Below are 132,301 nucleotides of genomic sequence, written 5' to 3' on the forward strand. Positions count from 1 at the left end.
TATTTGAAAATTTGATGGATGTACAATAAGAATTTATGTACAATTCATAGATGTCTCGTTAATTTGCGAGTTTTTTCAGTGTCTTGCAATTCAACGAATTATAATAAAAAATGCTGCATTTGTATTTGTAATTGGCCAGGAAGGCGCATTGGGATTTTCCTGTAAGGCCTTCCTGGTATATATGTAAAATAAAATAAAAATAAAATACCTATACATACATACATATATACATAATACATATGTACATATTTCTTGTATTTATTTTTTTATTTTTTATTTTACATTTATACATATATACATACCAGGAAGGCCTAACATGTAAACAAAATATGCATTTCCAGACCAATTATGTACAAACATACATACATAGATAAACAATTATAATTACACAATATTATAGAGACATCTATGGACAAATTCGATAGTACTAATATTTCAAGAAATACATACATACATTTTACAGAATGAGTAGCATATTTTTATATCATCAACAAATTCGAGATGCTATAAAATTGAATTTGCGAGAGACAGGATGGTGAAACCGTTTCAACAATGAAATCAGATAAATTGGCAAACTTTGATCGACTTGGAGTCACATTTATATCCAATTTTGTCTGTATTGACAAATAAATGAGCCAAAAATGCATGAAACTATTCTCAAATGTTTCAAATACTACATGTCTGTATGTATTTTGTTTACAGATTCGATTTTGAGTATAGATGCTTTGCCATTCAATATAATCTTAGTATGTATTATTTAGTGAAATGTCCACGAAAATGGTTTTGTTCCAATGGTATTCTTCTTCTTTGTGATTTTTAAATGCTTTTTATTATTACTAAATTATGTTCACAATACATCTTATATCTATTTCAATAGCTACTGATCTACTGATCATTTTCTATTTTACAATTTTAATTTATTTTTTTAGTAACCATAGTATTATATTACTCTAATGTTAATGTACAGCATAATATGAAAAAGAGTTCAAAAACCTATTTAAAATTCTTATAAATGCTCATAATACATCTAATACATAATATTAATTAAAGACTCTCTAAAGTTGACGATCTAAATCAGATTGTGTTTAGGTAATCTGTGTTTATACCTGAAAGGTATAGACATTTTGTTAAAATGTAAATATAATATGTAATTGTTGATTCTATGTAGTGAGTGTCCATCAACCTCCTGAAAACGTCTAGACTATTTTTAATGTTTAAGCCACTATTTAGTAGATATTAAGTCTGTATCTAGGTAGAGGCTTAAAATCAAAAGCGTAATGATACCAAATTAGAAGTACGAACTAGTCGGTTGCATGTGGTCGACCGGTGAGTGTTACCGATCCGTTTCAAATTGAATTGTTGGGCATTGGCTTGTTAGGGCAGCTTGTCTTGATTGGAAAGCAACCGCCGCAGTTCAGAGATCAAAAAACCACTGGCAGAGACATATCGAGAGCCATTAATTTCGGACGAATTTCGTTACAATTACGTATTCAAAAAATTTTACCCCCCTTTGGAAGCGACCGTTTTCATTCTTCTTGCCTCGGCGCGTTTTTCTGCCATTGTGTTCGAAATTGTTGAAAAACAAACGAGACACATAGCTTTTTCGTCCGCATTACCTATGCGGAATGCACAAAATAATTTATTTTAAAATTAAGTGGAAGTAAACAAGCGCCTAACCAGACAATGAGTACGGATTTAACATGCTTCCGAAGCAAATGAGCGCGCTTCCAGACGACACTGACTAATTGCAGACGATCAGTAAAAACACTCGCTGAATTGTCCATTCAGTATGAACATCAATTTTCTATGTACACTTTCGAATGCGATTCGTTCGAAAGAACAACTGGAGAGGGGGGGGGGGGCGGAAAGGAAAAGTGTGACTTCTACCGTATAAAAATTTCGAATCACAATAAAATGCATTCAGATGCAAATGTTTGTTCGGGTCAAACACGGAGCGCATTCCTAGCACGGAAGCCTAGAAAGGGTTGAAAGACACGCTTGTCTATGTATTATACGTGTATTTTATACACTTGTGCCCCTCATTCAAAAGTGAAGATGGTTTTTGTGGGTGTTTGAAAGGCGCTAATCACTGTATCGAGCTTTTATTCATGGCTTTTCAATATCGTGATATATTATATCCACCCATATAAACTAACATAAAAAGACTTGCTCATAATAAGGTCATTCTTTAAATAAAAATCTAATGAATTCCAAGTATCATATTTAAATGACAAATGCTTTAACTTTTTTTGTATGAATATTTTTACACGATTTCATACCTACTTCTAATACATAATAATGCGTATTTGGATCTTCTATTGTATGATAAATAAAAGGATGGATTTCTTATTATATAAAAAAATATGTATTTATAAAAAGTATATTTACATGAATTCATTTTAACTTACATAATTAAATATTTTTTTATTTTTTTTATTTTTACATATATACCAGGAAGGCCTTACAGGTAAATCCCAATGCGCCTTCCTGGCCAATTACAAATACAAATGCAGCATTTTTTATTATAAGTCGTTGAATTGCGAGACACTGAAAAAACTCGCAAATTAACGAGACATCTATGAATTGTACATAAATTTTTATTGTACATCAATCAAATTTCAAATAGTGGTGACATAGTAGGTAGGAAGGATTTTTAGCCAATTTTTTTTTCCGGGAACCGTTTCAACAATGAAATCAGAGAAAATTGGCAAACTCTGATAGGAAACGATCAACCTGGAGTCACAAATCCAGGTCTGACCAACAGCATACTCTGAAAAATTCATTTTCATTCAGGGATTGAAACCCGGCACCTTCTTGACGGTAAGCAGAAGCTTAACGTCCGAGCTATGCTGCTATATTATATTAAATCAATAATAATTTTGTACTAAGCTTATCAAATGTAGGTATAATCAGTATTTTTATCTATCATAAAAATGTTTTGTCAATAATCAATCATTTCTTTCTTCTTTAAAGACAAAGTTCTATGTAGTAAAGTAGTATATGTGTGTATTATTTATACAAGTTTTATTATGTAAATAAATTTGCTTTAAACAAGAGGCTAGTAAAAATGATTGAAATTGATAATGTTGATCGAAATTTTTAGGTAATTAATTAATAACATTTTAGCTTAAAACCCAAGTTTTGAATGTTTTGTATCAAATGGCATAAAATATGTAAATATCCATGAGATCAGGTCAAAGCTTTTAGGTGATTCGTTACAGAAAGCTCATATAATTGATGAATTATTTGCACTTATAAATATGAATACATTTATATAATTCTACAAAAATACATTTATACAATTCTAGTAAAAAAATACATTTATACAATTCTACGTTCCAAAGTATGATTTAAAGACAGTAACGAAGTTTTCGAAGTTAGCGAACATTTTTTATGATCGATGAATCAATGCGAGAGAAAGAGACAGCTATATTATCGTAAGCAATTGTTTTCGTCGCTTTTGAGTCATGCAGTCGCCTGTTGGCCTTACCTATGTGCGTTTGCATGTCGATGGTTTTCGTTATTTTTTAATACAAAAATAGTCAAAAACATGCTATAGGACTAAAAATTTCTTATGTTGATGTATAAAATGATTAATAAGATATATATTGAACCCATTTGTATTGAGAAAAGCTGTATTTTGATTAAAAAATACTGGGGTCTTACTCGACCCCGGTTCGGAATACTCGTTCGATCTCGACGCTCCGTCCTTTAAATTTAATAAATTTAATCTACGAACATTCTATATACCTATATGTATTTGATACATATTTTATTAAACAAACAACAAATATTTATTAAATTCAATGTATGATAATTTTAGCTGTATGATAATTTGTATATATGTATGAATAGGAAAAAAAATCAGATAGGTACTAATTTCAATGAAATTTCTACCCCAAAACGACCCACTTAATCTATAAATACTCTTCATATGGCAAAAAAAATGTTTCTACGCTCAATCGAAAGCACCTGTGAATGGAAGCGACAAGTGGCAAGGGTCTACGTGTGCATGTAACGTTTGTAGAAATAGTACCCACACAGAAGAACAACAATCGATTTGATCCAAAGGCAGAGAGGAGCTTCCATTGTTGCAGTTTATCAAAGGCGAGGGGTCGTTTATGGTCGTGCATTATGGCGGATATGTAAATGGGTCGATGATGGGCCAACGACAATGGCGCGTCGTCCCTTGTCAAAGGCTTTGTTGCTCCAAGATAGCCGCCGACGAACGACAAAACGCCATGTCTTTTTGTTATGGAGATTAGATGGGGGCCCCGGAGGCTGCGCCCTCGTTTGCATAATCGTCGGTGACAGACCAACGCGCCGACGGGACCCACTAAAAAGCATTCCTGATTCCGATGACATGAAAAGATCACTCTTAGAACAAGCACCTATCCTTCTGTTCATTTTATATTATACATATGTATATAATTAAATAGACGTGCTATTAAATTTCATATTAGGTGGGACTAATCTCATTTTCATTAGGTGGGTCTAATATCATATTTAAGTTTTCAACTTTTTTCAACAAAAATACAATCTATGTAGGTTATCAAATTCATTAGGACATATGTACCTTGATTACAAAAAATGACATTGATAAATATATTTTATATCAAATTCATATATCTATCTATCATAATTTATTAGAATGGCTTGTATTTTTGGGGTCAGAATTTTAATACGGTTTTGTTCGGAATTTATATTACACTACTGGTCGGAATTTTTACTAAACGTTCATAATGCATCGGTCAATTAAATGGTCAGAATTTATATTAAATGGTCAGAATTATGTATGTTAACACATGGTCAGAATAAAGTTTTTCGGCTGACACTATCGCTGTCGTGGTAACGCCGAATATATGCTATTTATAATAAACTTAATAAAAGAGATTTTATTAAGCTGTCAAGAGTGTGAAGGAATCGTTAAAATTCGATTCAAAATTTCAAAATCTTTCTCAGAAATTAATTATATATTAAATATTTTTATAACATATGTATGTATCTTTTAATGTATTTCGCATATCTTTTAATGTATTTCAATAATTAAAAAAAAGTATTTAATGCATATTTTTATTATAAGATTTCTATTAAATCTTATTTTTGTGTCTTGGCAACATTTTTGACATTTCATTACCAGATACAACGGTATTATTTTGAACTTGTATTCATATATTTTGTCGTTATGAATACTTATTTTATATACTATCACCTTATTTTTATTACTTTATTTTTATTCTGATCATCTTACATTGTTATTATGACCGTCATACGTTTTTATTCTGACCACTTAGCAATTTTATTCTGACCATTTAACATTTTTATTCTGACCATGAATAATATAATTCTGACCAAAATGGTAATGATATTCTGACCAAGATTCGAATTTTATTCTGACCAAAAGGTGATTTAAATTCTGACCATTTAATTACCATTAAAAAAACATATATTTACTAAAAAGATTAATATTTGTTTGCGTGTTTATCCCTTATGCAAATATCAAATATAGAGCTACCTATCGGATTTGGTACACTATCTCATGGTATTTAGAGAGATTGGAGCCTTTGTAAAGGTTTTTCCAGACACAAAATATTCCTCTCATTTAATATATCTAACAATTTATAAATGAAAAAAAACAGGCACCACATTCATAACATAAAAACATTCTTAATATAAGTACATTTTAAATATTACATAATATTTTTATTCATCAAAATAAGTACTACTTCGATATTAGTATTGTTTTTAATAATGTGAAAAACAGTGCCGCAGCCGAAAATATATAATTAACTGGTAATAAAAATACGTCATTTTGCAGGCTTTATTTTGAAACAAATAAGTTTTTTGAAGATATTTATTTTCAATGAGTTTCCAAAGTTGAGATGAATCCTACGTGTTTATGAAAGAAGTTTTCAGGAGGTTGATGAACATTCACTAGAATCAACATTTACATATTATATTTACATTTTAACAAAATGTCTATAACCTTCAGGTATAAACACAGATTACCTAAACGCAATCTGCTTTAGATCGTCGACTTTAGAGAGTATTTAATTAATATTATGTATTAGATGTATTATGGGCATTTATAAGAATTATAAATAGGTTTTTGAGCTCTTTTTCCTACTATGCTGTACATTAACATTAGAATAATATAATACTATGATTACTAACAATATTAAATTAAAATTGTAAAATAAAAAATGATCAGTAGATCAGTAGCTATTAAAAAAGATATAAGATGTATTGTGAACATAATTTAGTAATAATAATAAGGATTTAAAAATTTAAAAAAAATTATTCATAAAGAAGAACAATATCATTGGAACAAAACCATTTTCATGGACATTTCACTTAATAATAGATACCAAAAGTGTATTGAATGGCAAAGCATTTATACTCAAAATCGAATCTGTAAACAAAATACATACAGACATTTAGTATTTGAAATATTTCAGAATAATTTCATGCATTTCGACTTCGTTTCTGGCACATTTATCTGTCAATACAGACAAAATTGGATATAAATGTGACTCCAAGTCCATCAAAGTTTGCAAATTTATCTGATTTCATTGTTGAAATGGTTCCACCATCCTGTCTCTTGCAAATTCAATGTGTTTATGATGTAAAGAAAATCTTACAAATTTTATATAGGATGTTTCCGTACAAATTCCTATTCAAACCCGTAGATATGTATGTAGTCAGACATGGCGTGATGATGAATAAATGTTTAATTTTATAATCGACTGTATTTTATTATTATTTTCATTCGGCGCTGTGAGTAAGCGGATCGTTTGCAACAAATCACACCCGATAATATTTAAGTATATATAAAAACAGCACCTATTATTTATCCGGCCGAAACGAAATGATCGCAGGGATTAAAAGGCAGATAAACGATCGAGTGTTTGTATAGATTTAATAATCGGTTGCGTCGTCGGCGACGGGTTTTTTTAACCCTTTCAAATCCGACGGAACAAGTAGCCCGAGCGGTGAACTAAATCGGAAAATTTCTCAAATTTATATATGTATATCACCGTCGACGAGGTTAAAGCAATTATTTCCAACGTAGAAAACACAAGCGATATGTCTTATTTGCGAGGCGTTAGTGGCCGTTCAGTAAAAAATGACGCTCATTTGTACCCATTAGCCGTACGTGTAGCATTTTTTCGGTTCATCTTCGAAGATGAGCGATTCTCAACAGTTTTTCACCGAGGTAATCTTGAATGAAGATCTCGTTAAATGCAGGATATCACATTGACACTAAATTGTTTGAACACTAGCCGTACTGTACTTTTAACCCATTTATTTAATTGTACTGTTACAATTTCAAACTCAAACAACCATATGAATATGATACATCAACGTATCAACATTCAGAAACATTGTGCTAATAATTAATAAATTTGAACCTGATTTTCAGTACTGAATACAAACGCGTATTTAAATAAGACCTTCCGGGAAATCGCTTGATCATTCAGTTCACCGTTTTTCTTTGTTTGAATAAATTATTTTAAAAATAAATGCCCCTCATTTTTTTTGGGTTACAAAACAATATTTATGAGCACTGCTCAAAATAAAGTAGTGAAACCTAACATTAAAATAAAGCAGTGAAAAATATTTCATTTTATCAATTATATGTATGTAATAACTGATTAAGTAGGTGCAAAACTTTTAAAACGGTTCTACATATGTACATATGCTTAGTTGATTTTTTCCTGTTTTTAATTCAGAAATTGGAGAATTTTCTAAAGAAATAAAATAAAATGAATATAATATCGACATTAAAAACAGGAAATTTTGTTTTTCCTAAATTGAATTAAAAAGGAATTTAATCTTACAGCATTGCAACTTTTTTTTTAAAATATTCAAAAATATTCTGACAAGAGGACATATCTCGCAAAACATTAAATATAATGTTTTGCGTTTTACAATATTTAAAAATATTGATGGCCTGTAATAAGTTTATTCTGCTTTGCCAAGATTCTGAACATATGAAATTAAAAGAAATGATAACAATTCGTGAATTAAGTCAAACAGAAATAGTGTATTTGTGGATATTAATCACACAAATACGAGCTTCTACCTAGCACCGAGAGGCGCCAGGTTCGATCCCATAAGCTGATCTCGATTGAAAATAATTTTTCTGAGTATATCTGTATTGCTGCTGATCAGACTTGGATATTTGTGACTCCAGGTCGATCGTTTCCTATCAGAGTTTGCCAATTTTTCTGATTTCATTGTTGAAACGGCTCCCGATTAAATTGGCTAAAAACCTTCCTACCTACATGTCACTACTATTTGAGGATGATTTTACAATAAAATTTATGTACAATTCATAGATGTCTCGTTAATTTACGAGTTTTTCAATGTCTTGTAATAAAAATGCTGCACTCTTTGTAAGGCCTTCTTCTTTATAAGTAATAAAATATATAAAGCGCCACATGTCAACCACATTAGCCAGCAGTGTGGATTAATGGTAGCGTGTATGTTTAGCACCAAGTGATCAGAGGGTTCGATCCGCTATACTGCTATTTAGATTTGGGGGTATTTGTGACTGTAAATCGATCGTCTCTTATCAGAGTTTGCCAATTTTATCTGATCATTGTTGAAACGGTTCCTCAAAATTGGCAAAAAATCATCTTTCCTGTTGTCACAAATCTACTGTATTATTTGTATGTACAATTTATAAAAATTATATACAAATCTAAAATCCATAGATGTCTCAATGGATTAATTTTGTAATTAAATTATTAATTAATTGTGATTTCGTGTTCTTCGGCTTCTGGAAATACAGTGCTTATGTAATAATTAGTCTTTTTAAGAATAGTGTCTGGTTTTTTGCTACTTGTGAAGCAAGCGGTATCATCTGCATATAGGTCGAGCTTTGAGCCGACTCTTTCATGCGAAATGGGCGCTGCAGTATGCAACCAATTTAATAAGATATTTATCTCAGTTTCAAATAAAAGGTTAGACCAGGTCGTACTAGAGCCAGTGCACAGGCGACAAATGCGCTGACATTTGCATGTGTTTTATGCAAATGCACTTGTACGCGTTGGGCATTGTGGCGTAATGAATGCTCGCTACCGTGTGATTCCGTGAGCGACGCTTTGTGTCGCACGCCGTCACAAATCCATTCGAGAAACCGTCACGGCGTAACATACGCCTCGGTACTCCACAATATCACAAGCTTAGGAGACGCACGTGTAAAAAAATAAAAATAAATCAAAATTCCATTAGAAACTCACCAATTTTCCAACCTTTCAAAACTTTCATCTCAAATTCACATCCTGGCCGCATTCTTGCACTTATCTTTTCATCGTCATATTTTTTCATAATGATTTTCACACCATAGGAATAAAAGTGATACGTTCGGATAAATTTAGATCTCATTGTAGGTCGTGAAAGATAAACAGAACGTATCCCCATCACGTTCTATCTATCACATCACGTGTGAGCAACTAAAATCGATCACTTCGCATCGCATGGGAAATCAATTCTGTAATATCATGTTATACAACGCCTTTAGATAATCTTATGGTTGATATATAAAACTACTATAACAGTGTTTTAACTGTGCTAAACAAATGTAGATCAATATGAATGAATTTTTTACACACTTACGTACATATGTGCTTACATATACATATATATACGAGTGCGGAATTCATATTTGACGAGTTGAAAAGATCTGAATCGTCTTCATTATCAATTCATAACTATGTAAATGTTTATAAAAACTATACACTTTGAAGCTTTACATAGGTTTTTATTAATATTGTTACGTATGCCACGGAATGAGCGAATTGCACTTAGACCAACGGATATCTGTTATCGGATTAACTAAGTGCATGCACTTACTTCCAAGGATTATATCTGGACTCTAATTGCATTTAAGCTAAACAATGACCGTTACTAGTTATTTCTCAGAATCGGTACGGGGAGACCCAATGTCGTGGAAATACATATCCGAATACGTGACTATACAACAGGTAAACAGATTAGGCGTCCTGAGAGATCTACCCTTTATAAGGCGGTATGTAGGCGATATCATATCATTCTGGACTGAGCAGTGACAGTGCGTGTATCTCCTTAATCATCAATAAATGCTGTGATACGACTGTTGGCCTTTTACTTGGATCCTCCACCCACCCCTACGCAACAATATGTAACTTCGGAATCGCGAACTATATCGTTATTATAATATGTACATATGTATTTAATAAATCTCATATTTCTAATACATAGTTTCATATGATTCAATTGAATGTACATATATTTATAATATGAACATTTAAATATTGCACTGCAATAATAATAGAAGACATCAGCATTGATTTTAACCCAAGCTCCAAATAATAATAATACACCCATATATACTAACTTGAAAAAACTGCATGCCATAAATAATATTCCGTTTGTTACAGACATTACTAACAAACTAACCAGTAGATTCTGTGACAGAATCACTGGTAATAACTAAAAAGCGGACCAACTTTGCGCAGTTCATTGTGCATTGTTCACCGTGCTTTGTTCATTTTTATGATGATCCTTTTTTATGGTCTCTAGCTATGTAGTTTTGCCCTGTTTCCTGGAAAGTAGACCCAAAACGCCCTGTTTCCTGGAAAAAGCACGCTTCCGATCCTACCTCTACTAATAACCATACTAACAGACTTGTGAAGAGTCTCGGTGATTACAACAAAATGTCTATACCCTTCAGGTACAAACACAGATTACCTAAACACAATCTGCTTTAGTTCATCGACTTTAGAGTTTTTAATTAATATTATGTATTAGATGTATTATGAAATAAAATCGATTAAAATCAGATAAATTGGAAAAATCTGATAGGAAACGATCGACCTGGAGTTATAAACCAAGGTCTGGCCAGCAGCAAACAGTAGGACCCGAACCCGTGACCTCTATGTTCGAAAGCATTACATGTTAACCACTAATACATGCTGCTGGTTGAAGAGAAATGGTCTTAAATTAACTACAATAGGCATTAAAAACATGTTTGTATGCTTAATTTCAGTTATATTAAATTTGATACGTGTACTTTAAATCCAAAACATTAATTGTGAGTATTATTAATAAATAAAAATGAAATCAATTCGTTCAAATAACACGTCAACACACATATGCGAAAGGTAAACAATCTGAAACGTATAATTACTACTGCAATACTTGCTTTAAATAAACGGAAGCATTTCTCATTCGGATCGATTGTACTGGACACCAATAAATTCAATGAAAATACATATACAAAATTGCAAAATAACTCGATAATAATCATAGGCGCCTAAGCAACACTTTCCTCGACAGCCAGACACATTTGTAAAAATTTCAACACCTCAAAATTACACACCCCGATTATTTGTTTGCCGAAATAACTCGCCAAAATGCAGGTGCAGACGATAAATAATATATAGGCCGATATTAAAACCCAGTCAGATCGGGTATTCTTACGCGGACTCGATTGTGGCTAATTTCGTAGCTATTATTCGATGATTGCAACTAACATTTTCCGAATGGCATTGTTGGGTCTTCATTGCTCACGAGTCCGTTCGTGGGTGGTGAATACGACTCCATTGAATATCTTCTTATAGGTATAAATAACCTCACACGGAGTCTTGATTCTGAAATGAGTCTATTATGGAGTTTCGGGCGGTCGAGCGGCTTCCTGCGGATGATTGATTGGCCGACAATCACTCACCTGGTTGCATCTCATACGTGCAGCTACACAAATATGTCAATGCTTCATTTTTTTTTCTATGCATGTTAAATTGTTACGTTTGTAGACTATGGGTTTTCTAGTGCGACGTCTGGGAAGATGTTTTCTAGCTGATAACAGCTCGATCTGACGATAGACAATGCCGCATAGACGAGGAGTAATATCCATGTCTCATTCTAATAATTCATTTAATATTTACATATTAGCTTTGAACTATAATTACGTACACTATTGGTGTAAAAAAGGTCTATAGGATTCAATAAATGCAATGAACTTCTAAGAAATAGGTCGTTAGAAGAAAAAATTAATAAATATCTGTACTCTTCGTTTTTACACTAGTCCTGATTCTTCGGATTAATTATCATGTATTGGTTATCTTATAAGCTAATTTTAAATTGAAGTAGTATTTTATTTTTTCATAACTATGTGATTTAAGGCTTCTAAACTGTTTCAATCTTAGCTCCGAATTCTGTTGGCTCTAAGCCGTATTTTTTTGTGCGTACAATATTTAGTGAAAAATGTATAAACGTAATTTTCGTAATTGAATGTATGAGTGGAATTTTTAAGCCTCGAAAGGACGCTTTGTATTTGCGGTTGATTCTTATATATACATATGTAGGTGCTGGCTATATACATATGAAGGTGCAAGACATTCCCTACTTTATATTTTATTATTTGATATTTTTAATTTATCTGCTATTGTTTTTTTATGATTATATATATATATACGTGTATTTTTTCGACCATTGTGACGCATTAGAGATTTATGTAATGTCACAATGGTCCAAACTTAAACTTAAATAAATACATATTCTTAAGAATTCTCACTAACTTTGATAACAAATTTTCAACATCTTCACACTCCTCAGCTAACATCTGAAAGTATTTACTATTCAATTTTTTTATTCAATGAAATTTTCAAGATGTTAAAAGAAGGATTATTTTTTCAAATGTCTCAATCAATTAGTAAAAATAATTAGTTTAATCTTAAATAGATACTTTTTATTTTAATCTTCATATACCTACATTTATGTAATTACTATTCTTCAATTATATGTCGAGATCAGATACCAAAATTTGTTTCTTTTTACTATATGTAGGTATAGAATTTTTCTATCATGATTAGATTTTCCAAACACACAGTGTTTCATAGTAAAAGACTCACAACATCATACGTTTGAACAGCAATAGTTGAACCCTGTGAGATATAATAATATAATATATGAGCCGTTATATTTTATAGTGGTATAAGTCAACTTTTCTTCATTTCGAGAAACATTTAATGTTTAACAATATTTAAAAATGCTAGTGGCCTGTAATACACTTATTCTGCTTTTCCGAGATTCTAGACAACAATTTGTGAATAAATTAAAAAACAAAAATAGTGTTTTTGGAACTAAAAATTGGGCTCCCGGCACTTTCAAATATATCGGTTCATATATAATATTATTCATCTAATTATGAAATTGTATATAAATTTGGTACTGAAAAATTATATCACAAATCAATTCCTCTGATCTTTTCACTTTCTACAGAAATTAGGTTATAAAACTCATACAGTTATTCAATTTTTATTCAATGTAGCTACAGGCATTACTAACAAACTAACTAGTAGATTCTATGACAGAATCACTAATAACCATACTAACACACTTATGAAGAGTCTTGGTGATTACAACAAAATGTATATACCCTTCAGGTATAAACACAGATTACCTAAACACAATATGCTTTAGATCGTCGGCTTTAGAGAGACTTTAATTAATATTATTAGACGTATTATGAGCATTTATAAGAATTGTAAATAGGTTTTTGAGCTCTTTTTCCTATTATGCTGTACATTAACATTAGAATAATATAATACTGTGATTACTAACCAAATTAAATTAAAATTGTAAAATAGAAAATGATCAGTAGATCAGTAGCTATTAAAATAGATATAAGATGTATTGTGAACATAATTTCGTAATAATAAAGAGGATTTAAAAATCAATCAATGTAGTATATCTATGCAAAGATTCAATACTATGAATCCAGAAGTAATTATAACATCACTCGTTAAACAAATCGTCGTAATATACCTGACGTTCAACTCGTGATGTCTCACTCTGCTTCAAAGTATACGGCTCGATAATTCGTTTACAGGTCCAGACAGCCGAACATTTTAATCCAACCGGACGCAGATCGAAGGGGGGTTACAGGGAACACTTCCCGGAATACTTTTAGAATAAATTGACCGTAAGAGTTAGAGACTTGTGATGTATAGACTTGGAGCAGCGAAACACAGACAGTACGCATTAACGTTAATAGGCCGATCGGGTCAAGCGGATCTACGAGATCGATTCGATCGATCGCCACGAATGTCGGACAAATCGATCTCTAAATCATTACCATCATTGCTATAATCATTAACGGCGGATTATCAATCTCTCAAGTCGTGAAAAATACGACCCCCACGAGCGTCTGATGGGAGACTCGGTGTATTAGCGAGACGCGTGCTGAACATACTCAATCGATGATAACACGTACGTACATACATATGTATATACATATGTATATTTGATTTTTTTTCCATAATATATGTAAATGTATATCCCTTGAAAGCGCATATATCATTCACGAATGTAATTTGATTTTTTTTTCATCGTGTGGATAATTTATTTGAATACGTTTAGTGCGGAAATTACACTTAATACGATGTAACGTTTTCATTTCGGCTTGATGTTTGGATATTATTCAATTTTTTTTTATTATTATATGTATAATAATTTAAATGCAAATAAAATTGTGTGCTCAAATTGGATTTATAAAGTGGAAGGTGCATAGTTCGATTCATGAGCTATGTACCGATGCTTGGAAGATTTATCTGCCATCTGTATGTTATATATGTATATTATATTTTAAATACATATTGTTTTCATATTTTTGCATAAATGGACATATAAGTTCAATTCCTATTCATAAATTCGTGCTATTAAACCAAGTAAGCGGTTGTGTATATTTTAATCCAAAATGGTATATGTATTATATGTACCGTTATGTACCTCGCTTATCAATGTAGTTGACTAACCAGTAGGGGTAAGACACACCATTGATTTGTGGCACACCTAATTTAATAAGTAGCATCATTGTAAGTAAACCATTGATTTATAGCACAGCTTAAACACTGACTAACCAAAATTGTACGACACGTGTCTTCAACACTTCATTGTTTTAAAGAAGAGTATATAAACTCATTACTGTTAGAATTTAAGTTAGTCATCACCATCAAGACTCTAAGAGTGGTAGTCATCACCATCGAGACTCCGAGAGTGGTAGTTGATACCATCGAGACTCCGAGAGTAGTAGTCAACACATCAGCAGCAGAACAAAGTTAAATAGTTCACTATTGAAATAGTTCTTCGTATCTCATTTAAATTCTCCGTTCCATAATTAAATTCTACCAATAAGATAAATGTAACGCTTTAATAATAATAAAGAAATATTGGATAGTTAACCGAGTAGTAAAAAGATAAATTATTTAATCAGGCATTGGAACATGACAGTACATATATGAAATTGAAATTATTTTGATCGAAACGACTTTGCTTTCAATATTTCAATATATTTTTTTTATATTTACAGACGTTTTTCTTTTAAAACTGAAGCCAATTAAAGCAATCTCTCTTGAGTCAAAGTTTATTTAAATAAAAATAAATGAAACAATTATTTAAATAAAAATAAATGAATTAAATCATACAAAGCATATTGTGAATTCGGCTCACGTTTGACAATAATTAATCTGTACGCTACTGTTTAAGAATAAGGATTTAATTCGCTCGATGGCGTTCAGGACATGATCGTCGTTGACTGTTGTTCATTGGAGCCCGACAATCCACATATTCCCAATTACAATCAGAAACAATAAAAAACCTATTTCATAAATTTTATTTTATTTAATATAAACTATAAAAAAATCTTTTGATAATAATCGCATTTATACATGTTCATATATATTATACATACATATATGTATATTCTATAACAAACTTTTGAGAAAGTTTGGTTTGAGGATCTTCGAAGAGGTCTGGTCCAAAGTAGACGATTCTGTATGTTGATCGCTCGGTTGCACAATCTCGCTAACTCCACGTGACGATTCGTGAGGGCCTTGAGACCCAAAACAGGGGCTCTCAGAAGCCTCCAGCTTCATAGAAAATAAATTTAGGATACACATAATTGTATATCAAAGGTTCCTAATACGAAAAAAAAATTGTTCAATATAAAATAACAATAATAATCCAACAAGTAAGACTTTTACACACTCATACATATAGTCAAATTATATGAGATCAAACCGAACAAAGCGATTCATGGCCAATATATTGTAGCATATGCTAAAAGGAGCCGCTGTTATAATTAGTTTTCGAGTATTATCTCCAGGCTCAATTACTGTCGGCTAACAATCGAAACCCCCGAATGGACTTAGTGGTCGGTAACGGCATTCGATCAGTTTTCAGAACTGACAGGGGGAAAACGTGGGATTGCATGCCGAGACCGTGAGACTTCGTATCTAGTACGTGACTATAACAATAGGTGAACAAACGCTTCGAGGAAGATGCAGTGAGCGACCTGCCTTGTATAAGCAGGTACTTAGGCCATATGAAGGCATTCTGGACGGAGCACTGGCAGTGTGTGGATCTCCTTAATCACCCAATAAATTCTGTGAAGCGACTTTGGCCTTTTATTTGGATCCTCCACCCACCCCTACGCAACAATATTATATGTTTCGGTATGAAATTGATATAAATTAAAACAAAGATTAAACTTCCGAGTTGTTTCTTAGCAACTTGAAAAAGAAAAAGCTATCGGATATCTAGAAAAAAAAACACTTTTTGCCACCGTTTCTGTAACACGTTGATTCGTAAAAGCTTACACTTTAATAAATAATCAAATATAACGCTTTTAAACAGAATGGATTAAATTAAATTAAACCCAATGTTGCCAAGTATGGTAACCCTAATCGGCAAGTATTCGGATGCGAACCAGAAGCGCTTCGGTTTAAATTCTCGTCTGAGGATCGGCTACCGTTCCGACCCGATCACGACAATTAAATCGTCTGGAAAAATGAATTTTTGCAAGCTTTGCTCACTCCAGCGGCTCTCAACTCCACTCTCAACACCAAAGTTTCGATTTTTAATCGCCGCCTCAACAAAAGAATCTTTGGTTGTATTTGAAGTGGCCTAAGCGACAGGTTTCCGTTCCTCACATCACGTTCTAAACAAGCCGCTATAAATTTTATGGCGGTCCACTTTGTGTGTGTATGTGTGCGTGAACCGGGAAAAGAATAAATTATCACCTTATTGTACACCCTGTGTTTATTGTGTACCAATTTCACCGGAGGAGTGCGTTAAAAACCATAAATAACACCATCAAAATGCTATAAATTTAATGGCCGTATAGAAATAGATCAATCTATTGAGATAATCCAAGCCCAGCAAAGCGCTATATATACATATGTATTCATAGTAAATTTTGTTGTTTTTTTTTCGCGATATTTTATATGACTTTATATGTATATATTTATTGGGATCAATCGATGCGGACTTTACACGGTGAAATCAATCGATTTTTTTTATACCAGGATGATTCAACGCCAAGTGTTTATTGGAGGAAAAGTTTGTGAAACAAAGTCTCACGACGATTAATAAGAATGCTCATTTGAGTCAAAACTTTTCAAAAATATATTGTCCAAACAAAAAAATGATTGAAAATTCATTAAAATAGATTTATTGAAACCCGTCTAGCATATATGTATATGTACATACATATATAAAATACATACACGAACTTTACATTGTAACCATAGATAGTAGCATGGATGTGGAGTCGGATCAAAATTTAACGACTCCGACTCCATAGCCCTGGATATATGTAAGACAACTTTGTCATTTAGGTATATGACTTTTTGATATTATATTCTAATATTTCCAAAAAACTTTCAATGTCTAATGATAAGAATAAACTAAATAGTACGGCATGGGCGTGCTGGTGGTTTCCATCTGTGATGGACGTATCTTCGTGTTATCGTGAATTTGTACCACCTTCTTATTTTGACAAGTTTCACCTACATTTCTTCTATGATCACTGTAAATACAAAGATAACATATCTCCAAAACCACTCCAGAGGGTGAGTTTTGCCAAAGATCGCGATGGTATAGTTTACGAATGCTGGTTTTTTTATGCATGTGCAAAAGTATCTAAAATAGACACGTCTCCACGTACCACTCTGTATTTATTAGCTTTATGTGCTTTTTTTCTGTTATCTTAAGGATAAAAATGTTAAAATAATAAATTAAAAATGGGGTAAGATTATTTATTAGTAAATAGGCAACCATTGAAATCATACATGTCAACTTTTCAAGTATCAGATAAACAATAAATTGAAATTAAACTTTTATTCATACATATAAACAAATGATACATAGTCACAAGAATTCTAAGTACGTTTTTGAGCTATTTTTCTGTAGCTGTACATAAACATTAGAATAATATAATACTATGATTACTAACAAAATTAAATTAAAATTGTAAAATAGAAAATAATCAGTAGATCGACAACTATTAAAATATATATAAGATGTATTACGAACATAATTAAGTAACAATAATAATAAACAATTAAAAATTTTAAAAAATGCATAATCATAACTTATCATTCCTTTACTTTTGGAAAAGCACCAAAAAATCACGTGAAATAATCTCTTAGATACTTTCATATAAAAATAACTTTCATTAAATAATTTTTCATATAAAAAGCGATTAATTTATTCATCCCGTGGACGAAAGGCTTGCATTTGCGGTCGTTTTGGAAGCCCTCCAGAACGGTAACGAGAACAGATACCGCCTAATCTGATACGTCATCCGTTCTAGGAACAACAGATAACTCAACCACCACCCCCAAAATTATAATAATCCCCCTTTCGAGCGAAAATATACTTAAATAATGAAACGTCTCGACGGGCCGCGGGGCAGATAGGAGCGCGTAGGAGCACCTGCCCCGACGCGTAATCTGATATCGTCCAAAAAACCTCACTTATCAACCTCATCATCATCGCAACAACAACATTTATTGATATTTAACAACGAGCGCGTATAAATATTATGATGACGGCAATTAGCCGACACTCCCTTTCGCCCGGTGGAAAATTAGTGCCGTATAATGATCATCATCGGCCAAAACAATATATTATATTAATATATCGCAAACGGCGTTGAACGGTTGATTAAACGCTTTCAGACCATTATTACAATCATCGTGTGAAATTAAAAAAAAAATCGTCAGCTTAGCAACATTCTTGAAGTTTCTATGACAATGACATCCCACTTTAGATTGGTACAAGTACATATTATAATTTTACCTTATTTTATTTAATCATTTAAAACTCTGAAATAATAGTTGAAGAAAGTGCAATTTAGAGCGAAATCACACAGCGGTGAATGTGGGACGTGGGTTTTTTTAGATAGTTTTAAACATATAGAAAAAATGGGGACGCGACAATTGGTGCAAGGCCAAAATGTTCAACGACAAAATGTACCCGAAAATTAGTGCACTGACAAAATGTACCCGCGACAAAATGTACCCGCGACAAAATGTACCCGCGACAAAATGTACCCGCGACAAAATGTTCAAAAATGTTCAAAATGTTCAAAAATCCTAAATTATCCTATTTTAATGGCAAAAGTAACTTTTTATTGTATTATATTTATCGATGTATATGGTACTTTTTATCGTATAGATCGCGGATGTTATTAAATTATTATAAATTAAAGGTGTTCTCAACCGTACCAACATATACTTATTTAAATTGAACAATTACATTTTAAGCGAATGTCATTGTGACTCATTGAATATCATTTTAAGATGTCATTGAATTAGTATAAATGTCAGGGGTTCTCAACCGTATCCAATATTTACGTATTTAAATTGAAAAAAAAAACTTTCCGAGCGTATGAACTGCAGATTACATTGCATTAGTTTATATGGCAGGGCTTCTCAACCGTCTCCAAAATTTTCTTTATTTCAAATGAATAATTTACTTTTTATCGTACACATCGCGGGCGTTATTAAATTAGTATAAATGACAGGGGTTCTCAACCGTATCCAATATTTAGGTATTTTAATTGAAAAAAAAAACTTTCCGAGCGTATGAACTGCAGATTACATTGCATTAGTTTATATGGCAGGGCTTCTCAACCGTCTCCAAAATTTACTTTATTTCAAATGAATAATTTACTTTTTATCGTACACATCGCGGGCGTTATTAAATTAGTATAAATGACAGGGGTTCTCAACCGTATCCAATATTTACGTATTTAAATTGAAAAAAAAAACTTTCCGAGCGTATGAACTGCAGATTACATTGCATTAGTTTATATGGCAGGGCTTCTCAACCGTCTCCAAAATTTTCTTTATTTCAAATGAATAATTTACTTTTTATCGTACACATCGCGGGCGTTATTAAATTAGTATAAATGACAGGGGTTCTCAGCCGTATCCAATATTTACGTATTTAAATTGAAAAAAAAAACTTTCCGAGCGTATGAACTGCAGATTACATTGCATTAGTTTATATGGCAGGGCTTCTCAACCGTCTCCAAAATTTTCTTTATTTCAAATGAATAATTTACTTTTTATCGTACACATCGCGGGCGTTATTAAATTAGTATAAATGACAGGGGTTCTCAACCGTATCCAATATTTACGTATTTTAATTGAAAAAAAAAACTTTCCGAGCGTATGAACTGCAGATTACATTGCATTAGTTTATATGGCAGGGCTTCTCAACCGTCTCCAAAATTTTCTTTATTTCAAATGAATAATTTACTTTTTATCGTACACATCGCGGGCGTTATTAAATTAGTATAAATGACAGGGGTTCTCAACCGTATCCAATATTTAGGTATTTTAATTGAAAAAAAAAACTTTCCGAGCGTATGAACTGCAGATTACATTGCATTAGTTTATATGGCAGGGCTTCTCAACCGTCTCCAAAATTTACTTTATTTCAAATGAATAATTTACTTTTTATCGTACACATCGCGGGCGTTATTAAATTAGTATAAATGACAGGGGTTCTCAACCGTATCCAATATTTACGTATTTAAATTGAAAAAAAAAACTTTCCGAGCGTATGAACTGCAGATTACATTGCATTAGTTTATATGGCAGGGCTTCTCAACCGTCTCCAAAATTTTCTTTATTTCAAATGAATAATTTACTTTTTATCGTACACATCGCGGGCGTTATTAAATTAGTATAAATGACAGGGGTTCTCAGCCGTATCCAATATTTACGTATTTAAATTGAAAAAAAAAACTTTCCGAGCGTATGAACTGCAGATTACATTGCATTAGTTTATATGGCAGGGCTTCTCAACCGTCTCCAAAATTTTCTTTATTTCAAATGAATAATTTACTTTTTATCGTACACATCGCGGGCGTTATTAAATTAGTATAAATGACAGGGGTTCTCAACCGTATCCAATATTTACGTATTTTAATTGAAAAAAAAAACTTTCCGAGCGTATGAACTGCAGATTACATTGCATTAGTTTATATGGCAGGGCTTCTCAACCGTCTCCAAAATTTACTTTATTTCAAATGAATAATTTAGTTTTTAAGCGTATGTCATTGAATTAGTTTAACACCGAAGACCTCTGTGAGGGACAGTACATATAAGATAATTATAAATTTTAGAGTTAAGTAATTTTAAAATTAGCTTGATAGCTAAGATAATATATAAATAAATAAACGTTGATCGCCACGTTTTATTTTGATAAAACAGTTCCCAGCCAGCGGTCACGTGTACTTCGAGTTTTAACATTGAATGTGACCTTTACGGCGTCTCTAAATCAAATTCACATAATTTTTTTCCAAAATTTTGTTTAAAAATGCAATTATTTTATTTCTTCTGCAAATAAGTCTTCTAGTGTACATTCGCAAGCTATATGTAAAATGAAAGTTTTTTTTAAAATTAATATTTCATTATACAATTATAAGGCAAGAATATCAAATATTAATTTAGATAAATTTAATGTATTATTTTACAATCAAGTCTCGAATTACGACTATTAGGATTTATGATGGAGAGATTTTACTTAGTGTTTAACAAAAAACAAATGTATGAATCGGACATTGTATTGGAGAAAAAAGGAGGTATGTAAAAAAGGCAGACATTAGAAATTTACAATAGTCAACCTTTTTTTTTTGGGCAACGGGTTCCTTAATCCCCAGCTAAAATTATTTTTACATACCTCTTTTATGTTTCACATTAATATTGCATCATTTACAACTAACTATTATGCGTAAGAGTTGCATACAAAATTTCATTTTGACATGTAAAAGACACACGATTGATGTAAAATGCAATTAAAATGTAAATGTAAAAAAAATCACGCGCGTTGAATAGAGATGGCAAAACAATAATATATTTTGAAATTAGTTCTATGATTGACAGATGAATTGTCTACACAAATGGACGAAAATATGTAAAAAGACAAATGGGTTATAAAATTTTACTACCCTCATGTTAGAGGCTATTGAATGCATTTTTTTCTTTGCGTAAAACCCTAGGACAATAGGCAAATGGTGGGTTCGAAATCTCTTCAATGTCCTCTTCAACATCGGTTTGTAGCATTAGAATAATAATTTTTAGCTATTCACAGTTGATAAGCTCGATCACATTTATTATAGAAAAATATACATATATCTATGTAATAAATTTATAATTTCTCTGGTATTATAAAGTTCTAATAAGGTTATCAAGTTAACAATACTTGTTCACCATCCCACCGCAAAATGCCTATGTTGAACGTGTGTTCTCATTAATTACATAAAGCTCACTGAACAGATGAGCGCAATTCGCATTATATTGACACAGTGAAAAGCGTGTTATAAAAAAGTGTATGTATTATAAAATGTCGTGCATTGAACTATATAATTATATAAAAGGGGAAAAAGAGCTGCTCCAAAAAACGAAAACATGAAGTCGCCCAATTCAAAGAAGAGTAAAGGCGAGAGAAGAACGTATGAATTAAAATGTTAAGGTAAGGTTGTATTTGGTTTTATTAAATTTAATCGCCTATTAATCTATATTGTTTGATTTTAGATTTGGTACAGATGCATTGTTTTAAAAGATTGCACAATTTTTTATAACAAAGCTATGAATTTCGAGTGTATAAAGCTATGAAAGCTATGAGTGTTTTTTTTTTTTGGGGGGGGAAGTCCCCTTCGGTGGTCCGACAATTATGGCAACCCTAAGATACGTACGTACATAAAAAGTAGTAATTAGTCACAGTCAATATTGTGTGCACTACAGCCCTTTACGCAAAAAACAGCTTTGTCTGTTTATTTATGAATGGCATATGTCGTTTCAAATGAGTATTTATTTCTTAAACTTACCCGGAAATATTGCGGCTGTTGGTTGTAACTTTCTCGAAAACAACAAAGAGTCAAGTTTTATTGTTATTGTTAAGAAATATTTTGTTGTTATTGTTTTATTGTTATGACTAGAAATTTTAATAATATAACTTTTAAATCAAATCGCCACCCTGGCACTTTGATTGATATAAACATTGTTTTTCGAGTACAATTAAAAAATATTTTGACTAAAATTTCACATAAAATTTTGTATTCCAAATATTGTGAGCAGAATCTCGTTCTAACACTCGAATAGTAATCTGAGCACATTCAAAACTTAAAAGACGTTTAGTGAAATTTATTGGCTTTTTTATCTAAAACCACCCAAAACTTCGAAAGAAAACATTCTTTGAACCATTGACCATACACACTTGAGGATACATAAAATGAGGGAAATCAGCTTAAATGAATAGTGATCTCTAAATTCACATGTTAAAATTTGATAGTTTTTTGACATACATATGTACATGGATTTAGAATTGCTAAAAGGAAATGTTGCTGTTGACACACGAACACGGGTTTTGCAAAATCAAGGTGTTGAAGAGGATGCATTATGGAAGTTTTTATAAAATATAAGAGAATACATCATAATTTCTGTTTAATCTGAAAGTTTTAATCTGAAAATTGATAAATTTTGTGTTTTAATGTTTTAAATTTAATGACATGTGCATTTCAACAGTTCGAACTATGATGATTCCATTATTTGAGAGCAGATCACTTTTAATCTTACAATTAATGATGTATTATTTTAATTGAATATTGTTTATTTATTAAAATAAATATTATTACAAAATTAAGTAATAAATTTAAAAATGATTTTAAAAATACATGTCAAATGATGATCTTTTTTCTTTATCTATTTTGTATGCTCATATTATGTTTAAATGATTTTTGTTTTGTTTTCAACTGAATACAACTTATTTCATATGAAGAAAAGATTTGTAATTTTGGCTTTTATTTATTTATTTTCATTATAAGATTTTATATTACGGTTGAGAAGCCCTGCCATATAAACTAATGCAATGTAATCTGCAGTTCATACGCTCAGAAAGTTTTTTTTTTCAATTTAAATAAGAAAATATTGGATACGGTTGAGAACCCCTGACATTTATACTAATTTAATAACGCCCGCGATGTGTACGATAAAAAGTAAATTATTCATTTGAAATAAAGAAAATTTTGGAGACGGTTGAGAAGCCCTGCCATATAAACTAATGCAATGTAATCTGGAGTTCATACGCTCGGAAAGTTTTTTTTTTCAATTTAAATACGTAAATATTGGATACGGTTGAGAACCCCTGTCATTTATACTAATTTAATAACGCCCGCGATGTGTACGATAAAAAGTAAATTATTCATTTGAAATAAAGAAAATTTTGGAGACGGTTGAGAAGCCCTGCCATATAAACTAATGCAATGTAATCTGCAGTTCATACGCTCAGAAAGTTTTTTTTTTCAATTTAAATACGTAAATATTGGATACGGTTGAGAACCCCTGTCATTTATACTAATTTAATAACGCCCGCGATGTGTACGATAAAAAGTAAATTATTTATTTGAAATAAAGTTAATTTTGGAGACGGTTGAGAAACCCTGCCATATAAACTAATGCAATGTAATCTGGAGTTCATACGCTCGGAAAGTTTTTTTTTTCAATTTAAATACGTAAATATTGGATACGGTTGAGAACCCCTGTCATTTATACTAATTTAATAACGCCCGCGATGTGTACGATAAAAAGTAAATTATTCATTTGAAATAAAGAAAATTTTGGAGACGGTTGAGAAGCCCTGCCATATAAACTAATGCAATGTAATCTGGAGTTCATACGCTCGGAAAGTTTTTTTTTTCAATTTAAATAAGTAAATATTGGATACGGTTGAGAATCCCTGTCATTTATACTAATTTAATAACGCCCGCGATGTGTACGATAAAAAGTAAATTATTCATTTGAAATAAAGAAAATTTTGGAGACGGTTGAGAAGCCCTGCCATATAAACTAATGCAATGTAATCTGCAGTTCATACGCTCAGAAAGTTTTTTTTTTCAATTTAAATACGTAAATATTGGATACGGTTGAGAACCCCTGTCATTTATACTAATTTAATAACGCCCGCGATGTGTACGATAAAAAGTAAATTATTTATTTGAAATAAAGTAAATTTTGGAGACGGTTGAGAAGCCCTGCCATATAAACTAATGCAATGTAATCTGGAGTTCATACGCTCGGAAAGTTTTTTTTTTCAATTTAAATACGTAAATATTGGATACGGTTGAGAACCCCTGTCATTTATACTAATTTAATAACGCCCGCGATGTGTACGATAAAAAGTAAATTATTCATTTGAAATAAAGAAAATTTTGGAGACGGTTGAGAAGCCCTGCCATATAAACTAATGCAATGTAATCTGGAGTTCATACGCTCGGAAAGTTTTTTTTTTCAATTTAAATACGTAAATATTGGATACGGTTGAGAACCCCTGTCATTTATACTAATTTAATAACGCCCGCGATGTGTACGATAAAAAGTAAATTATTCATTTGAAATAAAGAAAATTTTGGAGACGGTTGAGAAGCCCTGCCATATAAACTAATGCAATGTAATCTGCAGTTCATACGCTCAGAAAGTTTTTTTTTTCAATTTAAATACGTAAATATTGGATACGGTTGAGAACCCCTGTCATTTATACTAATTTAATAACGCCCGCGATGTGTACGATAAAAAGTAAATTATTTATTTGAAATAAAGTTAATTTTGGAGACGGTTGAGAAGCCCTGCCATATAAACTAATGCAATGTAATCTGGAGTTCATACGCTCGGAAAGTTTTTTTTTTCAATTTAAATACGTAAATATTGGATACGGTTGAGAACCCCTGTCATTTATACTAATTTAATAACGCCCGCGATGTGTACGATAAAAAGTAAATTATTCATTTGAAATAAAGAAAATTTTGGAGACGGTTGAGAAGCCCTGCCATATAAACTAATGCAATGTAATCTGCAGTTCATACGCTCAGAAAGTTTTTTTTTTCAATTTAAATACGTAAATATTGGATACGGTTGAGAACCCCTGTCATTTATACTAATTTAATAACGCCCGCGATGTGTACGATAAAAAGTAAATTATTTATTTGAAATAAAGTTAATTTTGGAGACGGTTGAGAAGCCCTGCCATATAAACTAATGCAATGTAATCTGGAGTTCATACGCTCGGAAAGTTTTTTTTTTCAATTTAAATACGTAAATATTGGATACGGTTGAGAACCCCTGTCATTTATACTAATTTAATAACGCCCGCGATGTGTACGATAAAAAGTAAATTATTCATTTGAAATAAAGAAAATTTTGGAGACGGTTGAGAAGCCCTGCCATATAAACTAATGCAATGTAATCTGCAGTTCATACGCTCAGAAAGTTTTTTTTTTCAATTTAAATACGTAAATATTGGATACGGTTGAGAACCCCTGTCATTTATACTAATTTAATAACGCCCGCGATGTGTACGATAAAAAGTAAATTATTTATTTGAAATAAAGTTAATTTTGGAGACGGTTGAGAAGCCCTGCCATATAAACTAATGCAATGTAATCTGGAGTTCATACGCTCGGAAAGTTTTTTTTTTCAATTTAAATACGTAAATATTGGATACGGTTGAGAACCCCTGTCATTTATACTAATTTAATAACGCCCGCGATGTGTACGATAAAAAGTAAATTATTCATTTGAAATAAAGAAAATTTTGGAGACGGTTGAGAAGCCCTGCCATATAAACTAATGCAATGTAATCTGCAGTTCATACGCTCAGAAAGTTTTTTTTTTCAATTTAAATACGTAAATATTGGATACGGTTGAGAACCCCTGTCATTTATACTAATTTAATAACGCCCGCGATGTGTACGATAAAAAGTAAATTATTTATTTGAAATAAAGTTAATTTTGGAGACGGTTGAGAAGCCCTGCCATATAAACTAATGCAATGTAATCTGGAGTTCATACGCTCGGAAAGTTTTTTTTTTCAATTTAAATACGTAAATATTGGATACGGTTGAGAACCCCTGTCATTTATACTAATTTAATAACGCCCGCGATGTGTACGATAAAAAGTAAATTATTCATTTGAAATAAAGAAAATTTTGGAGACGGTTGAGAAGCCCTGCCATATAAACTAATGCAATGTAATCTGCAGTTCATACGCTCAGAAAGTTTTTTTTTTCAATTTAAATACGTAAATATTGGATACGGTTGAGAACCCCTGTCATTTATACTAATTTAATAACGCCCGCGATGTGTACGATAAAAAGTAAATTATTTATTTGAAATAAAGTTAATTTTGGAGACGGTTGAGAAGCCCTGCCATATAAACTAATGCAATGTAATCTGGAGTTCATACGCTCGGAAAGTTTTTTTTTTCAATTTAAATACGTAAATATTGGATACGGTTGAGAACCCCTGTCATTTATACTAATTTAATAACGCCCGCGATGTGTACGATAAAAAGTAAATTATTCATTTGAAATAAAGAAAATTTTGGAGACGGTTGAGAAGCCCTGCCATATAAACTAATGCAATGTAATCTGCAGTTCATACGCTCAGAAAGTTTTTTTTTTCAATTTAAATACGTAAATATTGGATACGGTTGAGAACCCCTGTCATTTATACTAATTTAATAACGCCCGCGATGTGTACGATAAAAAGTAAATTATTTATTTGAAATAAAGTTAATTTTGGAGACGGTTGAGAAGCCCTGCCATATAAACTAATGCAATGTAATCTGGAGTTCATACGCTCGGAAAGTTTTTTTTTTCAATTTAAATACGTAAATATTGGATACGGTTGAGAACCCCTGTCATTTATACTAATTTAATAACGCCCGCGATGTGTACGATAAAAAGTAAATTATTCATTTGAAATAAAGAAAATTTTGGAGACGGTTGAGAAGCCCTGCCATATAAACTAATGCAATGTAATCTGCAGTTCATACGCTCAGAAAGTTTTTTTTTTCAATTTAAATACGTAAATATTGGATACGGTTGAGAACCCCTGTCATTTATACTAATTTAATAACGCCCGCGATGTGTACGATAAAAAGTAAATTATTTATTTGAAATAAAGTTAATTTTGGAGACGGTTGAGAAGCCCTGCCATATAAACTAATGCAATGTAATCTGGAGTTCATACGCTCGGAAAGTTTTTTTTTTCAATTTAAATACGTAAATATTGGATACGGTTGAGAACCCCTGTCATTTATACTAATTTAATAACGCCCGCGATGTGTACGATAAAAAGTAAATTATTCATTTGAAATAAAGAAAATTTTGGAGACGGTTGAGAAGCCCTGCCATATAAACTAATGCAATGTAATCTGCAGTTCATACGCTCAGAAAGTTTTTTTTTTCAATTTAAATACGTAAATATTGGATACGGTTGAGAACCCCTGTCATTTATACTAATTTAATAACGCCCGCGATGTGTACGATAAAAAGTAAATTATTTATTTGAAATAAAGTTAATTTTGGAGACGGTTGAGAAGCCCTGCCATATAAACTAATGCAATGTAATCTGGAGTTCATACGCTCGGAAAGTTTTTTTTTTCAATTTAAATACGTAAATATTGGATACGGTTGAGAACCCCTGTCATTTATACTAATTTAATAACGCCCGCGATGTGTACGATAAAAAGTAAATTATTCATTTGAAATAAAGAAAATTTTGGAGACGGTTGAGAAGCCCTGCCATATAAACTAATGCAATGTAATCTGCAGTTCATACGCTCAGAAAGTTTTTTTTTTCAATTTAAATACGTAAATATTGGATACGGTTGAGAACCCCTGTCATTTATACTAATTTAATAACGCCCGCGATGTGTACGATAAAAAGTAAATTATTTATTTGAAATAAAGTTAATTTTGGAGACGGTTGAGAAGCCCTGCCATATAAACTAATGCAATGTAATCTGGAGTTCATACGCTCGGAAAGTTTTTTTTTTCAATTTAAATACGTAAATATTGGATACGGTTGAGAACCCCTGTCATTTATACTAATTTAATAACGCCCGCGATGTGTACGATAAAAAGTAAATTATTCATTTGAAATAAAGAAAATTTTGGAGACGGTTGAGAAGCCCTGCCATATAAACTAATGCAATGTAATCTGCAGTTCATACGCTCAGAAAGTTTTTTTTTTCAATTTAAATACGTAAATATTGGATACGGTTGAGAACCCCTGTCATTTATACTAATTTAATAACGCCCGCGATGTGTACGATAAAAAGTAAATTATTTATTTGAAATAAAGTTAATTTTGGAGACGGTTGAGAAGCCCTGCCATATAAACTAATGCAATGTAATCTGGAGTTCATACGCTCGGAAAGTTTTTTTTTTCAATTTAAATACGTAAATATTGGATACGGTTGAGAACCCCTGTCATTTATACTAATTTAATAACGCCCGCGATGTGTACGATAAAAAGTAAATTATTCATTTGAAATAAAGAAAATTTTGGAGACGGTTGAGAAGCCCTGCCATATAAACTAATGCAATGTAATCTGCAGTTCATACGCTCAGAAAGTTTTTTTTTTCAATTTAAATACGTAAATATTGGATACGGTTGAGAACCCCTGTCATTTATACTAATTTAATAACGCCCGCGATGTGTACGATAAAAAGTAAATTATTTATTTGAAATAAAGTTAATTTTGGAGACGGTTGAGAAGCCCTGCCATATAAACTAATGCAATGTAATCTGGAGTTCATACGCTCGGAAAGTTTTTTTTTTCAATTTAAATACGTAAATATTGGATACGGTTGAGAACCCCTGTCATTTATACTAATTTAATAACGCCCGCGATGTGTACGATAAAAAGTAAATTATTCATTTGAAATAAAGTAAATTTTGGAGACGGTTGAGAAGCCCTGCCATATAAACTAATGCAATGTAATCTGGAGTTCATACGCTCGGAAAGTTTTTTTTTTCAATTTAAATACGTAAATATTGGATACGGTTGAACATTTTGAACATTTTTGAACATTTTGTCGCTTAAACATTTTGTCGCGGGTACATTTTGTCGCGGGTACATTTTGTCGCGGGTACATTTTGTCAGTGCACTAATTTTCGGGTACATTTTGTCGTTGAACATTTTGGACTTGCACCAATTGTCGTGTAACCAGAAAAAATGTGGCGTTCATGGGATGCGTACATGATATATGTAGTCCTTTCAAAGCGATACATTCAACCTATGTCGTTGAAATCGTATAGTAGTATTTATCCTTGCTTGATAGTGATCTATAACGAATATGGGATCGATCACTGTCAAGCAAGGATACAATTTTACCGAAAATGGTCCGATGGTTCGTTTTTGTATAGATCACTGTCAAGCAAGGATAAATATTACCATACAATTTCAACGACATGAGTCGAATGTATCGTTTTGAAAGGATTATACCATGTACGCATCCCATGAACGCCACATTTTTCTAAAAAAAAATCTAAAAAAAATCCACGTCCCACATTCACCGCTGTATGATTTCGCCCTAAGAGTTTTCACTTTTACTTCAACTTCATTTCGCTAAAACTATTGCTACTAAGTCGTAAGCTGAAACTTACGTATATAATACCTATACACAAATGTAATATGTATATGACATTTTAGTTGAACGAAAAACCTTAAAAGTTAAAAAAAAAAGTATATTTTTAGTATAAACATATACCTTGTACTATATACATATATGAAGATAAAGTAAAAATAATAAATATACAACGGCGATATTGTTTTCAGTTTGGGTTGGTATAAAACAATTTATCAGTTCGGTAATACGCTGCCATACATCACAAGATGATTACTGTGATTTTGGAGAACGGATGCTGAATTTTAAAAATCCATTTCGTACACCTTTAAGGGTCCAATTTGGACTGATTTGTAATACGACACCGTGCACACACCCTGTTGTAAATAATTCAATCAAAATTATGCTTTTTGATACGCCGACCATTCTTGGGAAAACTTTGGACCTCGTAAAAGACTAAAAAAATGTTAAAAGTCGTCAGCCAGAGGCTGTATGGTCAAAACTCACGCACGATAATCCCCGATCGATTTCTCTTATTACAAGTGAGACGACATGCACACGAATGTTGGGTCGTACCTCGGCTCTACAAGGACCAAAATCAGAACATTTGGCTCGTTTCATGAGAGTGATGTTCTGAGGTGCTTTTTCAATTACAAAATCCTTATTTGTAAATCTGTGGTGTGGTGGGAGACGCTACTTAAGCAAGCAGATCACTCACAAGTCCATCGTTTTTACTTTTACATTGAGAGTTGAATCAAGTCAACGAACGATACGATTTTAGTAGGTCTTGTTGCCTTCGTCTACTTTGATTGCTAGTTGGTCTATTTTAATTTTGAATATATGTAAATATTCCGACATGGTCCTTATAAAGTTTGAGCACAGGTACATTCATGCATTTGGGTAACAATTTGAACGATTAAAACGGGGTATTCTGGTGTTTCGATCCGGTATAGTGCTCCCGTCCCCCCCGGCCATCGTTAACGATCCGACTATACTTTAGATATGTGTATGGTGCACCTTTGATACGGGACGTGGTAATTCACCGGCGGTTGCCAATCTGTGGCTCGCAAATGAACCGCCGTTTAATAACGACCCCGCCGCTGTGCACCTGTACGCATTTTAAACGGTTCTCGTGAGACTGTTCGTCAAAATCTCCTACATATGCAACGAGCTATTGTTGTACTACGAATATTTTATATGTAACAATTCTTGTACTGTGGATATGAGATAATACTTTTTTGATTTTTAAATGCTTTTTATTATTACGAAATTATGTTCACAATACATCTTATATCTATTTTAATAGCTACTGATCTACTGATCATTTTCTATTTTACAATTTTAATTTAATTTGGTTAGTAATCATAGTATTATATTATTCTAATGTTAATGTACCTAATGTTAATACCTGAAGGGTATAGACATTTTGTTGTAATCACCGAGACTCTTCACGAGTGTGTTAGTATGGTTATTAGTGATTCTGTCATATAATCTACTGGTTAGTTTTTTAGTAATGTGTGTAACAAACGGAATATTATATATGACATGCAGTTTTTTCAAGTTAGTATATATGTATGGGTGTATAGTATAAATTATTTTGTATTACTTGGAGCTTGGAAGGGTTAGTATTCGAGGCGTGTATGAGATAATATTGAAATCAGTTGCAGTTCTGGAAAAAAGTTTTCTATAATCTACGGCATCTCGCAGGTAGAGGTTGTGATCGAGAAATCTTGTCTCGAGAATTCTCGAGAAACTTTGATTTTCGTTTCTCGAGAATATTTAATTATGAAATTTTTCGTGAAAATTTTATTATGAAAATTCGAGATTGTCGTTTCTTGAGAAATCTTTTATTGGATTCTCGAAAATATCGAGAATATTTGAAATTTATCACTACATGTTTTTGTTCAATAAATTGATTGATTTATATACATATGTACTTGTTAACTCATAAATAATTTTGTGTCAAATGTTTAGTATGAATATATGCAATTCTTTGTTACATATTATATTATTTTCGCTATTTTAAATTACTATTCTATATATTTTTTTTTTCTTTTCATGCCTTCTTTTATAATATTTTTTAATATAATTTAACTATTTCTTTTCTATTCAATGTTCTTTGTATCTTTCTATATATTTCATTCATCATGACTTTAATAAAGTTATAACCCCTTTATAATATAGTCTTTGTGTCCATTTGATTTTTGTATGTTTTCAATTTTATATACTAAAAAAAATCGATTCACTATATTAAAAAAAAAGTATACTCGAAAATTCTCGAGAATATCGAGAAACAAAAAAGAAAATCTCGAATTCTCGAGAATCAAAAAATGTCGAGAAATCACAACCTCTACTCACAGGTAAGTCTATGTTTATAAATTTGAAACCTATTGGGCAATATTCACCGCAAGACAGTAACGCAAGTAGTAACGAAAGGTATATGGATAAATTACAAAAAATAAAAAGTGAAAAAATTAAATAAATGCAAAACATGTCATATCGAATGTACATACATATAGCCAGCAGTATAGCTCGGTAGTTGCGTTAATTCTAACCAGCGAGATGCTCTCGGGTTCAAGCCCTGTGTTGACCTTGATTGAAGATAATTTATTTGGAGTATTTCTGCAGTGTTGCTGGTCAGAATTGGATATTTGTGAATTCAAGTCAATCATTTTCTATCAGGGTTTGCCAATTTATCTGATTTCATTGATGAAACGATTCCTCGTCAAATTGGCAGAACCATTCTATCTACTAATTTTTAATACTATTTGAATATGATTTCAATTTTATGATCTATAAATTTATACACGTACAAGTTTAATACCATTGATGTCACTCAGAGTAAAAACCCGTAATGGCATCATGGTAAAAATATAACATAAATAAAAATTAGTAAATATATATGTACATATTTTGGAGTTATATATTATATATTTATATATTAGTAAATAGGCACCGACGAAATTTTGCTTTTATTAAAATACTAATTTATCTATTGTGAAGTTATTATCTTGATTTTATATCTCAAGCAGAACTGAATACTTTCGCTAGTCTATTATGTAGTTTAAAAAAAAAACTATACACAATTTTGTCGAATAAAGTTGATTCCTTTCAATAATCTTACTAGAAAAATTTAATGTAGGATAAAATATAAATTCATTATAAAAAGTTTTATTATACATTTATAATTATAAAAATTAAAGTTAATTAATTTATGTATTATAAATACCAGGAATTAATTTTATCTAACAAAGGAAAATTTCACAGATTTGTTGTCAAATCACTCGCTTAAAAATGTCTACATAAATTATTAATTTTTTTCCACGAAATCTAACAATGCTTTGTATCAAAAATTGTACATTTTTTCCTTTAATACAATTTAATAATTATTTTAAATTATAAGCTAAGCGCATGCAAGGCATTTTTTTCCTAACAATCCGCATCCGTGTATAAAAAGTGTATAAACAATTTTGAGACACGAATTCGTATACATATTATTATATTTTTAGCTCGCCTAGACCCCGTGGTTATTTTTTGTCAAATTAATTATCTCAAAAGTTCCCAGAAGCCGCAGTCTTTGATTTCAATAGCACGCAATCCTCAAAAGAAAAAAAAACCGAGAAATGAAAACGAAACGCTATCAAAAGTATGTACATATGTACACAACATTCAACAACAAAAACGTTTATTTTAATAATAATAAAATAACCCTTTTTTTTCCTCCTCTTTTTGTTCAATAATTCTACGTTTCGACGGATAGTGAAAGCTGCAATACGACGACCTGAATCTCGCCAGATCCTACGTAATAATTTCGAAGGACCTGCTTCCTCACATGTCAGATTTATCCTTACACATACGTAATTATGTAAATCGTATTTGTAAGCTGTTGACGCCGCACATATGTCGCTCGTTGTCCACACAATGGCCACAAAGTCCACACCGTGTATAAAGGACACAACAAAAGTACACAATTGAGATTGATATTGAAGGGAACGAGTACTCGAGTACCTTCGAAACTTTCAAACCGCAAACCAAGGACATAACATGCAATAAACGTCATTGTTTGTCTCGTCGCAAATTATAATATGATCTAATATTTAACCCTTAAGCCCTTACTTATTTCATAAACGAAATACTCCAGATGACTCTTACGACACTCAACGTACCTCTCTCTGATGAAACAGGCCTGGTCTTGGTGCTGTTAAATCGGTAATTGTGTGGCAAGCCTATAAAGAATTCAAATTTTTGGCCATTTCAGTCCATCTTAAGATTTTTTCTTAATAAGACTACGTGCATAAAGAAATTTTGATAATTCCAATCGAATAATTGTCATTTAAATATCATTGGTAACAATTCCTCAATTCCTGTCATCTCACATATTTAGCGTCACTTTGGACTCGGTATAGTATTTTTTTTTACTTTTAAAATGCTTTGTATTATTACTAAATTATGTTCACAATCCATCTTATATCTATTTTAATACCTACTGATCTACTGATCGTTTTCTATTTTAAAATTTTAGTTTTATTTTATTAGTAATCATAGTATTATATTATTCTAATGTTAATGTACATCATAATAGGAAAAAGAGCTCAAAAACCTATTTACAATTCTTATAAATGCTCATAATACATCTAATACATAATATTAATTAAAGACTCTCTAAAGTCGACGATCTAAAGCAGATTGTGTTTTGGTAACCTGTGTTTATACCTGAAGGGTATAGACACTTTGTTTTAATCACCGAGACTTTTCACAAGTGTGTTAGTATGGTTATTAGTGATTCTGTCATAGAATCTACTGGTTAATCAGTATGGTATACAATTATACTGACTAATAAAAAAGCTCATTTTGTCAAAAATCAGATTTAATATACAATATTGTTAGTTTCAGGCCTCAAAAGTGTAGATACGAGTCCATAAATTACATACATACATGTGAACTGCATATATAATAACTAAAAATTTATTTTCAAAATAAATTACTTACTGATTGAGTTATTTTGTCATGGGTAAGTGTGAAGAAAAAATGTTGCGCCTCTAAATATGTACATACATATACATACATATATATGTACATACATATGTATAAAATATAATTCTAAATAAAATTACTCGACTGAAAAATAACACTACGCCAACCTTAAATTCCCAAATATAAATTTAATGCAGATATCACAGAATGTTTCAAATGTCATCATCACGCCTTTTTATTTAAAAAAAAATACTAAAAAAAAAAAAAAACCGCTCCAAGTAAATCTTGATAATTGCAGCTAAATAAATCCCTTATCGATTTCTTTGCAGTTTTTACACTTTTGCTATAGGACTACCGAATTGAATCCAAGAACATTGGAAAACAAACCGTTTACATATGTAATGCTATTGATTTAAAACATTAATAACCAATCATCGAATATTTTTACCTTATCTACATACATATGTATATGTAGCCAGCAATATGGCTCGGCGGTTGCGTTTATGTTTAGCATTGAAAGGTTACCGGGTTCGACCCCGTGCTAATTTTCAATACTGATGGCCAGACTTGAGATATTTGTGACTCCAAGTCGATCGTTTCTTATCATAGTTTGCCAATTTATCTGATTTCATTGTTGAAACGGTTCCTCCATCAAATTAGTCAAAATCATTCTACCCGCTATGTCACAAATATCTTAATTTGATTTACATATGCACAATATGTAAAAATGTATGTACAAGTCTAAATCCATAGATGTCTCTATGGATTAATTCATTAATTAATTCATTGTTTATTTCGTTTTCTTGAGCCTCTCGAAAAACAGCGATGTATGTAATGAAATGCTGCATTGTTAATCCATAGAGACATCTATGGATTAATTCATTAATTAATTTATTGTTTATTTCGTGTTCCCCAGCCTCTCGAAATACAGCGATTTATGTAATAAAAATGCTGCATTATTTGTAATTAATTTTCTAGGAAGGCGCATTAGATATATACATATATTCATACATATGTACGGTGACACGACAACTCGTTCACAGATTTTCCGTAAACCGAGGATGCGCTCCAGGCATTACGTATACGGCCATCTCTTTCTCACCCCGTCTGTTCACCGAGATCTCGTTTACTATGCCATTACGTATGCAGCCATCTCTTTCACAAACCGTCTGTTCACCGATAACAGACGGTCTATTCACCGATAACAGACGGTCTGTGAAAGAGATGGCCGTATACGTAATGCCTGGAGTGCATCCTCGGTTTACGGAAAATCTGTGAACGAGTTGTCAGGTAACCACATATGTACCTGTCAGGTCTTCTTGGTATATATCTATGTAAAATAAAATAAATAAAAACAACATTGACTCAATGCTCATCAGTTTCTACCTGGTATTAGTCCAAATGTGTTTTTTAAAGAATTTTTTTAATTTGATTGTCAGTTAATGGCTCAATTTTAATGCGCTTCATTAAATTTTGAAAGACATAGCCAGTCGCCGAAAGGAACGATTCAGTTTGTCGCAACCCGATATTAGTCCTAATGTCTGTCCTTTTGTGTGTGATTGTCGTCGATTTATTTTAGTTTCGCGACCCACGTGCCTCCCGCATCATTATTGGGTAGTTTGGCAATAAATACGTAGGCGGCTCTTAGGTAAATTACGGTGTCGGAACCCCTACCTAAATTAAAGTGCTTCATATCCCGAGGGTTTCCATTTGAAACGACTAGTAGGTAGGTAGGTAGGTAGATCGATCGTCCGAGCTGGAGAAATAAATTGCATTAAATTATCAAATGATAATTTGTATCAATGTATGTATGTATGTATGTATGTATGTCGAATGACGATAGGAATTCGTGTGGGAACACTGACGATGGAAAAAATGGTCGGATATGTCGGGACGCATCAGCTCAACTGGTGTGTGTTATGGTGTTAATATGGTGAGCCGTAGTCGAACATGGTGGATGGTGAAGGGGGTATGGTGCGGTGGCACACGCTTCATTGCCATCGGCTACCGTTCTGGTTCTGCTGGCAGATCGAATTAGATCGTATCCAGATCTCATCACCTTCCTAAGAATATTTCTAGACCCAAGAAACAAAACACCACTGTGTCGTACAAAATTCCTACATTGACTCTTTCAAGGTATGGAGTTTCGGATTTGAGGGTTGAACGGCTACCATCCACAAGTATGTATGTGATCATCTGAAATGAGATAAAAAATATGTTAAATAAAACAAGATTTAACCATAATCTACTAGAGAATAGAGTAATGGTACCATACACCGTTACGAACTAATTCTTGCCATTTTTTTCATTAAATTGTGAATGTAAGTACATATCTGTTTTTACATACCTCCTTTTAGCTTCACTTACGATTTCAATTCAGGAAAAAATTTGCCTCTTATACGATCGTTTTCATACGTTGCCATGTTGCTTATTTTGTTCATCAATATAAGTAAATGGATCCTTCGCCATTACGATGGTGCAAAAATATCGTGTAAGACGCGTTTGAAATTTGAATTTCTAAAAAGTGACTGACGTCTATTCAGTTTTTAGTTTTAAACAAAGATGGCGGTAGTAAAATTAAAATATTGGTATTTTTATTCAAAATAATAATTTTATATACAAATTATAGAAGAGGTATGTTTTTAAAAAACTTTTTTTTAGTTATTACAGGCTTTTTTATAAATTTTACTAGCTGAACCGGGCATGTGTTGCAATGCCAGTGTTGTAAGGCATGCAATTCTCGTTCCCGTTCCCGTTTCAAGTGATGGTTGGAGCTCTACTAACGTCTTTTCAACGCCGTGTCGTCATAAACCAACTGGTAGCGTGGTTACCAGCGAACAAATTCCCTTGACTACACAATGGCGCTTCAAACTTTCACGTCGGTAAAATCGTAATTACGAATATTATTATTAAGAGGTTTTTCCCGTTTTTTTTTCACAGTAAGCTTCCCGGACATGCATACAACAAATCCTGAAAGTTCCATCGTAATCGGTTGAGTGATTTAGCAGCCTATATGAGACAAACAGACATTCAATTTTATATATATAGATAGATTACAAATATCATAGCTTTAACTACTAAAGCTTCACTTATTAACTTTAGTTGCAATATGTAGTACATATGTACATATGTACATAGTACATTTTCATTTTGCAACTTTAAATTTTAGTGAAAAATCCAGGGCTGTGGAGTCGGATTCCAAATTCACTAACTCGGAATCTGGCTTTATTTTACGATTCGACTCCGACTCCCACTCCAACGATTTTAGTAAGATGGACCAACGTATAAAATTATAAGTTATAAAAATAATAGCAATTTTGAAAACATTAAAAATTAAAGGAATTACAAAATTAGCATGTATCCCATTATTGGTAATGAAATAGTAATGAACAAAAAGTAAGTACATTCATAGTGTATGTGTGTTAATTTTAGACACAAGCAAATCAATTTAATAAAAAAAATGAGACGGGGGAAACAATCGGTTTTGGCCACAACACATCAAAATACGCACAATGAAACAATTGTATTAAAATTTAAATTCATGTTTTTATAAATAAATTGTTAAATTTCAATTTATTAGTTGATTTACTTCAACAAAATTAGGGACTGTAGTTGACCCTTTGGTTGACAATCAAAATAAAATCGTCAATTATTGTTATTCATCCTACAAATAATTGACAAGTTAACGATACGACTCATCCCTTGTAGGCTTTATTTACATACGATGCAAACGTTCGAACAACAAAATAGCAGGCAAGACTAAATATTGAATCAAACATCTCGGTTTTATTGTCTTCAAAACCTTTTTGCAAACAAGTATTTGATTTGTGAACATGAGTAAATTTGCAAGCTTGAAAAAAGTAAGTTATCTCAGAAGCATTATTATATCATGTTAAATCTAAGTCTTGAAAAAAAATAGTAAGTAGTAAAAAATCCGATCGAATACCTATGTATCTGTACCTGACATTTATTCAGTGTGGTATTCGATGTTGTCGTGTATATTTTGATTTGTTCACAAAAAACTACGACGGAAAGTGTTGAAAATGAATCAAGAATGTCTTCTACTTCTCCAGTCGAGTGGATTTGAATGTTTTTTATTATTTTTTATTTTAGAATTAAAGTATCGAATTTCAAATCTGGCCGACCAGAGCTTCTGCATTTGATATACCGCCATCGAATAATTCCGTCGTCTACCAATTCCGTCAATTACATACATATATTTTATATACAATGTATAATATCAACAATATTAATCAAAGTTACTGTTAACTTGACCGAACCATAATGAAATTTTGACAACGAGACAAATAAATACTGACACATCAATAATCAAAAGGGTAACTATATATTTATCGAATTTTAAATTTACGATGATCAAGACCTTTTATGGCCAATGTAGACGACTTTTTGATCAATTCAAATATTTTGTTAATTATAGTCAAATTATAGATGGAGATATTAACCAAAAATTTAAATTTATGATTGGAATAGGCGTATAAAAATCAGTCAAAACGTCGAGGTCAATTTTTTGTCTTACTATCACAAAATCTTTAATTCATCGTATTATACATACATATGTAGAAGAGAAAATAAGTAGAATTAGTTGTTATTAGCAGTTGATATAATGGAGTGAGTGAAGAGATTGAAACGGCAATGAACGGGTTTCATAGCTGGAAGAATGGACGAAAGAAGTACTCAAATGATACCCAAGAGATTGTAAAAGTTTGCATGGAAGGCAACAAGGAAGATGAACAGATGAAATTAGGAAAATGTATGAGATGAAATCTATGGGAATTGCTTCAAACAGAAACAATTGGAAGCGTGTTGGAAAAGTCGTCATTTAACCTTGGATTGATGAAATGATCATGATGATGTATGCTACATACTTTAAAAAATCAGATCTAAGTCCAGTTTAAGTATTTAGTCTCAAAATATTAAGGAATTTAATTTTCTAACCTAGAAGAATGCATGAATAAATGATTAGGTTGGCGTGCATGAGTTGAAGAATGTTTACGTTGTCATCCTGTACATGTGACGCGCGAACGATTAGACCGTTGCGGCGATCCGCTTAGTAAACAATGTTTTTAGCCCAACGAGTCTCATTTTACCCTACCGCTTATATCTCCTAACAACCAGATCCTACAGTAATGTAAGTTTTCTTTAATAGAAAAATATGTTTTTCTTCTTCTGAAGCTTAAATAGTGAACAGTATAGTGACTTAATAAGACAGCCTAAGTAACGCTGAAACATTGCTCAAGATTTTAGTCCAATTTTAATTCTGAAATAAATATAAATTGTTAGATTTTTTTCGCATGCCAAGCTTGGAATAAATACCACAGATTCGTCACCACTGTATTTTACAATAAAAGCATATATCAGTGGTTAGCGAGTAATGCTTTCAACTGAGTGATCACGAGTTCAATCCCTGGTCCGGTACTGCTCCAGCCGATCGTTTCCTAGCAGTGTTTGCCAATTTTATCCGATCATTGTTGAAACGGTTCCTCAAAATTGGCAAAAAATCATATTTCCTGCTGTCAAAAATCTTCTGAATTTATTGTATGTGCAATTTGTAAAAATTATATACAAATCTAAATCCATAGATCTCTCAACGGATTAATTCTTTAAATAATTAATTGTTATTAAGTGTTCTTCAGCTTCTAGAAATACAGTGATATATGTAATAATAAAATGCTGCATTGTTTGTAATTAATTGTCCAGGAAGGCGCAATGGAGTCTCCCTGTCAAGCCTTCCTGGTATATATCTATGTAAAATAAAAATAATTTATCTGATTTTCATTGAAAGAGTCCAACAAATTTGCAACCTTGTCCTATTTCTCACAAAATTCGAGTTTTCAGCATCAGCAGAAATGCAAAAAATTGATGCTCTGCAAAAATTGCTCGTTGCAATTCTTGTCAAAAAATTGTTTATCGATGTTTATAATTGATCAGGAATGCACATTGGGGATAGCCTGTCAGGCCTTTCTGGCTTTTTTTAATATACACACAATGTAGAAGACGGATTTATCGATGTTGAATATCTTTGATGTTGCCAAAATGCTCTTCCCCGTCACATGCGATGACCGACATAAATTCCACGAAACAAACGCGAGATGACAGTCAAGTTGCTACCGAATTTACAAAAATCAACAAGTAGACATACGGCACAGGTAAAAGGCATAACTAAAGCAAAGGTCGGTTGAAACGCGTCGACCATACCATTTACTCGCGTAATAGGTAATAAACAAGCTCAAACGTACACAGTATGGTGTTCGTAATGATTCATTACCGGTAATTCAACGATTTTACCGTGATTTTTTATAATACATACATATATATTATATTAATAGTGATCGATTGCGGTGTAAAAGCGACGACATTCCTGTGAAAATTGCGCGTGCGCAATTAAAACTATTTAGACATGCACTTCTTGCGTCGATAAAGTGCTGCAATTATGCACTATCGTAATCGCTGCAAGTGCATATTATGTACATATTTGCGTGCTAAACAGATGCGGAAAGCGCAGCGTATTGCGAGAAGTTAGCCCTGAGTAGTGGAAAATAATCAAATGAGATCCAATTTTTATAAAATGTATTCATAATTTGCTATATTTGATCATATTTTCCAAAATCGAGTCAATTCCATGTGATTTAGAGCAAACTGTAAAAAAATAAAACCCATTCACGAGTGCTTGAACTTTTTTATTGATTGATCAATAAGCTGTTGTGTGCTCAATTCAGTAATATCTAGTGAAGTACTGTAATTTAGTAACGCTAAACAGGTTAAAATATCATAATAGGGCAGCCGTGGATCAATAATGGTTGGAAATGTGGTGTTTCTCATGTGTTAAAATTTTAATACGTGTGAGGGCTTTCTCGAGGGAAGGCCAGGTCTATGTAGGTTCATTGAAGGCCACCCTTATTTAAAATTAATTTTGTAATTACACTTTGGCCGGCCGTGTAAATTTTGATCTAAAACTAAATTCAAATATGAATAATTTTTATTGGCTTCTTCTCGTTTGTGAGATATAAGCGTTTAAAAACAGTGCAATTTTTACAGATTTTTAGCTTTTATAGTCGTTAACTCAAAATTTAGTATTGCCATGCCAAAAGTGAATATTGTAATCAATAGTCAGATGCTATTCCTATTGATTGTGAGTTTTTATTGCCTTAAAGTACTTGCGAGTGAGATGGAGTGATGCGCTCTCTAATCTTTATGTCGCTCTTGACATACGCATTCGGTATATTCTTTAACTCAATTTAAAATCATTTATTAGTGCGAATTAGTGCGTTTATATAATAAAAAAATATATTGATATAAAATGCCGGGGTTTGGTGCAAACGATCGACAAGCGCCAGACAGACTGAACCACAGATTAACTGGATGGCTGCTTTAAACGCAATTCTCGACTTCACGAATGATAGATTGCACATCAGATGACGAGTAACCTTTATGCTATAATTTAAAAATTGAAATTAAATATCAAAATTAAAACTATTATTATTATATGAAAATTAAATTCAAATATCAAAATAAAATTATAATCAATATATTAAAATTAAAATAAAATATTGAAAGTTAAAACAGAACATGCCCAATTTAAATAAATTTTCGAGATTGACCTAAAATTAGATCATCAACAATCACATACAGGTAATCCTCGACTTTTGTTTGTCGAAGATGTTTTAACTTACGAAGATACGCACTAAGATCGAAAAAAAAATCAAAGAATTATTATTTTTACTTCCCCGTAATGCGCAGTTACTGAGAATATCTCATGTATTAGTACGGGTGAACGAGCGATGATCGCAATCCGGAGCGTTGTCGGTCTATCAATCGAATTTTTTTTAGTCTTCAATTGTTTCTCTCGTCGAAATAAATCAAATAATTAAATCCATCTCAGAGGTAAAATTTATCGGATAATGTGTAATTATTAATTTTATTTCGACGAAGGGAAAAATAACCCTTTGACAAATCACCGACATTTTTTTTGTTAAATGTTTCATCGAAGGCGGAAACACAGTAGTATATCGTGACGACTTATAAGAAACAATAACAAGGTTTTTTTCGCTCGTTATCAGAGAAATTATAATATTTCTCTGGTTGTAATGCGTATCGTCGTAATTCAAAACATTGTCGTAATTCAAAACATCAACGATGATCTAATTTTAGCTGAATCTCGCTCTTTAGCTTAATTTTGATATTTAATTTAATTTTTATTTCGATATTTTGTACACTACTGGTTTTAAAAGTTGGCCCAAAATCGTCGTTGGTTTGGTGCGTACGTACCATTAGATGTGCACAGATGCAATTAATAAAATGGTAATTATTAAAATTGAGTTGGATCTTTCTGGCGAGTTTAATAAGGCAAAATTCGGAACTAAAGTATCAGAAGCACAGAACGTATACAGGGTGGGTATGTCGGGACTTCGGGTAGATTTCGCCTAGTGTAAGTGCGAGCAGTGCGCAAGCATAAGGTACACGTGTCGTTAATCTGTGGTTCAGTCTGTCTGGCGCTTGTCGATCGTTTGCACCGCATCGAAAATGCCGATCCGTATAAACGTAATTTAGTGACAAATTTGCGAAATAAGCTCATAATATTATGGAAAACAAATATTTTTTACTTTTAAAATTTGCTAGATAATTAAGTATTTTAAAGCAATAAAAATCACTATCAGTAGAAAAATCATCTTACTATGTATTCCAATACACAGTATACTAGATTTTGAGTTAAATACTGCAAAAGCCTAAAATCTGTAAAAAATGCGGGTTTTTTTAAACGCTTATATCTCATAAACGAGAAACGCCTATAAAAATCAATGTCGTATTCGAATTTAGTGGATCAAACTTAATATAGATTGATAATTCTCCGCTCCGGTAATTTTTTTTTTGTTGCTCAATGTGTAATCTAACCATGTGTCGTCATGGGATAATTCCTGTCTTGGCACATATGTATAATGTATGTAATAAAATAAATAAATATTACTCCTAATTAAGACAAAAGCTCAAGTTGAAAAAATTATCAATTCTTAAGAAAGGTGGGAGGAGGCTTATTCCTCATCATCCCAAATTAATTTTGAGTTTTAAGCAATATTTCTGCGTTTCAGTTTCGTGACGCGTTCAATTGCATTAAAACAATACAGTATACAATTCAGTAAATATAAAACAATTACATATATAAAAAACGATCCGAAGAGTGTGTTTAAAAACCTAAATTTTGTCAGACGAAAAATCGAAAGCAACCTGATATGAGGCTTGTAAATATATGCAAATTTGTTTGAATTGGATTCCAATAAGATATTTTTTCATCCAGCCCTCCATACATTTCAAAATTCTGAACCAGCCCATTTCCCAAAATGGTCGGTGACCCCTGATCTATAACATAGATGTCTCGCTAATTTTCTTATATATAGAATTTATATTATGTTTATATGTATGTACATATGTCTGGTCACAGTGAGGCGTTAGAATATTCTGTAATATCACTGTGGCTAGTATCTAAGATGATCTTAATGCTCTTCATGATTGGTCGTTAACCAACTGTTTGCCTCTTAATGTCTCCAAGTGCAAGGTTATGTGTTACTCCAGATCCAGATCCACCCCCGATCGTACCTTTCCATATCTTGTTGGTAACTTTTTATTGAACTGGATCGATTCAACTGTTGATCTTGGGGTTGTATTCCAGAGTGACCTAAATTCCTCTGTTCATATCGACTCTGTGTGTTCCTCTGCCTCACGAATGCTTGGGTTTGTCTTTCGTAATTCTCGACACTACCATAATCCCGCTGTTTTGAGATTGCTGTACAATGCTCTAGTTAGGAGTATCTTGGAATACGCCCCTATGATCTGGAATCCTTACACTAAGTCTCTATCTGTGAAGCTTGAACTTGTCCAAAACGATTTCTCAGACTGCTTTATAAGGAGCAATATGGGATTTACCCATACTTATTTCCTTCAAAATTCGTCATGGGTATGGTCGGCTACACTTCTCTTGACCACAGGAGGAGTGTTGCCCTCATCAAGTTCTTGTTTTCCATATTTAGAGGCTGTACCTCCTGTCCGTCTATCCTGGATGAGTTGGGCCTTCATGCTCCAGAGAATGTGATATGGACCCGCCATCGTCCCCTTTTTCACACTCCTTTGGCTAGACTGTGGCATTTAGATATTCTCCCATTCTTCGCGGCCTCCGTTTCTTAAATTCACTGGATGGTGCCCATTGACATTTGTCACGTCTCTCTTCATTCTCTGCACCACTTCCTAAGTTATGGAGGTCGCGACCATTTAGAAAGGTTGAGTTAGTGTTTTTAATTATGATTTTATTATGATTTCATGTTTTATTTACTTATCCTTTCCTTGTTTAATTTGTATATTTGTATATATAATTTGTTTATTTAACTTGTATTTTTTCCTTTTGTACTTCTTAATCTTTTTAGCACACTCGTCGCTTTGGAGCAATCTGTTAGATGAGTGTGCTTGATTAATTGATTTTGTAAAATAAAAATAAAATAAAATAAAAGATAATTTCCTATATCTCTGATTTACCTTTTTCATTTGTTTTATATTTGTAAATTTCAATTTTTTCTTATATTCTATTTTATAACCTTTTCCAAATATTTTAATACTATAGTTTAATTATGCAATGTTCTACATATTTTGTCATGCCTTTATTCTTTACTTTTTAATTTGTTTTCCTTATATTTATCTTTTTCATTTTCGTAAAAATCTATTATTGGACTCGGATGTTACATATATTATTTATTTACTATTTGTTTTTTTTATACATATCTATGTACATCCTGTCTGTTGATTTTTCAATTAATAAAATAAAATAAAAAACAAAATAAAATAAAATATCTCCCTGTTTTGCTAAACATACCGCGTTCCATACTTCTTCGAATGGGCTGGACTTTATGCAGAATTCCGGCGTTCAATGCTCAAGCTTCGCATCCACAATTTCTTATAAAAATAAAATGAAAAGACTGAATCACATCTGTTAAGGTATAAGGTATAAACGTAAAAGAAGGAAAAATTATATCCGCCCGCAAAGTCAAATTGCGTTCGATTTAATTAAGCTCCGGAACAATCAAGCGCAAATTAATCAAAAATGAAGACGTTTTGATGGGATACGCCGCGTCCGACAGTGATTGATGTTTTTTTAGCGAGCCGAAAGGGTTAATCGCCCGCGAGTTTTTAGCCCCGTTCTACCGTTACGCAAATTTCCTACGCAATCAGCACTCGGTAATTATTACATCAAAATCCGTCGCATCGTCTCGATATTATAAAATGGACACAATAAAACGCCCATAAAGCGAAATAAAAACCCCATTCGGGATCATATTATAATAATTGTGTCGGATACGTTTATGAAGGCCCCAACAATCGGATGAGCTTTCGTGAGGCTCGTAAAGCTCACATTCTCACGGCATCTTCTTATACGAGTATGATATACCCACCACGAATAATTGCTTGTACGAGCTATTCACGGATCCCTTCGGACCCCTTCGTTTACGTTTACGGCGTCGTTTGACCCTTAAAGCGTTTTGATTTTTATTATGGGGACCGACAATGTTGAGCTTTGCGTGCGCGGTAGCCAAATTATACATATGTATATACGAGAAAATATGCATAAGTCTATCTATAATATCTATCCGTCGACGAAAAACAATAATTATTTATTTATTTTATTACATTTTATACCAGGAAAGCCTTTCAGGTGGACCCCAATGCGCATTCCTGGCCAATTACAAACAATGCAGCATTTTTATTACACAAGTCGCTGAATTGCGAAACACTGAAAAACTCGCAAATTACAAGACATCTATGAATTGTACATAAATGTTATTGTACATTAATCAATCTCAAATAGTGGTGACATAGTAGGTAGGAAGGATTTTAGCCAATTTTAATCGGAAACCGTTTCAACAATGGAATCAGAGAAATTGGCAAACTCTGATAGGGAACGATCGATCTGGAGTCACAAATATCCAGGTCTGACCAGCAGCACTACAGATATACTCAGAAAAATTCTTTTCAATCGTCAGCTCATGGATCGAACCCGGCGCCTCTCGGTGCTGGGTAGAAGCTCGTATTTGTGGTCTTTCACGACAAAACGTCCCCGGACAAGATGGCAAACGACACAACATCCACAACAAAATGATAATGCGACATAAAAAAACGTTAGAACAGAAATAAGGATAATATTTTATTTCTGATTAAGAAATAATTATTGAAAATAAAAAAAATGTATATTACATAGGGGCGTAATTTTTTTCAATAAACAAATTGATCGAAGATCTTTTTCTTTAGGCAAAGTGGCATTTTTTTATTATTTGAAAAGGGCATATACATACATATGTATGTATTTAGGGGTTCCAAAAATCGCCCGAAAGAAAAAGCCGGTTCACCGGCATTCACCGATTTCAGAAAATTAAGATTTAAGTTTTAAATTTTAATATCAAAAAAAAAATTGTACATGCAAAAAATAATTGCTTATAAATTAAATTGAGTTTTAAACATTATGAACTTTCATAAGATCATTATTTTATATTATTATTACAAATAATAAAATTTATTATTATATATCACAGCCATAAAATGGCAGATCCTGAATACGCACAAATAATTAAATGATTTAAATACGATACTATCAAGAATATATTAAAAAAATTAATGTCTTACCTCATAGAAAAACTATAATCGTGGAATCGTGAATAAGAACACTACCGAGATGATTTTGTTTTCGAAAACGAAATGAACTATGAAAAATTTCCATCTATCAAAGTTATTTTTACACATATATTTTAGCTTCAAACAGCAAAAGCTTGCCGAATCATTGCAATTTTCGGAAATGAATTCATAACAACTTACGATAACATTTTCTATAAGACCTTGTCTTGTGTAGGTTATTGAAACTACTTTCAATAATATTTTATTGGTTTTTGACCTGGTCTTCTTCCATTACTTAATCTCAAAACCACCAAGTGCTGTACCTTTTTTTTGTTGTTCAAAGAAAGTTTGAATATACACACTTTTTGATATTTCATAGAAATTTGAAATTCATAATTGTTAGTTTTGAGGAAAAAACATTTATTAAAGAAAACCTTATAAAGCCGGTTGATCGAGCCAAAAAAGCTGGTTTTCGGTTTTATGAAAAATAGTCAAAAAGCCGGTTTTTCAGTTTCGGTTTAGGCCGGCTTGGAAGCCCTAGTATGTATTGTACATTCACACAATACACAAAAACTAGTATCTCTACAATTCAAAATTTTATTTAAATAATGGACCGACTAACACACCTTCTCAAGATCCGTTGCTTTAAATCTCACAGCCATTTCGTATCAACTTTGATATTTTAATGATTATATACTCAGGAGTCGTGCACTCATCGGTTATATTAAAATGCAGCAGAATTGACTTTTATTGGATGCACTAAAGCGATTATGCACACAGTAGCAAAAACGCCAGGAAAACTCGCCCGAAGCGAGGATGCAAATCCCTGCATATTTCAAACGCAATAAAAAAGGGATGCGTGTTTCAGAAAAATGAATATTTCCATGAGAGGTCTGCGAAACAAGCATCTACATACACACCATCTCTATCGAGAAAATTGAGTCTTGCGATTGTTTTATGAGTGGTAAATTTTGTTGTTGATGTCCTAGAATGTGAATTAAATCAAGAGGCGCCAAGGTGTTAAATTAAAAACGAGTGAATATTCATATTCAGGTTTGTGCTCTTCTGAGAAGAGTTGGCTCCCTGTCGGCAATTTGTCCGCACGGCTCTGAGCACGTGATCGCGTGCGCCCAGCATCCGCACCAGTGGCTGTAAAAAAAGGACTTTTTCATATAAAAGGTAATCATTGTGACTATAAAGAGTAGATAGTTATATAAAAAGAATAAAATAATAAAAACCAACCGTCTGGAAAACAATCCACAGGCTTTTTATAATAAATGTGATGCATTCAAAAGCTAGAAAAACTATTCGTGCAGATTTGTATAAATAAGAAAACTAGATCTACATATATAAAAATCAATGTTTGTCTGTCACGTATGCGTTCCTATACCATTCAACCGACTGCGATGAAACTTACAAGAGTTATTGTGTGCGCGAGCGATGGTCTCTGTAAAAAAATCTCCCAAAAACTTACATAAATTTCAATTGCTTTTAAAGATACTCTTCTTCGAACAGTGGCCTATTAAGCTCATATTTACAGCAGCGTGGAAACGGAAACGAGAAAAACGGGAATGAGTGGCATTGCATGGTAAATAATTTCAAGTCAGTTCGCAACCTACATACGTTGTTAGGATAAAATAAACAAACTGTGGCGGCTCGCTATATGACAGTCACTATTTAAGTACCAATAATTCAATAAATTGGGTTACATGTCAAATTTTAGTGATTTTTTTAATTCCTTTAATTTTATATATATTATCAATATCACTACTATTTTTACTATTGATAATTTTATACGTTGGTAAGGAAAATCGATCTTACTTAAATCGTTCAGGTTGGAGTCAGAGTCGGTAAATTTTAGTATGTATGTATTTTATAAAAAAAATATATCATTCTTGTGTTATATTCTGCTTTTGGGCAATAAATATCCATCATTTGATTGTAAAATAAATAATGTATATTATATACTGTAACCAGAGAAATGCTATAATTATAGAAGCGCCCTTTCGCATACATTTCTTGTTTCAATACACGCGTACCGTTTCCATAAATACTCAATATTGTACGCGTACAGAGAGATGTAATAAGAATAGAGGGGCCCTTACGAATAAATAATTGTTGTCAATAATACGCGGTACGTCTCTATAAATACGCTACAACGCACGGAATACAATCGGATCAATTTACTTATAAAATGTATACAAACAGAGAAGTTTTTATCGGACATAGCATCAAATACGACTGATGCTAAAATAATTTAGGATTGTCTGTGGACAATCGTCACTTAACAACAATATGACGCCTAAAGCCACTTCTATTAATATAACATTTCTCTGGTTACATGTCAATTTTTAGTGATTCTTTTAATTCCTTTAATTTTTTATATTGTTATATTTTGGACCGACTCCACAGCCCTGATTACAACAGCAAAGCCTTCGTTTCTACAACTAATATCGATTATTTACTCTGACCATTCCAAGTTTAAAGCTACAATTTATGAGATAAAACCTCCACAAATATATGTATTTTATAAAATAATATTATTATTGTGTTATATTCTGCTTTTGGGCAATAAATATCTATCATATGATTGTAAAATAGATAATGTATATTATATACCGTAACTGTCAAATGTTCATTGGTTAAATATGCAGCTTTGAGGCCATAGAAGTTACCATAGAAACAGTTGCAAAGTCAAAACAAATAATGAGTGACGCTAGTAAAGCTATCGCTCATCATAGAAAACTCGAAAACGAGTTTTTCTTAGGACAAAATGTTGAAAAGCAAACCAACGTTGGCCGAAAAGCTAAAACCAAAAAGCCAAAATCCAACAAACAACACCAAGACGACATCGAAGTATTGGACTCGGCCTCCGAAGACAAACAGATAACGAGTCCAGATAACACCGCACAAACGAAATTAATAGCGTCGGAGTTCTTTAATGGTATAATTGTCAATACGCAAAATCTCACATCTGAAAGAATTGTAAATAGAACCAACGATTTCGCCAAGTCTAGAGATTTATTCCTAAATGAAAATGTGCGTATGGAAGAGAATCCAGTCGTTCGAAAACTGGAAGAAGAAGGTCATTCCATAACCGCTTATTCCGGTAATAACACTCTTGTAATGCAAGTTTTAAACAAATTCAAAACATCATGGTAACATTTATTTTTATTTTTAAATCAATACATTAATAATGATCATTTTTACTTAAATTTTTATTAATTACTTCAGGTTCTGTTTAGATATTGAGAATATATTTTCAACGGAAAGCTTCATATGTGAAGAAAGCGATGATTTTGATTCGAAAATATTGACGGAATTTGTACCTCCACAAGATTTCAAAAACAAAACTAATGGCAATGTTTGCAAAAGTATTGTTGTTGAAATTGATTTTGACTGTATTAAGTTTATCCACCATTCCTTATTCTCAGTGGAACAAGTATTTGAAAAACAGTTGGTAAAAATGCACAATTCAATTGCAAATATTGCAAATGATATTAAAGATATGCAGAATTCGTTAGAAGAATTACAGAATAGAAAACGTGACATTCTTCAGAGCATAACATCGCCTAATAAAGAAAACAAAAAGATATACAATGACAAGGAATTTTGTGAATGTGTCAATGAAATTAAGAAAATTAGTTGTTTGTATTATCAAAAGTGCACAGAGGAACGCAAAATAGAGAAAAATATCATACTCTTGTGGAAAAATATTAAGTACATACGGAAAAAGCTCGGAATCAACAATACCGGTTTGGTATTGTCTGTGAGAAAAATTGACATGGAAATCGACGATGCTAATAAAATATGGGAAGAAAGTATCGAATTAGAAGTGAACAATGCAATAGACGAATTAAAATGTGAATATTATCAAAAAAAGAAGAAATACAACGAACAATCTAAAAAGCTCAAACAGTCCGGTACAAATGGTAAGTCGTTGAAAAAGCCAACTCTCGATGTAGACGAAGATAATCTGAGAGAACGTATAGAAAAGAAATTGTCACAAGCACTTCGACAGCCTCAAGAGCCCATTCTTTCATTTGACATACAATCAGTACCTAAAGATATAACGGCAACTCCTAAAGAAGCGGATGAAATCGGCAGAAGAAGCGACGTTAATAAAACAAAGGTGTTCATTAAAATTTACGTCAATCACAGGGAAGTTTGTAAAACGAATACATTTCAATTGGAGCAAAATTTTACAATCAACATATCTGAAAAATATACCATCCATTTAAATGAGAATATATTCTCATTGAAAATAATGGTATTTGAAAAGCTATCCATACTACCTTCGCATCTATGTTACGAAATCATAATACCTATAGAAAAAAGCTCGGGAAAAACCATATACAATTTTAACAATGAAATGAGCAAATTTTACAATCACAGCGGAGTCGGTAGCGGAAGTTCGATGTCAAATTTAATCTTAAAAAAATATCCGAAATTGGAAATCCCAGATTTACAACCGAATACAACTTTAATATACGAAGGCGAACTGCATATGCAGTTAACTTTAAATAGAAAATCAGAACAGAATAAGTTTTCAAACAAAAACGACAAAGAGAATTTAAAATTGGATATAAAAACATTAATAGGAGACTCTCTGGATCCTAACAATCCTGAAAACATGCATATTTCACATTATTTTGACGACGATGCAAAAGGATTCTATTTGAATTCACACATATATATGGACTTTGTTAGGAATGTCCGCTATGGAAAGAGCATTCAGGAGAGTTTGACGTCGATCAAGAACAGAGTCGGAGACCAATTGTCATCGCCGAGGAGAGATCAACTGTCAATTTTATCAGGAGGCAGAAATTCCCTGCAGATAGCTACGCCTAAGAGCGTTAACGCCATAGACACCATAAACATCCATCGAAAGAACGGCGTTAAAAAGCTTCAATCTATAAACAATTACATCTTCCGACATATCAAAGATGAAAAAGAAAAGAAATTGAGCGACATATTAACCGACGTTCACTATCCATCCATTAAGTATGAAAATAAATCATATAATACATTTGATATATTACATATTTACACATTTTATGTGCAGAACTTTAACCGTCAACGTGCTGGATCCAAAAACGCCACTATTTCACCAATCACGACAATCGAGTCCGACAGTTCAAGAACAGAGAAACGAATCAAAGGATTATTTGTTGAAAATTTGCATATTTAAAGCTTTTCATTTACCAAATCGACTTGAAAGTGAATCACAATCCCCGCAAAATACCAACGAAGAAGGTTCTTAGTCAAATTGAATGATATATCATCATTCGATAACCTTTTACAATTCATTACAATTTCAGGTCTGCTTAAAATGGTCAACTTAAGACCTTACATTTATGTGAACTGTCAAGGACAAACGCGCAGAACTTCAACAGTTATAGGAAACAGTCCTACATGGAATGAACAGATGAATTTTTCCATCAAGTAATAAAAAGGTAAATGGTAAATTTATTGATCATAGTCATCATATTATATTTATCATCGTTTCAGACACAATCCTTTGACGACGATAACATTCCATTTGTGCGATGAAATAGTTGAAAACATGTTGATCGATGATCGATTGGAAGAATCGACGTTACATTATCAATTCAGCGCTCATTGGTTAGCTTCTTTGAAAATTCCTCTTGCAAATGTGACTTCTCAAAATAAGGTTTGCTTTTACATTTATAAAACGTATGTAAATACATATTTGTAATGTTCATAGCCATTTATGTATATTTAAATTTAGGTTGAAGGTACTTTCCTAATGCAATGTCCGACGGAACTGCTCGGATATAAATTTAATTTCGATGAAAAATATCCAGCGTCGCACGTATCGTATGACAGTTTGAAGAAAGAACAGTCTCCGAAGCAAAAAGAAGAAATATTCCTAAGCATGTACCTCGAGATCTTTCCTAACTACCGAGAGGCACCGCAAATTCAGCTCTATAAAAAGCTCAATTCGAATGAAATAGATTTAATGCTCCAGCATCTGAATTGCTTCAGCGAAACTTACTTGGCACAATTTTCCAATAGGAAACTAAACATACTCGTCATCGACTCAGGCGGTAAGAACATCTGCATTACGAGGTTCTTTCAACCGATTCCGATGTTTCAATTCAACGAGTGCTTGAAGACGATATTTGAATCGACACCGAGGGACAATTCGTCGTCGAAGAGTTCGAGCTTTAGAAAGAAACTGCTCAAAACGGAGGAAATGCCGAGGACGATTCAATCAATGCTATCTACAAACTTAAACGTCAAAAGGCAATCTATACCGACTAAAGAAAGCTTCGAAATGAAAACCATAGATGACAATTCAATCACCGACGAGCTGACTTTAGCAATGAAGATGCAAATATGTGTCAGATTCGTAGCTATGATACCTCTGCATAACACACAGCTGATGCACAATCAATTCGTTGTTCTCTCGGCAGCTGTAAGTGTTGCCATTTCTATTTTATACAAAGTATATAAGTTTTGTAATGTTTAGTTATATTTCAGCAAGTGCTCAAACTCTCATACGGTACAATGATTGATCATACAGTACTCCTCATGGGGTATTTCATGGAATTGGGAATAGAATGCTGGTGTGTGGCAGGTTACGGCCTACCACGAGGCTACTCAACATACATTCTAGCTAAAGAAAACGCAACGACGAATGAAATCGTCTTAAAATCAAACTTCAAAAGCGTCGCCAAGTCGAAAAGTTGGAGAAATGTCATTTTCGACGCTACCTCGGGAAAAAAATTCGATGTCAAAGATCCATTCTGTCCATTGCAAAAGGTCCACTTTATCTGCAACAATGAAAACGTTAGTGCTTCTGAAATTGTATAATCATGATTATTTGGTTGATGTTTACAAGTCAAATATTGTATTGTATATGTAGATATGGGCCAACGTACAAATTGAAGAAAGGTGCAGTTTGATTAGGTTCAATTTGAAGAATGCTTCTGATTGGAGGCCCGTTTTCCAAAAAGATAGTTTGGTTTCTTGTCCGGGACCACTTCCCAATACAACGTCCGAGACATCGATGGATTCTCCGTTATATACATACGACGAGGGTATCGTCCATCAGCTGAGAGATATGCTGGAAGATAAAATCGTACATAAGATACAAAAGTGGCGCGCGCACAGGAAAACTACTTGGAATAGGTATAAAATCATACTTAGTACTGTGGAAAGGATCCGAGCCATAAAATTATAATATTTCGTTAAGTTCTTTCCGCACAATGTAAACGCAACGTTATAAAATTTGGTAGCAACAATGTGCGATCGTAAAATTTTACAAGTTTGCTTTTCGATTGTACAAACAAGATTCGGCGAATTGGTGCCCAAAATATTACGCACGTTGTAAAAGTAATAGCTTGACCTATTTCACGTTACAGGTATTGTGGAAAAATATTGAGAGACTCGTTGCCGGTTTGGGAAAAGTGGTGTTTGAACACGGCCACGATGAGACCGAAGTACAGCAGCCAATTGCAACAGCTGATGCTGGCTTATGAGGTGAGAGACACAGAAGTGAAGTCGGCCGACAAATGAAACACTGAGTGATGCTTTCCTTTTTTATTTATTTTTTTCAGATTTATGGATTTCCCTTAAATCTATCTTACACTACAATCGGTGACATTGTGTCAACAGTCAAAGGAACACAATTACATTTGAATGAGCATTCTGACGTTGAGTTTGCATTGGGAGTGGAAATATTTTCGTATCCTAATTTCGTTTACAGCGTTTGGATATATCTTGCATCAATTATTAAAAAATAAAGTGTTCTCAGACACGTAGAAAAGCACATATTATATATATATATATATATATATATATATATATATATATATATATATATATATATATTCAACATGTGTGGTCGTTTTAAAAAACAATTATTCGAGATATTTTTAGCGTATAAATAAGTTTGTTGATCTTTGTAATTGGTTTAAGTTTTAAATAGAAAACAATCTACGAGAATTTCACGACTATATCTTAACAGAAGTAATTATTTATTTTTTTGTCTTAATAGGCGATACAGATATCAAAATTTTGAAAGATTCCTATTTTAAGTGTAGTCAATGCTAAATTTGATTATGCATTCTGTTGAGTTGAATTGAAATGAGTGCAAATATTCTACTTCTGTGTACATGACAGTATGTAGCCAGGATGAAATAAAAAACGTTAAATATTATCATTATAATTACTACATCATATAAAAGCTTACTATTAAATCACAAGTACAAATTTTAAAAAATCAATAAGTAATTGGCATACTTCAAAAAGTTAACTTTCAAGTGTCATTATGTTATTTTAGAAAAAAATTCATGTGCAATGAAAATATTGATTGCAACGATCGATCCAACTGTGACTGCAAAATAGTATTATAAAATATATAAAAGTATAGCAAATATTGTAAAAAATATCCAAAAATTCTCTCGTCTTCTGTTTTTGCGATGGAAACTTTTGATATGTCTTGCAATATGAAACGGCTACTTCTAAATAAGATAAAATTAAAATTACAAAAATCTTAAAGCACCTACATATAAGTACATACCGTTTATTGTATTTAGTGTGAATGCCTGGAACACATCGATTTGAGATTCATAAAATTCCTTAGTTTCACAATCCAATTCAATTACAAACTGAAAGACGTACAGTGTGACTCAACGAGTGATGTTTTCTATCAACATTGGATTACATATCAATTTTCCTTGACAAAAAAAAAATACATATAGGTATATTTACATTCAATTTTTCTAATTTGCAAAATGAAGCAATTAAAGACGACAGTGAACCGTGCCAAATTGAGTGTTAGAATCAAAATTCTTTAATACTGTCACAAACTTCATTATTGTTCTAGGAATCGTTAATACTGTGAAAAGTTATGCATCAAATAATTACATTCACGATTAATGTATTACCATTCTTTGTATAATCATATAGATATTTGATATCTAAATATACATACATATGTATATATTGTATATAAACCAATTCTTACAAGATTATCCTAATATAACCGACGATGATACAGAGCACCAATAAGTTAATATTTAGTAATTATTATTGAAAAATTAAAAAGTACAAATCGTCTGAAAACCCTCATTTCACATTTCAATCCAATCAATGTGCAAAGAAATCAAATGACATTTACAAATAATCACATTATATTATATGCAACTGCCAAAGACGCAACTTCAGCATATAATGGCAAACTTCGTATCTTAAGCATTTTCACAATAAAAAATTTCTGACAAAAATAAAATGATACGTTACAAACAAATCTTTTATTGCATGTATACATTCTTATAATATAATGCAAATATGCATTTTTTAATGTAGACCGATACTTTCATGTTAAATAAATAAGGAAAAAAAATAATTCCAGCAAAATTTGATTGTTTTTTTTTAAATATCAAAACCTACAAATTAATTGCAATTATTAAAATGTTTTAAATTAAAAAAAAATGATTGTTCAAATGGCAATTTACACTCAGTTACACTCAAATTTATTTATTTTTATGTGTATAATATTGCTATGTTACATATGTGTATATATATATATATATATATATATATATATATATGAAAAAATCAAATCTGTTTCGACATTTTAAATTACTTACAATTAAAATGACCAAAAAATAAATTACCATAGAAATCGACTCTTTTCGAGCAGCGGACACAATTCGACCGCACTGGCGCCGAACCGTAATTTATCTCTCATACATAAATTTGTCGACGAAACAAAGATGGCGAACCAAACTCGATGAAAAAGTCGACGTTAATAACATATACCATTACAATTAGATTATAATTATTTAATCATATTTGAATTCAAATCTAATCTAAGGCGACTGTGGGTCGACGAAACTCTGCTCACAGAAGTACGTAGCTATCAAATTGTAAAAATAAAATCTCCATCGACGGCAGACAGCTTCTCAGTATACGAGATGAAAGCATTACAAAACGGTAAATAATAATAGAAAAAAAAAGACAAAAATCAATTGCAATACGAAAGATAACTATTTACGTACGTAAAATACATATTATTATCATTATACATATATATATAGTACACATGGGATGCGTATACACGAAATAAAAATTTGACTTATGTAGTACGATGCTAATACTAAGTTGGAGAAGTCGGACTCGTCCGAGAACGCCTCAACTGTTGGATATAATGCCGCTGAATCGGCTTATGGAGTGCAAGTTGCGCCAAAGCATCGTCGATTGAGAACCACTGTCTTTTTCGACCCATCTGCCGCGAGTCTTCCCATTCGGCTAACTCTTCCGTGACCATCATCACGTATACTTCCGTACGGTGCTTATGCTCGCAGTTCTGAAACAGACATACAAATAGATGAAAAAAAGCCATATTAAATCTCATATATAATGATGCGAGCTGCAGGCCCTTTATGGACAAGGATCGCAGAAGAGAAAGGAATATGGAAAGGTCTGGAGGAGGCCTATGTGTCATCAGGACACCCTGAACACAGCAATAAAGGCTTTGAAATCTGAATAATGATGTGAATAAAGAACATATATTCATGGAAGCATCCCTGATTGTAGTGTTTTAACCAGCATAATAGACTGTTGGTTAGCATATAATTAGGGTTTCTGGACTCGACTCGACCCGGCCGGGTAACGACTTAAAACCCGGATTCGGGATGTGGGCTTCAAAACCCGCCGTATCTGGATATGTAAAATTTCAACATGATTTTCAGTTGATACATTGAAAATATCCAAATATGTATGTGTTATTTATATGTAGATTCTGCGTGTACATGATTCATATATGACCTTATTTGTTCGAGAACTTAATTTTACTACTTGTGAGTTCTGAGAAAACTACTAACAATGGAACGGATTTTGCAAATACTGAAAATAAACACCGAAAACGATACGCGTACCGAAATTTGGTTAAAATATATGTGTACATATATTTTTAGAATTTTGCCTTAGACTACTCTAAGACTTAAGAGTGTAGACATTGTTTCAACATTTTCATCATCATCATCATAACAGATTTCGTTAACGGTAAGTACTTTACTTAAATTATTTCTTGTAATTCTGGTTCAAGTTCAAATCCCACTGGTTTCTTATAGCCAGCCATTGGATTTGTGACTCCAGGTCAATCGTTTCTCATCAGAATTTGCCAATTTATCTGATTTTCATTGAAACGATTCCAAAAAATTGACAACCTTACCCATTTTCTTCCCAAATCTCGAGTTTTCAGCAATCTCGAATTTCGCTGAATTGTATACAATGCTGCAAATTTACAAATTTGACCATAGATGTCACTGTGTATATTAATTGATATGTATTTATGTACTTTGTACTGATAATATTTGATGTATAATGTTTCTGGCAAGGAAGGCGCATTGGGGTTACATGTTAGGCCTTCCTGGTATTAAAGATAAAATAAAAAATGTACGTTTACACAGCCGATGTCCGAATTTTGTAATCGTTTCATTTTCAGACAATGGGCAAAACAAACTGGTACAATTCGTAGTTAAACAATCGTGTTTGTTCATGATAAGTTTCAAACTTGCATAGAATACATTGTTAGTGTTTTCACATTGGAACATTGTCGTTTTATTTATCTTTCTGATAGGCAACATATCTCATTTAAAACCGCATGTGAAAGTGAATTACAATTTATCTCGCAGAACTATAATTTGACCTCAAATAAATAAATGGATCTAAGGAGACTTCGGAAAATTTTCATTCATGATTTGAAATACTTATAAATCAATGTATATATTTTGAACGACTGAAACATTCACAGTGGATATAAGTCCAGTACAATCTTTTGAAATTAGTCAATTTCATTTAGAAATTCGTCAATTACAATTAGCATTTCCAAATAAGAGCATTGCGAAAAGTTCATACAAAATAGAAAGTCGATAAATTGAGACACAATTATAATGTCAACATGTGGAAGCATACATATTTGTATGAGCGATATTTAAATTTAATTTCTAATTTACATTCTCTTTACTTTGTGGATGTACATAATAGGATCTGCATTGAATTCTGGATATTCAATTTATCCATAATATTGAGACCGTTAAAAAAGTACTACCGTTAAAATAAATAAAAAAAGAGGCCCGTGTTTAAACTAATATTGACCATTCATAAGTTTACTTTAGGCACGTGAAACGGGCCACACAAAACTTTCATGAATCTAACATAGATTAATACGAAAGTTAACCCTTTGAGTGCCGATGTATTTTCTGTTGAAAGCCCGCCATGCTGAAATTTTCGTCAACATTTCCAACTAGAATTATTTAGAAATCCAATAGAAATAGAAAGCAGGTATAAAAATAGTAGCTAATCCAAACAAACCCTAGATAACTACCGCCAAGGATTTCGAGTTTTGTAAAAGTGTGTTAAGACTCTCTAATATATCTTGCAACAATATAAAATAAACAAAAGAAGTCTATTAATGAATGTATTTTTCCAAAACTAGTTCCGTTTTCTTCATTGTTGTTAAAATGTAATTAATGGTCACAATCTAAATGCCAGACCACAATCTAAAATACTCATCAATTAGGGATTTCCATAGAGAAATTCTGCTATAGTTATAAATTCAGAAATTCCGGTACAAACCAGTCTTTATAAACATTGACATGGATTACACGACCCATGTTCAATGCATTTTTTTTCAATGCTATCTGCAAAGGCTTAGCTGGTAGTATTCTTGTTTATTTTTAACATACTCAAAAAACAACGCTGATCGGCGTATTTTAGGCTCATGGACTTGTTGGCAAAGGCTTAACATTTCAAACTCATCGAATCCTTGTAAAGTTTTATACGTCGAAGAGTAATAAATGATAAGCTGGAAATGTTACATCTGAGCTTAACATATGTTGGCTATCGGTGAGTAATTACACTAAATAAATTGAGTAAAAAATTTTCAAATTTACGATATGAACGTGAAACAAAGTCAGGGTAGACTCTACTTGAGACTCAATTCTATAAATCGTCTCCTCATATTCTAAAATGTTACATTCGCCTCATCTTATCAAAATCTTATACCCATATATATACTAACTTGAAATAACTGCATATTATAAATAATATTCCATTAGTTACAGACATTACTAACAAACTAAGCAGTAGATTCTATTACAGAATCTCTAATAACCAAACTAACACACTTGTGAAGAGTCTCGGTTATTACAACAAAATATCTATACCCTTCAGGTATAACACACAGATTACTTAAACACAATCTGTTTTAGATCGTCGACTTTAGACAGTATTTAATTAATATTATGTATTAGATGTATGCGCATGTGGACCGATATGAGCGCCGAAGAGCTGTTCCGAGCCGCTGAAGACCGATGCGGATATATTCAAATAATCGACGAGGTGGTCGCCAACGTCCGGATGTGGACAAGACATTAACAAGAACAAGATTAGATGTATTATGAGCATTTATAAGAATTGTAAATAGGTTTTTGAGCTCTATTATGCTGTACATTAATATTAGAATAATATAATACTATGATAACGAACAAAATTAAATTAAAATTGTAAAATAGAAAATGATCAGCAGATCAGTATAGCTATTAAAATAGATATAAGATGTATTGTGAACCGAACCAAAATTATTTTTTAATAAGGTTGTATACGGCTCGGGACGAAGACATGGATTAAACGTACACCTCACAATGGCGTACTTTAATTAGTGATTGGCAAAGTTAAAAGGGGCGCACTTTCCCTTGCAAAATTGCATCAATATGGGCATTAGTTTCACATGGATCAGATAAAAGATTAGAAATAGGAGAAGGTGGTGGTGGTGGTGTTGGAGTGTGGCAGTACTTCGAAGACTCCGAGGCAGCGTCCCAGGCGGCCGAGCACTCCGGCCTCCTCGAGCACCTCTCGGGTAGCGGTGGCCGGCGGCTCCTCGTCCGGCTCCACGCCGCCACCCGGCACGATCCACTTGTCGGGCCGGCGAGACGACGACACCAGCAGCACCTGCCAATCACAAATCGCAAATCGGTGTTATACTCACAATGATACAGTGGATGATATATGGTATGTGGTGTGTGGTGGGGTGGGGTGGGGTGGGGTGTATAGAAACCTCTGTCTCCTGGTCGGTGCGGACACAGATACAAGCGGCCCTCCTGCGGAAGCCATCTTCGTCGTACATCCGCGTCGAGTTGGGTTTCTCCTTCACCATGACAGCGGCTGGCGGTCGAGTGTTGAGCGTTGAGCGTTGAGCGTTGAGTGTTGAGTGTCGAGTGTCGAGCGTCGAGTGTTGACTGTCGACCGGCGACCGGCGACCGGCGACCGCTCCCCTCCCCTCTCCTCTCCTCTAGGGCTCCGCTCCCCGCAGCTCCCCTCGGCTACCGCACAAACATGCCAGGGGGCGGGTGCGCAAGTGTCGCTCGCGGATCGCCGATGCCGACTGGCGAGAGGCGAGAGGAGAGAAGCGAAAAGCAAGTAGCGACTGCTGACTGCCGATCGCCGGCTCACGCACACTCCCAGCCGCTCCCTACACGGACACGCTCTACTTCTGCCGCTCCACGCACACACACAAGCGCTGCCGGCGGAGGCGCTCGCGGTCCAAACCCCACTATTAGCGGCCATTTTCAAAGTTGCTGTTTTTTCTGGTAGTGGTAGTTTTTTAACATTTCTGTGACGACTGATCCGAACGAATGGAGAAAGTGAAGACAGGGAAGGTATGTGGACCATATCCCGGCCTATTGAAATACAATTGTGGGTATGTAGGCGGGGTACTGTGTGTTAACCGTATCCCGGCCTAACGAAACACTGTTGTGCTTGTTTTAATAAAGTTTTATTGTTTGCCTAATTATTGTACAAAGGTATTATATTTGGGCAAAAGTATGTCGTTCAGCGGTCTCTGGATATGGTAGAGTGTCGCTGGCTCGTCGTTCGGCTATGTTCAGAAGGTCTCTGGATGCGGCAGTGTGTTGCTGGCTCGGCGTTCGGCTATGCTCAGAAGGTCTCTGGATGCGGCAGTGTGTTGCTGGCTCGTCGTTCGGCTATGTTCAGAAGGTTTCTGGATGCGGCAGTGTGTTGCTGGCTCGGCGTTCGGCTATGCTCAGAAGGTCTCTGGATGCGGCAGTGTGTTGCTGGCTCGGCGTTCGGCTATGTTCAGAAGGTCTCTGGATGCGGCAGTGTGTTGCTGGCTCGTCGTTCGGCTATGTTCAGAAGGTTTCTGGATGCGGCAGTGTGTTGCTGGCTCGGCGTTCGGCTATGTTCAAATATATATATATATAAGCCAGCAGCGTGGCTCGGTCGTTAAGCTTCTGCTTAACACTGAGAGGCGCCGAGTTCGATCCCTTGAGCTGACCTCGATTGAAAATAATTTTTCTGAGTATATCTGTAATGCTGCTGGTCAGACCAGGATTTGTGACTCCTGGTTGATCGTTTCCTATCAGAGTTTGCCAATTTTCTCTGATTTCATTGTTGAAACGATTCCCGATTAAAAATTGGCTAAAAATCCTTCCTACCCACTATGTCACCACTATTAGAGTATGATTAATGTAAATATTACAATAAAAATGTATGTACAATTCATAGATGTCTCGTTAATTGTCGAGTTTAAGTCAGTGTCTCGTAATTTAGCGACTTATATAATAAAAAAATGCTGTATTGTTTGTAATTTGGCCAGGAAGGCGCATTGGGGTTTACCTGTAATGCCTTCCTGGTATGAAATAAAATAAAATAAAAAATAATGTTCAGAAGGTCTCTGGATGCGGCAGTGTGTTGCTGGCTCGGCGTTCGGCTATGTTCAGAAGGTCTCTGGATGCGGTAGTGTGTTGCTGGCTCGTTCGGCTGGTTGATCTTCCAAGTCCGCGTAGTGTAGTGGTGGCAGGTCAGGAGCTGGGTGTCGACTGGTATGCTGTTGTGTGTCGACGCTTGCTGCTGTGGGTCGACTGGCGTTGTTTGGGTTGTACCTCCTTTTATAGTGTTTCTGGAATCACCTGACCCATGGTGGTGGTTGTTGATGCGTAAGCGAGGAATGTGCTTTTGTCGAGGGGTAGAATTTTCTGGAACGATTGGCGCCGTTCCGCTCGATGTAGTTTAATGGCTGCAGGTGTGCTTCGACTGGTTTTGTTCCGCTCGAGTGTGAGGGGTGGAACTGTCTCGAAGGTTTTGGCACCGTTCCGCTTGAGTTTAATATAATGGCTGCAGGTGTGCTTCGACTGGTTTTGTTCCGCTCGAGTGTGAGGGGTGGAACTGTCTCGAAGGTTTTGGGAATGTATTCTGCGTCGCAGTAAATGTTTTGATGAATGTGACGAGATTCCCACAGGTAAAAATCGAAATTCTCGACAGGGCGGACCAGAGAAATGTAATATTGTGGCGGCTCGCTATACGACATGGTCGAGTTTGGTCACCTTCCTGCGAGTGGAGACTTCCTAACTCGATTGTGTTCGGAGTTAGCTACCTCACTCTGGATTCAGCTGTCATAAATAAAACACGTGCATTAACATGCCAGTCGTCTCGTTCGTTCATCCTCCATAATTTCAACGGGTGGTTTCGAAAAGGAATTGAAACACGAATAAGAATAAAGTTATATGTAGTATTATGGCGGCTCGCTTATACGACATGGTCGAGTTTGGTTGCCTTCCTGCGAGTGGGGACCAACCCGGCTGGGTTCGGAGAGCCGCTACTCACTCTGTCTTCAGCTGTCATATAATAAACACGTGCATTAACATGCCAGTCGTCTCATTCGTTCATCCTCCATACTGGTGACCCCCGACATCGAGCCACGCAGCCTCGATCAATTTCAACATGCCGCTCATCCCTGCCTCGCCGAGCCGGGCGGGAGAAGCTACCCGCCGCGCCCCCATCGCCATCAACACGCGTCGCGGCTCGCGGGTGACAATAAACGAGCAGACACGGCTACCTACCTACCTACCTACCTGGAGTCCAGCCACAACGTCGATGACAGGTGCTTAAAAAATGGGGGAGCGAATGAGACGACGATCTTGACAGCTGGATGTGGAGTCATGTGCGATCCACTACACATAGAACGGTCATCCAGCACCACAAGACATACACCACCTCAGCACCATCATCATCATCAAGGCCCCGTCCGTCCCCACGAGCGTCGTCACGCCGAGACGGGCGGTAGCGCTACAACACCTCCACGAGCTACAACGACTCACAGTCCAGCTCGGAGTATCATCAACCACATCGATGCCCCTGCCGCCCCAGCCACCCCACCAACCGACATCAGCCTCGGAAGAGCGGCGCCGCCGCAGCATCGCATCGGCGCGACCATCGGACCAGCCACCGTCCTGCTCGCGACGTTACCGCCCTCGAATGTACCGACCATTCAGGGCGGTACACCTACACAGCGGATGACCCACGTCAACAATTTTTTTCTCCCCACTCAATAATTTTTTCTCTATTGTAAAATTTGTTTCTTTGTAATTTTGGTATCGCTGATGCTGGGGGGGGAGTGATGTGGCGGCTCGCTTATACGACATGGACGAGTTTGGTTGCCTTCCTGCGAGTGGGGACCAACCCGGCTGGGTTCGGAGAGCCACTACTCACTCTGTCTTCAGCTGTCATAAAATAAACACGTGCATTAACATGCCAGTCGTCTCATTCGTTCATCCTCCATATAATATTGTGGCGGCTCGCTATACGACATGGTCGAGTTTGATCACCTTCCTGCGAGTGGAGACTTCCTAACTCGATTGTGTTCGGAGTTAGCTACCTCACTCTGGATTCAGCTGTCATAAATAAAACACGTGCATTAACATGCCAGTCGTCTCATTCGTTCATCCCCCATAATTTCAACGGGTGGTTTCGAAAAGGAATTGAAACGCGAATAAGAATAAAGTTATATGTAGTATGTATAAAGTGACCATACGTCCCGTTTTGAACAGGACCGTCCCGTTGTCCCCAAGCACAGCTTCGGGACGTCGAAATGTCCCGGTCCACAAGTTGTGGACAACCGAAAAAAGTCTCAGTTCTTAAAGCAATGTTGTTAATTAAAATCAATTTTAAGAAATCCTGCCAAGAATTTCATTCTTATTTAAAAGCAAATTCATTCTAATTTGTTCATTAGAAAAATATAAAACAACATAATTTTTTTATATTTATATTATTCATTCCTGTTCTTTTCTTTTTTACATCAACATTCCTGTTATTTTTATTAATAAATAAAAACTATGAAAAAAGTTGTCTGTTGCTACTTCAATTTCTTCCCGCCCATCAAATTAAACAATCGTGCCTTAACATATCCGTCGGTTCACTCCGTACGCCCCCATACCAACCCGTTCGAAATTATGAATAAATGTGTGTGTGTGCCCTAGGGGCTTCACCCCCCCCCGCGCCCCCGACGCCTCCAGCAGCCTGGGGGCGCACGCGCACGTAATATTAATCGTAATAAAAGTGGCACATTATACACTTAGCAATCCAACCCGTTCGAAATGATGAGTTAATGTGTGTATGTGTGCCTGAGGGCTTCATCCCCCCCCCCCCGCCTCCAACAGCTTAGGGGCTTCGCTCCCCGCGCCCCCGACGCCTCCAGCACTCTGAGTGCTGGAGGCCTGCTGTACCTGGGACACCTGCTGACAGAGAATCTCTCTGATGACCGTGACATCGAAAGACAAAAAAGAGCTATTTGTGTAAGGGCAAATATGCTGGCATGACGGTTTTACCACTCCAGTGTAAAGGTTAAAAGACAATTATTTGTCCTTTTGTACTACTGGAGAATTATGGACCAGATACAAGCGGGAGACGATGAGGAAGATAAAGACACAATATAACAACTGCTACCGTGCTCTCTTCAGGCTATCTAAGGGCTGCAGCGCGTCGCAAATGTCTGTGGATGGGCATGTGCCTCACTTTGAGGCCATTCTCAAGATGAAAGCGGCCTCTCTACGTCTTCGTATATTTTTATCTTCTTATCTGCATTCTTCACTGTATGTTCGATGGATGGAGCTACTCCACTAACCGCCTTAAATGGACATTGAGTTGATTGCTCTTATTATTATTTATTTTTCTTTAAAAAAATTCTTAGTAGTTAGCGTCAAATTATAAATATAATTCATAAAAACTATATAATACATTTTAAGACAAATTAAAGGGTATGATTAAATTATGGGCATGTGTATGGGTAAAATTAAATAGTATGTTTGTTATGAAAGTAGGTGACCTATGTAGTTCAATTAATATTGGTTTTATTATTGGCAACTTAGATTTCAAATCTAAAAAATAAAAAAGCAAATGTAGGTAATTAGAATTTTTAATCAACATACATATATAAAATACTGTCATTTTTATTCATAAATCAATAAATACAATAAAATTTAATTTAATTTTTCACAATATTTTTTAAAATTTGATTTATGATCTTCTTTTAAAAATCGATTCACACCTCTCAATAAATAATGTAAATGTTTATGCGGGAAAAATATTTCATTTAAAGTGGTAATAAATACGGCATAATTTTCTGTACTCTTATAAGTAGACACAGATGACTGAAATAATTTATACATATCTTTTTCTAATGAAGATTTAACACACTTAACAAATTCTAATAAGCTTTCCGGAGCCTTTTTCACATTTATAGAGGAAGTATCTTCTTTATTATCGATTTCAAACTCTAACGGTAGAATTTTCAATTTCTTTCTCTTATTTTTTGGAATCAATTCATTTGTAACCGATTCACTTTTCGTAGTGTTGTCCAAGCTACTAACGGTTAAAACTTTATTATTTGCATCGTTAGACATATCGAGGGCAGAAAATAATTCAGACGCTTTACGGGGACCACTTTCAAGAGCCATCGTTTTCTTTGCATTTCTATAATAATCAATATCACCGACAATCTCATTAGACTTCGGCAAGTTTTGTAATGTGTCAATGTGTGTCCTCTTTTTAGGAACCAAACGAACATTTGTCACAGGTTCCGATGTAGTAGTTTTTGTATATTGTGACATGTCACTAGATGGATGAAGAGGCTTCAATCTTGGCGATGGTAAATTCTTTTCAGCACTTTTGAAAAATCGACAAACCTCACCGACAGTTTCTCCAAACTTAACGCTGGTACTGCAATAGTTTCTAAGCCACGAAGAGAGTTGATTCTTTAAACGATGATTATTAAACCTCGAGTCGCATAGTAATATCGCACCATAATCATTTTTATGTCGAATAACTCTCCCGATGGCTTGATTGACGGCTCTCGAAGCTTCCAAATAATACCAATCGTCACCTGATAAATAATCTTTGTCTTTCAATTTCTGCTCACCTAAATATTTCTTTTTTAGAACTATTCTGGGGTCTTTGAACGGTGGAAAAGGAAGACCTGTAATGACTACAGCTCTTCCGTTCATATCGGCAAAATCCAGTCCTTCGGAAACTTTGCCCCGACACACGGCCATAAAGCAAGCCCCGCGTGAATTAACATCGTTGATCTTATTATAAAACTCGGACATTATTGAATTGAAAGTATCTTTGCGTTGAGGTTCGACATATATGGGTTTAATCTCAGAAATACTTGTCCAGATTCCATTTAGTTGCCACATCTCTTGACATTTGGATAAAATTGGGTACGAAGGAAAAAATACCAATAGTCCGTCTGGCACCACTCGGGTAAAACTTAAAATCGTCCGACCCAATGAAGCGATGTATTTAGGATTATTTCTATTTTCAAAATTAGAATTAAGGATTTGACCGTCTGGACCTTGACTGATGATTTTAACAAATACCTGATTCTCCTTTATAATGTGAGGATTTTCAAGTCGTACATTTATTGGGATTCCAAGTTCAGATATGAGAGGTTTTAACGGGGCTAAAGTTCCACTAGTTAAAATTATACAACGGACTTGTTGATCCAATAGTTGTTTCATTCCAAATCCCGGACTGAAGCACCAATAACTTAATACACGTTCTGAAGATTTTGTAGAGGGCCCTTTAATAACCGACCATGAGTCACTTTTTTTATTAGTCTTTTTCTCTTCAATTTGTACGTGTACTTTATAACAGTCGATTATTCGTTTTCTATAAATAGCAAGATTATTATTAAAAATGATACTAAGCAAATCGGAAAACTTTTGAAGACCAGCCCCTTTTCTTTGAAACGGTGAGGAGCTAGATAACGTTGCTAAATACTGTACTATGTTATCTACAACGGTACAAAGTGCATTCGCATTGCCGTCCGAAACTTGTGCCTTCGATAATAAATCAAAAATATAACTGCCGTCAAAAGTTACTCCATCTCCAGGTGTGACGTTTATATCATCGACAGCTTTTTCTAAAGCGAGAAACACTGTCTTTAACGTGCAAAGATCTTCCGGGGTAAAATCCTTCGGTTGAGAATTATCCAAACCTATTGTAAAATCAGCACCTTCTTCGCTACTTTCCGCCATTAATTTCATTACATGAGTCACTTCTTCAATGCCTAATGCAATATCTGTTGATTTTATCTGCAATGATGCTGAATCTTCGCATATTCGTTCAATATTGTGTGCTTCATCTAAAATCACAACATTGTTAGCCAATTCCACTCCGTTTGAACTGCGAGCTTTTGAATCTAATAAGTAATTGTAAGGCATGAATACTATATCGGCCGCTTGTTTGAGTTCTTTAGCCAGATAATACGGACAACACGACAATCTTTTACCAGTTTTAACCAAATCTTCGATATCCAAAATCGTGTTGTCTCTAATGCTCGAGTCTTCCTTTTTCGATTCGACGTTGTTGTAAAAGTGACACGTCCTGGTCTTGACTTTCGCCTGGCACATGTGAATTTTATTTGCATTGTTGGTCTCCTTGGAGACCTCGGGATGAATGCACATTTGATCTCGGGAGCCCAACACTGCGGCTTTGACGTGTCTGTAGTTCGTTCGTTTCAACTCTTGCATCGCCTGTGACAGCTGAGAATGAGTCCTGGAGGCGTATATTATCTTGGGCAGTCCCCAGCTGTTTGTAGCTTCACCGTTCTTATTCTGTTTCCCCGCTACACTTTTGAGGTTGGTTTTGAGCAGGGAAGCGAACCCGGACGTTGGCATGTCTCCAGCTTGGATGTTTATTTGTATTTGAGCCTTTTTCACCTGAAGCCATGCGAGGGACGAGCACAGAAGGCTTAGGGTTTTTCCAGTTCCAGTGGGCGATTCCAACACACCGTTTGAACCATTTTGAAGACATTCGATGACTTTTTCCATGTAAGCTGTCTGAACGTCATAAGGCTCGAACGGAAATGAAACGGGAATACCCTGGATCATGGAGTCTGACATGGCGAGCAATCGGAGATGACGTTATAAACTGATTGACAAATGACAGCTCATATTGGCGCCAAAAGGAACAGCTGTTTGACAACTGTGGCCGTCACCTATTTAATTACAGCCAGCTTCTGGTTCGGTGATTACTGGTCACAAATTACTCGTCACAAAGTCACTAAAATCTCTATAACAGAACATCTGGCAGCCGAAAAGTCCATCATACTAACGATAACTATCATAGTAACGAGAACTTGAGTGCTAAATATTGTGTATTCGCGATTTTCATGGCAAAAATTGTCTTTGTGACCACCCCAATGTGACGAATAGTCCAATTACCCCAGCTTCTATACAGGTTTTACACTTCAAATTGAACACTTTACAAATCAAATTAAACATTTTACAAATCAAATTAAACATTTTACAAATCAAATTAAACAGTTAAATAGTTTATTCATAGGCTATTTATTTACGCACATAATAATTTAACACATAAATATATATGTACATATCAATAAGGGTTAAGGTCCGTTCATACTGTTACGGGGACGAGTAGGAGATGGTATAGAATAGTCACAGATTTGGTCAAATGATTATATTCTTTAAATAGCAGTAAATATAAACGAGATTAATGTACAAGTTTGTATTACAAGTTACTAGTCTCGATGTCCTACCACAAGTGAAGTTCAATATAACTAACATGAGTATTTATACAATAAGAATGATAAGTTTTAACCAATCACAGAATTTTGGTAAATAACAAAGTAATTAAGATACAGAGCAACATCCGTGTATAAGACAGTTTTAATATTTGATTTGTGTATCCTTTGAGGGTATCGAGACATTTTTGAGTAGATACACAATTAATCATAAAGATAAATAGTGATAATAATATTTTGAGGGTTAAACGTATCGTGAGACAAAATGCACAATTAATCATGAAGATAAATAGTGATAATAATATTTGAGGGTTAAACGTGTCGTGGGACAAAATGCAGCTATAGCAATAAAGATTATTAAAAGTAATACTTTGTGGTTTCAACAGGTCATTAAGAGGGCTGGACAGCAGCGCCTTGTCCATACAAACGTACTATACTTCTCCCTACCTCAATTATGGCACTAGAGAAGTTATTTTTTAATATGCTATGGATATCCACCATTGTGCATCTATCGTTTTATTTTTTTGATTAATTATTTTTTATAGGAGCTAGGAGCCGCCAAACATCTATAAAATCGCCTCTTTTTTACACCCACGAAAAGAGTCTAGCGTGGTTATTTAACGGTCGATTTAAAAAAAAATACGCCGATAGATGCACAGAAAATATCTTTCTCATACCGATGATTTTTTTTAAAAAATTGGTCCAGTTTTGGAGGAGAAAATAGTAGAATACGAAACCTCGATTTTGTCAATTTAAAACACGTTTTATCTGGTTGAAGCGCAACTGTCATTCACATTCACTCAATATATATATTGATATATATTGTCGCATTCACTCAATATATACATACCAGTGGCGGCTCGTGCCAATTTTTAGTGGAGGGGCTGCACTGAAAAAATTTCATGATTCATGTCATAACAGGACAAGATAAGCATAGTTTTTGGCTTACGACCACTTACATGTGGATTTAAGTATTATTGAAAAAAAACTAGCAAAATTCACCACCCATTAAAGGGGTGGTGAAAATTTGAAAAAAAGCTTCTATTTAAAATTACATTCCATTATTCGGTCCGGTATTTCCCCAACCATTTATTTTTCTATGCTAATCATAGAATTTATACACTCTATGCAACTTTTTCGGTAAGTTCTAGTCGCGAAAAGTGTACATTTTGTAAATATTTTACTGAGTTATTTTGTTCTTCCATTTTTAAAAGAAAAAAATCTTAATATATTTAAATAAAAATTACGAGAAAAAGTTAAACAGGAGTAAACAAATAGGCTTTCAGAAGAATACAAAAGTTTGTTGTTATCAAAATGAAAACGACTCACTGGAGATTTGATGAGGGCTCGTACACAAACAATTAAGAGTAACGAAAACGTATAAAAGAAACGAATAAAGCTGTGATTGTGCGAGCCAACGAATCAACTGAAAGAATAAACGCGCAACATCTTAAACAAAGTGATAGTTGAATCGCGACAGTGCTGCCGATATGGCTTTTTCCGTGACCAGGTCTGAAATAAACTCAGCCCAGAGGCAACGAACTGGCAGAGTGAGTGAAAGAGAAAGAGCTATCTGCAGTAGCAAATAGCTCTTTCTCTTTCTAGTTCCGAAACTCCGGGCTGCGCGGCGTTCAGGGCGGCGCTGTAACACTTCACAGCCAGTACAGCAACATTTTAATTCATCTGTCACCATACAAGTTAGTGGGGTCTTAGAAACAGTCAACATTACTTACAAGATCACCCTTTTGGATACGGGTGATATTGTAAGTAATATTTACTCTGTCGAAGGCCCTCAATAGGCCCTTAATAAATAAAATATTAAATGTATTATTATAAATATATTTTAGAATTTTATAGGAGGGGCTGCAGCCCGGCAGCCCATTAGGACGAGCCGCCACTGATACATACACTCAATATATATATATCGAAGAAAGGAACGGTAACAAAATTAAAGTTTCGGGTGTACAGCCCTCTTAACTGTGTCGTCTTATATAACAATCATGTTAGAAACTCGTATAAATTATAATAGATAAGAAGTTAAGTAGATAGAGTTGAACAGAATAGTTGATTGTACAGTGTGGAAGCAATAAAGATATTGAAAGTCTCATAAATAATGAGGGATAACTTTAAGAGATAACATCATAAGTAGTTAAAAATGAAACGGGTGTTCAAACTTAAGGTTAAAGGGTATTATACATAAGTATATACATAGGTTGTAAGATCGTACCACATAACAATACTATAATAGTATTCATACTCCATTCGCACATGCGCATTTACGCATTCATGCGCGTCCATATAGAATGTACCAAAGAATACTATCCGCACTTGCATGACACCTGCAGGATACGTGTCGTGCTGGATAGGTATGAACAGACCTTGACGCGTAGCTACGAATGCACGTGTATGCATTCATATTGTAAGTACTCGACAATACGACATAAGTAATATTGCGCCATATCGTCATGGCCTGTAATGTATAAGTAAGCCGATTTTGTCTTGCATTCGGCCAAAGTGCTGTAAACGTGACGTGACCACGACATGTAGGTAGATATGAATAGAAATGTAATAAAATGACATATTTGAAACGGAGTCGTGCAGTGCTGTTAAGTATGAACAGACCTTTATTCTTAATGAAATATAATTAGTTAAATACATATATAACATAAATTTGTTACACTAAAATAATTAAAAATATTATTCTTTTCATACATACTGCAAATAAATCTTGATGAATTACAATATGTATACATACATAATTAAGGTGATTTTTAAAATTTTTTAATTATATTATTTAATAAAAACTTCCCTGTACATGTACATATGGACAGTTAAACAAAAAATATACACAAATACATAAGTATGTATGTAGATTTAATTTATAAACGTTCTTTTTATAAAATATTTATAACAATCTATAGAAGTGACAGTTGCAATAGACTGATTTATTATGTATTCCAAATTAAGACAATTTATTGGATCCGCCAGCAAGTTTCTAGCAGAAAATTTGACCTTCGAAAAGATGCGTTTTTGCTCTCTTAATGCTTCGTTATTTGAATAGGATCCATTGACTGCCAAAGAATATTCATTACATACCTATACATACTGGATCTAATTAGATTTTTTAGGTATGATTTAAAATAAAAATTATACTTGAATGATTTTATCACTGTGAGATTTAATGTGTGAAACAAGACTTCGTTTTTGAGCAAAATTTTTTAAACAAAAATCACATTTATATGGTTTTTTCCCAGTATGAGACCTTTCATGTACAGTCAAGTCCCATTTTTGAATAAATAATTTAAAACATATATCACATTTGTATGGTTTTTCCTTCGTATGGTATCTTTTATGTCTTGTGAGATCAGATTTTTTAACAAATGATTTTAAACAAATATCACAAGTATATGGCTTCTCTCCGGTGTGCGATTTCTCATGTCTCCCAAGGCTAGATTTTTGTGTAAATGATTTCGAACAAATGATACATTTATATGGTTTTACCCCAGCGTGAGATTTTATATGTACAATGAGATTATTTTTTAAAGCAAATGATTTTAAACAAATGTCACATTTGTAAGGCCTTTCCCCACTACGAGACTTTTTATGTCTCACAAGGCTAGATTTTTGAGCAAATCCTTTTAAACAAATATCGCATGTGAACGAGTTTTCCCCAGTATGAGAATTTTCACGTCTCGCATAGTCGGATTGAGTAAATGACTTTTCGTAAATACCACATTTGTCTAGCATTTTCCTAGTATGACTTTTTTCATGTCTTGTAAGGTCAGACTTTTTAAAAAATGATTTTATACAAATATCACAAGTATATGGCCTCTCCCCGGTGTGCGATTTCTCATGTCTCCCAAGGCTAGATTTTTGTGTAAATGATTTCGAACAAATGATACATTTAAATGGTTTTACCCCAGCGTGAGATTTTATATGTACAATGAGATTATTTTTTAAAGCAAATGATTTTAAACAAATGTCACAGTTGTAAGCCCTATCCCCACTTTGAGACTTTTTATGTCTCACAAGGCTAGATTTTTGAGCAAATCCTTTTAAACAAATATCGCATGTGAACGGTTTTTCCCCAGTATGAGAATTTTCATGTCTCGCATAGTCGGATTGAGTAAATGACTTTTCGTAAATACCACATTTGTCTAGCATTTTCCTAGTATGACATTTTTCATGTCTTGTAAGGTCAGACTTTTTAAAAAATGATTTTATACAAATCCGACATTTGTGTAATTTCATCCTAGAGTGAGATTTTACGTGTACAGTAAAATTATATTTTCCAGCAAATGATCTTGAACAAATATCACATTTGTAAGATTTTTTTTCATTATGAGATTGTATATGTACAACAAGATGACTTTTTAGAGCAAACGAGTTTAAACAAATATCACAAGTATATGGCCTCTCCCCGGTGTGCGATTTCTCATGTCTCCCAAGGCTAGATTTTTGTGTAAATGATTTCGAACAAATGATACATTTATATGGTTTTACCCCAGCGTGAGATTTTATATGTACAATGAGATTATTTTTTAAAGCAAATGATTTCGAACAAATATCGCATTTGTGTGGCTTTTTCCCGGAATGACATTTCATATGTACAAAAATATGACTTTTTAAGGCAAATGATTTCAGACAAATATCACATTTAAATGGCCTTTCTCCAGTATGCGAACTTTCATGTCTTAAAAGTGAAGATTTTGAAGCGAATGATTTCAAACAAATGTCACATTTATGTGGTTTTACCGCACCATTGGAATTTAAATGTATATTTTGTTGAGAATCACAAAACCCTAAGGCAGTCGTCGATCCCAATTCACTCGCTTCATTAACAACAGACGAATCAACAACCAACTCATTCTCCCATATTAAATCGTCCAGTATCACTTCCTCTAACTTAAAATCCAATCGCTCACATAGCCTCAGCTTCGACGATTCAACACTTTGAAGGCAAACGTTCCGAAAACTGTTGAGTGATTCCAGATTGTTGACACAGGCAAGGCAAATAATATCTGGCAATCCATCATCTTGTTTAATCTACAAATATAAATGGTAGTAGAATGAGTGGATTTTGACGACAATATGCAAGTTAAAAGCAGCTTAAACCGACCAGCAGCTGACAACAGGTCAAAATGCGTTGTGTCAGTCGGTGAGAATTGTCATGGATGGAGACGGTTGGATTGGAACGAAGGCAAAGTCTGCACTCCATAACGGAAAATATAACCTCACATCCTTTTCAAACGTCACTCGCTAGCTGTCAAAGATATGGCTTCTTCTTCTTCTTTAGATTTGGCCTATACACATTTGCCATATACAACTATGTCACAAATCATTAGATTAGAAAAAGATATTTTAAGTCGTTGACACCTAAACAATAAAAAGTCAGACTGGAAGAGAACAAATCCAAAATTCACACTCTACCGTGTAAAATATTACTCCACCCAGTATTCAATTATTATTTTGTGGACTCGTAGGAATATTGGTAGTTGATATCGATGGCTTAGTGCACAGATATTGTATGTCCATTTTTGAATTTCAATCGAATTTTAAGTTTGTAGGTGCTGGAATAATTCAGTATTTACAAACTTAAAATTCGATACAAATTCAAAGATGGACTTACAATATCTGTACACTAAGCCATCGATATAGAGACTGTATAGTGAATGTAACAATCATTAAGGCCAAACAACTTGTTTGGGAAGTGAATGCAAGGCACCAGGTCCCATACATGAAAGAAACCCTGAAAAATGAAAAATAGTTAAATAAATGTCAAAAGTCGAAAAAAATAGATTTTTTTACAAAACTGGAATTTAAATAATGATGTAGGTAATTTATTGCAATGAATGTTATGAAACACAAATACTTTGAATTAAATATTATCGTCTCAGGTACTAGGTATATTCATAAATACTCGAATTTGATTTTTTTGCATATCATTTATGGCATAATAAATAATTTCAATCCCAATTCAGATTTTTTGAGGCCCAAGATTTGTTTTGCACCAGGGCTCCCATCTAGAGAAAACAGATCTTGCTCCCATTTTCTATATTTTATTTAGGTACATATATTAAAAGTTGGCTTGTACTGTTTTTAAAACCAGTTTTTTTTACATACCTCCTTTATTTATTTACGCTAAAGCGCCAAACGCACTTGCGATTTTCTGTCGCGCGATCACTTAGTCGCAAAAATAGAACACAGTACGACCGCACGCATATGCGACCAAAAAATCGCAGCTACTAAAAAGATACAACCAGCCTCTATAAGCAACGTGATTGTCACAAAATATAATGCGTCATATGAACCCGCGTGCATTTGCTGCGGCTGATTTGATAAATTTCTTGGGATTACTTATAAAATCGAGATGATATTTATGAAATAGTCCTTTTAGTAGCCTCTGACTAATGAGGGGATGTATCCAATATTGTTGTTTACGCTTTTCTTTTGCTTTTAAACGCAACAACAAAGCCACAACACAACGCGTTTCTGTAAAATCCATTTTAAAAGTGATAAAGTTGCGACTGTTTAGTCGCAAGTGCGTGCACTGTAATATTTTTGAGCGAAAAAACAGAAAATTGCAAGTGCGTTTGGGGCCTAATACTCGAGTGTCTCCGTACTCAAGTGTCGTGTTTGGACCAAAATATTGAGATCATAACCTAAAAATCGTGTGACTCCTGTCCTGTGAAGTTGTACGTTTTGACGATGTCTGCTGGAAAAGAGTTGATTGTAATTACTTTTTATTTGTCCCATTGGTCTTAGTTTTGCAAAACGAATATAACCTTCATAAGTAAAATTTTGAATATCGCAAAATATTTTTTTGTGCAGTTCAGAAGCTAACTTATGCATAAAATTTGGTAATACAGTATACTCCCGATTATCCGGACTAATTATGGAAAAAGAGATACGGATACTAAAAAGAATGATTTTCTAATTGATAATTTCCTACTTGCCTTATATAGAAACCTTGAATCATATTCTAACCACTAGATGCTTTCTTTATCGACATTTTATGTAAATTTTCCACTGATTCATAATTTGTTCAGATTGCTAAACGTTTGTTAGAATATGGTAGTTCTAAAGATTGAGTTACTTCATATGTATTTTTATTAAAAATATGACTAATATGGTTTAGGTTTTTTGCAGAACTGTTTCCATTTATTATTATATGCTATTTTCATTATGAAGTGAAATTCTAATAAACGGTTACTTAAATTTTTAGGAAGGCGATGATGTTACCATTACATATGAAGATCAGAAGAACATCAATAAGTTCGCCCAGCTTAATGCGAAGCTTGAAGATGTAAAGGAAGATTTGAAAAACAAACAGAATGACATTAAAAATTTAGAAGAAGCTTGTGACGAGTTATCACTTATGGATGAAGAAGAAGATAAAGTTCCATATCTTATTGGAGACATTTTCATATGTCAAAGCGTCGGAGATACTTTGGTATATTTTCATACTTTGTTCATCATGTGCACGTATGTATGTTCATGTTCTTAATTGTTATTGAATATTTTCACAGAAACGACTTGAAGGAGCTAAAACGCAAAAAACAGACGAAATCAAAGACTTGGAGACCCACTCGGATAAGATCAAAAATCAAATGACACAATTAAAAGCTCACTTGTATGGAAAATTCGCCAATAAAATAAATTTGGAGAACGAAGATGATTAAAATCAAATTAATTTATCGTTAATTTATATTTATACTAATATATGTATGTATGCACCCGTGCTCTGATTTATTCCGTCTTGATTCTTATGTATATTTTCAAATGGGACATTTTTTTTAAATTATCCAATCAATTTAAGGTCAATTTAGAATGCAATAGCAGAAAATTATGTTTAGTCCTAAAATCTAAAGAAAGTCATGGTTTTTCGTGGAACGTATCTTCCGCATAAATCGAGTTATGGGTGTGATTTTAACGCCTTACAAGTGTGAAACTCAAATCATGAATATTGTAATTTATTTGAGATATAATAACTACTTTCGATATGTAATTATTATGCAAAAATTATTTATTTAATTGATTGTAAAAAAATAAGATAATTTTGATTATATCTCAAAAAATTGAAACGAAAGCATTTAATTGTACGCTTTATAATATACTACAAATTTATACTTCTTTTTTGCACTTCTTTTTTACATAACTTAGGACCATTGATGTTCTCTGATTCTTTATGTATTTAATTTTTGTTATACAAAGCTATCATCAATAAATTTACTATATTTTGCTTTTACTACTAATTAAGACTAATTTAATTTTTGTATGGAAACTTCATTGAAATAAATATTTTAATATCTGAAAGTAATTTTTCAACAAATTATTTCAAAGAATCCAGGATGTTTGCTAATACAGAAAAACATGTGGTTATAAAAAATATTTAAATAATAAAATCTGTCTTCGTTTTTCATATATTGGCTTATGGTTAGTATTTATTGGAAGTTTTTTCTAACTGATTACAGGTGTGTTATAAATATTTATTTCCCCGGGTGATCATTTATGAAATGAAAGTCACAATAAGCCAGGGTCTTCTCACGATGCATCAACTCAATTTAACGATGCCAACTCGCTTTTCAAATTAAACTTAAATATTTTTATTGATGTTCAGACGCAGTTGTTACACGTTCGCCTCTATTGTGGCTTGTCTCGTTCCGCGAAAGTACGCAGATATGCTTTTGTGGCAGTCAGTGAAAGTTGTCTGAAGAGTGGGATCATTTCACAGAGGCTTTGGTCCGACGTTCGTTTCGGATGATTCTGCTGCATCTTGTCCCAAACGTTTCTTGGGGTCTCCGTAATGCCACTGCGCTTTGGAAGCATCTCGGTGCAGTGACCTCGTGACCTTTCATGAATAGAAAGTGACTGCAGACGCTCAATTATCTGTCGTTTAGCGTAACGCTCATTTTTTACGAATTTCACCATATAATCCCCAACTAATCTCAAGAAGCTACACTGCACAATCTAATGTTTTAACACTGGAGAAATAATCAGTTTCAATTCAGGCAGACCTCAAATCTGGGTCAGATTGAGTGTGACTGGATTCGAATGAAAATACATAAGCAATTCAATTGGGATGGTGCTTTCGAAAGAATGAGCCTATGTAATATCCCGTTACATACGAAGATGAAAACTTTGGATCAATACGTTTCGCTAGTAACGATGTGTGAATGCGAAACTTGGACAGTGAACTGTTGCGTAAAAGTCAATATGGTATGAAAATATGTACGTACATACTACATATGTATGTTTAGAATAATAAGAAGGAATTGGTAGATCAATACATAGACGAGGAGCTTGAACAAATACGTACTTACTGGAGAGAAAGTATTGTCTGAAGGACATCCAAAATTTTATTATAAAGTCTGCATATTTTATTTATTTTTACAATAGGTGACATGACGGGTTACCTCAAGGCGACACTTATGGTCCGATTTTTTGTACTAACAATTCTAAACATTATAATCAATTACACTGAGCAACAAAAAAAATTACCAGAGTGGAGACTAGCCAATCTTTACTAAGTTTGACCCACTGAATTCAAATATGATAATGATTTTTGTTGGTTCATGACCGTTTACGAGATATGAGCGTTTAAAAAAATGCGCGATTTTTACAGTTTTTTGGCTTTTGCGGTCTTTAACTAAAAATCTAGTATTGATGTGCTCAAAGTGAGTATTGGAATCAATAGTCAGATGCTTTTTCTATTGATTGTGATTTTTTATTGTTTTAAAATACTTGTAATTAATTACCTAGCGAATTTTAAAAGTCAAAAATATATATTTTTTTACGGATTTTTTCTCTGCTATTTTGCGTTTATTTGGCCAGTTTTTTATTTCACCACGTTTATAAGGATTGGTTTTCTATCTCAATATTTTTTTATCTAAACGTACTAACTCGAGCGGTAATTGCGTTAGAAAGACTTTCGAGAAGAGAGCACATTTATTTCGATAGCATATTTATAACAATCAACAGTTTCGAGAAGCTAGAAACTCGAATTTCCGGGAGGATGTCGATTTATTGGATTCGTCACAAAAATTAAGCTAGATAATTGGCAACTCTAGCAGGAGACTGCTGATCTGGGTTTTAATAACCACCCAGATCTCGCCAAAAGAATCGAATAATTACTCGATTCCAGCCGGAACTCGAACCTACGGCCTTTCTACTGGTATAAATTAGCTCTACTAGTGAGCTTCTATAAAAATATCTTCACCATTATTATCTGAATACAATCAACAAAGTCTGCATTCACTGATTCTTGATTTTTATATAAAAATACCTTTTGGGAACCCTGTGGTCAAATTAATGGCACAAACAGATAGTAGTCGACGCTATGCATAGCTTTTTTTACTCTATTTATGTTTTTAAATAGGTTTAAAAGCTTAAAAAAGTCTGACGACGAGTGACTAGAGCTGCGTTATAGAGCTGCGTTTCTACCTTAATTGATATTGTTGCGTAGGGGTGGGTGGAGGATCCAAGTAAAAGGCTAATGTCGTTTCACAGCATTTATTGGCGACTAAGGAGATACACGCACTGGCAGTGCTCCGTACAGAATGTCTTGATATGGTCCAAGTACCTCCTTATAAAGGACAGGTCGTTCAGGGCATCTTCGACGTCCGGTTACTTCCCCATTGTTTAGTTACGTACTCAGATATGCAGTCTCACGTTTTGGCGTTCTCAGTTCCACGGGAATGCAACCGCTAAGTGCATTCGGGGGTCGGGTTAGCCGACTTGCACTTAAGCCTGGAGATAATCCTCGAAACCAATTATAACGGCGGCTCCTTTTAGCATACGCTACAATATTTTATGACTGTGAATATTGGTGAGACATTAGTCCTATGTATATTTGCACGTGCATTCTGACTGACTCGGCCAGGTCGACCCCCTATGGCGACTTCACAGCAAAATTCGTCGATGCGTCGATCTTAATTTGTTCGTTTCTTAAGTTGTGTTGGGGTCATCAATTTAAGGGCGACAAAGTGCATCAATGCTATAATATATGTACATACTTAATATAATATGATATTCGAAGACCTTCGCATTAATTCGACATAAACGATATGAAGGTGATCTAATTTTTTTAAAGATAAAATCATACTTAACACTATTGCACACTGACAATGGTTAACGGTTTTTTGCATTTATAAATCATAAAAAAGTACTTCAGAAAATTTGATACTCTTTTTATCTCCATCAAGAACACAATGAAAATGGTCACTATGACCCAGTTGTAAATTGCATGCATTTTATAGGTATACATATTTCAGGAATACAAAACGCAACTAAGTATTATGTTACATACGCAATGTACGTGTACTGATCATACAAAACGATATGAAGAACGGTTTCATATGCGTTTGGGAAAACCAGATTTAATTTGAATAAGTTTTAATCCCCTCGATAACCTTGCAAACGTTGTTATGACTGAATTTGAAACAATCATATGCATGTATGTAAGTGGAAGAAACAACTTCCCATTTTGAGCCAATTCAAAGGTGAAGAAGAGCAACTGGTCGTCTTCAATATAATTTCATGCAACACTTCTCGCTCAGGTGAAAGTCTACATTTTGTGACTGTTACGTATGTATACAAGTACATATGTGAATCAACCATAATTGTCGGCAACCAATGAGCCATAGCTCTTATATTTCATTCCAGTCATCTTGGCAGTGGGAAAACTCCCAATCTAGATTTCTATTGGTTGAACCTCCAAACCAGTGATTTCTATTAGTTAGAAAATCTTAGCTGGTTAATAGGATTTGCACATTTTCCTTCCTACCATGGAATAAAGTGTATACTGGGGGTCACTTATGGGATCCCTGGCTATGAAATTTGTTGTACTTGGAGACGATACCACTGGCAGACTTTTGTCGTACAAGAAAACTATTTGGCCACTTGAAATTTTGCGAAAACATTGAAAAAAAAAACTTTGCAGGCTGAATTGCAAAAGGAAAACTTTGAAAATGTGAGAGAGGTAATTATCTATGTTGTGGCTGAAAATTATAAATATAATGGCCAATTTAATGCACTAGAATGCATTACGCACAGACGCGTATATGTACTATGATGAATTCAGCTAGTTAATGTACGTACTATTAAATTTCACCGTATTTTGTACATCTCTGGTGTTTTACGCGTGTTATTTTTTTTTGCAGTACGTAGGTACTTGCGGCGAAAGTCTCGTTGAAATAATGATCTCAGAATAAAAAAAATGACGATTTAGATAATTTAATTTTTGTGTTGATTTAAATTTTAATCGTGCGAGCGGTCCAACTAAGTATTGAAAAGACGTTGGAAAATATTCGGAAAATCGTACACTTATTATTTCCGCATGTGTAATTCTAGGTAATCGTCAATTAGGATGTAATTTCGCAATAATTTGTTGTTACGTACATATAGCTTGTTCGGTTATATTTATCAAAACAAAAAAAAAAGATGATTCGTATTAATCATTTCATTGTACAATGAGTAATCTGTTTGAAATATGTGAGAAAAGCTTTTTGTTCCAACATCAAAAAATTTAAAACAGGAAATTCACATACACGTTATATATGGTTGAATTATTTCAATCGAGAACTTCTAAACAAAAAGGCGATTGCCTAGGGCGCTGGTTTAAATGGGGCGCTTAAAATATTCATAAATGTAATATGGTATGCTTATTTACAATGTTTTGCATGATGGGTTTCTATAGAATGCATCTTTAATAAAATAATGATGTTAGACAGACTTTCTTTCTTTCACCTCACCTTTAACTCATTCCACTCGAAAATACTCCACTGGTTCACTACGTATACATATTGCATATTTATTTTATTTTACGTAGATATATACCAGGAAGGCTTGACAGGAAAACCCCAATGCGCCTTCCTGGACAAATAATTACAAACAATGCAGCATTTATCATTACATAAATCAATGTATTTCCAGAAGCTGAAGAACACGAAATAACAATTTATTACAGAATTAATCCATTGAGACATCTATGGATTTAGATTTTGTACATAATTTTTAAAAATTATACACACAATAAATACAGAAGATTTGTGACAACAGGAAAGATGATTTTTTGCCAATTTTGAGGAACCGTTTCAACAATTATCAGATAAAATTGGCAAACTCTGATAAGAAACGATCGATTTAGAGTCACAAATACCCCCAAATCTAACCAGCAGTATGGCGGATCGAACCCACTGATCTCTTTGTGCTAAATATACACGCTACCATTAAACCATACTGCTGGCTAAAATATACATATGTATATGCCTTCAACATTTAATTGACTAAAATACATATGTATAACGACAACTTTCATGAATTTCCTTCAATATATTGATACCTATAATATCATTTGCTGTCAAGCGTCAGTAAAAAAGAAAATCTTTTAGCCTTTTGAAAGGAATATGTTCTTATTTGTGCATACATATATGTACATATATTGGAAAGGATGATATGTTTGAAAGTTTGGTTGATTACATTGAGCAACAATTTTTTTTTTTAAAGGAGTAGAGACTACTTAATCTTTGTTAAATTTGACCCACTAAATTTGAATTTGACATTGATTTTTGTTTACAAGATATGAACGTATAAAAAATACGCATTTTTTTCTTTTGCAGTCTTAAACTCAATATATAGTATTGCTGTGATTTATATTGAGATTTAAAACCAACCCTTGTAAAGATAGAATTGCTCAAGAATAGCTCAAGAAAAAAATTCAATAAATAGAAAAAATATCTGACTATTGTTTTCAATACTCACTTTTGTCACAGAAATATTAAATTTTGAGCTATATAGACTGCAAAAGCCAAAAATCTGTAAAAATTACGCATCTTTTTAAACGGTCATATCTCACAAAATAAAAACAACAAAAATCATTGTCATATTCGAATTCAATAGGTACATTTTAGTAAAGATTGATTAGTCTCCGCGGTAAGCAAGTTAAAAAAGATATTATTTCCCAGTGTTATTTATTGTTCATTATTATATGGTATACTGTCATTCTGAATTCTTGTAAGAGTATCTGACCATTTGTTAAAAAAACCTGACCATTTAATTTGTTGCCCGATTAATCACTTGAAGATTGATGATACCATATTTGAATGCACCTTTCTCCACACGAGGCAGATGAAAAAAGCTAATTTCATTCAAAATACATTAAATTTGTATTGTAATCGCATTTAAATCTAAACAGCAGCTAAAGCAAACTTCAAAATAACCAAAAAAATATTTGAAAGCAATCTATGTATAGGTGCACATGTACCGATGAATTTATATGTTAATAAAGAACTATGCTGATTAGCTTTATATATTACTAGTTTTGTGCCCGATGAAATATCATCGCATGAGTTATGGCATATTAAGTTATTAAATTAAAATAGATCAACAAGCAGTGCACAATCTGTTTAAAGTAACTGATGGTGAATTTTACTTAAAAACTTCCCACCTCTTAATGATGACAGCGAAAAATTTATAAATTTTATTGGTTTTAATCATATAATTTTGTTTTATTGTTTACACACTGTAAACATATATACATACATGAATAAGAGAGAATTCTCAGCAAATAGGTTGAAAAGTGGCACCGACGTTCAAAAGATCGAAAAAGACGGCAGTCTTCTAGCCCTATTGGCATAGATCAATTACACAATGAGGATGGATTCAAAATATGTATAATAATGTATGTACATACATATAGTCCATACACGTATATTACAAATAGGTTGGAAAATAAGAGAAGTTTTTAAAAAAGTTATTTAAAAAAAATTACGGAACAAATTAAAAAATCAGTGAAAAAGGCGCGCTTCGTGGCGCCCCCCCCCCGCATTGCGGGGTCTGCGGGCGCGGTAGCTACGCCACCGTGTGGTATTGAAAGTAAATTTTAACAAAAGTATAAATTTTTGTTATATTATTATTATTATATTTTAAATATTTTTAGACTATCCGTGATAGAATTTGTAAAATCGAGAAAAGGAAAAGAAAAATATATTAAAATACAATTGATTTTGGAGTTTTGTATATTTTAAATTATTATTATTGATTACTGATTTTTTATTATTGATTATTGATTATTTATAAATAATCTGATATTATTAATATCTGTATTTTTCTGGCTGAAATAAATTAGCACTGATACTGACTGTCAATTTTTATAAAATACCAGCTGAACCCGGCATGCGTTGCAATGCCACAATAATGCATACAATTCCCGTTCCCGTTCCCGTTCTCGTTCCCGTTCCCGTTCCCATTTGTCGGAAAAACTCAGGCAGCGAACACGTTGGTCGCGTCGCGAAAACATTTGAAATTATGTATAGCGTTGCAATGACACTCATTCCCATTTTTCCCGTTTCCGTTTCCGTTTTTGGGTGATTTTTAACAGTAATCGTCCTGGACATGCATACAACAAATCCTGAAAGTTCCATCGTAATCGGTTCAGTGGTTTAGGAGCCTATTCGAGACACACAGACGGACATTCATTTTTATATACATACATATGTATATAGATTTTTAAAAAATATAAAATTTTGTATATAAATTGAAATTCAATATGCTCTATCACACTTAATTTAGTATTATTTATTACTTTATTATTAATTATTAATTATTTATTACTATTTTTAAACAATTCTTACCCATGGCGGGGGTTATTTGCACGGGGGCTTTTTGCACGGTTGGTTAATGCCCAGGGGGTTTTTGACTGGGGGTATGTGTCCGGCGGGTATGTAAACAGGGGTAAGTGTCCTAGAACCATTTTTATATACATATTTATTTATTTATTTATTTATTTAACATATTAGCCACAGTGACATTACAGAGATCTCCAACGCGTCGCTGTGGCCGGTCATTCAGTAATAATAACATGATAACAGTAATAATAACTTATAATAATAACAATATTAACACAACATCATTAAAATCATAAAATCATAAAAAAAAAGAAAAAACATAGATAAAGTAATAACAATCATTAATATTTATAATAGGCAAAATCAACCACTGGCATTCCTCAATAACCACTCAACCAGATTAGTATATTTTATATTGAAGAGGTCAATTTCACCAGAAATCCTGTTAAGCAGATATGTATATCGCTCTAGATATAGGAGCCGTTGACAACATATTTGTGCGAGCCACAGGAGGAACAAACAAATCACGATTTCTCAAGTCCCTGAATTTACAAGGTGCATTAAACCTAAATTCCTTTAGAACCTGAGGATTGTGTATTATCCCATTCAACAGTTTAAAAAAGTATCTTCCCAGTAACATATTCCGACGAGACTCCAATGAGTTGAAACCTAACGCCCCTAATAGGAATGCACTAGGATATAGCCAAGGATAATAACCATACTGTTTCAAATAAAGATATCTGAGAAACCGTTTTTGGATTCTCTCAATCTTCAATGAATGAGTTATATGTTATATGTATGTATAGGTAGATAGATTATGAATTTGACCAGCTAAACTGAACAATGGAAAACACTAAGTGCATTTTTTTAAAGCCTTAAGTTCAACGTTGCAGCTTAATCAATTCATCTTATTGGGAAAAAAAGTGCACAGAATTTTTTTTAAATATTATATGTATAGGTGATTTATGTTCGTATAGGTATACTCGTATATCCGGGTACCATTGTACAAATAGACTCAGGTGCAGCGAGGATTCGTCTGGAGCTCGAAGGACAGGCACCAGTCACGGTTTATGTGGTTTATGTTGACAAAACATATTTGAAGAATGGCAGGGGAGACCCCCACCTCTGATACGATGTCAGCAGCAGCAGCAGCAGCAACTGCCTTTCACAACAGCAGGAGACGTAGCGGCACTGGCACGTGTCTCCAACAGTTGACCAGACCCAACAAACCAGCTGACCCAGTATGGAGAAGGAACACCAACCGGACTCGATGGCCACCGTTACCATGAAGCCGGAATATCCTCCTTCAGAGGTCTACAGCACTTCAGAACCACCGCCGGTAAAGATCAGTCAATATGTATAACCTTCGGAAAAGACCTTTCCAACTAAACCGGTCACGGAGAAATTTTCGTCACGTTCATTAGTAGCGCACTTCAAAATCAACACAAATAAAATTTTTGACTTGTTTCCCATTTTTGCGATCAACATATATTCTGTTCAGTGTATTTGTACATAAAATGTTTTTAAATTTTAAATTATTCTAATGTGTTTTTGTATTCGATCTTCGTACTGTCCGCGCTAATGCAATACTAATAGCACAATGTAATGAATGATTAAAATTGCAAATATATCGAATGAAAACAAATGGAAAATTTTCTCACACTTCTCAATACAATCTTTAAATGAAAAACGATGATATTTTCTCTTTGCTCTTTTGTATAATATGTTTACGTAATTATTCCCATGAAAAAACATCGAATGTTGTAATGACTTAAAAGCGTTTGAATTCAAGTATTTTGTTTAAAAAATGAATTTTCAATTGTTTTTACATAATAAATGTAAATAAAAAATAGAGCTACATACATTTAGATTACAAAACAGATAGGTTTAAAAGCTTTTGAATGTTGATTTTTGATGTGTTTGTAAACAGACAGACGGCTACATATTGCAATTTTCATGCCGATTTTCTCGCATCGATAAAAATGATTACAAAACTGATTCGATAAAAAACGAATCGCTATGAAATAATAATCGCGTGTATTGCGCAGTCTCATTCGAGAAATGCATTAAAGATTTTCTCACAAAAATAAACCGCGAATATACATATTATTGCATCAAAACGTTTCTTTTTATTTTGAGCAAAATAAACGTATGTAATCTTATATTATTGCTATTATAAAACACGTCCAAATTATAATATATTACATAAAAATCCAGATTTCGAACGTGTGTTAAAAAGATTGGCATTTTTGATTTAGTGAAATTCTCACAGTTTCGTCGAATTATATCATGTGATTTGCAGTTATTATATATCGTTAGAAGCGTTTACGATGCGACAGGGAAAGTTTCGGTTTTCGTGAAAGTTTCAGCGTATCGTTGAAATTTCGCGCGGTCAATAGGGAAAATTTTAAGGTAGATAAATCAATTAGCCATTTATTACGTAGTATAGTTTTCACTGAAATTTGACCAATCCGAACAAATTAATTGCCCGTGGCTGCTTCTAAAATTCACTCTGCGATTTTTTCCACTGTTTTGTTTATTCAATAAACCTATCGAGGCAATACTAATGAGTGACGGATATGAACTCTCGTTGAAACAGTTAAATGTACCGATGCGTTCAATTCGTTGAACTTTACTTTCTACAGCAAATTGCTCGTCAACCTTACTATAATTACACTGTTCAATGTTTTTTCATCATTATTTAAAATTGCATTAATACCCGCATCTGCAGAAATCCATTAATATTCAATTATAAATATCAAGACTTCTGTTTGCGTTGCAAATTTTCAGATACTGAATCATGTTCGTTTCAATTTAACACAAAATCCATTCCGTTTTACTGCACTTAATTTCTGGTTATGAAAAAAACTAAGGTTAATATCATAGAACTGTATAATTGTCATGCTTGCTAATAACACGTTAGTCTTTTGTCATTTTCAAGGTGAATGCGATTAGGTAATTATACAAATGGCAATAATGCCTTTTACTGCAATAAACTGTCTTTAAATTAGTATAAAGGAACGCATGTACGTTGTTCGATTCTTCTTGTATCAGATCGATGTCAATATGTGTTGTTTTCCTAGATTTTGCAACAAGAATGGTTATTGTTCAAGTCGGATGTGTACCAACATCTGAGCAGCATTGTGGTATTGTTCTGTCGATTCGAACATCTTCTTTCCCTCTTATGAAGGAAGTGAACTGATGTAATCGACTAGATTTGTATCTATACCCAAAAAAATAATTGTAAAAAATTAAAAAGCGATATTTTGTAATTAGAACTTCATTGTATGAGATAGTGTTAGCTAATTCGCGGAAAATACAGGAAGTAACAATTCGTTTGATGGCTTTTTAGCACAATTCTAAATATGGATTATCTTTCAAAGCGCAATTGAAAATGGTGTCGACACTATATTGTATAAAAAATATAAGAAAAAACGAATATAATAAGTTAGATGGACGTCTTTGAATGGTGCCATGGTCATCGGTTATAATGCTGATGAATCGACTGTGTCAGCACTTTTGTACTTCTGGAAGAATTTTGTCACATTCGTTGTATTTTTGCAATAAAATTTAAACGTTATCAAAGGTACGTGATATTTTCATAAATCGAATATATGTTTTATCGCATTTTTTTCGTGACGGTATTTTTATTTTGTGCTACAACGTCAAAAGGTGATAAATGAGTTTAGTCTATCTCGTTTGCGTTTAACACTTTTCAATGTCGCATGCATATATTTCACGCGGTTTCTTTTGACGTGTTTGTGTACAGTGATGATTATTTCCAGGTTTTTATGTAGGCTAATTGTAAGTGAACACTTTGACACGAACGATTTGGCTCAGTTTTCTAAAAATTCTGTCATACAAAGAATTATCATTCAGCTGCAAACACTTCCTGGTCTAAAATCGACCGCATGTTTTTTATAGTTTTATCACCACATTGGTATATTTGAAATCTGATCTATGCATTTTTTTAAATACATAACATAAAAACTTTTGCCTTCAAATTTTGGCATATTACAAAACACCGTCACACTAGGCACCGATGCTCTACGTAGCAATGATTGAGAAACCGCGATTTAATTAAATAGACTGGAACAATTATGTATACAAAATCATAGAAAAGATTCATCAATGCGTTTGAAGTGATTATATAATATCAATTTTTTTTAATGTTTATGAAGAAAATTGGAAAAAAAAATTCAAACCGTTGTAAATGTTATCATTTCATTTCAATCATTTTAAAGTACGGTAAATTTTTAATGATTTATTATTCGAATGAATTACGATTCTATGTGTTGAATTCTCGGATCATTAATATCCAAACGATCGCGTCTATTGTTTGTCCATGTGAAAGAAACATCAGTTTGAGTTAAAAAAAAAGTTGAAACTGGGACTTGCGGATGTTCGCTCAGATTGCAGACCAATCAGCAAATAGATTCAGAAATGTGCAAAAAGGCCGATTTCGGTCGCACAATTTTACAGAATGCAACCAAGACGAGCTGAAAAAAAAACAGTAGAGTAGAGAAGAGTGGTCGGTTTTTACCGATTGACCCGGTTCCAGTTCTGGTCGCTTGCGCCCATACGATATTGCTATGCTAATCTTGGTCATAGCGATCGCACGCTCACTTTATAAACAGTTCACCGTACTTTAGCATTGGTAATACCGATTTATTACAAGAAGACCCATTGTGGTCGAGCTAGACCAGTGCGGAAAGATCCGAAGAGAAATTTCGATCTGAGAACTCGTAACTATGATTCGATTTCTCCGAAGTTCGCCGATGAGCTTTTGATACGGTTTTAAAACATCGATTTCTACTTTGATCCGGTGTAAAGTTCACGCTCGTGACTATGAACTCCGGCTCGGTTGGATTTTGTGTCTCGGATTCATATTATATATTGTATTTAGACCGGTTTTGCTAATTGATTTCTTACTTTGACAGGCTTACAGACACCCCAAGCCCGCTTCGGTGCAAATCGCCAAAATCGTAGCCGGCACTATTATCATATCCTCGCTGTTGCTGGGTTCGTTCATCCTTGCCGCCAGCTATGTCCAAGCCAGAGCTGGTTGTCATCAGTTGGACCAGTTGGATGCAATGTTGGAAAAGGAGTTGGCTTTGGAGGCGAGACAGATGCAGGCCGACGCTTTGATACAGGTGAACTTTTGAATTTTAAATTATGTTGTTACACATTTATGTAATTTATGTGTGTTGCAACTTTGAAATCTTCGTGTTATATTTATCATATTTTTTTTTTATTTTTACCATCGACGAACATCTTCAAGGTTTTTCTCGAGAATACGTAATACCTTTTTTTAGAAGCTCTTTTGTGTTTTTTGACGGTTTGAATGAACAAGAAAAAAATAGACAAATGTGGAAAAATACATGTATAATTACAGTCCATGATGATACGAAACAATGGAAACGTACAATTATATAATAAACTTCGTTTAGTTGTTTAAATGCATTATTTTTGTGTTTTTTCATATTAAATTTGCGCAAATCAAGGATATAAATCTTGCACACCCGATTTAAAGAGGTGTCAAAAACCAAAAATATTATTTATTGAAATAGTACGATATAATGTAAAATTAATAAAAATAAAGATAATTAGAAGTCGACTTTTACATACATATATGAAAGTGTGTCGTCAACTATATCTTATTAATCATCAAATTCTGATAATAGAAGACCCATATTGATTCTAAAAATATTTAATATTTTTTTAAAGCCTAATATATTGTGAGTAAATTCAATTGAAACGATTAAAGATTATTAAAGAATAAAATATTGATAGTGTAAGTAGTCGATCTTTGGATTAATTTAGTGGTATCGATATAAGATGATGACTAATGTTTATGGTGATTCAAGCAAGATCAACATAGGGTACGTTAACCGATTGAATCAACACTTTAGCAAGTGAAATATTCCAAAAAAATAGCGTCAAATGATGTATGTCAGTGAATTCGCTATTGAATGCCAAAAATGACACATTTAGCGACGTTGTAAAAAATAACAACAATGAATTTTTGAGTAATTAAGGCTTTTATGGAACGCACACCGTGAGAGTTGCTTGTATACACAGTTGCCAGTAGACAATGACCGAAGCTATGCAAAATGGACGAAAATACATACATTAAAGCTGCTAATTAATGTGGCCAACGCTCAAAGTCACGGTTCCCATTCTGCGACTGTGTATAATTTCGTTCGCAAAAGATCATCATCAAAATTCAGACTCTTATGTCCGATCGATTTGGACAGTTTTTATTGCAAAAAAGTTTGACGGATCAATGCGATAGACGATCCAGTTTTTTCCATGTCTTTTTTACACACATACATACATATGTATGTACATATATCGCCAAAATAAATTAAATAACTGTTGTGGATGGCGAACGTGACACTCGAATCAGGTTCGACCTGGATTTGAAAGATTTTGCTTTGTCCACATCCGCGACTTAACAAAAACCGTGCAAATTTCTCTTAAAATTTATTACACATCACGTTGCATGGATATGCACTCTAAAGCGGAAAAATATAGTCAAAATTGATCCCACTTCAAGCGTTTAGATCGAAATTTCATTTTGTTGTTTTAGCGTACCATCTTTGACGTCACTTCACAGAAGATTTAACCTTGATCCTTAGGTTATTTACATGTCCTTTATTTGACCGCTCCGTTTTCCGTACACACTAAAGAAAAACAACATGTATTGATTCATGTGTTGGAGTTTAATGATGTGTTGTTAAGGGCTGATTTATACGTTGAATTTGAAGTGTTTACAATTTTCAACCAAATTAAATTTCAAAGATGATTTGTTTACTACAATTTTCTCTTGAGTTGACTCATCCTCTTAAAATGCAAACGAAGTTATGGTAGAATGGAATGGTTGAGTCGATGTGAATAAATTAAATTAGACACTATTTTGTAATAGAAAACGATGTGTACGTGCGTGAAAGGTCAATACAAGGTGTATATTTCGGTGTGGAAAGGATTATGACGATTATATATATTACTTGAGCGAAATATATATGTAAGTATGAATTACTATGTATGTAAAGTGTAGTTTGCACGATTTTATGTACATACATAGATTGTTATGTAATAGAAGCAACTTGTGCGAAAGATTCCCATAAATCACATATTAATCCAGTACATATTTGTAGTAGTTGTAATATGCATAGAAACTGCAGATTATATAAAATATATAATGGAATAATGTATCTTAAAATTGGACGCATTAAAACTGTGGATTTTTCAGAAGAGCACAATATGTCGAAGTACTGAAATCTGGCTCTTAGTAATGCAAAGTATTCGTTCAAGTTTTGATTCTTATGTAGAAATACTAAAAATTTTCGTCGTATCCTGAGAGATATTTTTAGAACTATTTACTATTTATAACTATTTAGATTATTTTTTTCATATTTTTTTTTGTTTCCCAACTCTAGCATATTTCAATGACTTTATAATGTATGTATGTATGTATCTATGTATGTGATCACTGATTTAGGAGTTCAAATCCGGGACAAAACACAATTAATGTATAGTTTTTGACATAATTTGAATATCGTGTAACAGAATTTAATGATTTTTAATGGCAGTTAAGAGAGTTTTAATTTTTCTTAGGTATGTATTACCAAAATCATTGCCTCTTCATACTTTTACTTCTGTCATCTTTATATATGTAAGTACATATAGTAAATTCAAATCACCTGGGAAACTTTTTCTAAAGACATTTCAGATGGTAGTTAAAATGTAATGCAAAAAAATTAGGCCATGAACTAGATTTTCAAAACATCCCACACATTTTGCTTACTTTGTTTATCTCGTATTTTTGCATCCTTATATACTTATACCTACATATAGTATTTAGAGTACCATTTAAGCACTTATTTTGTCTATCATTTGACTGCATTATAATTTAAATATTCATCCATTTAATATGTCAATTTATGGTCAAACCTTTCACCCATGTCTATCGCTGTCTCTCCGCTATATCGAGTATTCAATGATCCACACTTTACCGAGTGCATTGGACTTTATGCAACATTTTGGAGTGCAAGTTTCAGAAATAGACAACCTGAAATCCTGTTTGAAATGTTCCAATTTCATTACACAAGTCGATCGCGAACGACCGTTTGGACATCCATGACCTATTGACGATGATCGATTACGCGTCAAAGGCAATCCAGCCGAAAATTTGAGCGCGTGTTTTGAAAGCGAATCACGTCGACGGGAAGTGACACTGGTCGAATGACTTATTTTAGTTAAACAAACATTTGGATGTTCCATTCAGTGACGCAATCGTGGCAAATATATAATATAATACGACACGAGGGATTCGTCCAGGGCCGTGCGCTCGTGCTTGCGAGCCGTGACGGTCCGTACCAGGCGACCTGACCATCGTTCTTTCACTTTGACGCTTCTCAACAGCAAACACTACCTATTTTTTTGCCTCGTTCATTATTTGCATTCAATGCAGGTTCGCGATACTTGTAAATTTATTATCAAACTCGATCTGATGCTATTTATTTATTGAAAAATCAACAGGCCTCATAAAAGATGTAGAAATTCATAAAAATAAAGAATAAATGTAACAAAATAACATCTGACCTCAATTATAGATTTTTACAAAATAAATAATATATCTAGTACATATAGACAAACAAATGAAAAAAAAAAGAATAAAAACTCAAGTATGACTAAATAGGACAATGCATAATTAAACATAAAATGATATAATATAATTGGATAAAGAATATATGTATCATAGAAATAGAAATGGATAAATTGATCAAGACTCTCCTGATGGCAGTCCTGAATTGATGTAAGGAAATACCGAATAGATCAACCTCATTCAGCCTCCGTTAAGCATACGATAAACACGCTGTAGATAGGAATATTTTAGGGAATTGGTTTTGAAAGGATTAAGTGAAAAGAGTGCAACGTGTCTAGAATACCTAACTGGGATCCTGAAACCAACCTTACTCAGTAAATCGAAACAATCAAGGAAACTATTTCGGAGCTTAAAAAATAATATAGCATCAGTGAGTCGTCGTCTGACAGAGGGAGGATTGAGATATGATAGGATGCTATTAAACCATTAGCGTGACTTTGCAGACAATTAAAACACGGGCTATAGATGTATATATCACATAATCACTGGAGGCTGAAATTGCGTAATTTATTGATATTAAAATCGTTTTTGTTGCTGAGTAAATCTAAGTTGAAATACGAAATAAAAAAGTGTTGTTAGAGAGCAATACATAATATTTGTATTTAATATCATTTAAATGTATTGCAATGCAGTTAAACCATTAAAAGCTAATGATGATATTTTTTAAATTTTATATGACGCAATGGTCTTAATTGATTTAATTTTCTTCACTAAATTGAACGTAGCTTGTGTTTGAATTGTAAAACGCTTGCGCTACAAAACAATAACACTAATATTTTAAATCATTCAAATAGTATTTTTTTTTAAATTACCGTAACTTTTCAATATATAGAAAATTTGATTTGGAGTCATTGGAATGGAATCTGCATGACACATACTTAAAATAGTATGCCTTCTGGATTTTAAAGTGATTGTAAAAAATCGGTCCTAATTAGTCAAATGGTGTGGGAATGTACAAGGACCATATATGTATGTATATATGCATCATGAATTCATGACATTCACTTTTGTAAATATATGTGTTTACTAATATATAAAAGGTTTTAGGAGATTGTCGTTATGTTCTAACGAATGTTCATTCTATATATGTACATACATATGTATATGTAAGCTTGCATGTATCTTTTGCAATCGATCGAATGTGGAGATGGTCTTGAATACTAAATTAATGTAATAAATTTTTTCCTCTTGTTGTTAAGGACGGTTAAAAAATTGTTTATACGAAAGCTAAATAGGTATATCTTGTTTTTGGCATAAAAACGAAACCTCAATTTGTGCACTCAAAAAATGCATTCGTCTTTTTATCTGTGTGTTTGTTTATAATTCAGTAGTTGTTCTTGAATCTAATATGATATGGAGGCAAATTTGGGTCAAGAGTTTTTTTTATTATTTATTTCATTTTTCACACTACGAATGATAAAATTTGACTGCGTCCGATATTGTGAAAAAATGCATTCACGTGACGTGATTGATTGTAGTTTTGTTTAGTTTTTTTAAACAATAAGCCGGTGGTAATGTAACATTTGACTTTTTGATCGAAATCGAACAATGATTCTATTCTGCAATCATATTTTTTAAAATTAAATTTATTAAGCTATTTTTAGTATCATTGTATGTGCTTGAGCACGTCTCAATCGAAATTCGTATGTACATAATTAGTATTCTGGACATGAAGTATTGGTTTGCAATTTTGTTTTGTATTATAATTAGACAGATACATGCATACATGTATGAGGTTTAAATTTGATTTTGCACTAATATTTTAATTAAAATATTTTAATATCAAAAACTGTGAGCTATTTACATATTTTTTAACAGTTATTTTATATATTGAATATTTAAAATATTCAATATGTGTGAATAATATAAGCAAAGACAATCTGAACGAATCTAGATCAGTCGCTTTTCAATTTGGACTATAAATAAAAAAGTACGGTTACGTGACTTTAGCAAAACGGAAGTTGGACCAAAACGAGTGTCGCCGACAATGTTACATTGCAGTTTTCACCAGGAAGAATACTAGTTCAATACTCCTGTCCTTACAGACTTGTTTTGATATTGCACAATATTGTGGTTATAAAAGCGCAAATCATATGAAACTTTCGTGATATTTCTTTATGCATTAACATTACTAGACTATCATCGAACTCGAATGGCGCACGTACATATGTACGTAGAAACACTTGAGATAGCATCACTAATTGACGATTTAGCAATAATTTTTGAAAAATGATTGTTATTGTCAAAATCGCGGAGGGGCTATTTGATGGATTGTAATACGGTGATGTCTTTTTAAAAGAGAGAAAAAAATTATAGGATTGTTAAGTTGTGTCGTGTCGTCACGTAAGACACAATTACCGCGAGTAGAGCGCGTGAAACGATCGTTTTCCGTGACGTCCCTAATGGAAACCATTGTGGTAAAAGAGTGGATTGTTCAACAGTCTTCGCCGTGTCATTCTGCTGATAGATTGTTGCAATCAATCAAACATCTCCCTTTGAAATGGACTGGAAAAGCAAAAGAAAGAGGGGCGGATAAGCTCGTAAGTTGGCATCCTATTGAATTCGTTGGCTGAATGTTCGCAATTCAATTTGCTTTACGCTCGAATGATATATGCGATTTTCTTTAAGAGTTCAAATAATATAATCGAAATAGACTCACGCGAAGAAGTCATTGAGTCGATAAAAAATAAATTTGCATTAGAGTGGGTATTCTTAGATAAATAAGCTGTGCAATTTTCCTTATACTTTTAGAAAAACCGTACACAAACAGAGTGTTTTTAACATTTGAGTATTTATATAATTGAAATGGATTGGAAATCTGAAAGTCTGGTTTTAGATTCTGTTTATATTGCTCAGCTTTTATTTCTGAGTTTCTATGTAAAAAGAAATCGAGAAGCAAATCACGTCGTATAAAAATATTTTAATGTTTATTCCTTTCGACTTTACATAGATACCAGAAGTGTATTTTTAATGTACATACAAATATTTTTTTTTTATTCTAAGTGCATTGATTTAAATCACAGAAATTCTTATCTATGGACTTTTCTTTAAATATACATATATTTTATTATACCTACTTGTATGTTTATATTGCAATTAATTTTTAAGATGTACGAGTGTCGTGAATATGTAGATAAATCTCACCAAAAGTGCCGGAAAACCAGCGTGTTCCATTAACATACGCAATGTAAAAACAAAAAATAAATTTCATTTAATATTTTAAAACAACTAAAGTTCATTTGTTGCGAGAAACAGTTCGCTTTCACTGTTTACCATTTTTTTTTGTAACAAAACGTCCGAGTATTTCTTTGTTGTGAAATTAAGACAAGCTCATTCATTCTGTTTAGATCGAACAAAGAGCTTATTATTTTTCATTTAGTTAAATATTTTGCCGAAGTAAACATGCAGTCGAGTTCGATGCGTTTTGTTTAAGGGAACGTTTTTTTTTCATTTTTAATACAAAAATGAAATCGTAGGTTGTTATCATTGTTGTCTGCTTGCACTTTCCGAGCTGCTGAAAGTCTGTAGAAATGAATACCGTGACGCGTGAAAGCAGAAACTTATTGTAGTGCTAAACGTGCGGTCGCCGCTATGTAAAATATGATTTCACCGCTAAATTGTAAATCATTTACGACAGTTGATTTTGTACAAAAGAAATATTATTTAAAACTTTTAATGAAATGATTAAATTATTTTTTACAAGCTTTTAATATGAATGCCTTAATGTTGCGCGCTTACTTGCGCGTTGAAGTCTCCAATATTTTAATAGTAATTTTTATTTACATACATACACGTATCAAAATCAAGTATTTAAATTAATTAAGTTTATGATGTAACATATTCAAATTGAAATTCATCAACTTAAATTTGAAAATTCAAATTTAATGGAATCGAATGTATTTTTCGTAAATTTTAATTCGATGTCGAATTTTTTCATTTGTGACTAATAGGAGAATTATTATAATATTCTTTGATTGTAGAAATGAAGTGAATGCAACGGTTGCAATTAAACGATCGAAATAATCGTGTACGAAGGTCGACGTCGATCGTATCTCGGCTAACAATGGCGGATACAGACACAATGGCGTCGTAATAAATTATTATTTGTGTCGCGTTCGTCTCCCGGCAATAAAGGAGCTGTATACGGCTCAGCTTTCACCTTTCTCCTGGCCGACACCTGCCCCTTCCACACACGTTTGCTCTAATAACGAAAATACTCACATACAAACATCAGTGTGAACAGAGCATTAGTTATTAATGAGCACATAAAAATTTACTGCATTATTCATAGGATAAGCTTAATTTTTTCTAAATAAAATAAGTGGTTGCATTTTTAATATATTTAATTAAATTATATACAAGTTGTAACATTTGATTATATCTACTTATGCTAATTTAATCAAAGCGTAGACACATCGATTTCAAGATAATTTTTTAGAAGATTTCGCGTGTTGATAGAATTTGGCGATTGAAAGAATTTGTAGATAATTATTTAATATTTTTCGTACCACTTAATAATTCTTTTATATTTTAAGTAGTATGTTAACATGTGACAATTCATTATAATAGATATACTATAAAAATAGATAAATAGTGAAAAGGCCAAGTTCCTAGTTAAATTTTCTACTACTAAATAAAATCTGATGCTAAAACAGTAAATATTCTATTCTATGGTAGGTGTTTTTATCTACTTCGAATAGGAATAGAATAGTGACCGTACCGCAGATCGACAAACTATGAGGCTGTAGTGCAAAACTTTCGTTTCTAATCTGTAAAACTACTACAGACGATTGCATCCGCAATTTTTAACGTGCACAATCAACTATGGGAAAACTTCAAAAGACAATCGTCCAAAATTTGAAATAAACTTTGAATTCGAATAATTGGTTTCCCACGTGGAGTTAGTCGAATCGTCACATAATTTCGTGTGCTTATTATAAAAGCGCAAAGCTCTTTTATTTTATTTTGATTTTTTCACGGGTCTGTCTCACTTTCTAATTGACGACAAAATTCGACCGCAATAGGAACACTAGACGTGTATGAGTGACGTAACTCGGCGGTGTTTCGAAAAAGTTTCACAGTGTAAAAACAACACTAAAATACAACATTGATTTTTATAACCCCCTCAAGCTTATTTTAGTAGCTTTATGTATTCAAAATATGAAGCAACGTTTAGTTGAAATTGATTGATTACGATTTTTTTTGTTTATTGAATGTTACATGTATTTTGTTTAATTATATATTTTACATTTTTCAGGATGAGCCTTTACCTTCACATTCGGCTCAAGCTTTGCATCAACAGCCTCCGTCTGAAGACCAAAGACGAGATGCCTTGAATAAACAAGAGTCTAAAATCAACGAAGAAAAACTTCAGGTGGGCTTATAGTAAAAAAAAAAAATGAAGTAAAAACGATTTTCGGAAAAGCGTGTCCGTGTCGGTCGTGAAATTTTTATTCATTAAGATTTGTTAAATGAGTCGAACGATTATTATTATTACCCATTTTATTGAAACGTTTCGCTTCGCAGATTTCCACGGATGTTGTTCGCGGAGAAACATTCGTGAAAAGAGAAATTTTCAATATAAACACATTTGATTTTGAACGTGAATAGTGAAAATATCGAATGTAAACAATTTAACAACCCACGCAAAATCATGTTTATAGATATATCAAAGAAGCGTTAGCTCATCGACAATTCAACAGAATTTTCATTCAATCAACTGTGTGTGTGTGTGTGTGTGTGTGTATTTTTTATGCAAACATAAACTCTACAGAAATATTGACATGTTATGCATACAGTTGCATTTTTTTATTTATTTTTTACATAGACATATACCAGGAAGGCCTTACAGGTAACCTCAATGCGCCTTCCTGGTCAATTACAAACAATGCAGCATTTTTATTATACAAGTCACTGAATTACGAGACACTGAAAAACTCACAAATTAACGAGACATCTATGAATTCTACATAAATTTTATTGTACATTAATCATACTCAAATAGTGGTGACATAGTAGGTAGGAAGGATTTTAGCCAATTTTAATCGGGAACCGTTTTAACAATGAAATCAGAGAAATTGGCAAACTCATAAGCAGAAGCTTAACGACCGAGCTATGCTGCTGGCATATGCAGTTGGTTTAAATAAAAGTTTTATGAACTGTCTGCTCAATGTAATAAGTATGATTAGTTCTTTTGGAAAAATTCTAACAGGGTCAGTTTTTCTCGATCAAACTCTATGTAGACACGCTAGCCTTTTGATTATGTAAGTCGTGTGTGTGTGAACTGAAATTCGCTCGCATCAGATTGATTGGTTTCGTTACGAGCGAATGGTACAAAGAAGAAGTAAATGGGTTAGTAAAAGTAACATTTGGCCGTATGGGGATTTTTTCATTCGCGAGTTCAACGATCCAACAATCGTGTCGGACATGCTCATCATATGTATGTACATATATACATAGATACTCGTATGTTTCCTATGGCGTAATGGTCCTAGTCAGAAATGCCAAACCTTTCTGTCAACACAAATCTGCGAATGGCGTCGTTGCACAACTTTTGATACGAATGTTTGTTTCATATATTTTTTTGCCGACATGAATTTTGCTAGTGCGTTTGTTATGTTTGTACAGAAGAAAGTTATTATGACGAGTGCTAAACCGGTTACTGACATTTTCTCAGCCATTGTGTATATAAGTTTAAAGTGCTTTTGTCTTCTCTTCCGGATTTAAATATGCTCAGCAATTACAGTACTGTGTATTATTCCTGAGATTTTTCCTACGTGACGTCACTCTCTACAAAAGTTATTATTCGAAGTGATTACGTTTAACGATCATGTTCTCAATTGAATGGTTAAAGTTTGGAAAAGCCACATTTTTTTATTCAGAATGGTTGCAATCCTGAATTTTCATAATGCCGAATAGTTATAATTCTGATAAGACCTAAACCTGAAAAATTACAATCCTGAGCAATAAGAATTCTGAACGGGCATAATCTCGAACAGTCACGATTTGGATATGTAAATAATAGTTTTAACCTTCACTATCTTAAACAGTCAAACATTGAAATTTCACAATATTTACATATCATATTCGATACGTTGAAAGCTTGATAATAATTACGACTTTTAAGTATTTAATCATATTATGATTAAAATACTGTCAAAAAGTCGAAACCTAGTATAGTTAAATAGTTACAATTGCGATAGTTTTTAATAACATATATAAATAATTCATTGATATGGTTACAATTATCTTTAAAGCATTCCTAAACAGCAACAATACTGAAGGATCAAAATCTTCAAAGTTCACATTGCTCAAATAGATTGCAAAACCCAAAGATTATAATCTTGAGAGTTTACATCGTTGAAATTCTGAAAGTAGCAATACATAACGGTAATTTTTATTTCATAGAATATGAAAACTCGTCTTTACAGATGGCTCCAAAGCGACGAGTGTACTTATACAGATACAATCGGTGGTGTCACCCTAATGGTTTCCATGGGTTTCCAGAAACCCATTGCTAAAAATCGAAAGATTCCGGAAACCCGTTAGAAATCTAAAAATTATACAAATCTTGAAAATTGTTCGCAGTCGATTACATAGTAGGTAAAAAGAAAATTCTTTTTTGGAAACCCGTTGTTCCAAAATTGGGATGACACCACTAGATACAATACAGCCAATATATGTATGTACATATCTAAGCATTTTATGCAATGCGAATTGATACAAATATCCATAGTGACATTTATGGAGAATTTTTTGCAGCATTTTATAATCAAATTGGCAAACCTTAAGACGCTGAATAACTTGAGATTAGTAAGAGAGATTGAAAAAGAAATGCCAATTTTACAGGAACCGTTTCAATGAAAATCATAAAAATTGCCAAACTCTGATAAGAAACTAAACTGACAACACCTCAAGTCACAAACTAATTTCTGGCCAGTAGCGGGACTCAAATTCGTGACCACTCTGGTCAAAAGCATAATATGCTAACCACTAGTCCACGCCACTGGTTAAATGATTTATGATTTAGCCAGCAGTATGGATCAGTGGTATCGTGTATGTTTAGCACCAAGTGATCAGTGGGTTCGATCCGCCATACTGCTGGTTACATTTGGGAGTATTTGTGACTCCAAATCAATCGTTTCTTATCAGAGTTTGCCAATTTTATTTGATCATTGTTGAAACGATTCCTCAAAATTAGCAAAAACTTATTTTCATGTTGTCACAAATCTTCTGTGTTTATTGTGTGTATAATTTGTAAAAATGATGTACAAAATCTAAATGCAAAGTTGTCTCAATGGATTAATTCTGTAATTAATTAATTAGGTAATTGTTATTTCGTGGTCTTGAACTTTTGGAAATACAGTGATTTAAGTAATAATAAAATGCAGCATTTTTTGTAATTAATTGTCCAGGAAGGCGCATTGGGGTCTTCCTGTCAAGCCTTCCTGGTATATGTAAAATAAAAATATAAATCAGCAATTCTGAAAAATTGCAGTCTTGATCTTCAAAATGGTTAACACACTGAAAGTTCATGTGTAGTTTTGAAATGCGAATCCCGATTAGTTACAAATTTATTTAGTTTCTTACATTTTATACCAGGAAGGCCTTACAGGTAAACCACAATGCGCCTTCCTGGCCAATTACAAAAAAAGCAGCATTTTTTATTATACAATTCGCTGAATTACGAGACACTGAAAACTCGCAAATTAACGAGACATCTATGAATTGTACATAAATTTTATTGTACATTAATCATACTCAAATAGTGGTGACATAGTAGGTAGGAAGGTTTTTAGCCAATTTTAATCGGGAACCGTTTCAACAACGAAATAAGATAAATCGGCAAACTCTGATAGGAAACGATCGACCTGGAGTCACACATATCCAGATTTGACCAGCAACACTACAGATATACTCAGAAAAAAATATATTCAATCGAGGTACATATGTATATATCTATCTGTCGAAGAAAAACAATATATTTATATACGACTAGCTGAACCCCGCATGCGTTGCATTGCTACAATAATTGAAATTCCCGTTCCCGTTCACGTTCCCAATTGTCGAAAAAATGCAGACATCGAACACATTTTAAATTATTCAATTGTTTGTTTATTTGACCCTAATAACGCGGGTTGCGGCGTGAAAACATTTGAAATTATTGTGTTGCAATGCCACTCATTCCCGTTTTTCCCGTTTCCGTTCCCGTTTTTGGGCGATTATTTTTACAGTAAGCTTCATGAAAATTCTTTTCAATCATGGGATCGAACCCGGCGCCTCTCGATGTTAAGCAGAAGCTTTGATTTTGATTTTTAACGAAAATTTTATTACGAAATTATGTTCACAATACATCTTATATCTATTTTAATAGCTACTGATCTACTGATCATTTTCTATTTTACAATTTAATTTAATTTTGTTAGTAATCATAGTATTATATTATTCTAATGTTAATCTACAGCATAATAGGAAAAAGAGCTCAAAAACCTATTTACAATCCTTATAAATGTTCATAATACATCTAATACATAATATTAATTAAAGACTCTCTAAAGTAGATGAATTAAAGCAGATTGTGTTTAGGTAATCTGTGTTTATACCTGAAGGGTATAGAAATTTTGTTGTAATCACCGAGACTCTTCACAAGTGTGTTAGTATGGTTATTAGTGATTCTGTCATAGAATCTACTGGTTAGTTTGTTAGTAATGTCTGTAACAAACGGACTATTATATATGGCATGCAGTTTTTTCAAGCTAGTATATATGGGTGTATTATAAATTATTTTTAGGGATTTATTTTGTATTACTTGGAGCTTGGAAAGATTAGTATTCGAGGCGTTATTCCATACAGGTGAAGCATAGGTTAATAATGGTAATATGAGCGCGCGATATAATTTTATTATATTTTGAGTTGATAAAGAACTATGGCGATTAAATATTGGATATATTGAGGATATACCCCGCATCGCCTTGCATTTCGCTGCCTCAATGTGAGGAACCCATCTCATTCTTTTATCAAACGTTACTCTTAAATATTTTATTACTGACTGCCATTTCAGACTTTCTCCAGAGGGGATTTTCAGATCTAAACTTGGCTTATGCTTTATGACACTAAAGAATATGGCGTCTGTTTTGGTTTGATTAATTTGAATTTTCTACTTAGTGAAGTGTTCAGTCATTGCTTTAATTGCAAATTAAAGATTTTTAAGAATAGTGTCTGGTTTTTTGCTACTTGTGAAGCAAGCTGTATCATCTGCATATAGGGCTATGTGACAGTTTTTTGGAATATGTATGTCATTTATATATATGGAGAACAAGAGTGGGCCAAGCAAGCTCCCCTGCGGAACGCCAGCTGCGATTATTTTTGGAGACGATAATTCATTATTTACGCTAACCACAAGCTTTCTACGAGTTAGGTACGATTTGATGATTAGAAGCAGAAGCTTAACGACCGAGCTATGCTGCTGGCTAATATGAATAATACTAGAAATTTTCAAACTATAAATTTTTACCGTCACCACCGAGATTTTACCTCCTTCATTTCATACATTGAAATTGTGAAATTATTAAAAAAAATCCGCATAGTGAAGGCAATTTGCGTTGGCTCATCTCCGACATTAATTATGTCGCCACATGAGCGACAAGAAAGAGGCTCAATGTGGCACAAAATGACACCCACACATCTCTTCAGATCGCATTTGTCACGTCTTTGTGAATGTTCTAAATGAAATTACATATTTATTATTTTAATTAGACCGATCTGTGAGGCTTATCGGCGTAATTAGATCCGATTGTGTCGGCTTAGGTATGGAACGCGATTAGTATCGTCGCTCGTGACGGTTCAGCACGTGGAACGGTCGTGATTCGTGTTGGTAAGAGCGGGTCAATAAGGAACGAGAGAAATCGTAAATCGTGGTGACTGGATGAGATGCAACATTCGTTTATGCCGAGATCTTCCAATGAAGCGTAATTCAAATGACTAACACATGCAAACAAGTAGATAAGTATATGTACATAACTTTTCTTCGTCACATAAAATGTATGCACGTACTTGTGAAAAATCTCACGTACTTACATACTGAGTGATTGCGCATGCTTTGGGTGTCTATTGTTTCGAGTTTTATTACCAATAATACAAATAAAACGTACGTAATCAGCAGTACTTGTTCTGTGTTTTATGAATTAATGAGATGTGATTAAAAATGACCCGTTTAATGTCATTTAAGATTGTATTATATAGATCGATGCTGGTTTGTAGATTGTTCATTTTAAATGCCAATATAACGGGAATGTTAAGAGTCACTAGTGTAGACAGTTAAAGAGGTAGTTTGATTTAGAAACGTTGATATATTCTTTAGTATCTAACCGTTACTCTTTTTTATTGTGGCCTCTCAGTTGAGATGAGTGGAGAGTGTTTTACGATTTAGTGAAAGAAGGAAGCTAGATTTTCGGCTGTACCAATAGTGAAAGGCCAGTAAACATTAATGAGTGAAGATGGGTATAAATTAAATTTGAGAAATTGCAGGAAAAGCTCTTCTGAAGAAGATGAGTGCTAGTGTTGGAAGATAGACTCTAATTAATGATAAGATATGTTGAAAGGCACTTAATTTTATGTTTTGTTCTACTTTACTACGTTTTATATCTACACTATATTAGATACGAATAAATAGTTGAACTTCTTATGTAAAGAAATATTTTGGTATGTTAAAATTAGAACCATCTTACGTTATTATTGATAAGTTGTCAGTGATTGATGTTTTTGCATTGTAATTGAATCGTATCGAGTTTTATCAAATTATAGCTGTCCGATTACGCTGTTATTTTCTTATACGAAGACACGTCTATTGGAAGTCTATTTACTTCGTAATTACATATATTATGGATTGACGTTTGAAATTATTGTGAATTCACGATTGCGTTGTTTCAGAATAGCCCTGAAAAGTCATCTTCTACAAAAATCCATTGTTTCCATCCAATCATTATACAAATTGCATCGCTCGACTCAATATAAAATTCGAATCTGATTGTCGGTTTGTAAGTAGATAATTTCCAACGAGTGTGCGCACTCATTGAATTGCAATTAATTCGCAGCATTCTGCATTCCGATCTGCTCGAATAATATGCAAAGTTTCGATTGGAATATACGGCTTTTTCGCACCGCAGTGCGAGATGATGATGTACGGTGGATTTGAACGAATAGATTTATCGATAGGGGAGTTCTACTTTTAAGATGTACTCACTCGACTTTCCGCTTTCGCGTTTTCTCATTTTACCCATTTGGACTAGTTTTTGCACTCTGGTCTCTTGGACGGTGACGTTATGTTCGATTCGTAGAATGCACGATTTCCTTATTCGAATGCAAAGTGGAGACGGACTCCAAATAATGCATGTATTTAAATTAAATTTTAATCTATGTAAATTTTGCGTTGCAGAGTCTTGACGATGATAGCCAATCTGACGGTGGTTCCGAATCTGGAGAGTCTGAAACTTCCGAATCGGAATCCGGAGAGGGATCGTCTGATTCTGGTGATTCTTCTGATGAAAACGATGTAGCTAGAGAACCGATTCGCATTACGCTTCCCCTTCAGTTGGACTTCGACGAATTGGCTGGTGCACTCATGGAGAAAAATCAAAGGTAATCAAATCGAATAAATAAACATCAGCAAAATATTACATATATGTATGTGCATACATACGTCTTTATTTAACTATCCTATATTTTATATATGAGCCGTTATATTTGAAAAAGGCGCAAGTACAATATTCAGATCCATAAATATTATTTCTGTTTGACTTAATTCACAAATTGTTATCGCTTATTTTAATTTAAAGCAGAATAAACGTATTGCAGGCCACCAGTATTTTTAAATATTGTTTAACGCCAAACATTATATTCAATGTTTTGCGAGATATTTTTTTTTGAAATGAAGAAAAGTGGAGTTATGCCACCTTCAATTATAGTGGTTCATATAAAGTACTTATACAATTTTAAAATAGGCGATAACAAAAGAATGATAGTGAAAATGTGACACTTTTTTTTATTGTTTTTCCTTTTATTCTTACTATTTCTAAAAAGCTCGCATATTCCATCATTCGTTTATGTATTTATGTTTTTGATAAGAAAAGTTTTTGATTATTATACATAGATGTCTCTAAATATTATAATTAAAATTATTTCAATGTAATAAATATGATAAATTAATATTTAGCATATATAACAAGATACTTTTAAGGCTGGAATTATAAAAAAACAAATGAAATTGGGTTGTTCGGTTAGATAAGAAACGAAATTGATGAAAATTAACTAGGTTGCATTTTAAAGATTTCATTCCTGAAGTTATCGCTCAAAGATTTATTCTATCGTTGAACATATTATTTAGTAATTTATTTTTGTTATGTAGTATATTTATAGTCGTGCATTTTGTATATTTCCTGTCATTTAATTAATTCTCAATTGAAAAAAATATGGTTTAAATATTTGCTAAATTTTAAAAATAAATATTAAAAATTACTGATAGATGTCACTTTATTCGCACAAATTTTTCAATTGATGGTTTTTATTTAAATTTTATTTTATAAAAATAAACTTCATCTTTATGAAAATTATATTAATTTCAGATCAAGAATGAATTGCATCGTTGAAAAGCGTCGCGCTGAAGAACTCGTAGATCACCAACCACGCAACCTGAGATTGCCCTTCGGACTGAACTTGACCACTGACCCAAGACTCGAAAGGGTCACCGGAGAACGTATGGCCATATTCTGCGAGAGTGGAAACGATCAAAAGTAACATACTCTCAAATTTGAGATCTACTTTTTAAAATAATCACACGATGAAAATATTTATCGTCATAATTTCGTAGTAGGCATATTCCCGATGCTGCAGAAATAATGCCAGGACTTCCGGTCCCACTTCCGGGTCCAGTGCGACTTCCTCTCAATTTCCCCGTGCATCCAGCGATGCGCTTCGCAATGCGCCCTCCGATGCCAGCCCAACACATGCAGGTACTTTGTTTGTAATCAATCTTGTTTTTTCATGTATATACATATACATATTCACGCGGCAAATTGCAATTAGTTAGTCAATGATGGTCGTGGACCAATTTCAACGCACGAATGCGCTGATTGCATTTCGCTCTTACCCTACGGGCGTGATGCAACGGACGTTGGCCTCTACGCAAATGATTTTCCTTGTCGATTTCAAAACAGGTGCTTTATATTTGCCCAAAGTACATGCTCTCGTTTTAATCGAATCACTTGCAATGATAACGACTGGTTTGAATGCATTATAAACCTTTGACAATGTTTCGAAATTATAGTAATCTGTGTATGTGGTTTAATTTGAACAATACTTTTATCGTACAAGGTTCTGTTATTATAATACTGCTTAAATATATCTCAAAGAGCGAATCAAGGCTATTGTTAATAGCTCATTATATAATGGTCATTATTTTACATAATGCAAGGCGTGTGAATATTTACTTGGTAAATATAATATATTTTCTATTCTACAAAAATCGCGGTTAATATCATATATCTACATATGTATACGTATATAGAATTTTCAAATTAATTTACGAGTCACGAATTTGAGGCGTATGTCGCCATCTGGGTACGTTTTTGAACTCGTCTTGCCGGTTTTTTGGTTTTATATCCTTTTTGATCGTCTCTAGATCTGTATCAGATGATAACTCATAAGCGAGGTATAAAGTCGGAAAGCTAAATGCGACGACGCGGGTTTTGTTTTGTTTTTTTTTTTACGTTTGTTTGTTTATGTTTCACCTTGGACGCAGTGGCGTCTAAACAATTGCTTTTTAAATATAAAGAATTGCGTGTGCGCTATTAGAAATTTGGCGGTTATTTTTAGACAAGGACGGAATTCAAAGTGTGCAAATGCAATCAAAAATTATTTTTATGGTTGATCGTTTGTACTTAATGGTATCGGTTCTGCTTCGCTTGTCTTGAACAACTGCTTGTGTTTGATTTGTGCAAGAATATAACGTATGTATGCAAAAAGTGAGAAAGAATATTAAAAATGATACGTACGTACTTTGATATTAATATCTGTTTTAATTTTAACAAAGAAACGTCAACGAGTAGGGCTTAACGAAACCCAGACTACGTATGTATTATTCAATGATATAAAATTAACATACATATAGGTACATAAATAAATGTGTATTATAACGTATAGCTTTTAATGCTTTTTAAAAATAGTGCCAGCGTTTTTCAAACTTAGCATCCATTTCGTTTTATTTAGATTATTTTTGTTTTACATTTTAAATTGTCCTTAAATATGTTTTCACCAATCAACAATCAAATAGGGATTCTGATCTTATCATTTTTAGATAAAATATTCATTATTCCAGAATCACTCATACAATATAAAGCCATACGATTTTATCAAGAATTTAATTTTACATATATATCTCTCTATATATTTGTATGCCATAAATTTATTAAATATATTTCATGAATATTAAAATGAATCAAAATAATTATGACAACCGATTTTACATTAGTAATTTGCAATTAGAACTGTTTTATAGCATTAAAGTATGCAGGTATTTTCGATTTAAAACTAAATAGGTAATGAATCAATGCTTTATTTGTATTAATAATCAAATTTTTAAAAAATATTACATTCGCAACAATATTTTCTTTATTTGATAAAAAGTTTCATCTACTTTTGAGCATCGCATTTCGAGCAGCGATTATGCTTTATCATTTTGACCTTTGTTTTTGCACACATATGAATCTTCACCGAGATACTGGCATCCTTTGTTACTTTTTTAACTGATACATAAATAACGTAAAAAACCAGTTTCAACGCTCATAAACCAATCTACCCGCACAGAAAGCTCATTCCCTTCGAAAGATGCAGCCACACGTTGCTAGTAAACATCGTCGCATTGAAAACGTCCGACATTACTGATTTGATTTTGCAAAATCGACACACAGAGGCTCATCGCAATTTGAATAACATAACACAATAATTATCGCTTAACACGATTTACCCTTAAGTCCGATGCGTGTTACATTCACCTTGGCATCGTTTAGTATCACGTTTGCGGAATCGCGCGTACGAAACTACTTATCGATTCAAACATTCGATCGAGTTTTAGCCGACCGAATTTCGAAATAAGGGAGAGTCGCGTTCCGTTCGGTCTGTGCGAAATCGGAGCCGAACAAAGCGATCGTTTGAGGTTTGCAGATGTGCGAAATCACATTTTCGACGTTTCGTTTGACTTTTTCCATATATGGCAAGTGTAGCGGGTAGAAACGTATTTATTGTCTGGTTAAATGGGTCGCGGTCGTCTCCTTTCGGTCCTTCGTTAAACAACTGTAACGCGTTTTTTTAGCATAGTTATAATGATTTTTAAATTATTATTCTCACAAAAAACGAATGCGCAAAAAGGTGTTGATATTGCGCGTGTAAGATTTTTGATAAGGTGACAAGTTGGTCGCATTTCATTAACCTGCTTATTACAATATTGAGTTGGATTAAGATATATTACTCGTTATATAATATCGTGTAAGCAAACTTGTATAAATAACAAATGACTGAGAATAAATCGAAATTGAATATAAAGGACTTACTTAGACATTTAGCAATAAATTTCGCATGAAGTGTCTTATTTTATCACTATCATTGCCGATTTTCTAAAAGCAATAATTTCAACTGTTAATAAATAAATCATTATGGGAAAATACATTGATTGAATATATTTATATAATAGGATTTAGTTGAAAGACAAACATATTTTTACCAAGAATAATATAAGAAGATATTTAATAAATTTAACAATTTATTTCGACATTAAATATAAAAAAGACATCTGTGATAATGCTTCAAATCTTACACTATTTAGTTCAAGAAATATCAAAAACAATCACATATGAAATCTCACTTGAAAGTCACTATGAAAATGAAACACGAAAACATCACTCCCTGGCATCAAATTTTTTATGGCATCAAAAGTCCGTGTATAATTTGAGAGCCACTGAACAAGAGCTTATAAATATTGAAATTTATAACCAATAGAATTTATTTGCAAACGTCCAATCTCTCGTGCAACAGCGAGCCGCTGAATTATGGTCCATCTTTTGATACCTTAAGCAAAAAAGTGTCAAAGCTCTTTTCGAAACCTCCCAAATAAAAGCAACGTCTACTTATCACACTTAATATTTATTTATTACATGCTAAATTTCACACAAATTCAAAACAGATTCAATCTGAATGCTTAGTTAATTACGGGCGTTACATAAAAATAATAAAAAGACAACAACCGACAAGGAGAGTAGTGTCATGGCCGAGTGGCGTCGGCACGCTGGCCGGTCACGAAGCTCAAACACCACCACCTGTTAATTACAAGACACAGCCTTTGCGGCCACCGGTGAATGCGGCCACCATCCAACCACAATATATAGTAGTTTATTTTTATTATACTATATTACAACAAAACAGCACTTGTCGAGGTACTTGCGCACACACCCAACGAACGGTAACACTATGGAGTGCATTCAATAGGCGTGATGGTAGCGCACCGGCTTCTTCTTTTTGTAGTAATAGTACTGTTGGGGTACCACCACGTACTGAAGGTTCCATCCTCGAGTGACTCGCTTATGGGGTAGGTCCTCGTAGCGTTTGATTCTGGGGATCTCGTTCTTCTTGGCGCTAGGTCGAATCAGGCGGAGGATGTTGGATTCGACGATCACGTTGTCTTCGACGATGGCGTTTTGAGGGTCAACGTCTTCTTTCGTGATGAGGATGGGGTGTTTTACGAATTTGCGCTTTTGGACTGCCTTGGGTAGGGATTGTCTGGTGACGTCTACGTCTATGTTCCTGGGGTGGGTCCTGAAGTCCTGTCTGATGGTGGTGTCTGGTAGGGCGTCCATTTGACGCAGCAGAGGTGGGTTGGCTGACAAGGCCAACTTGATGGACAGAAGAAGTAGACAGGTGGTAACAAGAGCCGGACTCGTCATGTTGTTGCCCGTTTTCGGTTGCGCGTTTGACTGGCCGGCGCCGAGCGCATTTGTTTCTTTTATACTGCAAATTCACGGCATAATTATCGCGGGTGCGCACGGGTATTTCGGTGCTTCAAAACGTTAATTGTTTTTATTTTTCTCTCCTCTTTATTGTGCTCTCTGGATGTCCGGCACGGGGGGCAATTACCGTTCCGAGGGGCCGAGCTCATTATAAAATGTCGTAAACCAGAGATAGACTCCGGGACGCGTCTTCAGCATTCCTCTTTAACAAAGGCGGCAAAAAGGTTCGTCTGCAAAGCTTAAAAGCCCGATTGCAGCAAAAACTGCGAAATGTAGACGTCGACGTCTCGCCAGAGTCGATCTTCGACGAAACGATTTTAACCTTTAAACGTTCGCTGGTTCAATGTTAGAACGCCTAGTTCTACACTTTCTGATCTGATTGTTATAGATAACAAAAATTTTCTGTATATAAATTATTTGTTGATATTGAAATGGCGGGTGTATAAAAATAGCGTTGAATGTTTATATTCGTTCCGGTTACGGTGTTTATTATTTGGTTTTTGAAAATTAGAGTGTTCCAATATGATTTGTTAAGAAACAAAACAAACCGTTTTAATCAGTAATAAGAAGTTTGTCAAAATGAGCTTTAGACTACAGAATATGTGTTTAATATTATTATAAAATAAAAATAAAATACTCTCGGAAATATTTCTAACTAATAAAGCCATGTAATAAACAACTATTATATATATGCTGATTATCGACTGATGAAAATATCAAAATGTGTATATGTTTAATATTCAAATTAAAATTGAAAAGTTTCTGCAAATATATATATATAATTCCTTTTCGGGATTGTAATGAATCTATTGATTTAACATGTTTGATGTACATATGTGAAATAAGGTATGATAGAGGTAAACAAACACATTTTCAAGTTTATGTATGTACAAATGTATGTACGTTTAGATAATTATTGTGATTTAAAAATTGAGAAAATATATCAGAAGTAACGTAGTTATTGTATATTATAAAACCGATATATTTACAATCTATGGGGCAAAATTATTATGTAACTTTTTTATATTAATGATGAAATACTTATAAAAATGAAATAAATGGATAGGAGAATGCATTTAAAATTTGAAGAATTTTTCAATGTGTAGTCTCTGAAACCAAATATGTAAGCAATTTAAATTTTTTTTATATTACATACATATACTGAATTGAAGTTTATGATTCAGAGGATCACAAAGACTAATTAAGTTTGAGTTGGTCACGGTTTTGATATACTATTTAATATAATATTCCATACGGAATACAAAGTGCTTTAAGTTTTGTACAAATGTAAAATGTATGTTCAATTAAATTGGTATTAATTAAAAAACGCATAAATATTAATGTCAAAGTCATATTTAAATTAACTGCAAATAAGTATTTTAAAATCATTTCAATTCGTGATGATCCTTTCAATTTTTTTCGCACATTAAAGTAGAATTAAACAATAACGCAAACTCATCGAAAAAATCCTTCAAATCTATTATAAAATATGAACAATCAAGACGTCAATCATGTACTCACGTAATTTATTCATATGGAAATAGTCAATGTACCACTCTTTAAATTTGAACAATCGGTAGTATTCCACAGTTTAATGTAAAATTTACTGTATTATTAAAATTTCCAATGGTTCTAAGAAGGTCTCGAGTACAATATAAATAAAGTAAAAAGCCTTTTCTGTCATGAAGTACAATGAGGCTTGTTTGATGTGTTTTAAAGTTCATAAATACACCGAGGATAAACGGTCATCAGCGTAAACGGTACTATTAAATGCTATTAAGGTTGTTCTTTATTAAATACACGTTCGTCGAATTATGTAGATCGAAACATATTTGGACTTTACGCAAAAGTTCACTTCCTATGTCATTTTAAAGCGACATTTGCGCTATAATGCGATTAAACATTTTAAACAATCGCATTCGCTGAAAATGCCACGAACGTGATATTATCATTATTATTATGAAATGGCGGCTTGAGGTTCTCTCTTCAAGATTGTACGTTTTAATCTGAAGCAATCATTCAAGGTTCCACGGAGTTCGTAAATTCATGATGCATTATTTAAATATTTTATTACGTACATACAAACTACATATAACATAATAAGTATATATATATATATATATATATATATATATATATATATATATATATATATATATATATATATATATATATATATATATATATATAATCGCCTTAATGTCAACGGATCTTACTAATTCATTGGTTTCTGTTTTTTTTTTGTTTTTACAATATATTCACGTATGTAGATATTACGCCTAAGTATTAATGTCTTATGTGTCAAGTGATAATATATCGATATCGTTTATTGGCATTTGGTATATAGAATTGACTTTTTTTAATGAAAATCTTAGTACCTACATATAAAAAATATTTTGGTATGCGAACATTATAAATGCTTTTGTTTATGACAATGTAAAGTTCTATAAAATACGTTTCTAATGTTAGTTATTATTGTACTTGAAATAAATTGTTAAATTAGAGACTATTTTTTTTAAATACACTTTCAATAGACATACTATACATATGTAAATACATACATATATGTATAATATGAAGGGGTATTGAATCAAACTCGGCAAGCTCCATTTTTTTTTGATCAGAATTGTTTTTGCCAATTTATTGCTATTCAATTTCTATGTATGTATTTCAGCAAATATCAATCACATATACATACATACATATTTTATACTCAAAAAAATAATTGATGAAGAAAACGGCTAGCATGTCAAAACGTTTTTGATTAAATACATATGTATGTATAGGTACATATGCATATATTTCTTATATTAGCTCGTTTTCTTCATGAAAGCTCCTTTGCGTTAAAATTATAATAATTCAAGTCCTTGACAAGCCATAATAGATCTTTAGTTCAAAAAATAATATAATTTTGAGGCGTGTTTTTATATTTATCTACCTTACTTTCGATTAGCGTATTTTATAGGTATTGTTCATACAATCTTACGATTCTTTGCTTGTTATCTGATTTATCGTGCCATTCTTTTGTAAAATTTAAGTATTTTTTAATTGAACGGCTTACAGACATTGTCTATTGAATATTTCGAGTCTCAACAATGATCTTATAATAAATGCAAGCGTCGAAAGTTCGGTCTCATTCACTTTTACGTAATCAAAACGTACATATGTAAACACGCTCGCGGCCGAGCATGATCTTGACATTAAGAGACGAATGAACGAATCCAGTTGCTCTTTGGATATCTAGAAGATCTTACGGTTGCATGTTTTCACACATGATCATAGTAAAATGTGGAGTGCAAATCGCATCGTCCTTGACGTTTGTTCCGAAACCCCATTGAATTGCGCGCGACTTGAGCTGCTCCTCCTTGAACCGGCTTTGTGTTTGTTATTATTATTAAACCGACTTGCAGGAAGTTGTTTCGTCTGTCGTATATGTATAAATAAAATCTCATTTAGTATTCAGTGGATATTCTGAACACAATGAGCGCTTCGAAACTGGGAAAGGCGACCTTCGACGAGCCGCCATATCGATTGTTACCGTTCGTCCTTAATTGGAAGCCGACGTTAATTGTCTCTCGAGTGATGTTCAATATCAGCTTTTGCTCTTATCGCAAAGGTGCTAAATGTGGGTGATACCTCTAATGGGAATGGAATTGATCGGAGTTGACATTAATGATGAATTGTACCGTTCGATGGTGGTCTCGTCAAGGGCGTTTCGGAGATTCCTCTAAATTGCCCCGTGTACGGTTTTTGAGCACTCGACTGGTCGAGCGTCAAGAGTCAATGCACTTTCGGCCATTCTCCGTTAGTCACAAGAGAGCAACAAGGATTTAGGAGGAAAAGATGTTAAGGACAAGTATGGCAGGTGACGGGACCATTGAACTGAATCGCAATCAAGTGTTGATTTCGACGTTGATCGATCGAAACGTTCGCACCGTTGATGATTAGCGTTCGACAGACTGTAAAGTGTACGAGTATATTCTACACAATATATGTATATTATTAAAACAAATAAAATTTTATGTCGATAAATTGCTTAAGATTTCTTATTTAGTACGTTATCAAACGGCTGGATGGAAAAAAATAAAAATCACGATCTAAATTTATATTCATATTCATTCCGATTGAGTGTTTAAAGTTAAAAAAAAAACTGACGGCAAAAAATTTCACTATTTAAATAAATAATTGAAAATCTCTGTCGGTCGCATGAATTCAAATAAGCTTTTGTAGCGTTGCACGAGTTCATATATATATATATTTTTTTCTTTTTTAATTGAATTATGATAATGTATTCATAAAACGTTGCTGTCTGTGCTCGTTTATTTTGTAAAATTCCATTGTTTCACTTTTGTTTTGCATAGCAATTTATATGAAATTTGATATGATAATAATAACAACAAGTGATCGGTTCAAATTGATATAAATGCAAGGCAATGCAATTGTTAGTTACATACAGTAATTAGCATATGGTTTTTATTTGAACAGGAAGTGTCACGTTTTGAAGGAAACATCTTTTTACTGTAGATATTTGTATACGCTCTTCAACACGAAAAAAATAATTCATGACTATGATTTATCTAATTTTTAAATCTGTTCCTGTTCTTTTGGTTCTGAATGATTAGCAAAGAATTACTGTGTTATATCTACTTACCTACATACGTACATGAGTATGAATGTTTGTTTATGTACTTGCAAATTTATGTACAGTTTTCAATTTACTGTCTCGGAATTTTCACAAAAACTTCACTTTTATTCTATTTTTAACTTTCATACATCTGCAAAACGCCGGAAAATTCGACTATTATACATATGTATACCTCAATACATACATACATATATACATATAGTATCTATCTATGTATTTAAATATCTGTACATTGTCTTACTTCGGAAAAAGATTGACTACCAAATTTAAAATGTTTATAGTGCAGATCTGCCATAAATCATTCAATCAATTAAGATAGTAATATAAAAGTAATAGAATAAAAATCTTTTAGCATTTGAGAAAAATTGATTAAATATTTATTAGCATCTGTAATAGAATTTCAATACCGAATTATTTATGTTGAAAGTTCATTGTCTGAATAAATAAGTCAATTAGGAAACCTTATGATAACAAATAATTCGTTGACCGAGGTTCTTATTATTCTTTTTTTTTCTAAATGATCTATCGTTAGACTATCACGACCTTACAATGTATATCACGGGCTATAAATCACCCATAATAGAATTTTAATATACAGAACGATGGAGCGTTAATATTAGGTACATATTTTTTAGATTATATTTATTAATTATTTTTTTGTGCATCTTTCAGGCACCGGCTCCTCAACAACCTCCACAATTTGAAATGCCTCAACAGTTCCATGCACCCCAACAATACCAACAAGCACAACAGTCCAGAGCTTTCCCACCCCATCTCGCTCGATTCACCTTCATACCCCAAAGACCAGAGTTCCCTCAACAGCAGGTGCAACAGCAGCAGCAGCAGCAGCAGATGACCTTGATACCTCGCGAGGTGCGAATCCACGTGCAACGCGTGCAGATGCCCCATGTTGAGCACGAACAAGTTCCAGAAGATACTCACGTGTCTCAAGAGGAGCAGAGACAGTCCGACATGGTCAGCGATATACCTAAACTTTAATAAATAAAGCCTTGAATCGATTTTCACGCGAGATAAAACCTAAAAAAAAACTGCTCACACGACGCTGGCGAGACAGGATATCCTCTCGATCTCGACGACCTCTGTAACATCGGATCGTTTCGATTGCATTTTCTGTTATTATTCAAAAAGTAATTAATTAACCATTTCGGAAAATATATCGAATTAATTTATATTTATATACTTCACGGTCGAAATTGATTTCAATGTAACGACCATGGTCACAGCGCATTTGTAGGGCAATGGGCTCGTTATACGAAAGTCAGGGTTTCACATCCTAAAATGTTTTTTCCGGCCTATCTAAATTAGGCTCTAATGACGGCTTCGAACGTGTGATGATTTACTTAACGATGTTTGATCTTGTAGTTACTTTAATGTCGTGTTTACACGACTCGATAGAAATAATGATACGCTTGTGTTTTTCTTTAACGGTTTAATAATTTATTCTGCGGCTATAATTACAATTCTATAAACAAAAAAAGAGAAGTTTGTTGAAACGAATTCCTTGTTTATGTATATAAAGGAATTTTTAATAATTCAAGTGCGCATTGAACCATTCACTTATGAGCTTATGTATCTACACACTATGTATGTACATTGAAATGATTAACTACAATTTAAAAATTTTGCGGGAAGAGAATCTATTCATTTTTAATTGACCGATTCGAAATATTTTGATAAACGCTCCAATCAGATTGAAATCATACGATTACTTGATGCCTTCGGTCTTTTTTTTTTGCAAAATATTTTTTAACATACATACAACCCAAAACTTTTCATAACATCGTATTGACCATATTATGTATCATTTCAGATGCAACTACAGGAGTTGCCAGGAGGGATGCAGATGATAACAGCTGAAGAATTACGAGCTGTTCAACAAGCAGTTCGCGTTGCTGAAGAGCACGCTGAGCAACAGCGGGCTCAACGAGCCCAACAACAGGTTCGTACACAACCGGAGAATTTTATGATAGTTTTTTTCAAGTGGTAATAGTCTGTGAGCAGCCATGATACATATTACTTTAATTGCAGGCTCAGGAGGCTCACGAAGCCAGCCACGAAATGCTGGGAAGACAAGCCATGGCTCGAGCTTTGCCAGTGCATATTCCAGTACCGATGATGCAACCGGAAGAACCACCAGTACAAGATCCCGAAAGACCACACTGTAATTATTTCTAAAATATCTCACGATTATAATTGCTTTGAATTGAGTGATTTTAACACTGGCTTAATTTGATTTCAGACGTGCAACCGCGATCAGTGAGGTCCGTTGATGCACTCTTGCATAGGGAGAAGCGCGTCAAGCGCAGTTGCTCTTGCGATTGCGCCTGTTAAGTCGCCTAAGAGTTAAAATAAAAAAAAAGAAAATAATCTACACGGTTGTTTGAAAAAATAAATGTAAAAATTATGTATTGAAATAAAATAAAATAAAAATCATAAAAATTGTGATTCCTTATGATAGGGCACCATTTACGATACGTGATACTTAATGGCTAACATCGGTCAGTGATGCAATAAATTTATGTTTTCTTTTATGTTTTTACCTAATAATAATGAATTAGTTTAGTGCGAGTGTAAATAATAATAAAAAAATACAGATTGATATTCGTCTCACTCTATTTTAGTGTATGTAGTTTTCTTGTTATGAAATTGGGCAATATTTGTATACGAATACGTTGCTTTTGTAAAATTCAAAAAATGGGCGAGAGATGTGTTATTTACAAATTTCGATGCGTTGCTTACCAACAAGTGTGAAAATGAAATTTTTTTATGTAAATAAATTTTTTGGTAAATAAAGAACTTTTTCTTTTACATCTATGTTTTTAATTTCCCACAATTGTGATTCTGTTGTTCAAAAAAAAAAAAATAAAGCCTTCATCAAAGTGTAAGGGCGAAATCACACAGTGGTGAATGTGGCACATGGTTTTTTTTAAAAATGCGAAAAAAATTATGCGTGCCATTCAGTGCCGTGCTGGCCATTCATGGGACGCCTGGCATGTCCCACCCCACAATGATCCTTTGGATCTTTTTCGGTCAAATGCTTGTATGTATTTATCCTTGCTTGACAGTGATCGATAACGGTGTATCCCATATTTTAAGAAATGTAGAACACGCATGGCGAGGAGCCATGCACATCGTTGTATGTTTTCGCCCTAAGAATGTACTGTATATAAAAGACGTAAAAGTAATGTTGGAAATATTTTTTTAATTAAAAATTAAAAATACTTCATGTGTAGTATGTTTTAATGAAATTTCCATAATACGATTGGATAAAAAATTAATTTATAAACAGTGTTTAAAAATATTGATGAGTATAAAAATCAGTAAAATTAACGGATTGAAAAAAAATACGAGCTTTTTAATTTAATTTATATTACCAATTCTGTGTATTTTTTCAAATATTTCTATAAATTTTTGAGAAACATTAACATCAAACATAATCAAAAAGCTTTATAAATATTTAAAAATTGAAACTAAGCAAAATTTAAAACAATTTGATACAAATAAACAAATACTATGTATGTAAAGTAAAGGCAAAACTATCTATATAATAATTTTATTAAGTATTGAGACATCTATGAGGGTTTTCCGCAAGTTGACGCTTTGATTTAGACTTTAAGATTCATCTAAGAAAATAATATCAATTCAAAATGACAGAGAGCCACAGTCTGAAAATTAAATTTATATTACTATATATATTATTTGTTATTTTATAAATAAAAAAAATTATACATATTGTCAAAGATCGTAGACTTAATATTAGAAAATAAACTACTCTACTCAAAACATCATAGACTAGATATAAATTCATTGACTGTAAATTGGTCTGCAAAAAAAAAGTTCAACACAACTGAAATGGATTTATTCCTATCATTATGTCTAAAAAAATATTTCAACACCAAATACATATATATATATATAATAGAAAGATTTTTTTATTCTAGGAACTTCCAAAGGAAATTTTTTCATACGTACGTAATTTCACGTACGCGCACGTTTTGCCGCTATCGGCAATAAGCGGCGTCCATTAGAACAAATAGACGTATTTTTTTCACACTTGGCGAAAATTACATCAAATTACATAACACATGTGAATTCTTCGCGGCCCGCCCAATTGAGAAGACCTGCCTTCAGATTTGTGATACATTATTACATTACATTACATAAGGCGCGGTGTATTCACCGTTATTACGCGCATATAATAGTGCACGCCGCTAAATCCGCGTGCTTATCGTAGGTACACGTGCATACTCTCAGGTAATATAGTGAAAAAATGCAAACAAAGAATTTGCAGATCGACAACTGACGGCACGCGAACACCTGCTTTAAATTCATGTAAAATTTTCAATGTAAATTTTATGCGGATTTGATGGAAGCTTAGCAAACTTGAACGCGTCCATGTTGAAGTGCGGTTCTGATTGAATGCAATAAATGTATACTTTATTTAATATGCACGAACGATCACTGTTCTAACCACGAGATTCGTATTATATTAATCTTCAGTTCTCATGAAATTCTAGCTAGCTTCTGTAAGAAATAAGAATGTAACTAATCTTATTACTAAAAGTAAGTCAAAAGTTCAGGAGCTTGGTCGGAAAGTATAGGAACGTTTCAAATTTCGTCAATGGTTATCTTGATCAAAATAAAATGAAAATATGTAATACATATAATCTAAATAAATATTTTCACAAATCATTTGTATATAAAAAAATTGTGGTGGGTTGCGTTTTAAGATGATCTTTGGTACGTTGAAATAGATGAGCTATTTTAAGCTACATAATTATATAGATATTTAAAGTTAGCATGATGTTTATAACACGTTACTAGATATGTATTACATACATATATTAAAACAATACTCTCCTTTATTTTATGGATTATATCATAAATTGAATACCTTTGTATATGCAAACGATTCTTCTTCGATGCAAGTAAATAACAATGTGTTAATTATTGTAAACGACTAAAATGCCAATTAAAATACAACTCATAGACAATAATTACGTATACGTACATGTGAATTACATATGCATGCTAAACTAGAGATTGTTGGTGTTTTTATTTAATATGAAGTATAACTGCATCATCATCATCATCATCATTTGGAGATGCAACATTGAATGTGAGATAAATACCTCTCCAGCTATTTTCATTCTTCCTTGGTATGAGCTGCATTTATTCGTTTGCACACTTAAAAAAAACATTTCTGGTCTACCTTTCATATTTATGCATTATTTGAAGATTTTGGGTAGCATTTGTATCTCTTTCGTTCATTTTCCATTCAATCTTCATCATAAGAGTCATTCTCACTGAAATTGCTTCCATTTATGTATATTCTACTTACACTATGATAATTTTTTTATAACAGTTTGAAATTCAGTACATATGTAAATACTAGCAAAACAAATCTTATGGTATAATTCCTCCTAATCTTACATTTAAAAGATCAATGATCAATTTCGAATGGTACGCATACCTCAATTTGAGAGGCTCTGCTTCAAACGAGCAAATTTCCCAGCATGTGTTGGAAATGATCTCTAGTACGGCATTTCCTAGACGGTGCGACATGATAATGACTCGAAAGAAGATGTTCACGTCATGATGCCGATAATAATGGGAGCAACAAAAGAGAATCTCGTCATGACTGATTTACTTTCATCAAAACGATAGTGATCACGACCGGCGAAATGATCGCGGCAATTATTGCAATGAGTTTTAAGTATACGTATGCAGAATTAAATGCATTGCTTCAATGGAGTTTTTGATTTGGAGTCATTGCGCAAATTTTGCTCCACATTCTATTATCAAATCGAATCGTGATAAACGAAACAGTTCGTGCGATTACAAATATTCGACTTGCACGAACCGTCTTGATCGCTTTTGACGTGTATGTCTATACATGCGTCAGATAACAAAAAATACCGAAACTATTGAATATTCATAAAAGAATATATTGTGCAAGTAATTAAAATGGACGATCAGAGTAATCTTCGGTGGCTGTCTTGGCGTAAACGAAACGAGTTGGGTTACGTTAATTAAGTAATTTTTTTATTACTATGAAAAGAAATTAATGCCGATTATTAAGATGTCGGCTACTGCCGAAGTGTTTGTAATAAAATACAAGTAAACGCCTTTGGTTTGATCATTAATACCAATGTACCTTATATATTGTGCGGATGTTATAAACATGCTATGTACTTTATTTCCCTGTGAAATGGTTTATGAACAAGATAATAAATCACTAATTTACTATGTATGTCCATGAGCTTTGTAATATGTAAATCTTTGTAGAGTTGAATCAAGTTCAATAACATTTCGTTTGAAATGAGATAAAAATTTATGAACAGTACCTAGCATATAAAATCAAATTTGGATAGAACGCTATTGTTTAATGTTTATATGCAAGTATATGTACATACATATTTTGAACATTAAAGAAAGTGCATCTCATTTATTTGTAATGATGTGTAAAGTATTTTGTGTTTATATGCGCAAAACATTCATCATTTATAACGGCGCGGCGATAGAATTTTCAGTGTCACTTTTCAAGCGGAAAATATTGCTTAAAATAAATTTGTTGTTTGATTTTGATTAAAGAGATTGTAAATTTTTTTGAGACGTTGGTTGACTTTTGATCTGAGTTTTCGATTTTTCGACATCAAATCAAGAGCACAATGGCGACAGATGAAATTTAGAACGAGTCCACCACAAGTGTTTGTTTTTATCTGAACAAAGCTATTTTTCGGAGAAGAAAATTAAAAAGTTCACAACTCTCACCGACTTTCGTCCATCACGCCCAATTCCCATGATAATGACGATGCATCATGACGCGAATTTTGGGGATAATTACGCGTGTCGAAGTAAACGAGACCATTTTCCGCACTACGAAATCGAAATGTTTAGATTTCGCCTTGAAATTCCACCTCTTCTGCAATATTCGAGTATACATATATATACCTGAATATTGCTCGTGCTAAATTGGAATTCAAAAAGCGAATATATGAGGTCGATCTTGGTGCTAAAAAGGTAGTGAAATGATCGTTTTCCGTGACCGATCTGAATTATGACCAACCGAGATCACACTGGGTGTATCTGCACTAGATCTTTTATGACTGTCATTAATTCCATCGCGAAATTTTGTAATTCCATTGAGGAAAAACGATCACGATTCTCTTAAAACATACGAGCATTTACTTTTACTGACGAGTCGAAATCGTTTGTATCTGGCAGCTGAAAATTATTGAATAATTGGACAAAACGTAGAATAAAATATCAAAAAATTGGGCTACTAATATTTTTGCACTAAAAAAACGAATGAGAAATTCGGGTCGTCATCTTTTTACGATTGATTCTTGTCGTATCGAACACAATGATTATAATTAGCATTCAGTATGCGTATTCTTGATGTGTTTCAATGGGTTTGGGAATACACGTTGGAAAATGTGTGTGACTTTCTACATATTTTATTTCCCATTTACGAACATTTGGTGTGTTTACAATAAATTAAAGACAATTTTCAATGTTTTATTCTTGTAAATATTAAACGGAAATCGCTAACTGCTCGAATAATGCCATAACTGTAAAGTGTCACATCTGGTTGGCCGACTTCGACAAAAATATTGTTACCAAAGTTATATTTTAATACTTAAGACAAAAATTTGTATTTTCATTTGGGATTTGAACTGGACAACTACTTAGAGAGATTTGAATGCTAAAAAGTACTACAAATGAAAGATAAAATACCCGACTATAGATTCCAATATTCATTTTGAACAGGAAATTGAGAGATTTTGAGACATCGACCGAACAACACCAAAATATAGAAAAATCGCGTGATTTAAAAAACACATATATCTCCGAATCTCGAGCCAATCAACATTTTTTATTACTAGATTCATGTTCACTGGGCATAGATCTATAAGAAAAGTCATATCTCGTCTCTGAACTATTTTTCGTGTCGAACAGTGTTATTAAGATACAGCAGTACAGTACAGTCATGCATTGAACAGGATAGGAATTTAAAAAAGTAAAACCTTTGTTATAATGTTGACCCGGTTATATTTTGCTATGTTAGCAACACATCCGGGCGATTTTAAATAAAAATATAATCAATGATTGAAATATAATATTAGATAATACTAAAAACAATGTGTAGTAGAAGCATAGAAAAATATTTAGCTGTAATAGAGTTCATGGACAAATTTGAATGATACATAATAATATATGTATACTATTGAAACAAAAACCTGCACTCTGCATTTAAATAAACGGTAACTGATTTTTTAAATTGACGATTAAACCATTGGGTTGACTTGTAATGTAATCTGGATTTAGATAAAAACATAGCACTGAAAAGGTCAACCAGTTAGAGCAGCGTGTTGTCGATACGATTCCCATGGGAGCGTTCACTCGGAAAAAAGGACTTTTAGTACGACGAACTCACTTTAATCGCCTCAAAGGCTTTCGCATCGCAATTTAAATTAAGATATACGATTTAAAACTTTCTTTAAGGTTTCTTAACCGGTTTTGGCGTTGACCCAGTCTCGACGATGTCGGGGGTCATATGACGCATACGAACGGAATCAAACTTCGATGACTGACTGATAAATGATCCGTTCAAATCCAAAATGGGTCATCGTATTTCGGACATAACGATTTAATTTGGAGCACTGTATTTATTTATTTTTTTGAGCTTGTTATGCAAAGCTTATCGATCAATTTAAAGTAGATCATCACAATCGACGCTCAGCTCTGGTCGTATTAAAACAGTATAATTTGTGAGCTTGTTGATTAATAGTTATTTAAACATAAACGAGTTAGACGAGTAAGATGTATGTAGTTAGTTTATTACGAGACGAGTCAATTACACTCTAAACTTTATGACGGAATTGCGAAAAAAGTTTTATTAGAATTATATAATTGGTAAGGATTTAATTTACTCATAAAATTTACAAACATCCAAATAAACCGGTGGTTGAGTTACTATTAATATTCCTATTAATATTAACTATTAATTATAACTATTAATAACTACGTATATAAAACTATTAAACAATAACGGTGTATCCCATATTCGTTATCGATGACTATCAAGCAAGGATACAATTTTACCGAAAATGGTTCAAAGGATCATTTTAGTATAGATCACTGCCAAGCAAGGATAAATACTACCATACAATTTCAACGACATATGTAGGTCGAAAGTGTCGTTTTGAAAGGACGTGTGCCATGCATGCGTGCCATGAACGTCACATTTTTTCTATATGTATAAAACTAACTAAAAAAAACCACGTGCCACATTCACCGCTATGTGATTTCGACCCTGGATTAATGATAGATTAATTAATCGTCACCACTGTTCTATATCTTTAGTTTAGGAGCCGAACTTCTTAAAAGTTCGAAATATACGTTCAGTATCAAAATATACGTATTTTTCCATTTTGTGGTATAATCATTAATGGTTTCCTTCAGGTTATTGCTCGGATGCTAGTGTAAATAACATTTTATGATCATTGTTCAACAGCCGGTGTTGGCGTTGATTGAATAACTTAGATATATTCTCTCAATTGTATGGAAATACATATACATAAAATAATTCCAAAGAATCATCTCATATCGCGGTGAGTAACCTCTCACACGTGAAGTTAAATTCGTTTGCAGTGTTCGAAGGATCATTTTGCACAGCATCCAATATATAAATAAAATAAGGAGTGCGGACGAATACAACATAAACTATCGTTGTATTGCATTGGCGCCATATAGGCGATCGAAGATACACGATGGTCCTCAAGTCACTCCATGTTTCGTATTTGTTACATGTACATTGTTTTTTAATCACGCAAGTACTAAAAGATTATGTGAACGTTTCGAATAAATGTACAATTGAGGATGTGTTACACAAGAGTCGTAATGTTTATGATACGTGGAAAATGGCCTAGTAATGGGCATAACATAATTAAAAGACTAGTATGCGTACATTTTCCTTGTAAGTAATTAAAGTAAATTGTATGATTTTATTTAGTTTTCTATTGCAAAGACATTTTACGGTTTTGTATTTTGAATATAATCCGATTTTAAGAGACGTTCGAAACACTTTAATCAAATAAATTCATCCGGCAGAGAATGTGAGCAATAAAACAGACAGTTTTATAAATAAATAAAATTATGTTCGGACAAGCTTTTTGTCTATTCTATTTGTAATGCCTTTCTATGGTGTGTAATATTATTATATATAATATTATAGAAAGGCATATATAATTTTTGCTGGAAAAGGCAATAGTTGTTTTGAAACAAAGTAATTTTTTGATGTTATTGATTATGATATATTATTATGTATGCAGAAATCTATGTTTCTTGAACAATATACATATATTGAATGTCTAGGGTGCTATTTGGCATGAATGGCCACATATAGAAAAATGATGCCACGATAAAGAACTAGTAAACATTATAGAGCCTGTAAATAATTTGATAAAGAAATGGACAAAAAATAGATCATAGAATGGTTCCCAAGATCTTTTAATCTACACTCGTTTGCTAATAATATTGTATAGATTTAAATATAAACAACAAAAATGCATAATAAGTTTGGCAAGAGGACATATTTATATCATACAAATCTTGTCAGAAATTATATGAACAACTTAAAAATATACACATTCGAATGGTTGAGATGTTAAGTGTATGATTTAATGGTGCATAAAAAAATTGGATTTGCTCTTTACATAGAATGAATAGTTTGCGCATTAGAATAAAATAAATTGCACATTTGTAAATAAATATATTTCTGATAAAAAAAATGTTACATTGATATAGTTTATTTGTAATATGACATAATAAAAATTTTTTTCGACCATTTAAAAATTTTAAAGTGCGCAGTTAAAGGTAGAATTGAAAAACTCCCATGATTTCAACTATAACAAATTTACAATTTAATTAAAGACCTATTTTACAGAGTGGGCCAACTTGGACAATGCCGGTTGAGACTAAATTTTTCAAACTCATTCTTTTTAGGTTGCTTTATATTTTTTCTGTTGTGAAAGTAACTTATCAAATGCGGGCTTTTGATAAAACAATCGATTTGTAAGTTTTAAAATGATCAAGTATTTTTTATTAATTTATTAGATGTTTTTAGTCTTACAAATATTATATTAAAGGAACATAAGTTTTTTTGTGAGCTCTTTTGTTTTATAATTTAATCATAATATTTTCTGTTGCTGTTTTTTTAATATATAAGAAATTATTTATAAATTGTTCAGTTATATTTTAAATGATATAATAAATATTTTTTAATTCATACAAATTTTATGAAATGCTTACGATAAATTTGTTTTACAAAATGCGCATTTAAATTTGTCTCCATATATGGTAATGTAAAGCTTACACGAAATACAAAGAACTAAAGAAAGCAAAACATTGGAAAATGTATAAAGTTTGATATTAATATTAGTATGTGAGCCATTATATTTGCAAGTGGCATAGTTCCACTTTTCTTCATTTCAAGAAATATTTCGCAAAACTTTAAATATAATGTTTAACGTTTAACAATGTCTTTTTGTAAGCAATAAATTGGTAATGTAATAAATCGGTATTTGCTTAAGAATTATTATAATTGTATAAAAAGCACAAACAAAATTGACAAATACAAAACGGGAACGGGAGCGGGAATTGCATGCGTTATTGTGGTATTGCAACAAATGTCGGGTACAGGTATATATAAAAATGTCTGTCTGTCTCGTATAGGCTCCTAAGCCACTTAACCGATTACGATGGAACTTTCAGAGTTTATTGTATGCATGTCTGAGAAGCATACTGTATAATACACCCATATATACTAACCTGAAAAAACTGCATGCCATATATAATATTCCGTTTGTTACAGACATTACTAACAAACTAACCAGTAGATTCTATGACAGAATCACTAATAACCATACTAACACACTTGTGAAGAGTCTCGGTGATTACAACAAAATGTCTATACCCTTCAGGTATAAACACAAATTACCTAAACACAATCTGCTTTAGGTCATCGACTTTAGAGAGTCTTTAATTAATGTTATGTATTAGATGTATTATGAACATTGATAAGGATTGTAAATAGGTTTTTGAGCTCTTTTTCCTATTAGATTAACATTAGAATAATATAATACTGTGATTACTAACCAAATTAAATTAAAATTGTAAAATAGAAAATGATCAGTAGATCAGTAGCTATTAAAATAGATATATGATGTATTGTGAACATAATTTCGTAATAATAAAAAGCATTTCAAAATCAAAAAAAAAAAATACTGTATAAAAAAAATTGCCCAAAAACGGGAACGGAAACGGGAAAAACGGGAATGAGTGGCATTGCAACGCAATAATTTCAATGTTTTCGCGTCGCGACTTGCGTTAGGGTAAAATAAACAAACAATTGAATAATTTCAAATGTGTTCACTGCCTGCATTTTTTCAACAAATGGGAATGGGAACGAGAACGGGACCGGGAACGTAACGGGAATGGGAATTGCATGCGTTATTGTGGCATTGTAACGCATGCCGGTTTCAGCTAGTAAATAAATAAATGTTACGATACAAACGATGCAAATTTTCATTAATGTTTGTTAATGAAAGTTCCTATACCTACTCGAAAACTAGATACACAGTTCGAAAGCTTTGAGATGATAAAAATAGATAAAATTATGAAAGTAACCCATGATGGGATGTGAGTTGAATCAGGCTTGCATATAATAGTGGATGATTGATGACTGTTACAATATTGTTTCAAAAACAGCACCTCGAGCAGCATATGGGCCACACACGCATACCAGACTCTGTTAGAAGATTGTTTACTATAGATATTTTAAATAGAGAAGTGTAATGACACAATAGCGGTCATGTTCGTGGGATCCCGTGGGTCACCGGTGCGCGGGTGCCGTTAACCGTCTGAGTGTCACGGACGAGAGGTGAACGTGCCGCTTTATTTTATTTTTTATTTATTTTTTTATTTTACGGCAGAACGCTCCGATAATTATTCGAGCCGGGTTGTTCGTGAGGGGTAAAGCTTACCGTTGGGTCACGCAGAATCCGGCCACATTCAAACCGCTCGATTTCCGGCCGAGTCTACGGACCGTGCGAAACCCCACGGACACAATCTAGATGCACGAGACGCGGCTCGTGACATTCGGTAAATTAAAATGTAACAAAACGTCAACAACTTCAGAGGTCGACGATGGCTGAGACGGCGTAAGATACGCCCACGATGCGTATCATACGCGGGGTCACGTGAAACGACGCTACACGTTAGAGAAGGCCGAGATTCTTCAATTCGCAAAATGAGGAATGACGCTTAAAAACAAATAAAGGAAACAAAGAAAGACTTTGCTCCGTAAAGAGGTGAAGATTTACAGCCGGTATGCAGTGTTGCGTCAAAGTTATGTGAAAAATATGTATATAAACTTTTGCATGAAATCCCGCAAATGATCGTAATTAACGAAACTGTTTTAAATGGGAACTAATTATTTGGTGGGTTAAAAGTAACTAAAATGATCAGTTAAAAATTAAGATTAATGATAAGTAATTTATTAAATAAGTGATCAGTTAAGTAATATAAAAGATCAGTAGATATTCATTTTTCGATCAGTTAATAACAATTTTTCGATGAGTTATTAATTAAATAAGTGATCAGTTAAATAATATAAATGATAAGTAAAAGCAAATAAATTATAATTTTTGACAGTTGGATCTTAACAGCCAACACTTATTTATTTAACGGCCAGGTTAAGTTAGGGTAGGCCCTATTCATCTAACATTAGGTTTTTAGGGTCGGTATTTATTAAGAATAACATATCTTAGCAGCCAACACTTATTTATTTAAGGGTACGCATATCTGAGAAAAAGTCAGTCCAAGGTAAAAAACAAAAATCAGGAAGCCAGTAGCGTCAGCAAGTGAAAGAAAGCCAGTAGAAAAACGACTCCGAAGTCCAGAAGAAAAGCGAGAAATCAAAATACCACTGAATGTCAGATTTTATCAATGCGTGA

The 132,301-nt window shown here is 33.2% G+C and overlaps 6 protein-coding genes across 7 annotated transcripts; 3 read left to right on the forward strand and 3 right to left on the reverse strand.

The window, feature by feature from the left end:
• The first annotated feature begins 51,921 nt into the window (after positions 1-51,921).
• Cc2d2a (Coiled-coil and C2 domain containing 2A) lies at positions 51,922-57,910 on the forward strand. Its single transcript, XM_077431238.1, has 10 exons — positions 51,922-53,395; positions 53,457-53,647; positions 53,713-53,836; positions 53,903-54,065; positions 54,144-54,292; positions 54,401-54,833; positions 54,899-55,207; positions 55,284-55,549; positions 55,783-55,900; positions 55,978-57,910. The coding sequence occupies exons 1-10, from the start codon at positions 52,176-52,178 to the stop codon at positions 56,161-56,163; spliced, it is 3,159 nt and encodes a 1,052-aa protein (XP_077287364.1). The 5' UTR covers positions 51,922-52,175; the 3' UTR covers positions 56,164-57,910.
• Aps (diphosphoinositol polyphosphate phosphohydrolase 1 Aps) lies at positions 56,408-62,980 on the reverse strand. Its single transcript, XM_077430966.1, has 3 exons — positions 62,487-62,980; positions 62,225-62,380; positions 56,408-58,733 (listed from the first exon to the last, which is right to left on the reverse strand). Exons 1-3 carry the CDS (start codon positions 62,583-62,585, stop codon positions 58,524-58,526), a joined length of 465 nt encoding a protein of 154 aa, XP_077287092.1. The 5' UTR covers positions 62,586-62,980; the 3' UTR covers positions 56,408-58,523.
• Positions 62,981-67,701: 4,721 nt separating this feature from the next.
• Rtel1 (Regulator of telomere elongation helicase 1) lies at positions 67,702-70,727 on the reverse strand. The gene has a single exon (XM_077431239.1). It carries the CDS (start codon positions 70,624-70,626, stop codon positions 67,702-67,704), a length of 2,925 nt encoding a protein of 974 aa, XP_077287365.1. The 5' UTR covers positions 70,627-70,727.
• Positions 70,728-77,862: 7,135 nt separating this feature from the next.
• Positions 77,863-79,278, forward strand: Pfdn4 (prefoldin subunit 4). Its single transcript, XM_077430625.1, has 3 exons — positions 77,863-77,999; positions 78,493-78,720; positions 78,797-79,278. Exons 1-3 carry the CDS (start codon positions 77,976-77,978, stop codon positions 78,947-78,949), a joined length of 405 nt encoding a protein of 134 aa, XP_077286751.1. The 5' UTR covers positions 77,863-77,975; the 3' UTR covers positions 78,950-79,278.
• An 8,738-nt stretch (positions 79,279-88,016) lies between these two features.
• Positions 88,017-121,091, forward strand: LOC143911789 (uncharacterized). 2 transcript variants are annotated; one of them, XM_077430832.1, is made up of 10 exons: positions 88,017-88,232; positions 91,834-92,046; positions 100,822-100,938; positions 107,998-108,200; positions 109,184-109,351; positions 109,429-109,570; positions 118,932-119,234; positions 120,091-120,219; positions 120,309-120,441; positions 120,520-121,091. In XM_077430832.1, the coding sequence occupies exons 1-10, from the start codon at positions 88,137-88,139 to the stop codon at positions 120,609-120,611; spliced, it is 1,596 nt and encodes a 531-aa protein (XP_077286958.1). In that variant the 5' UTR covers positions 88,017-88,136; the 3' UTR covers positions 120,612-121,091. The 2 variants fall into 2 exon arrangements, with proteins under 2 accessions (XP_077286958.1, XP_077286959.1); XM_077430833.1 differs by having other exon boundaries at positions 88,057-88,232; positions 109,432-109,570.
• Positions 111,163-113,581, reverse strand: LOC143911790 (uncharacterized). Its single transcript, XM_077430834.1, has one exon. The coding sequence runs from the start codon at positions 113,549-113,551 to the stop codon at positions 113,090-113,092; it is 462 nt and encodes a 153-aa protein (XP_077286960.1). The 5' UTR covers positions 113,552-113,581; the 3' UTR covers positions 111,163-113,089.
• Positions 121,092-132,301: the final 11,210 nt, after the last annotated feature.

Source organism: Arctopsyche grandis, chromosome 5 (assembly GCF_051622035.1).
Source record: "Arctopsyche grandis isolate Sample6627 chromosome 5, ASM5162203v2, whole genome shotgun sequence".
In the NCBI taxonomy this organism is placed as follows: Eukaryota; Metazoa; Arthropoda; class Insecta; order Trichoptera; family Hydropsychidae; genus Arctopsyche; species Arctopsyche grandis.

Excerpts from the sequence above, each read along its gene's own strand:
- LOC143911789 (XM_077430832.1), top strand. The coding sequence starts at position 88,137 with ATGGAGAAGGAACACCAACCGGACTCGATGGCCACCGTTACCATGAAG. Across the intron at positions 100,939-107,997 it reads TCAACGAAGAAAAACTTCAG|AGTCTTGACGATGATAGCCA; the intron begins GTGGGCTTATAG and ends TTTGCGTTGCAG. Across the intron at positions 120,442-120,519 it reads AGATCCCGAAAGACCACACT|ACGTGCAACCGCGATCAGTG; the intron begins GTAATTATTTCT and ends ATTTGATTTCAG.
- Aps (XM_077430966.1), bottom strand. The coding sequence starts at position 62,585 with ATGGTGAAGGAGAAACCCAACTCGACGCGGATGTACGACGAAGATGGC. Across the intron at positions 62,381-62,486 it reads GCACCGACCAGGAGACAGAG|GTGCTGCTGGTGTCGTCGTC; the intron begins GTTTCTATACAC and ends TGTGATTGGCAG. Across the intron at positions 58,734-62,224 it reads GCTGCCTCGGAGTCTTCGAA|AACTGCGAGCATAAGCACCG; the intron begins GTACTGCCACAC and ends TGTCTGTTTCAG.
- LOC143911790 (XM_077430834.1), bottom strand. The coding sequence starts at position 113,551 with ATGACGAGTCCGGCTCTTGTTACCACCTGTCTACTTCTTCTGTCCATC.
- Pfdn4 (XM_077430625.1), top strand. The coding sequence starts at position 77,976 with ATGTCTGCTGGAAAAGAGTTGATT. Across the intron at positions 78,000-78,492 it reads CTGCTGGAAAAGAGTTGATT|GAAGGCGATGATGTTACCAT; the intron begins GTAATTACTTTT and ends TTAAATTTTTAG. Across the intron at positions 78,721-78,796 it reads AAAGCGTCGGAGATACTTTG|AAACGACTTGAAGGAGCTAA; the intron begins GTATATTTTCAT and ends ATATTTTCACAG.
- Rtel1 (XM_077431239.1), bottom strand. The coding sequence starts at position 70,626 with ATGTCAGACTCCATGATCCAGGGTATTCCCGTTTCATTTCCGTTCGAG.
- Cc2d2a (XM_077431238.1), top strand. The coding sequence starts at position 52,176 with ATGGAAATCGACGATGCTAATAAAATATGGGAAGAAAGTATCGAATTA. Across the intron at positions 55,208-55,283 it reads TTATCTGCAACAATGAAAAC|ATATGGGCCAACGTACAAAT; the intron begins GTTAGTGCTTCT and ends TTGTATATGTAG. Across the intron at positions 55,550-55,782 it reads AGGAAAACTACTTGGAATAG|GTATTGTGGAAAAATATTGA; the intron begins GTATAAAATCAT and ends TTCACGTTACAG.